The 127,684-nt window shown below is 37.0% G+C and overlaps 4 protein-coding genes and 1 long non-coding RNA gene across 12 annotated transcripts; 2 read left to right on the top strand and 3 right to left on the bottom strand.

The window, feature by feature from the left end:
- Window positions 1-26,972: 26,972 nt before the first annotated feature.
- Window positions 26,973-49,730, bottom strand: LOC120301772. Its single transcript, XM_039329364.1, has 21 exons — window positions 49,694-49,730; window positions 49,311-49,355; window positions 48,790-48,835; window positions 48,310-48,487; window positions 47,863-47,979; window positions 47,020-47,185; window positions 44,232-44,318; window positions 40,337-43,447; window positions 40,071-40,195; window positions 38,473-38,614; window positions 37,236-37,535; window positions 36,212-36,511; window positions 35,057-35,230; window positions 33,115-33,243; window positions 31,962-32,264; window positions 31,699-31,782; window positions 30,878-30,966; window positions 30,102-30,297; window positions 28,741-29,040; window positions 27,722-28,062; window positions 26,973-27,555 (listed from the first exon to the last, which is right to left on the bottom strand). Exons 1-20 carry the CDS (start codon window positions 49,728-49,730, stop codon window positions 27,725-27,727), a joined length of 6,267 nt encoding a protein of 2,088 aa, XP_039185298.1. The 3' UTR covers window positions 26,973-27,555; window positions 27,722-27,724.
- On the bottom strand, window positions 49,715-61,090 carry LOC120301790 (immunoglobulin-like and fibronectin type III domain-containing protein 1). The gene is made up of 5 exons (XM_039329413.1): window positions 60,643-61,090; window positions 53,755-53,818; window positions 51,861-51,983; window positions 51,367-51,506; window positions 49,715-49,883 (listed from the first exon to the last, which is right to left on the bottom strand). Exons 2-5 carry the CDS (start codon window positions 53,771-53,773, stop codon window positions 49,776-49,778), a joined length of 390 nt encoding a protein of 129 aa, XP_039185347.1. The 5' UTR covers window positions 53,774-53,818; window positions 60,643-61,090; the 3' UTR covers window positions 49,715-49,775.
- Window positions 61,091-61,209: 119 nt separating this feature from the next.
- On the bottom strand, window positions 61,210-87,548 carry LOC120301787 (isopentenyl phosphate kinase-like). 7 transcript variants are annotated; one of them, XR_005555032.1, is made up of 9 exons: window positions 87,295-87,548; window positions 84,739-84,903; window positions 83,304-83,520; window positions 68,673-68,790; window positions 66,173-66,232; window positions 65,266-65,427; window positions 64,515-64,599; window positions 61,844-63,472; window positions 61,210-61,657 (listed from the first exon to the last, which is right to left on the bottom strand). XR_005555032.1 is itself a non-coding variant. In XM_039329409.1 (7 exons), exons 2-7 carry the CDS (start codon window positions 84,795-84,797, stop codon window positions 63,216-63,218), a joined length of 741 nt encoding a protein of 246 aa, XP_039185343.1. In that variant the 5' UTR covers window positions 84,798-84,903; window positions 87,295-87,506; the 3' UTR covers window positions 63,144-63,215. The 7 variants fall into 7 exon arrangements, 3 of the variants coding, with proteins under 3 accessions (XP_039185343.1, XP_039185344.1, XP_039185342.1); XR_005555033.1 differs by having other exon boundaries at window positions 61,860-63,472; XR_005555030.1 differs by having other exon boundaries at window positions 61,210-62,006; window positions 62,638-63,472.
- Window positions 87,549-88,381: 833 nt separating this feature from the next.
- Window positions 88,382-101,404, top strand: TMEM9 (transmembrane protein 9). Of its 2 annotated transcripts, none has more exons than XM_039329411.1 (6): window positions 88,382-88,519; window positions 93,417-93,509; window positions 95,052-95,143; window positions 95,471-95,579; window positions 98,100-98,231; window positions 99,484-101,166. In XM_039329411.1, the coding sequence occupies exons 2-6, from the start codon at window positions 93,420-93,422 to the stop codon at window positions 99,631-99,633; spliced, it is 573 nt and encodes a 190-aa protein (XP_039185345.1). In that variant the 5' UTR covers window positions 88,382-88,519; window positions 93,417-93,419; the 3' UTR covers window positions 99,634-101,166. The 2 variants fall into 2 exon arrangements, with proteins under 2 accessions (XP_039185345.1, XP_039185346.1); XM_039329412.1 differs by lacking the exon at window positions 88,382-88,519 and adding an exon at window positions 91,146-91,353 and having other exon boundaries at window positions 99,484-101,404.
- Window positions 101,405-102,081: 677 nt separating this feature from the next.
- Window positions 102,082-113,824, top strand: LOC120301791. The gene is made up of 5 exons (XR_005555034.1): window positions 102,082-104,720; window positions 106,900-106,994; window positions 108,015-108,161; window positions 111,587-112,385; window positions 113,441-113,824. It is a non-coding gene; the product is annotated as an uncharacterized LOC120301791 (long non-coding RNA).
- The last annotated feature ends 13,860 nt before the right edge of the window (window positions 113,825-127,684 follow it).

Genomic DNA, 127,684 nt, shown 5'->3' with positions numbered 1-127,684 from the left:
ATAGATGCAGAACTAGAATCCTGTCATTAAATGTGAAAGGTATCTTGGAGATAATCTAATCTACTGCCCTGCCCAGAGCAGGAGTCCACTATCAATGTCTCTCTGAGAGAGGGTTGGTTCAGCCTCTGTCTAACACCATCAGTGAAGAAAGGTCCACCACCTCCTGAGACAGCACTAACTACTTAGGCTTCCCCCCCTCCCCCCGATTTCCAACTGAAATCTTCTTCCAGGTAATTGTTTCTTGACCTGGCTTTTTCTGAAACCATTCAGAAAAATTCTGAAACATTCTTCTACATGAGACTTTTTTTCTATATACCACCATGTTGTTGCCAACTCTTTTAACCCCATATGTAGATTTTTTTTCCCCATGATGATCTATCCTATCAACATGATAGCCCTTCAGATACTTAGAGAGTGCTAATGTACTTCCCCACAGTGACCTTTTTTTCAGATTAAACTTACTCAGTATCTCCAAATGATCCTAATATGCTACTTCATTGTAGTGAGGTTTGTTCTTGGAAGTGATGAGTCACCCAAGGGTTGAAGATCATCTTTGCTGTCCAGTTCATGCAAACTGGATAACACAATTATGGGAAGAAGTGAAGATGGATGATCTCTTCAACAACATCAAAGGCATAGTTTCTTATTATGTGGGAGAAGGCAATGATAAATCACTCCTATATATTACCTGGAAAACCACATGAATAGCGAAGGTAAGTGATTGATGATATAGTGCTGGATGATGGACCCCTCAGGTTAAATGGCACCTGAAACACACTGAGCTCTTTCCTTATTGGAGCACCTTTCTCTGTGCCTTCTCTCTCAGTCCTGTCTCTCCACTTCCTCCCCCATTATTACTTTTTCTTTCCATCTTCTTTGGTCCGCCTCTGCCTGGACTCAGCTACAGTGCTCCTTACAAACCCTGTCAACAGCTGCCAGTTCTTTAGTTTTCACACACACACCAATAACCTAGGATGTCATAAAGTATCAATGTAGTATATGTGTGGATCCAAGCAGTGTGGCCTTTTGCAATCAGATGAAAAATGATAATAATGATGATGTTTCTCATGTCATATAATATATATGGGTATATGCATAATTCTATATTTATTTATTTATTTTGTCATATTTATGTAGTATATATCAAAGGTGGTGACTCTTTGAGAGCTGAATGCAATGAAATTTCATTTTAATGTATGCCGATGAGTGTACATTAAAGTGACAATAAAGTTATTCTATTATATTCTGTTCTGTTATTAATACAGGAGATGGACGGGGAAGAAAGGAGAATGTTCATGAGGAGCATCTTGGAAGATAGGAATGGGGTGGGTGAATTGTATAACTCTCTAAGTACTGTATATGCAAAACTGTGCATTTAGGACAGTGTGCATGTGTTGGACTTTGACCAGGGAGAACTAGACTAAGTCCCCAACTGACAAAGGGGTTACTCAGTGATCCTTTGGTCATCCTTCTCAGCTCAACTTACACAGGTTTCTTGTTGTAGAAATATGTTGGAGATAGCTTTCATATAAACCATTCTGAACTCTCCAAGAAAAGGCAGGTTATAAATACAAAAGTAAAAACATTTCTTGTATTCTGCTCTCACAATATATAAAATAAACATTACCTTTCCAAAGTGTTTTCTTTTTTGAAAGTTCCAGGATGGTAATCCTACATGTATGCATGCAGACAAAAGATATACAATGCATGCCTGTACATGTCAGCAGCCCTGAACACATGTATAAAAAAGCCAAAACAATATTTTGTATGAGCTGTGGATATCGGTGCCATACCTTTTGGCACTGGGATTTTTTATTCTGGGTTCTCACAGTAGTTATGGGACAACATGCATGAGAGTTAAGGAGGCCCCAATAGGGTGTGACAACGTGCCTTGGAATGGGTGTGTAGATGTGCTATTGGCACCCTCTTAAATGAAGGCATATTTTCCTAGGATCATGAAGCTACTGTGTGAGCTCAAGAAAAGACACCACTTCTGAAAGGAAGCACTGACTGATGCAGGATGTGCAACCTTTTCAGTTTGGCTTTGCTATGTCCTCCATACAACAAACTATATTTCTCATACCTGCCTATGCTATCTACTAATAATGGGAATTGAAATCCCAAAACATTTGGAGTGCATCTAAATTAACCTAGAACTAAGGAGAAACTTCTTGACAGTTAGAACAATTAACCAGTGGAACAACCTGCCTCCAGAAGCGTGAATGCTTCAACACTGGAAGTTTTTAAGAAGAGACTGGATAGTCATTTGTCCGAAATGGTATAGGGTTCCCTGCCTGAGCCAGGGGTTGGACTAGATAACCTCCAAGGTCCCTTCCAACTTTACTACTATGACTACTACTACTACTACTACTACTACTACTACTACTACTACTATTATTATTATTCACAATATAACTCAATAACAATAATATTTATCTTCCTCTTGATCTTTACATACATTTGATTCCTTCCTTCCTTCCTTCCTTCCTTCCTTCCTTCCTTCCTTCCTTCCTTCCTTCCTTCCTTCCTTCCTTCCGAATTCAAATAGACAAGCACCTGCAACATAACACCCCAGACTTAACAATTGTTGATAAGAAAGACAAAAAAGTCTGGATAGTGGACGTGGCAGTGCCTGGAGATAGCAGAACTGGAGAAGATAACAAAATACAAAAACCTACAAATAGAAATAGAAAGACTGTGGCAAAAGTAAGCAAGGGTAGTACCAATACTAACAGACTCCTTGGGTGCAATCCCAAAACAACTGGAGCACCACTTGAACACCATTGGCATTGACAAATTTGCTATTAGTCAATTGCAAAAGGCGGCCTTACTAGGAACTGCTTCCATCCTGCGACGATACCTGTAATACCATCAAACATCCACATCTGCCTATCCCAGGTCCTGGGTAAGGACTCGATAGGTAGACAAAATGCCAAATCCAGTCTGAACATCTGGCTGACTGTGCGATGATCCATAATAATAATAATAATAATAATAATAATAATAATAATAATAATCCCCCAGTGAGGCACTACCTTGACGTGGTTGTGGGGCTTGTGTACTCTGAGGAAGATGAGAGCTATGCCAGAGGTTCAACCATACTGGACAGGTCTCATCAGAGGAGTCAGACAAAGAGTGTCTCTCCCATAAAAAATATGGTGAGACGTAAATTTCAGAATGCCATACCGGCTCGGACGTCGCCCGGGTTAACAAGGTCCGCACTAGATATTGGAGTTCCTGGATATCTGGTGAAAAATGGGTTACAGGACTCAGGACTGTTGGCTGAGCAACCAGGGCCAGCAGCTGCAGAACTACTGGAAGAAAAGGTGTTTACCCGTCGCAGATACACAGTGATGGAAAACAAAGAAATAATGATCTGTTACTACAGATCAAGTCCAACAAGAAGAGGATATCTAAAACGAATGCACCAGTTCTGGAAAGAACAACATCCAGAATCAGAAATAACAGAACAGAGACTAGCAGATCAACGCCGATTTATAACACGAAATAAAATATTCACAGAAACAGAATTGGACGAACTGCAAAGGTTTACCCAGGGCAAAGAAATCAAAGCCTTACCAGAAGTAATTCAGAATGTAGAGGCAAACCAGGGGGAGTTGGCAGTGAAGGAATCCAGCAGAGATATACAACTGTTCTCATTTGGAAACCAGGCACCTCTTCCTCAGGAAGAACAAAACCCTCTAACTAAAGAAATAAAAGAATTGAAACAAAGAATAACTGAGCATCTAGAACAGCACAAAAACAACAGAATAAGGCTACCTGCATTGAAGCTTGTTCCAAAGAAACAGCTAGCACAAGCATTAAAAGATGCAAATACTGCAATATCAAGTATAAGCACCAATTCACTGCAAGAAACAAACCAACTAATGTACAGCACAGCTGCAGTTATAACAGAATACCTGGGATGCAAAATCAACAAAGAAGAAAAACAAACAAACAGTGCACCAGAAAAATGGAAGGTTAGACTAGAAAATAAGATCAGCAAGTTAAGATCACATGCAAGCAAGCTAGAACAGATGAAAGAAAAGAAGCTGAAGAACAAGAAGACCAAAGAATACCTAATCAAGAAATACCACTTAGAAACAAGGAAGATCAAGGAAGCACTGGAAATAATAAAGCAACAAATAACAGCTATAGCCAGGAAAATCAGTAGATATGAAGCTCGAATTGCAAACTATAGGCAGAACCTCCAATTTCAATCCAATCAGAAACGTTTCTACCAATCCATCAATGGAGAAACTGCAAGGAATCAGTCAGTACCTGACAAGGAAGAAACAGTGCAGTTCTGGAAGCAGATATGGGATAACCCAAAGAAATACAACAAGGATGCGGCTTGGTTAAAAGAGGTGGATGCAAATAAAACAGAAGTTGAAATGAAAGAACTAGTAATAACAACAAAAATGGTAGAAAAAAGAGCAAAGAAAATCAAAAATTGGTCAGCACCAGGTGAAGATGAACTGCATGGGTTTTGGTTGAAACATCTAACTGTTATACACCCACTCATTGCCAAACAGTTCAACAATATACTACAAGGAGGAGAAATTGAAAAGTGGCTAACAACTGGGAAAACCTACCTAATAATGAAAAATCCAGCAAAAGGGGCAACACCAGGTAACTACAGGCCAATTACCTGCTTACCAACAACTTTCAAATTACTAACTGGTGTGGTAGCTGATGCAGTGCAACAGCATTTAGTTGAAAACAATCTCTTTCCACCTGAGCAGAAAGGAAACCGCCCCAATAGCAGAGGAACAAAAGATCAACTCCTAATAGACAAAATGATCTTGGAAAACTGCAAGAGAAGGAAGACCAACCTGAATGTGGCATGGATTGACTACAAAAAGGCATTTGACTCTCTGCCACATGATTGGATAATAAAGTGCCTAGAAATAACAGGAGTCAGTAGAAACATCAGAAAATTTGTGCAAAGATCGATGGCACAATGGAAGACACAGTTGCAGATCAATGGTGAGAGGCTGGGAGAGGTTAATATCAAGAGAGGAATATTTCAAGGAGATTCATTATCACCATTACTATTTGTTATTGCACTGTTTCCTCTGTCAACAATACTGAATAACTCAGGACATGGCTATCAAACATCAAAAACATCTGCCAGACTATCCCACCTCCTTTATATGGATGATCTGAAGCTGTATGGAAAAACATCATCTGAAATAGAATCGCTGCTCAACACTGTCCGTATATATAGCCAAGATATTGTAATGGAGTTTGGCTTGGACAAATGTGCCACACTTACTATCAAACAAGGAAAAATAATGAAAACTGAAGGAATTAAGATGCCCCACGAAAATAACATCAAGAGTCTGGATGAGGAAGAGTACTACAAATACTTGGGTATCCTTCAAGCTGACAACATCAAGCACACTGAAGTCAAGAAAAAGATTAGAGGTGAATACATCAAGAGAGTGAAGAAGATCTTAAAATCCAAATTCAATGGAGGAAATACCATAAAGGCAATCAACACATGGGCAATCCCAGTCATTAGGTACACAGCTGGAATAGTGGACTGGACGCAAGCAGAACTAAAAGCAATGGATAGGCAGACCAGAAAAATAATGACAATGAATCATGCCCTTCATCCACTCAGTGACATTGATAGACTTTATCTACCAAGGCAAATAGGTGGGCGTGGAATGCTACAAGTACATCAGATGGTTGAAGAAGAAAAAATGGCTTTGGAAGAATATCTGAAGAACAATGATGAAGATGCACTGAAATTAGTATATCAGGAAGGCTTACTAACTACTGGAGAGACCAAACTGGCCTACAAGAAAGACCAAATGAAGAACAGAATAGAGGCATGGGAAGACACAGCACTACATGGCCAATACATGAAAAAAATAGCTGGGAAAGCAGATAATAATAAAACCTGGCAATGGCTAAGAGCAGGACAATTGAAGAAAGAGACCGAGGGACTAATTCTGGCTGCACAAGACCAAGCCTTAAGGACAAATGCATACAAAGTCCAAATTGAGAAGACAGCAACAGACAGTAAGTGCCGCCTATGCAAAGAAGCTGAAGAAACAGTGGACCACTTGGTAAGCTGTTGCAAGAAGAGTGCACAAACTGATTACAAGCAGCGGCATGACAAAGTAGCAACAATGGTGCATTGGAAGATCTGCAAAAAATATCATTTGCCTGTAAGCAAAAACTGGTGGGATCATAAAATAGAGAAAGTCATAGAAAATGATAACATTAAACTGCTCTGGGACTTCAGAATTCAAACAGACAAGCACCTGCAACATAACACCGCAGACTTAACAATTGTCGATAAGAAAGACAAAAAAGTCTGGATAGTGGACGTGGCAGTGCCTGGAGATAGCAGAATAGAAGAGAAAGAACTGGAGAAGATAACAAAATACAAAGACCTACAAATAGAAATAGAAAGACTGTGGCAAAAGCAAGCAAGGGTAGTACCAATAGTAATAGGCTCCTGGGTGCAATCCCAAAACAACTGGAGCACCACTTGAACACCATTGGCATTGACAAATTCGCTATTAGTCAATTGCAAAAGGCGGCCTTACTAGGAACTGCTTCCATCCTGCGACGATATCTGTAATACCATCAAACATCTGCCTATCCCAGGTCCTGGGTAAGGACTCGATAGGTAGACAAAATGCCAAATCCAGTCTGAACATCTGGCTGACTGTGCGATGATCGATAATAATAATAAAAAAAGTTGGAAGGGATCTTGGAAGTCATTGAGTCCAACCCCCTGCTCAGGCAGGAAACCCTATACCATATCAGACAAATGGTTGTCCAGTCTCTTTTTAAAAACTTCCAGTGTTGGAGCATTCATCGCTTCTGGAGGCAGGTTGTTCCATTGGTTAATTGTTCTAACTGTCAGGAAATTTCTCCTTAGTTCTAGGTTGCTTCTCTCCTTGATCAGTTTCCATCCGTTGCTTCTTGTCCTGCCTTCAGGTGTCTTGGAGAATAGCTTGACTCCATCTTCTTTGTGGCAGCCCTTGAAATATTGGAACACTGCTATCATGTCCCCCCTCATCCTTCTCTTCATTAAACTAGACATACCCAATTCCAGCAACCGTTCCTTATATGTTTTAGCCTCCAGTCCCCTAATCATCTTTGTTGCTCTTCTCTGTACTCTTTCTAGAGTCTCAGCATCTTTTTACATCGTGGTGACCAAAACTGGATGCAGTATTCCAAGTGTGGCCTTACCAAGGCATTGTAAAGTGGTATTAATACTTCACGTGATCTTGATTCTATCCCTCTGTTAATGCAGCCCAGCACTATGTTGGCCTTCTTGGTAGCTGCAGCACACTGCTGGCTCATATTTAAGTGATTGTCCACTAGGACTCCGAGATCCCTCTCACGGATACTACTATTGAGCAAGGTACCCCCTATACTATACCTGTACATTTGGTTTTTCTTGCCTAAATGTAGAACCTTACTTTTTTCACCATTGAATTTAATTTTGTTAGATAGCTCCCAGTGTACAAGTCTGTCCAGGTCCTCCTGTATCTTAAGCCTGTCTTCTGGAGTGTTGGCTATTCCTGCCAGCTTGGTGTCATCCGCAAATTTGATGAGTTCCCCATCTATCCCCTCATCCAAATCATTGATGAAGATGTTGAAGAGCACTGGGCCTAGGATAGAGCCCTGGGGCACCCCACAACAAACTTCCCTCCATGTAGATGATACCTGGATAATTTATTGGCCTTTTCCCCAGCTTTTCATTTCTTTTCATTTCATGTTGCTTTGATGTAGCATTAGATGTAGCTTAGGCTCTAAAGAATTCAGTGAAATGCAGGTATGTAGCTTTAACGGAAGTCCTTGTAGAATTGTCCCCATCCAATTCACTGGGTTGATTTGACTTCATGAAACTTTCCTTCCAGTTATAAGGAAGCATCTCAGGAGAGCTGAACATGGCAATAACTAGCTATTAAGCCTTTGCAACACACAAATAGGTAGAACATTGCAGGAGGCCACGTAATGTAAGAACCTCTGCAATAGGGAGGTGTTGCATTGATCTTATGAGGAAATGTACAGGCTGAAGTGTAAGTTGTGCTTAGGTAAGCAACAATGTAAAATAAGAAGGTAGGTGTTTAGGTGGAACTGCAATTGATGGACCCATGGTGACTGTGGCTCAGTAAATATGGGAGGGGACATTGCTTGTTATCTTATCTTAACAACAACAATATTGACTCCTACTGACAGTTGTGCATCTGTAGATTGGCTAAGCAGAAACCTCCCAAATGGAGTCAGGATAACCTGAAGCTTCATGAATGATTTGGCCTTTCTGAGTGCAACTACCTCTCTTCCCACAATCTACATTCAAACTGGATTGCTCTAGGATGAGAAGATAAGTGCAGAATTTATTGAGAACATAATCTAATTTTGTCCTAGGATGAATGAGGTGGTCATGTAGTCTTAAACACACGCACATCCAAATAAACAAAATCTGAAAGAGCCTAGCTCAGTGGTGGCAAACCCATGGCACGGGTGTCAGAGGTGGCACTCAGAGCCCTCTCTATGGGCACGTGCGCTGTTGCCCCAGTCCTAGGCCTTCAGCTGAGTTTTATAAAAACTTTTCCCTTTAAGCCTCCATCGCCGTGTGCAAAAAAAAAAAAAAGATTCAATCAGTCAATTTCAACTTCTCATGGGGAAAAAAAAGATCTTGCAAAGTTGGAATTGATTGATTGAACTTTTTAGTCCCACCCAGTGTGCCATTACCACTGCAGTCACGCCTACCCAATTGGCCATACCCACCAATTGGCCACACCCAGACAATGGGCCACACCCACCCGGCACTCGATGATGCATAAGTGGGTTTTGGGTTGCAGTTTGGGCACTCAGTCTCTAAAAGATTCGCCATCACTGGCTTAGCTCTAAAATCCTTATTCTTATTTTGCTATAATTTGTCAGATGGCATAGTGACCAGCATAGTATTATGCAGCGTAAATTCTGCATAATATAGAATTCATGGATCTTTTCCCCTTTCTTCTCTTCCAATAAATTTGTAAAGACATCTCTTTACAAATATACACACATACTCACACTTAAAGACTGGATCTACCCAGAATGAAATTCAATAGGCTTAATCTTCACAGAGGAAACATGCAAAATGCAATTTATTCTACTGCAGAAACTTTATTATCTTTTTAAAATTTCAAAATGTAAATGGTTCTAACAAAAACTACTGGCTTATTTCTCTAGGTTTCCTGGATCCTTCTCTAGCCAACAGAAAAGATGTTGAAAATCAGTGGTGCATTTTCCAATTTTTTGAGGTCATAAGCATATATGAAAGATGTAGGACAGTGGTGGCAAACCTTTTAGAGACCGAGTGCCCAAACTGTAACTCACTTATGTATCATTGGGTGCCAGGTTGGTGTGGCCCATTGGCTGGGCATGGCTGTGGTGGTAATGGCAGATTGGGTGGGACTAAAAAGTTCAATCAATCAATTCCAACTTTGCAAGATCTTCTTTTTTCCCGCGAGAAGTTGAAATTGACTGATTGATTGAACCTTTTTTTTTTTTTGCACATGGCGGCGGAGGCCTAAAGGGAAAAGGTTTTATAAAACCCAGCTGAAGGCCTAAGACTGGGGCAATGGTGCACTTGCCCACAGAGAAGGCTCTGAGTGCCGCCTCTGGCACCTGTGCCATAGATTCGCCACCACTGATGTAGGAGATGACCAGGCTGAGTCTGAGGGCAGGGACAAACGCATCATCAGTTTGCAGTCTCTATATCTCTGTAAGTGACCTAAGTCCCTTGAAGTCTGTTGACTCTTACCTGGTGCCAATTTTCTTTGGCCATTAGTAGATCAGATCCTTGTATACAGGTAGCCTGAAATAAACTTGTGCTTTTGAACTCTATCCTAGCTCTTGATTTCTTGCACCTGATACAAATAGCGTAAAGGCTAAAATAGACTCAAGGTAGATAAATAGTCACAAGGAAGGGAGGAACAAAGGAAGGAAGGAAGGAAGGAAGGAAGGAAGGAAGGAAGGAAGGAAGGAAGGAAGGAAGGAAGGAAGGAAGGAAGGGTCTATCTCTAAAACGTCCTGAAAAATAATTAAAATGTTTCCCTCATTCCCACATGGCCTCATTCCCATGATCCCCGTGATTCTAAGAATCAAAGAAAAAGGATTCCATTTAGGAAAAAAAAATTTTAAATGTACTAGAATGCTGGTTTGATTCATTGATTATGATCTTTCACACCAGTATATTGGAAAATTTACCATGCACAAGTTCTCTCCTGATACAGTCAATTATTGCTTCCTGGGAATATCAGAGGCTTCCCAGATCACTAAACTATTAATTTTCCAAATATGAATGATGTGTGTGATGGAATTTGGAATATTTCCATGTTCCCTTTGACTTTATCAGATGTATGGTGTTATAATAATAGTATAATCATGTCATATCTATATTTTTGTGAGCTTCACAGAACTTCAAGCAGCTAATAGATGAGTTCCCTTTTAATCCACTCCACATTCTTTTCCCTGGTTGTGAATCTAGAAAAAAAAATCCAGATATGTACTGTATTTGTGCATTTTTGTATGGAAGGTTTACACATGCACATACGCACACAAAACACCAATTTCTACAGATTTCTCTAATGAGCATTATCGATGAGGCAAGATAGAGTATAAAAATTGTAAGCGTGTCCTAGGATGCAGCAGCTCCACAGCCACAGTAGTAGAGCAGCAAATGTCAATCCAGAATCCCTTCTGAGTTACTACAACCATGGTGCCATGGCAGCATCCTGAGAAACCTTCATCTGATCTTTTGGTGATATGATGTTAAGCCTGCATTACAGAAGCAATAATAATGGAGTAAATAGTAGTGGAAGGAGGCTAAAGAATGTTGGAGAAAAATCAAGACGTTAGAAGAACCAGGAACAAGCTTGTAAACCATTGGATGGGATGGTGGGTGAGAAGAAGTCATATCTATTGTGGTTAGACCTGGATAAAGGAATTAAGAGACATGGGGCCTAGAATTAATTTCCTCTAATGAAAATTCCTCTAATGAGTGCTTGTTCTCAGGATCTGGGTATGACAACCATATTCATTGAGAATAAAAAGTATTATTAAATAGCATGATGGAAACCCATGTGATATTCCTGATGCAAAAACTTCATTGTATTTATACCTGTGGAGGTTTTGAAAAACACTATTCTTGTTTTTGCATAAACTAAGCAGTTAGAACTAGATGTATTCAGATTTTAGAGAAGACAAACAAGAACTAGGGTGACACTAATTAAGAACTAGTTGTTTGTAGTAACTGACCATATGCTGAGCAGATTTTTGCCATTTTCAGTTTCCTGAATTTCTGACTGAATAATAACAGGGATGGATATATGAGTCAATTTCAGCTGCTCTGTTTCTCATTTTTATAAATCTGGCAATTTCAGTTTCTCTCTGTATCTTGGTTTTTTTTCATTGTAATTTTGCCCCACTCTTCTACTTGCTTGAGGTTTTTTAAGTATATATACTTATGCTCATTTCTACAAACAAATGCATTCTGTTTGCATTTTTATATTTTTCCTAAGGTAATGGATTTTGGTGTAATATATACTTTATTCTGAAACTTCTTCTTTTGTGTACTGTATTCTGCAAAATATATTTAATGATCATTCAAAATTATAGTGATATTGGAAAAAAGTTATTTACAACTGGTCCTCACACTTATGACTATTGCAGTATTCTCAAGTCACATGATCAAAATTTGGGCACTTGGTAACCAGCATGTATTTATGATAATTGCAGTGTCTTGGACTCAGGTGATTGACATTTGTGACCTTCCCAGCCAGCTTCCCACAAGGAAAGTCAGTGGAGAAAGTTAGACTCACTTAACAACTGCAGTGATTCACTTAACAAACTGTGGCAATAAAGGTTGTTAAAAGGGTACAACCCACTTAACAACTGCCTTGCTTAGCCACAGAAATTCTGGTCCCAATTGTAAGTCAAGGATACCTTTACTACTGGCAGCTTCCCACTTGGTTTCACACTCACTGGAATAAATTACAAGTGAGCTTACATCTGGCTTCTATAAATTAAATGCTCAAAGCTATTAATCTTTTCTGACTTTTATCAAAAGATTTGATGTGGCTGCTTAGCCTATATACACACACACGCACACACACACACACACACACACATATGTTAAAATATTTCTATGGTGTTTGTCATCTCTTTTTCAGTATACACATGTGTGTTTGTCTGTGTGAGAGAGAAAGGGAGTAAATGTATGTACATGTGCATGAATTTCACTTTCAACAACTTGTTAACACATGTAATTTGGGATATCATAAAGAAAGATGCTATGAATCGCAAAAACAATCTCAATACCTTAGGTAATGAAACTAAACAGACTGCTTGTGCTTGAATTAGGCCTGCTGGTTGATGATTACATCATCACTTACATTAATGAAAATGAAGATATAGGAGAATGGTGACGCTGTGCCATTGGTGGCACAATTTTGGCGTTAGATGAAAAATTGCCAGAATGCATATGACAGAAAAAGGAGAAAGGATTTAGGTGTTTGGTTTATTGCTTTAATAAGATTATACCTACAAGAACAATGTTACATATTAAACATTCACTAATTTCATAGAGAACTTCAAACAATTGCTCTCTCTTCTTATCTCTTTCCATTCTCCCTGCAGTAAAAAATGGAAGATAAGTAACTGGTTACGCAACCAAGCCATCAACTCACAAAGAAATGTGGTTAAATTGTGCTGTCTGACCCTTTGGATGAGAAATTTGGTGAAATAATATTTTCAAAGGAGTAATAATAAAGTAATGTGGACATACTGCTACAATATATATATCCATTAGCAGATAATGGGATCATATTGACATAAGTTATCTGTTAGAATGTTGCTCCTTTTAATTGAAAAACTCCTGCTTGTCTCTCATTGTTTGCCTGTCAGAAGCGCAATGATTAAACAGGAACTGTCTCTCAGCTGGGGCTGCCTAGTATTCAAATTTCTGTCTGGTGGGAAGATTAGGAGCGTGAGATTGCAATAATATGTTGATGCCCTTTTCTCCACTCTGTCAGGCATCTTGATCATCACCGTTCCTGAGGAAATCATGATCTTGATAACAAACTGTGAAGCAACAATTCACCTTCAATATTTAGGGCTGGGGTATTGGTCCAAAGACAGCCATGAACTTCCATGATGGAAGTTTGACTTGAACATGAGTATCTCCATTCCTAATCCAAAAATTAACTGCTATGCTACACTCCTTGGTTATCTATTTTTATGCCATGCAAAAAAATAACCTGAACAGTTCTTACTCAGTTTGATGAAAATTTGTTTTCATAAATTCATTCAAAGAAAAGATATTGAGTGGAATGAAATTTTCAATTTATTTTCAATTTATTCAATTTTGAAGTGGCCATAGAGTGGGCTTTCATTGCACCAACTTGTACTCAGCAATCTGCAGTCTATGTGGTATCTCACATTTCAATTAAATCCCACAGGAAAAAATTATAAGGAAATTTGTCCTATAGCCAGGGACAAATGAAGAAAGATTACATTAAAAAAAACCAATTTGGCAAAAGTATACTCTGCTATCCCTAACAACATTAGTTGGTGAGAAAAAAACCACAGAGAAAGACATTCTCAAACAGTCTGAGAATAGGATATAAAAACCGATGCCTCTTTTACAGGTAAAGAAAATTTGCAAGCCAGGTCTTGATGTAATTCTTCTTTCTAAAACTCAGGCTCAAGATATTTTGCCTCCCTGTTGTTACTGTTGTTGCTTAGTACAACTCTTTGCTTTTATTTTTATCTTTAGAACATGGTCAGAATTCATAAAGTGATTTCAGCCAAACAAAACAACATTACAAAGGAATAAATAAATAAATAAATAAATAAATAAATAAATAAATAAATAAATAAATGCTTATATTGTTAATCTGCCCTGCCTTTTTAAAACAAAACAGAACCCTGATTTACACATTGGGAAATATCATCCCTTCATTGTTTTCAAAGTTGGAAATAGCTACAATAATAACAAAATAATTTGCAGGCTCTTCCTTGTCTTTAAAAGATAAGCATTTAGACTTATACACCCCTTCATAGTGCTTTACAGCCCTCTTGAAGTGGTTGACAGAGTCAGCATATTGCCCCCAACAATCTGGATCCTCATCTGACCGACCTTGGAAAGCTGGAAGGCTGAGTCAACCTTGAGCCCAGTGAGAATCAAACTGCCAAACTGGCAGTCAGTAGAAGTAGCCTGCAGTACCAATTATCATAGTACCATCAATTGCCCCATGCACATTTATGTATATGTTTACTTTATTATCTGCCTCTGAATGTTTCATCACCATCACAACCCTGTGGCTTTCCATACGCAGTGAATATTGTACCAGAATGATTGTCTTGCTTTTTTGCATAAATGGTAGAACCCAAGCTTCAGCCCTTATGACCAACATTTAAAGATCTTGAATGATAACATACAAGTATTGTACCACTCTGGCTAATTGCTATTTTTCACATGTGACATGCTTCTTTGAAGATGTCCAGCTAGCATTGACTAATCAGAGACTGAGATGGGATTTTCTCTGTCTCATCAGATGATCTCCATATATTAAAAATATTAAAAAGCTATTGAAAATAATAAAGCACAGTTGTGCATCAAAAACAATCTAGGACTCAATGGTCTGTTGAAATAAAAATAATTTTGAGGGTTTTTTGTCATCTGAGGATAGGAACTAATCACACTTTCAGTGGAGTGTGTTCCATACTGCAGGCGCTAACATCAAGTCCAATTGTGCAGTGGGGGAGGGGAGAAACATGAAGTTCCCTCTCCCTCAGTAAATGTACCATATGGACATAACTGTGCTGGATGGATGGCAGGAATATTAAACTTATTCTCTCTATGCAGCTGAATGTTGTTATAGATCTCTTTGGTATATAAACAAATAGTGATTTAAATTGTCTTTGCATTGTGGGCAAAGTAGTAGCAAACAGACACAAAAGGGAAGCAGACCCAGAAAAAAACCTGAAGTTTTTCAGACATTTTTCTGACAAAATCTTTAGCTGAGAGCTACTCAGCAGGAGCCGGGGCAGACAAAACAGTATTAGGAAGATTCTTTGGACACCAAATGCTGATAGGATGCTTTAACAATGGTGAACTAGTCAGAAAGCAGAATGGAATGTGAGTATCATAAACACCAATACTCCATATTACAATATTTTGTTGCATTGCAATCTGAGTGTTGATAAATTATTTTAAATAAATATTACTTCATGTTAACAACAGTTAATTTTGTTTGTTGGGGAATATTCAGTTTAGACAGTTGATGCCAATACAATCAAATTACCAAATTAAATTGGCTTTATCAATAGAATTAAATGGCTTCAACTAGTTGCCAATTTGGATACTTTCACACATGTGCAAGAAATGTTTAATGTTATTAGAAGCCTGTATTGTTTCAGTTAATTTTAATTTTAGTTGATTTTCTATTGTGAATTGGAAGCCAGAATTAAATCACAAATTGGAACCAAATTACCAGTTTTGAACAAGAGTTGCTCAATTTGCTTACCTCTTTTATTCCTTTTAATATATAATATGATCACTTTAAAAAAACAAAAAGAAAATTTACAAGGAAAGTTTTTTTCCCAAATTTCACTGTTGGTTTAAATATATACATGCATATTTCATTAAAAGCTACTCTATGCCATAATAAATTTAACTTGTAACTTGAAAGTGTGATTCATTAGCAAATCATAAATAAAATAGTAGTTTTATTTATGGTAGTTATCAACTACTAGATCTTGGCTATTTGTCTTTTATTCTGCTTCACCCATTATCTATTCATATAAATTAGTGGTTTTAATAAGAATGAACTTGGATTAAATAATTTAAATGTCTGTCAGATCATTACAGATACAGAATCTTTAAAATCCTCTGTTACAGTACAGTTTGTTTTTGGATTCAGGCTCGGTAAAATAAAGGTCTAGCTTATACTAATTGTAAGCATAGCCCAATTTCACTGCAGAATAGCACTCAGCAATGTTCTATATTCCAGGATTTCTTCTTATTTTTTAAATAAACTCTGAAGCAATCTTTTTTGATGAATCTTGCAAATTTTTCAACAGCTTGGAGTGCAAGCAATCACACTATTGACTTTGCAGGCCTTTTGTAACTTTCATGCAACCACTTTCTTTTTGTGTTAGAATGTGGTTTCTCTGCTTCTCTACATTACCTGTATATCTTGTTGAGTCTTGCTTTTCCAAACTCCAGCAAAACTGTGAAGATCAGTTTGTATGTAATATAATCCATTCTACAATTCTTAAGAGAGTACTATATTGTGCTTCTTCCTGGGAATGGGATCTTAATTTGCTTTCCCTATTCTATAGAATTGGAGCACTCAGATCTGTTATTTGCACAGTTTATATAGATTTATTAGGAATCTCCTTACTTCCTAGCCCAAAGCACTTCACTCTTGAATAAATACAGCTAGTCCTCTGATTGAGCAATTCAGTTTTACTATGAAATCTTAGTGGCTTTCCGGAATTATTAAATTACACACAATCAGCTCAATAGACATTGCTACATTTGTGCTGGCTTGTCGTATTCTGCCCTTCTGAGCTCATATCTTTGGAGCTCTCTGCTTGTATAGGCTTGGTTTACCTTGCCGTTCATCCAACAATAGCAAAAGTTGTCACACTGAGCAGCAAGAGGAGCTACCTTTAATAAATTTTATGGCCTTTCTCTTGCAATTATATTTTTTTATATCATGCTGTCATGACATTGCCTTTGTCTCCTCTTCAGCCCGTGAACTGAAACAGGCTTTAGCAGTATCTGAATTTTTCCTCTTTCTCTGTCCTGCTGCAAAAATAAGCTCAACGTGTATAAAATCTGACATTTGGAAAGAAGTTAGGTGATTGCAGTGACTTGAAACAGAGGCAGAAAATAGAGATTGGTAACAGTCACAGCAAATCTTATAGTTCTTTGCTCACTCCAGGACAGGTGGAGAATAATGACCAACTCATCATTATGTAGCTCACCCAGAGAACTTGAAGCACCTGAGGATAGGAAAATGAAACATAGAAGCAAGTGTGGAATTTTTTATTACAAGTGGTTAGATAACAGCTGTCTAGCTTTTGAAATTCTGAATAAATCCAAGATTAATTGTGCACAAACTTTACAATATTGGGTAACCCAGGAAGGTAATATACAAAATTGCTAAAGCATTGTTATTTATTTATTTATAAAATTTATAGGCTGCCAATATTACCTCAAGGTAACTCTGGGCATCCTACAATCATAAAAAATAAAAGTGTATAAATTAAATAAGTTGATACAAGTTGATAAATTAATGATTAGCTGCTTATATGTCTTCTGTATTCTGCTGTGCCGGTAACAAATGATGGGATCTCATTCACAAAGGTTGACTAGAATAGGGGTGTCAAACTGCCAGCCCGTGGGACGGGTGCATCATAGCGAAACCGCACCCACCCCATTGCTAGCAATGGAAAAAAGTCACGATACGTCGTGACATGTCACGTGACGTTACGAGTTTGACATCCCTAGACTAGAAGAAGGGATTGTCATTTTATACGTTTAAATGCAGTCTAACCATTCATCAGGATTTCTTGGATTATTATTTTTTTTTTCTGCATCTACATCTATTCTGCTATATGTTTATTTCATTGTGGTTTCATGCTGATGGTTTTATTATTGTATATTACTGGATGGTGCTATCAATAGTTTAGCTTATATAATAGCTAAATAAACTGGGATATATATGGTGGGTTAGCTATGAGATGGAGAGCCAGTTTCATGTAGTGGTTAAGGCATCAGGCTAGGAATTGGGAGACTATGAGTTCTAGTCCTGCTTTAGACACAAAGCCACCTGGACGATCTTGGGCCACTCACCCTCTCTCAGCCATAGGAGGGAGACAATGACAAACCACCTCTGAAAAACCTTGTCAAGAAAACTGCAGGGAATTGTCCAAGCAGTTTCAAGAAATTGGACATGATTGAACGGAATAAAAAAATGAATACATGAATTATTAACCCTTTTTCACTATATGAATTATATTGTTGTGATCCCTCCTCTGTTGGTAATAGACCAGAATCAATGGACATATATAATCACTTAGTTAGATCAGTATAATAATCAGGGAGGAAAAGAAAACAATATTAGCATTACTGCTATTAGAATCAATATCAAAATGAGCTCAGGTGTGCCCTGATATTGTGACATTGTGATGCAAATTATGCACTTACATCCTGATGCAAGTGCAGAATTGGCACCATTATACATGAGATGTTCCTTGCCCTCCCCTTCTGGATAGCCATGGATATTAGGAAAGGAAGACATGGATGCCTCATTAAAAAAAAGTTAACTGTGAAAACAAAGAATAACAAAGAGATGACTGGTCTGGTCCCCTTCATGACATGGGACCAGGTTATTTGAGGGACCTTCTCTCCCCAATTTCATCTACCTGTCCTTCAAGATACAGCAGAGAGGGCATGCTATGGCTTCTGTTGTCTAGGGAGTTAATTTGCTGAGCACTAGGAGGTGGTCTTTTCTGCTGGGTTGCCTGCACTGTGGAAGATTCTTTCCTCCCTTCCCCCCACCAGGTGAGGTTGGCCTCATCACTATTGAGTTTCTGGAAGCCCCTCGAGACATGGTTATGCCAGCATGTCTGGGGACTCGAGAGGATGGGTGAACTTGTGAGTTGGTTCTGCCATTTAACATCCCTCTATTTTTCTTGGTTTTACTTTGTTTTTGTATTTCTTAATTTTATTTTTATATGTATTTGTTCTTTATTTATTATAGCATTTATTAACTGTTTTTGACTTTGTTGTATGCCACCCAGAACTGCTTGTTTGTGAGAATGGGCAGCTACATAAATTGATCTAAAAAAATAAATAAAATGGGGTTTTGCTATATTTGTTTCTTAATTCTACCATTAGCTTGACAATATTTGGGCCAAAACTCTTGGAAAGCAGCCAGCTTGGGGGGGGGGGGGGGCTAAAGCATGGAGTCAGTCTGGAGTCACTGCACAAGTGCAAAATGGCTAGGACCAATGCCCCTCACCACAAGATGGAAACTTACTGAATTTATTTGTTCCCAAAATAATGTTACCATCTGAGGAGATTTCTGTATTATAGGCAGAACATAATAAAGTTGAACTCTGCATGTGGTTCTGCTATTTTGAACAAAGTCATTAAAACAAGAGTTTCTGCTTTTTTTCTTTCAAAAAGTGAGACTGCATAATAAATATGCCTACATTTTATGTTGAATTATTATCTAAAATTAGAACCCTGGAATGGCTTCAATTTGGGCAAGCTAATATTTCAATAGCATTTTGATTTTATAATTAGAAAAGTGTAAGGCTCTCAAGTGCCATATACGTTAGACTTGAGAAAGAACAAGTAGCTGATCTAAATTTTGCTCTTGATTAGGGTACCACCCGTTTCATGATATTGACATGTTCACATTCTTCTTTAAGTAGACGTTGCAATATGTATTGTTAATGAGAATCTTGCGCCATTCTTGGAATGCAGTCACTTGGAATTCACATCCCTCTGTGATTTCTATGGGAGTGGAAAATCTTTTGGCCAATCAGTAATTAAGAAATTGCTCTTCTTTTTGTATGTTGGTATAAGGGAGAGCCCAAAACTCTTAAGTAATGGTTTCTGAAATAGAGAAAAAAAAGATTGTATCAGCCTAAGTTCTTTGATTAACAGTCGACATATGAAAATGATAAGTAACTCTAGGAAGTTCAAAATAACAACAACCACCAACCTTCTAATCGCTGTAACATGGAATAATATGAAAAATATCTTGAGATCCATCTAGACCAACAGGTTGCCCAATGCAAGAATGTACAAATACAGCATCTCCAATAGAAAAGGTTATAAAAATTAGGTTATAACCTAATTAAAGAATAGACCAAGTAAGAAGGTTACAGGAAAAATTTTTACAAGACTTTTTCCATGTGAAGCCTTAAATTAATTTTATTTCTGATTTTGTATTAAGTTGCATTGACCCATAAAGAACCCCACATACTGTATAATTATTTACCATTAGTTATAAGATGCTAAGAATGCCAAAGATTGAACTCACCAGAAGCTGAGGAAATGAGTGCACAGAGTTCTACCTTACCAAGATGAGGAAAGAGAACTTTAAGTGGCTTGGATGACCCACCCTGCCCTGTCTGGTCCTTGCTGAATGAGACATCTTAGCAAGCTCCCTGCAGTAGCATGAAACAAAGAAAAGTATAATGTGTCAGCAATCTGCCTTGGTTCCTTAATTGCTATTCCACAATTAAGTGGATCCAAATTAAATGAAGAACTTGCTAAAGAACAGACTAGGGTAACCATAATGTTTAAACAAAACAAACAAACAAACAAAGAGCTTGTTCAATTAAATAATAACTTGACTTTTGTGGTGTCTATCAAAACTTTATATAAAAATTCATTCATTTCAGTGGCACTTATATTCAGGGAATAAATACTAAAAAAAATACTTTTAGATATTTAAGAACAGGCATGGCATGCCACTGATTACATTCCAAAATAAATCTAAGCAATGGTAGGAAGGAAAGTTTAACTTTTTTTTGACCCATCCTCTTAGTTCTCCTTTGAGGCAGCTATCTGAAGTTTAAAGTTTCCATTAGTAGCAGTGGAAATTTTCCTTGAAAAAGAAATCAGAACTTTAAACAGGTGGGATTTTTTGGGCAGGGAAATAAGGTGCTGATCCCCACCCCTACTTTCTTTAGGCTATGGTTAACATACAAAGCCATATACATCAACTGTTTTAGTATACTTAATTAATGTATCACGTGGGTGTTACTACTTTAGCAGCAGCCAGTGAAACTCAGTTTGCAGTTGTCTGTTCCCAGGGAAACCAAGCAGGGAGATCATGGGAAAAGCAGCACTACCAAACAGATATGGCGATGTGTGATGCTGCATTCAGGATAGAACTTGGTCCATGGCAGAAAAACATACAGGGCAGTGTTTCTCAACCTGGCAGCTTGGAGATGTGTGAGGTTCAGTTCCCATGCTGGCTAGGGAATTCTGGGAGAAGAAATCCAGGCCACTGACACGTAAATTAACCAGTAAAGAATAAGCACAGAATGATATGGAGTGATTTAACAATTTATTTCAATAAGTAAGCCCATGCAGTGTGCCAGAGAAGACATTTTCCAGTGTGTAGGGAATATGCTTAAAATGTGATGCCAATTCTAGACAAATGACTTAACATTCCATTTCCACTGCTGGCCAATCTCGGCTATTTGAGACATAGTATTTAATTCTCAGGCCTAGATAGTGACAGCCTGAGAGAAGTGAGAAGGAGATGAAGAACAAGGCAGGGTTTGAAATAATGAGAGCCAACACCCAACATCTTAGCTGGAACACTGGCATGAATGGCAGGAACTGAACCTCAGTCTTGCTATGGGCTGTGCTACTTGAAAGCAGCTGGGGAAACTCCCTACATTCGTTTAGTCTCTGGAAAACTGGAGATACACCAGCTCTCAAATTTGGCTGGGCGGCAGCTACCATTGTTCCTAGAATTCTGGTGAGGATTCTCCACCCATCATGAAGTTTGTATCAGTGAAAACTGTTTTGCTTCTTATCCCATGGCCTCTTTAAATCAGCATGTCCTGATTTAAGGTGAACAATCTCACGTGGCTGCCATGGGAGTCTTATGATGCAACCTCTTGCCTCTTTCACAGGATTGGCACTGGGTGTAATTAACTGCTTGCAAAGTATTGAGGAATGGCCAGATGAAAGGGTGGAGCAGAGAGACCCATTTGGGTCTGTGAGATCAAAGACTGGAAGCAGAGCAGAGTCAGAAGGGAGTTGCACTTGAGCAGGCTTTCTCTAGTCCAACAGTAGCATTATATAGACAGAAGAAGCCACAGCATTGATTGACATTCATTGGGTGGAGAATTAATTAGAACAAATAGGAAGGTTAATTTCAGAATTAACAGAATTTAATTGATACTGAACTCCCTGAATTTCTTAATACTTAATTGAGTCTTGAAGAGAATTACTTACCAATTCTACTTTAAAATATTTAACATTTCCATTTCCACTGCTGGGAAATCTCATTTAATTGAAAGATAAAAATAGGTTTATTAGGCTACTACTTCGTATCACCAATTACCCAAGTCTCTGGCAATGTAGAATAATAAAAGTCATAAAATAGGGTTAATAATTAAAAAAAAAGATTTTAAATGTTCAGCAATTAAAAGCCTTGAAAAAAATCTAACAAAGTGGTCAGTCTGCACACCCAGATAGGGAACGCATTCTACAGATTTGATGCAGCAACCATGAACTCTCTGTCCCAAGGTGCTCCATAAAAACTGCAAGTTTTACAGAAGAAAGCATTCTCATAGGTAACCTGAAACCAAACCATACAGGGCTTTCAAGGTCATAATCAGCACTATATATCTCATACGAAAATATATTGTCCATTATTTGAATTATGGAATATGAGAGTTGGATTATATTTGAAATGATCCAGTTCAACCCCTTGTTGAGTACATTAACCCATTACTACACCATATCTAAGAGATGGTCAACTAGTCTCCGTATAACTGTCTCTAATAAAGAAGAATCCATTCTCTTCCGTGGCAGATTGTTTCATCATTCAACAGCCATTATTATTATTATTATTATTATTATTATTATTATTATTATCATCATCATCATCATCATCATCATCATCATCATCATCATTATCTGATGCCCAATTGAAATCTACTTCCTTGTAACATCAACCATTGTGTTTTGTCTTGCCTTCTGTAACAACTGAACAATCTACCATATATTGTACATGACAGTTGTTTAGAGTCTTTTGTTTTTGGATTAAAATTATCCAGATTCGATAATTGCTCATGAATTTTCTTCTTCTAAAACTTTGCCATGTTCATTGCTTTTCTTTGCACACACTCCAGATTGTCAATGTCCTTTCTAAACGATGATGCTTACAACAGCACATAATATTCTAGGTGTGGACTAAATAACACAGAACGGAAAAGAACACTGAGTTCTCTTGAACTTGGCGCTATTCTTGTATTGTTTCAGTCTGTCATTGCTTTTTTGTTGTTGTTGCTAATGCTCAGTCCAGGTCCTCTTCCCATGATTACTGCCTGGTACAATTGCCCCCATTCCTTTACACATCTATGATTTTTCCTACCCAAATAAAGAATCTTGCATTTGTCCTTGATGATTTATCTTGTTGATTTCTGCCCATTGTCAAACCCCCCCCCCTTACTTTTGGTATAGTTCTTCAAGATATTTGCTGTTCTGTCATATTAAAACTCGTATTAAAAATCATATTTTTTTAATCCATCCAATTCGTTAATTTTCTTAAATCTTAAATCTTCTTAAACTGTAACATTTAATTTTAATTTTCTTAAATCTTAAATCTTCTTAAACTGTAACATAGTTCAGTTCATAATTTGCTGTCTTCTCTATTGCAGTTGCAGGGGAGACACAGTCAAAGGTTTTGCTGATGCCAAGGTGTTATATGTCCTCTGCATTCCCATGATGACTTAAACTGGACATTCTATCAAAAGAGGAGATCAAGTTGATTTAGCATGACTCGTTCTTGATAAACCCATGCTGGTTTGTGCTAAGCAATGAAGTTTTTCCCCCAAATGGTCACAAAGTGCTTGCTAATTAATGGGTTCCAAAATTTTGCTAGTATGGACATCAAGATAACATATCCATAATTAGCTAAGTCCTCTTTTTCTCTTCAACCCACCCTCTGTCTTTCATGATTTCTCTATGATTATGAAAAAGGACTTTGAGATGATATTTGCATACTCCTTTAAGACTTTCAGACACAACTGATCTGGCCTTGGAAACTTAAACTGGAGAGAATTGAACCAAAGTTGATTAGCTCTGTTCTCTCTCTGTCACCTATTATACTATCATTTTCTTCAAACAGTGGTCCCACACCCTCCTTTCTTTTTTTCTACTTACAGAGTCCCAAAAGCTTCTTTTGTTGCTTTTATTTTACTTTGTGAGCTTAAGTTGCTTTTGTGCTTTGCTTTCAGCCTGCTGACTATCCTTCTGCAGATATTAGCTATTTGCTGGAAAATCTCCTTGGTGGTTATATCTATCTTCCATTTCCTATGCAGGCCTCTTTCAACTCTAATCTCAGTAGACAGCTCCCTATTTGGATGAGCAATCTTTTGCTCAGAACAGAAAATACACTGAATGATTCATTTATGGGAGCGGTTGTGGTATGTCCCTTCCCAGAGGGTTAATACTTCAAATATTCTGAAATGGCCATATGAGAAGGTTATGAATCATTATATGGCACTTTCATTCATAAAATACACAGAGAAAGTGAGCAAGAGAGAGATAGACTGTATTTCCATCAGTTAAAAAAGTTACAGGTGAAACTATTTTTAATAAAAGCAGAATAGTATTTGTAAGAAATACAGAGAAAATATTTTCTCCCTGGTGACAAAATATTTCATCCATAAATGTTCATGTGTTGGGAGACTATAGGCAATTCTAACTCCATAACTTCTCTGTGTAGTCTGCCAAATAGTTTTTTTCAGCAAAAACGGCAGTGCATATTGGTTAGCATTTGATGAATGTGCACTCCTATACTAGATTTCATTCATGTATGAACTGTTCATACAAGTATGAACTTAAAAGAATAAATTTTGATAGGATACACAGAACAGTATCACACTAAGCAAATTATTTGCAGCTATTTCTGAAGCATGATATTAATAAACTAGCAATCTAAAATGTCTGTCAGCATAACTATGTTCTTATGTTATATTGAAACAGGATCAGTACTAGACTTTAATACAATAGAAGGAACCTTCCTTAATCATGGACTCTTCTCAGGATTCACTAGGCACTAGACCACTAGTGGTCCTTGCTGGGAATCCTGAGAGTTGAAGCCATATATCCAGTGGTGGGATTCAAATAAGTGAATAGCCGGTTCTCTGTGTGAATGCTGCTTCCAGAAGTCCATTCTGGGCCTGGGCAACAAAAAATTAGCTACCGGTTCTGCCGAACTGGTGCGAACTGGCTGAATCCCACCACTGCATATATCTGGAGGGCACTAAGTTTAAGGAAGGCTATAGAACAAGTGCATATATAACTAATCTCTCTGTTTCTAGAAACTACAATTTCTACCATTAAACATTTTTGTCCATATTATATTTATTAAATCTGCATCATTCAGAAACAAGAAAGGATTAATGTGAAGATAAAAATATTTGGCAAAATTTGAATCTGGGCTTTTTTATTTTTTTCTTCTCCTTTCTTTCTTTCTTTCTTTCTTTCTTTCTTTCTTTCTTTCTTTCTTTCTTTCTTTATTTCTTTCTTTCTTCTTTCTTTCTTTCTCTTTTTTTCTTTTGTTGGTCTATGCTACATTCATTCAATTTAATTATGATAGTTAAAGTAATATCACTGGGTTTTTTTTTTAAAAGCTAAAGTACACTGTAACTTTTTCATATCCATTAATTACAGTTTTTGCCTGTTAATGCACATATGAAAAGGTTTTCCTTTCTTATTTAACTACAATCAAAAGAAAAGAAATAAATTATTCTCCTATATCCATTTTTTTCACAAGATATCCATGCAGCTTTTGAAATTGTGGGCAGTCAGTAGTTTAGGAAGAGTCCCTCTAGTGGTAAAATTGGGGGTATTTTCCCATTTCTGGGGGTTTCCTTTTTTCATTGATTACCTGTAACATTTTGAGGCAGTAGGTTCTGTTACTGTACCTTAATCTTCTAAATTTCAGTTCTAGAGAATCTGCATGTCATTGCTCTGGAAGAAATAATTTGAGGATAAACCGATGTGCTGAACAGCTGCAATGCACATTCTTCAATAACATATACACAAGTTTTGTATCATAGAGTTGTACTTGGATAGGATTCCAGAAAGATTCTTCAGAGAACATTAGCACTAGTTTGCAATTATTTTCTATGTTTACTACTGCATAGTCCTATTTTATGCAGTTACGAGAGAGAGACAATAACTTAGAGACAATAACTGAGCAGCAAAGCACATTTGCAACCCTTGGCATCTCTAGTTAAAGAGTCTCAAATGGTAATCATAATGTGCGTCAGTGGTTTGAATTAATGATACAGATCTAGGTCTTGCTGATTTTTATTTAGAACCAAAGATCATTCTGATTCTGCTTTGGTACTGAATTTATTATGCTCCACTAAGTTCAATATATCAAGAAGAAAAATACTGAAATCAAACCGTGCCAACCTTTGTTGGTAATAACAGTTGTTGACAAGTAAGTGAACAACAATCTGAAGCCAATGAAGTTCATCACCTTCTTACCCTTTCTTTGAAATGATGTCATTAGTTAGGAAATAAATGAATGAATATAGTATTAAGGTTTTAAATATGATGTGTCTGACCATGTCCTATGTTATTTCCCACCCCCACCCCCAATTTCAATGTGATAAAGCCTGCTAAAATCACCAGAGTTGAGTTTTGAAGACTGTCAAGGATTCAGAAGCAGGGAAACCTTTATTCAGTTTTGAAAGTCCAAAAGTTTGCATTATTGCCTGAAGATGTGTCATCAGATTGTTAAGTCAGACAGCCTAGAATTCTTACGCTACATATTTTAACTACTTTTAAACTTCTATTTCACACTCACAGAGATGTTTCCCAGGCATGGTGGTTGGAGTGTTAGTTAAAGCTTGTGGTGTGGTAGTTGTTTTTTAGATTGTTTTGGTTCCTCATCTGTTGTTTATGTTTTATATATAAAGTTGTGTTATTTGTAAAATTTGTAACTTGCAGTCACTATTGTGAATTGGGAGGCTATATAAATCAAAGAAATTGAATGAATGAATGAATGAATGAATGAACTGCTTTTGGCTTTCTGTAATTATTGTTATTCTGATTAAAGATATTATATGTAAAGATAGTTAAATGCAGATTTAAAAAATAGCCAACTATAATTCATAACTTAGTAAAAAAAATGCACAACACTTCCCTGTGATGGGATGTTATTTTATTGAGACATTTGGGAAATAATCAGAACGCAACCCAATCTCTAGAAACACCTAAACATAGCCTTATCTTGATTCTTTTGATAAAATTAATGTTGTTAGCTCAAAATAAATAAATAAAATACTGATGAAAATATTCAGGTCTCCTTTATACTCTTGTCTTTTATTGCTTTTTAATCTTTCTGCAGAGAAATACAGGCATAAGTAACGCAATGATTGAAACTAATGAAATATATCTTACAAACCTTTGCTATTCTTCTAGTCTTTCAAACATTTAAAATTCCATATTGATACATAAATCACAGTTTTCAGCAGAACCACTGTCAGTTGAAGCATTTAAATATCAGAACACTTTTTAGCTGGGGAGGGGGGTGAATTACAACACTCTAGATGTACCTATGTTAGGTCTGGTTGAATGAATCGTTTTCTTGCTGTGACCCATCCCTGTGGATGGTGATTTTTTCATACACATGTAATTGACTTTTCAGTAATTTCCAGAAGTCACTGATATACTTGGATGTTGTCCTTTCTGCTTGAAACAGCTGGGTGCATTTTTCAAAAGCTTTCATACTATAAAAGATAGAAGAAAACAAAAGCTGGTTTTTTTTACACTTGTGACATCAAGTAGACAAATCCTTCAAAACAGTGATGTAAGAATAAATTTATCATTCCCAATGCTACTCTAATGTGGAGAAAACTACATGCATTATTTAATGTAGAAGTGAACTTCAACTACCTTTTAATCTCCACCTTTCACAGTTAGTTCAGCTTTGCTGATTGCTTGGCCTAGTTCATTGACAGCCAGCACCTTGTACTGGCCAGCATCTGATGATGTGACTCCAGGGATCACAAGGGAGCAAACCCCAAAATCATTTTTGCAGAAAAAGGCAGGATCCTGAGAAAGATTCTTGTTACCCTTGAACCAAGTGACCTGAGGGGCTGGATCTCCAGTCACAGCACAACTCATATGACAATTAAATCTTAAATTCACCACATGTGGTTTTAGTTGGACAAGGAATCTTGGAGGTTGACCTCGGTTGATCTCCTTATATCTTGGAAGCTTCGTTTCAGGTTTATCTGAAAGGAGTGCAAAAATAAAACCAGAAGAACAAAAGATTAAGTTAACAATTAGGAGATATCTATTTTTCATTGTTATTTCTATTTGCAAATAAAGCTGGCAATATTGGCTTGATAATATGAATTACAATAAATTATCTGCCATTTCTGATCTTGCATAGGAAAAGTACTAAATCTCCATCAATAAACCATGTAAGTTCATTCCAGTATTATTCTATGTTCCAAAATAGGTTCTCCTGCTTAAGCAGGGGGCTGGACTAGAAGACCTCTAAGGTCCCTTCCAGCTCTATTCTATTCTATTCTATTCTATTCTATTCTATTCTATTCTATTCGGAGATCATTGATCTGGGAAGTGCTGACTAGTCATTTTGTACTGATGTTCCAGGAAATGTGGCAAATGATCAAAAGTTGTCCAATTTTATGAAGATATGAGATACTCTAGTCTTGACTAAGGAATACCCCAGTCCATACTGCACATGGTTTCATTTATTATAGTGTGAATCCAAATAAACCTAAGCCTGAAAAAAGATGCTATTTTTGGAATCATGTTATAGATGAACTGTTTTAACAATCTAATTCATTAAAGCAACAGCCTCGCATAAAAATGCACTTTCATGAATAGAGATGCTGTTTTTTGAAGTGTGCACAGCTTCCCTACCAACAATTATATATATTTACCCTTTTCTTTTGGAATAATCCAAGGCTTCACTGTTTCAGAAGGCTTGCTGATCCCTACACAATTTTTTGCCAGAATTCTGAAGAAATATTCCCGACCTGGGATAAAATTTACAACTGTGTATTTATTGGTGTAAATGTGGTCAACCACCATTTGCCACGATCCTTTTCTGGAATCACATCTCATAACCATGTAGGTTATGCTACTGTCTCTCTTTTCTGTGGGTGAGGGCTCCCATCTCAGAGTCACTGTCCCAGGAACCTTTTCAATGAGTTGTATAGGACCAGGAGACTCTGGAACATCTGCAAAATAAAACCAAAATCAGAAAAAAATGTTTTAAAGTATTTCTAGTAATTTGATTATTTATCATCAAATTTAGAAACCATATAGAAACTATATTTAAGTATCATAGATTTAGAAACTGTATGGAAAAGAAAGAATGTAAATATATGGAAGAAAGAAGAATAGCTCTATGGACCTCAGTCTCCCATCTTGAAAGTTTCCCTTGATGAAGTTAATCGGATAAAAAAATAGTTTTGTTCAGCTGTTATGTCTTGGTTTTCAATATTTTAAATCCCCCCGAGATACTTTTATAAATGTAAATGTGGTCAGCACACATATTCCATGTAATGAAGCCAGTGGCCTGGCATAGTAAAGGAGTGTGACCAACTGGTTCTTATCTACTCTTCTCAAGCAAAAGTAATTTACAGGGGGAATCTTTATTAATAGGATTAATATATACTGTAAAGATGGTATTAAAAGATGATATCTACTATGATTAAAGGAGAAAATAAGGTCAACAGATACTCTTACCACTTCTTCTCTTGAATATAGTAAGACAAGCTTTTTTAACTTTGTATCTCTCAGATGGGTTGTTTACAAATCCAAGAATGCCAGGATAGTGTGGACAGGAATTTCTGAGAGCTGTTATCCAAGTCCATATTGAAGGTGCCAAATCAGCAAAGTGTGAATTAAAACTTATTTCCTATTAAAAATATATATTTCTGTACTAATTCTGGCTATATAGTCTGTATGATGGACTATTTTCAAATGGCTTCAAACTACTGCTTATAACACGCTAGCATACTCTTGGTTTTATTTAGCTACTCAATCACATCATAAAAGATAAGACAACTAACAGTCTCAAAGTCTTTGTGGTGATACTTTAGTATATTGCAGGTCACCCTTCAAATCTAATTTGAAAGGACAGAAGCTCTCTATAAGTTAGGCAATTTTAGCTTGAAACTTCATATGGAAAGAAGCACATAAAGAGTATTTATGATACTTGATTAGTTTTCCAGGTGAGAAGATGTGATCACAGGCAGAACACATGTAATTGCAGATTTCCTTGTATGAGCTTTACCTTGAACTTGAACTTGAAAACTGAATGTTTCCTTTCTCCCATGCTCAGTTTGAAGGCTGATAGCATAATGTCCACTGTCAGAAAGCTCAGCTTCTGGTATGATGAGTTGGCTCAGTCTTTCTCTGGTGGCAGTTGTGGCCTTTACTGGCAGAGAAAGTCCATCTTTCAGCCAAATCACTTCAGAAGATGAGGATGCCTAATAAACATGAAAAAGACATTAATTTAAAAATACTTTTAAAATATATACATGGCAGTGGTATAGATCAGAAGAAGCCAGCTTCCATATAACAGTTTGCACTATATTGCTTCTCGGTTTATTTCTTTATTGTGGGATAATGGCAGTTGATGACAGACAGATTGGAGATATGATCCTAACTTTCTTCCATTCATATTGAAGTGATCTTATAGGTGCTTCAATTTGGCTAAACCAAACAAGAGCTTCTTCATTTACTTATATCAGCAAAGAAATATTCCACAGACATTCCAAGTAAACATGGAAGACATCGTTTTAAAAAAAATTCACACAGAGTTTTATTGCATTGTCATAGCAGCTCAAGACATAAATTACTCTAATTAGAAATAAGTCCAAATAAGACAACCAAATGATTCTAAGTATTCTGGCTTTTCTTTCATTTCAAGGATTATTGTAAAGTAACATATAAAAATATATTTTTAAAAAAATATCCAAATCTCCACATAGCTCCATTTACTGCCATATAAAAAAGCACAGAAACAGATTTATTATATGATATATTTCTTGCAAAGGCTATACTTACTTCAAAAGGAATACGCACGTGGATGGCATCCCCTGCTTTCACATTCATGAAACTTTCAACAGTATCCTTCACTAAGAACTTGGGGTTAACTGGAAATACACATATACATACATACATACATACATACATACATACATACATGCATGCATACATACATATGTAAGTTTTGGCATCATATTGTTTATTTCGGTACTGTAACTGCAATATATAAAATGCTCAGAACAATTCCTCACTCCCCACTTCAAATTCTATAGAACTGAGATATTTCGTCATCTAAGAAGTATGCATGCAGAACAGCTGGGTATCACCTTTTCAAATTGCCTAATTTCCCATTTGATTTTAAAATCACTGTGAAAAATAATCAGTTAAATATATTTCCCTTGTACACTTGTTAATTATTAATAAGGAGAACAATGCTGTCTTTTCTTCAGTGTCAAGTGCAGGCATCTGCAATAATCTCCATTAAAATACTTTCCACAGCTATGAATGATGTGGACTATAATCCAATACATCTTGAAGGTTTCAAGTTCGGAAATACCCTAGATATGACAGTTGAGCTAAATATGTCTCAAGTATTCTTCTTTAGTTTCTTCTTCAATATATCTATGATGTGTCTTTTCCAGTTCTCTCTGGATATAGTGTCTTCTGGTTTTGGCTTTCTTTCAAAAGTCTCCTTCTGTGTTCTTTCAATAATGTTAGCCTTTTCTAGAGCCATCTAAAATAACGTTCATGACTTATCAGGCTGTTTCCTCTTCTCTTTCAAGTTCCCCCATAACACCCAATTCTTTAATAATTAACTTACAGAACTATCCTCAACTTACCTGGTCCTTCATAAGATCTGACCTTTCTGTCCTTATCCTCATTACACTGAATCATATCATTTCGTTCTCCAGCCTCTTGCCCACCTGTTAAATAATAGCTGTATCATAGATTTCATGTGCTTTGCTTTTTCCTTTCATTATTTTTGAACAGAACTTCATATAAATAGAAGTAACAGTCATAGAATTTCATATAAATAAGATATTCCAGAATTATCTCTATAAATATTTAATTTCCAAAGCAGAAATTACATAGTTTGACTTACCAGAAGAAGGTACTGCCTGAACACAAGTATCAGCTTCAACTGGGTCACCCATACCACCATCACTAATTGCTCTCACGCGTAGGAAATATGTCTCCCTAGCTTTCAATCCTCTAACTGTATATGCAGTTGTTCGCATTGGGACAGTATTACACTGGGTCCATTTCAGAGTATCAGAATGTCGAATCTCAACAATATATCCTCTGACATAATTTTCTTCTGCTGATTCTGGTTTCATCCATGATAAAGAGATGCTACAGTAGTCAGCATTAACCACTTTTAGATCCTTCACTGGACCTGGAGGTTCTGGAAAAAGGTATGTTAAAACTTTGATATCATTTTGGGGTTACATTTTTCCATTCTGTTTGCCATTATTTCCTTTGCTTTATTAACCTTTACAGGAATCCCTATTCTTCATTCTTTCTTTCCCTCACCACGGTACATTTTCTAATAGTAACTTACTTTTTCCTACTGTCAATGGAATAGCTACTGTATTACAATTTACTCAAAACTGAATATCACCCATTCAATAGCAGCCAGACAAATTCCATTTTATGTATAGATTGACAAATAGCTTACCTCATTGTTTGGTATATAATATTTGTTTATTCATGCTTCTTTTTTAGATAATCTTATTTTTACACTAAAAATACAAAAGCTAACAGAAATTAATAATTAATAATTAAAACAAAGAAGTTTTTTTAAAGGAAGTCATGAATGTGGTTAATGATTATCTTGTCCTTTGGGGCACTAGGAATGCACAAAATGGAGGGGGGGAGCATTGTGTTTTGGAACGTGAATGTATCCAGAACACTAAGAACTGTTTCAGAAAGGGCCCTTCTACAAATACATACTGTAGCTATTTTGGAATACTTAAATCAGCAAAGAGTGAGATAAGGGAACTTTCTGGAGAAATGCACAATGCTTCTGGAAGGGACATTTCACTTTACTATATGATTGTGAGAGAAGGTAATCACATGCCACTACTTTGTATGAAATAACTTTTTCTATCCACCTGCTACCTTTGCAGTTTTTCAGTGCCACTACTAATAAACTATTTATTGCAAACCGTTTAATGTCACAGTTGTTGGGGAAGTAACATAAATATATACTGAATAATAAGCAAATAAATATAAGAAGGGAGTAAACTACTTACTCATAGGATGTCGAGCATAAATAGCTTCTGAAGAAGCACTAGCCTCACCCACACCTGCTTTATTGATGGCGGCCACACGGAATTCATACTGCAGTCCCTCCTTCAAATCATTCACTGTATATTTCCTGTCTATAGCATAAATGAGCTAGTTTTATCACATAAACTATGGGCATATGCATATTACTGAGTTTGTAATTATTATCCTAATAACATAGATCACATAATTCTCTAATATTTGAAATTAATTTATGCATATACTTCATCTTTGCTTTGTTGTGAGGTTTTTGAATTTCATAAAGAAGAAAAAACTGAGCTAGTACGAAATATCTATACACATTGGCTTTTGTATGAGTTTGGGTTCCCAGTTGTTGTCCTAAAGGTGTCATTCTTGGGATTCTGAGGTCAGAATGAAATATTACTCTTTTGCCTTATAGACTTACATTTTTTTCTGACCAGATAATAACAATAATCTATATTCTTTGGATCAGATTGTTATAATCCATTCTGACCAAATTTCAATGAATTTAAACCTGGGAAATAATAAATAAGATTCTGTAGCATTTATGAAACGTATATAGAAATAGAATAATAATAGCAATCCAGTTCTGGGAGTACTGAAATAGAAATGCAAAAAAAATCTCCATGATTGGAGGGGGAGAAAGGTGCAGTTATACAAATAGGAAATTTCTATTATGACTTTAACACATTATTTCCTATCTGATGACGTTCTGGCTTTAAGATCAAATAGATACAGCAATGTAAAAGGTATCTGGGGAATATGACAAAAATGGCAGAGAGAAAGGGTATCTTGGGACTGGGGCTAGTCTATGATTGCAGAAATTGAAGAAAGTCATAAACCAAAGGTTGTAGATAAAGATCATACACACACACACACACACACACACACACAACATGTCTGTCTGTCTGTCTGTCTATCTATCTATCTATCTATCTATCTATCTATCTATCTATCTATCTATCTATCTATCTATCGTCCATCTATCTATCATCTATCTAGCTAATTCTTCTGGGTGCAAAGAACCCCAAGAAAACTCTGCAGTTTTTTTCTTTTTAGGCCAGGATGGGTAGGAAATATATATTCATAGAGCCAATATAATCATGTATTTAATGCTATTTTTTTGTTTTCTATATAATCCCAACTAATGTGAATATCATTCAATAAATAATGATTGTGTTTGGCCACACAAATTTACCTTTCAACAACATCACAATGCCACACCCATCAAGAAAAGAATTTTGAATTGTTTTGAACACTTTACTCAGATTAAACTTTGCAGAGATAGACCTTACATGGAAAGGAAAATGTAATTATGGATACTGAGAAAAAAGTAATTATTTGGACAACTCTACCCAGATCAAACTTTTTCAAGTGAAGATGTTTCTGATATCTGTCTAATAACTAATTATCTATTTCAGCATTTAATCAAACTTTAATTTAAGTGATACAGGAATTCCTTGACTTACAACCACAACTGAGCCAAAATTTCTGTTGCTATAGATAGTTAAGTGAGTTTTGCCCCATTTTATGACCTTTCTTGCCATGGTTGCAATTGTTAAGTTAATAACATGGTTGTAAAGTGAATCTGACTTCTCGATTGACTGCTGTCAGAAAGTCACAAAAGGTGATCACATGATCCACATGATGGTTGCAGTACTGGGATACTGCAATCATCATAAATATGAGCTGGTTGCTAAGCATCTGAATTTTGATTATGTGCCCATAGGGATACTGCAACTATCATGTGAAAAACGATCATAAGTCACTTTTTTCAGTGCCATTGTAATTTTGATCATTAAACAAATGGTTATAAGTCAGAGGCTACCTGCATTGTTAACTATAAAATACAAGTGAGTATTACAATTCCCTTTAATTAAATCTTTTATACTCCTTCTAGCTCTTATAGAAACATAAATTGCTTACCTGTTATGGGCAAATCAGTGACAGATGTCCAGAAGTTGCTGCCCTTCTTGCGTTTTTCAACTCTGTAGCCCAAAATCCGGGAATTCCCTATTTTATGTGGTGCAGACCATGAAATTGTGATGGCATCTTTGTTGGCACTGATAACTTTAGGTGGAGCAGGAGGGCTTGGAGAAGCTGAGGAATTATATCCAAGATTTTAAAATTATGTTGTTTGATTGTCAATTGAGATAATAAAAAACAGCTAGGAGAGGTTCTGATTTTAAAAATAAAATAAGTCAAAACCGATTTTAACTGACAGGTGCCTCAAATAGCCCTCATAAAGCTATGCAAGAGGGACTGGGTCATCATCTGCAGATGTGATCATGATGAAAATAATTAGGTTTTGTTGATTTTATTACCATAAGATCATATTTCACCCTAAACCCTGTCATGTTTGCCCTGAACTTCCCTCCATCAGTGCTCTAGGACATCTGCTGTTTTATTTCTGAACTCCCTCGGAGCCATTTACAGGGGGACTCCACATCATTGCTACAAGGGTATCATTGCCATCTCATTCCAAGTGGCACCTAAGGTCTCAGTTGCATTACACATCAGAGCCTCAGGAACCATCTCAAGTCCCCTCTGAAACCCAATAAGATCCATCAGATGTCTGGAGGGACTCTGATCAAATAGCTCCTTCCTCCCTGCAGTGAGGAGCAGCTACAGTATAGTGAATCCCAATACTGTCAGAGGGAGATCTGGCCAGAACAAGAGATGTAGAGGTTTTCTTTACAACTGTGAATTTGGCTTTGTTTTATCCTATCCCAAGAAGTAGCAGCAGCTCAAAATTGATTCTTGAATACAATGGATTCATATTTGCAAAGAGAATAAATCTTCTATTACTAGGTCAATTTTCACCTCATACACATAGAGATAAAAAATAATAATATTAGTATTATCTTAGGAGCTTTCTGTAAGAACTGTCAAAATATTGCATCTGATGAATTGCCTGAAAGGCTCAAGAAATAATATTTGTATAAAGTACTCATGGGATTGAATGGCAATGTTCATGTTCAGTCTATGTTTAAAATTAATGAAAAATTCTTTGGATTTTGCTACAACATTAGACATTTCATAATCCTTTGACAAACATACATAAAGAAAGTAACAAATCACCTTTTGCAGCAGCCATGACTTCATCAGATTCCAGGGCCTCACTAGTGCCCAAGGAATTCACTGCTTTCACCCTGAAGTAATAGCTTGTGTCATGTTCCACTTTGTTGGTGGTGAAAATAGTAGAGCTTCCACTGGTTTTTCCCAGTGTCACCCAGGTCTTTCTACCAACCTGTTGCCTCTCAATAATATAACTCTGGATTGGTTTACCACCATCATCTCTTGGGGGCTTCCACTGAATAGTTATGCCATTTGCGGAACTGTCTACAACTGCTATAGGTCCGGTTGGTGATTGTGGCTTATCTGAATGAAAGACCAAAACAGAGAACATGGGCAAGGGCTTTATTATAATTGCTTGATAGAAGCTAGCAGACTAAGGCTAGATACAAATACATTATAAAAAAGGAAGCTGACAATACTATAAATGCACTATTTACTACCATTATTATATTGAACTAGTGAATCAGATGCTAATGAATTAAATATTAGCAACTCATTCTGTCCATCTCCTCTTGCTCATCTGTCTACTACTATAATTGTCTTCTATCTGAGAAACAAGTATTCTGCCCTAAAATGGAAGAAAGTTCCATCTCTGGTTCCCAATATGAGATCCCCTTTTCCTTGGAAAGAACACTACACAGCAATAATGACTAAACAAATAAAACATTTGGTCAAAGGAAGAGTACAGAAAAACTATTGGTTATATATATATATATATATATATATATATATATATATATATATATATATATAACCTAGGGACCACAGAGGGCCATATGGCCCTGTTTGAGAACCCACTGCTGCACATTATAGTGCTACAAACAAATTTCTTGTATCTGTCTTTGATTATATTTAAAAATATTGTCTACTTTATTTTACAGCAACTTTTTATTCAGTTTCCCATTAAGAAGCAATCAAAATTATTCCATGTACAAATGTTTAACAATACCTATTTGAGTTCCTTATAAACTACTTCATTGTTTCTTATATTACAAAAATAGTTGCCTGAATACTACAATTACCTTACCTATCACTTCCAGCTTGAGAGGAACTTCAAAACTTCCACACTCATTCTTTAATCTCACTTTATAATCTCCAGTATCCTTTCGGCTGGTGCTAGATATAGAGAGTCGAGTAAAGCTCTCTGAAGAATCTATGTTTATCCTGCCCTCATCATCCAGAAGTTCCTGGTCATCCTTTAGCCACATTACTCTGATTGGCTTCCGACCTTCAAATGGAATCTTAACCATGGCATTTTTTCTTGCCTTTACCACAATAGGTTCCTTCTTTAGTTTTTCCAGAACTATGGAATCAACATCTGGAGGATCTGAAAAAGGGCACACTGATTAAGCCACTGAATGCAAACAAAGGGTACACTGATTAAGCCACTGAATGCTTACTACTTTTGACTTTTTAAAAACAATAAAATAAAATCTTCTGGTAAAACTTTATATCCAGTGAGTGACTGCAGAAATTTACTATTCATGGAATATTTAAATTCTTTCTATATCCATCTTCTTTTTCTTTGCTATATTCTTATTATTTTTCTTTTCTATTTCTCTATTTTTCCTATTTTTCTTGCTTTTCTTCACCTTCAAAGCACTTCAACATCAAAGCACTTCTGACAAACCTTGTCAAGAAAACTGCATGGTCTTGTCCAGGCAGACTCCAAGAGTCAGACACAATTAAAGAGAAGAAATAGAAAATAATAGAAAATATTACAGAAATTAATACCTTACTAATGGTACATCCTCCAAGTGCTACTGGCTCTCAGCTTTTGCAGTACTGCAATGTTGACCTATATGACTGATTAATTCAATTTCTTTTTCATTCCCCCCAGTCTTATGAACTCAAAAAAGTCTTATTCTGAAGCTAGAATGGCAGTCAGTGGCTTATGACTATAGATATTCCTTCAACCTAGTTTTATGCATTTTTCCATTAAATATTGAAAACCCTATATAAGCGATCAATTACAATTATTTCAAGAACAATCTGTGGGGAGCCTGCTGTGTGAGGACAGTATCAGAGAAAGCAAAGACAGTGTCAGGAACCAAGAAATAAAAATAGTGTTTGAAAAAGTATTGGAACAGATCTCCCCAAAAGTGCCTGTCTTTAGTTTCACCAATGTATTATGCCATCTCACTCTGATTGCTTCTAAAGGAAAGGAGAAAAGGATTGCCCACTCATGTATTAAGTGCATGATTAATCAGTGGTACTTAGCCATTGCCATTTGATTTGCTAAATGATGACATGGCTAAGGTTACCTTCAACAAAAATAGATGCTTCTGTGCAGATGCCTTCAGCTTCAAATTTATATTTTCCAGCATGCCTGTCTTCTACTTTGTCTATCATCAATTTGTGGACTGGGCCGTTTTTCTCAGTGGAGATTGCTGCTAAACCTGTTACCTTATGGGAAAGTTGAAAAAATGCAGAAAAAATATGTTATTTCAAAAAGTATACGCAACATTGAACAAACATTCAATCTGGTTCAAAGCTAACTTTGATACAGATATGGGGAACTCTGAAGTTAGAGTTACATTTTTTTAATCATTGCACAACTGTGGTAATTCTTCTTGCTTCAGATTATATTCCAATCAAATGCATATGCATTTTTGTGAATGGTAATTCAGCTCCATAATTTGTACAATGAGTAAAACTCTCATGAAGCTGTGTGACAATAATGTTTGGAAGCAGTTATTTGTCCTGCTCTTCCACTAAGATTAGATAGCGTATATTTCAGACAGGAGTTTTTGGGTGGCAATAAACATATTATATAATTTCATCCATGGAGAATTAAGACACTCTCTCTTGTTACTATAATTTAAATTGGTAGTAAGAAACTGCTCCACTGCAATTTTAAATACCTATTTTAGATTTATTTTATTTATGCTTTCTGGTTTTAAGTTTGATGGTATTCTTTATTTATTTATTTTTTGCAACTCACCAAGAAGCCTAGTAAAAGAAGAATGTAATTATGACCTCAAGGCTGGTTTACTGCAATGTGCGTTATATGGGACTGCCCTTGAAAACTATTTGGAAACTTCAACTGGTGCAGAAAGCGGTGGTGCAAGCAGTTACTGGCATCAGTTCTGTGTGCTACGCTGGTTTTTGGGGTGCTTCTGCGTACAATTCAAAGTGCTAGTAGCCATTTTTAAACCCCTTCATGGCTTGGGACCAGTTACTTATAAGACCATTTTTCCTCAATTGTTTCTATCTACCTGACCTGGCAGGAGGAGTATATTCCTGGTACTGGTAGCTAAAGAGTGTCAGCTAGTAGGGCCAGAAGGAGAGAATTTTATGCTGTGGCATTTGCACTTTAGAACATCAATACATTGCAACATTAAAAGATGAGATTAGATTGGCCCTATCCATGTTGGCTTTCATAAGGCCTTGAACAAGCCTAAGGCCCTGTTCTTCTGGCTGTGTGGATTATTGGTTGATGATACCTAGACTCTATGGGCTTTATATTTTTTTTTTACATTGTATATTTTATTTATTTTATTGTAAGCCACCTAGAGCAGGGGTGTCAAACTGCCGGCCCACAGGCCAGACGGGTCATCTGGAAGCCGTGCCCACCCCATTGCTGGCAATGGCAAAACTGGCCCAATACATTGCATGACATCACATGACATCGTGAGTTTGACATGTCTGACCTAAAGTCATATAAAAGTGAGATAGATAGATTTATAAATTGAATTAATACACGAATCAGTTTTTTTTCCTTTGTTTCAAATTACTACATATTATTATTATTGTTCGTTGTTGCCAATGCTATCAATTTGATTTCCAAATAAAACTTCATTGGGTACAATGTGTATGAAATAAGGAGTCCTTCATTTATCAGAAGTTAACAACATCATACCTTCACTCCGTCTTTAAACCAAGTTCCCTTGACCTGATCATTGTTGAGACGGCAAGACAACTCAGTTGGTTTTCCTCTCTGAGCATGGACATCAAATAAACGCTGATGCAAATGGCAAAGTGGTTCTGAATAGCCAAAAGACAGAAACACTCATTTTAAAAAGATGTTTTTTAAAAGAAAAAATACTACACAACATGTGTTACAAAGGCATACTAAAACACACTTTAAAAAAGAATGCAAAAACTCATTCATAAATATATAAATACCTCTCAAGTCCTCTTCAAGCAGTTTTTCTCCTCTCCCTTTCCTTGAAAAATCAGCTGGTGTAGATCCACTGGCCTCTAAATCAGACAGCTCCTTTCTTCTGTCACCAGCATGAGATACAGCATCATAAAGGCCAGAAGCCTGGTCATAGCTCAGGAACTCTTCAACAAGTATGTCTGGCTTTTTCTCATGTAGTGATCCTTTAGCATCTCTAACTCCTATACTATCTCCACAGTGTATGACATCTTCATTATAGTGATAATGGAAGTTTCTTTCATTATTAAATCCTACCTCATCAGCAATTGTGCTAGATAATGCATCATCCTTACCATATGGCCCACTTATTCCCCTTACGCCACTAATGTTTCTATTTTCTGGCTCGCCATTCTCACCATAAAGCCCATCTAATCCTCCAGCTACACCATTTCCAATGAGGTAACCATTTTTTCCATAAAGTCCACTTACAATACTAGCACCATCAGGTTTATCTAAGATCTCTTTTTTCGATACATCATTTCTTTCACAGAATTCAGTGCCTTTTCCTCCTGCTGTGCAAAGAGATTCACCTGCACCCTCAATATTTCCAGCTCCAAATTGATTAAATACACTGTCTTTGTCATAAATTCTACCAATAACAACATAGCCAGTTGGGCCTGCTCTACATAAAATATGTCCACCTACTCTCCCAATACCATCAAGTCCATAAATGTCTACTACATTTGGCATTTTGCCTTTGCCAAAGTTTCCATCTATATTACCAATGCCACCAGATTTATTAGTGCCTGCATTTAATGGTAAACTCTCAATACCATCCTTGTCATGTAGATTATGTACTACTGAGCCATAATATCCAATAGCACATGTTCTACTTGGTATGCCATCCTTATCATAAGATTCATCCATGCCTTTAGAATCAACTTCTCTCCTGCCTGTGACACCAGGCATATTACCCTTGCCATTGAATTTACTCCCAGCACAGACTCCATTCAATCTATCACCCATTCTAAATCCATTTTCTTTCTCAATGGATACAAGTCTAGCAGTACTTGTATCATTTGGCATGCTGTTCTTGCTATAAAATACAGCAGTGCTTCCAGCTCCAACAGGTCCACTAGCACCAGTTCCACTTAGCATGCCATCTTTATCATATCCAGAAACTCCTCCAAGATTAACAAATCCATTTGACATTCCATTCTTATCATACATTCTAGTTGTTTCTCCAATAACATTAGCTTTGCTAGCTAATCTTTCACCACTACTAAGTTTATCATCTACAGTACCAATTATCATACTATTTTTGTCAAAGATTCCAAATCCACTAGGACCTACTTTTCCCAATATATCACCTTTCACACAAAATCCATCTATTTCCCTAACATCACCACCACCATCTGAATAAAATCCACATGACATAATATTCTGGCCAGACAGTCCAGCAGTATCTGCTTCATTTTGTATAGCAACCTTTCTGTAGAATCTATCAGTGTCCTTAGCATCACCAAAACATTTGCCATATAGCATATCATGTCCACTAGAACTATCAGCTCCACAATTGCTCGCTTTATTTGGTATTCCATTCTTGTTATTGATTCCTATGATATTCACAGTATTACCATATTCATTAGCTCCAATTTCATCTAGCAGGACGCCCTTACCAATCTGTGCATCTATTCCACCAGCACTACCAGCTATATTAGTGTCTATTTCACCTAGCACGTCATCCTTGCCACAGTGTCCACTAGGTCCCTCTGTTCTCCCTAGCTTACCATCTTTAATATTTAGTCCTAGTTTCCCATCATAAAGTCCACTTATGCTTCTAGCATTAGCTCCATTTATTTCAACTTCTTTACCATGCTGTTCATTGATGTTTCTAATAGTGTAAAGTCCCCCAGCAACAGTTCCATCAAGTGTACAATGTTCACAATAAAGACTGCTTATGCTTGCGGCCCTACCTTGTCCAATAGTACCTGTGCCTCTTAATATATCATTCTTATTATAGAGTCCATCAATGTTGTCACAAGCACTCATTCCTTGTAGTACAACATCCATATTATAATATCCACCATCAGGTCTAACAGGTCCCTTTAATACATCCTTCTTGCCACTTATGCAAACACCAGCATCAACTATCATATCACCCTTGCTATATAGCCTTCTTAGTCTTTCAGCATCATTATGTCTATCAGTGTCTGATTCAGTTGACATTCCTTTTATCCCACTATACATAACTGTCCCTCCAGCACTAGGAAATCTAGCCACCACCTCAGATTCAGCTAGCACTACATCGTTGACATAAATCTCACTCATTGTTCCACCATTACCAATTCCATATGCCATATCATTATTGCCACAGCCATTTTTCATGCCATCAAGCTCAGGATTAAGACCCCTGGATTCCCCTAAATGATTATTTTTGTCATAAGTTTTCCCTGCAACTCCTATATCACCTTCTGTTATATCAAACTCAGCTGTTACACAATCATCTCTGTAAGGTCTACTTTCATCTGAGAGCTTATTATCCTTGAAATAAAACATATCTGCACCATTTAACCCACCATCTTTAATACAGAGACTTCCTTTACTGTCAAACCTGACTCCTAATTGATCAGAATCACCCAATGTAACTTCCTTGCCATAAAGTCCTTCTATCTTTCTTGATATGTCAAATCCAACTCCAGAGCCAGCATTGTATCCCACAATGTACTGATTGCTATTGACTTTTGCAGTGCCTAATCCCAACACTGATCCATTTGTACCTTCAGGTCCAGTGTTGAAAGCTAACATTGTATTTTTCCCATATTGGGAGGTCTTGCTAATCAAACTACCTATTCCTCTGATATTTCTATTTAACACTGCATTCTGATCAAATCCTATCTTCCCATCACTTCTCAAAGATCCATCTTTTCCCAGGCTGTTATAAAGCTCTGCATTGCTAACTTGGCCATTCCCATACTGGGCATCTTTGCCCATGCTGAAGTCTGCAAGGAGATCTTGATCTTTCTGCCTTTCTCCTTGGTGAAGTTTCTTAGCATGCTCTTCATCTAATGGTTTGCTCCATTGTCCAGCTTTATCACTACTGTCCTCTTCAGATTGCTTTCTCTTTTCTTTAGAAGCTGTATTACAAATATACTGATGGTTAAAGTGAAATGGCAAAGCCATTTATTTCTTGTAATTTAATGCAAAATAATTCAATTTAATAAATGAAACACCTTAATTAAATTAACATCACTCCTCCTAGATTTGTTTTATGATACTGTGCCATATCATGATCAGTAGCATACAAGAATTGTTTTTTAAACAAACTGAATGAAATTATAGCTAATTTATCATTCATAAACATCTTATTTATAAACAGTATTTATATGGTAGCAAAATAACTATTATTATAAATACAGATCTTCAAACTGCAAGACATTATAGCTTCTATGTTACATGAATGGTTTACATTAATTAATATTGATTTAAAAGTAACCACAGCTATCAGTTTTAGAATAGTTTCCACATTCAGATAGTTTAGGGATATATAATGATTCCAGTACTGCTGGAAACATTGCACTACATCATGCAAATTGTGATTATTTTTATATTTTAGAAGCATATTCTTTGAAATCCTTCAAAGTAAAAAATTATTTAAGACCAGTACATTAATAATGTTTGCAAAGCACTCTGGTCAACAATTCCTAAGCAAATGTTACCATTTGAATATCTGGAAGAAGTCATTAATGATTAGGGAACCTTAAAACCTTTTCCAGAATTTCCTCATTTAAATCTTTGCAACCCATAATTAGGCATTTCTCAATGAGATCTTGAATATAGCACTGTTAGATGTTATTAGAAGAGAAAGGGGTACATCTGCAGGGTTATGTTGTAAGAATTCAAGATTAGAACATCACTCACATTTGACTTCAAGCCAAGTACTTGAAGAACAGCTTCCAGTGTCAATGGAGTAAGTCTCTTTATCAGAGGATTGGATGTTTTTAATGCCTAAATAGTAAATAAGGTCATCATTCAAGATTGAGATATCATAATTGTCATTTGATTCTAAATGATATAGGCTCCATAGAAAATAGCATTTTCTTTCTGGTGGCACTTCATTCTCACTAGGTAGAGAGCAACAGTTTACAGGAATATCTGAAATAATGAATTAATTGGAAATAGACATATAACAAATTCAAAATGTGAGGCAGAAGATACTTGTAGGTAGAAAAAGCATGGCAAATATTGATTTCATTTATCAATGGATGAGGGCTACCTATCCACTTTTCAAACTTAGCTGAAAATAATCAGATTTATAATGTAGGTTTTCTCAACTAATAGTTAGTTGAAAATGTCTTCCTGATAATGTCTTTTCTGTCCTAATTTAAATCCCCAATTTATACAATAGCTTTCTGTAAATGTTGGATTCATTTGCGAGATTGAGGGTTATTTCATAATGTCTTACTCTGAGGCATTTCAATGTTGATTTTGTGCATAGTAAATTATACATTTGGTATGTATACTTATTAGTTACTTTGAAAAGGCATGTTTATTGCATGTACATATGACTTATTAATCTGACATTTTTCATAATATATTACTTAAGGAGCTAATATATAAGGATACCATAAAACCTTGGCTTGAATCTTTTAATTGTTCACTTTAATGCCATTCATGCTACAATATTATGCTTCCTACAATCCTGGCATTAAAGACAGTGGGGTTTCTTTCGAGGTTACATGCAGAGGATCATATACATTTGATTACACATGAGTTGTGCAAAATTACTTTTCTATTTGTTCTCATATTATCATTCATAGAATTATTCATTTGTTAAAATCACATTCATTTTCATTATTATTCTATTATTGTTCAGCATCTTGTTTTCTGCTTTCAGTGGAAAACAAAGTTGAATATTTAAATCTAGACCTCTATATTTTCTTTCCACAATGTGAAATATGGCAAATTTTAAGGGAAAAATGAGAAAAATCTATGTCTTTAAGATCACTTTTTAAAACTATGCATAATAAAGTTGGGAAAATGCAGGTTTTCTTCACAGTTGTGTAAGTAAACTGCACTCTTACATATAATATGTAAACCTGAGAGGCAGTTTAGTGTAGTGGTCACATGAGTCTAGGTTTGCCTTAAGGCACAAAACTGAATGATCTTGGACCAGACACTGTCTCTCAGCTCTAGAAAGGAGGCAATGGTAAACCACTTCTGAAAATCCTTACCAAGAAATCTGCAGGGACTTGTCCAGGCAGTCTCCAAATGAATAGAATAGAGCTGGAAGGGACCTTGGAGATCTTCTAGTCCATTCCCCTGCTCAAGCAGGAGAACCTGTCTCAGACAAGTGACTGTCTAGCCTCTTTTTAAAAACCTCCAGTGATGGAGCACCCACGATTTCTGGGGGCAAGCTATTCTACTGGTTAATTGTCCTCACTATCAGGAAGTTTCTCCTTAATTCCAGGTTGCTTCTCTCTTTGATCCATATCCAACCATTGTTTCTTGTCCTGCCCTCTGGTGCTTTGGTGAATAACGTGACCCCCTCTTCTTTGTGGCAGCTTCTCAAATACTAGAATACTGCTATCGTGTCTCCCCTATTTCTTCTTTTCTTTAGACTAGCCAAACCCAAATCCTGTAGCCGTTCTTTGTATATTTTAGTCTCCAGGCCTTTGATCATCTTAGTTGCTCTTCTCTGAATTTTTTCCAAACTCTCAACATCTTTATAGTGATATGGTGACCAAAATTGGCTGTAGTATTCCAGGTGTGGTCTTGGATGTGTTTGAATGGAAACCTAGAAGTATTAGCAATCTTACATTTTGGCATTATTTTTTCATACATTTATGATAAAAGAGGGGAGGAAAAAGAATTGGTAACTCTGAGGATTATGAATATGATTTTTATTAGGAAAATGTCACTGCTTTTTGAAAGGCTTTGAAGTTTTGCTAGCTTCTTTGTTATACTGAAGGGCAGATGTTACATGATCTTTACCAACAGCTGTTCCAGAAATGTGGACATCCAAAAAAGTGCTTTGGAAATATAAAGAGCAGCGCAAGTAAGATTTTAAGAATCTTTTAATTTAAGTAATGTTATCCTACATTTTTAGTGAGCTCTCTGGAATCCAACTGTGGCTGATAGAAAAAGCTAAGCAGGTTCTTACCTGCTTAGGAATTGAATGGTTGACTGCCAGAAAACCACAAGGCTCTAGCTAGACTGGGAAGTTTACAGAAAATATGTATAAAAGTTATAGAAAGCAGAAATGGCAAATGCAAATGGCTTTCTTATTGTACATTTTTTTTTCATGAAATCAGGAACAAAATCTGACTCAGAAGACTATTTGATTGTTTTATATGTTTGTTAGAATCTGATTTAAAAACAAAACAAGAACAGAACAAAAAGCCTGTCCTCTGTCATTCTCTGGCAGTTTTGGAGTACCTGGTTCTCTTGCTCTTTCTAGACTCCCTCTGTCAAAATTAAAATATGACATGTTCCTTCCTATTTTTCATCCATTGTAATTTCAGTCTGAGAAAATGAATGTTAAACATGAGCAACAAATGAATATATGGCATTTCAAATTTATCTACATCTTTAGCATTTATTTCTTCACTAGTAACAAATGAAATGAATTAATCCTAGTTTGTCTGGTATTTCATTTGTTATGAAACAAATGCACACCCATGTGGAGCCTTTGGTCAGGAAGCCTTACTTTCTGCTTCCAGTTCAGTGGAGAAGATATCTACATCTTCTACTTTGACCTGATAAATGCCAGCATCGTCTGGCTGCAGATCATTGATGGTAAAATGATAGTTTTTGCCCTCTTGCTGTAGGTGGTGCTTTAAGTTGTCATCATTAAAATTGATCTTCTGGCCATCCTAGAAGTAAGATGAAAGAACAAATGAACAGGCAAAGCTACATCCTTGTAAAATGAATCTGAATTTATTCTTATCAAAGTTATTTTAAGTAAGATTTGAATTATAGTCACTTTAAGAAAAACAAAGTAGGCCCTAATTTGTTATTAGCCATATCTGAATTGGTCAAGTAGAGGTTTTCTTCCTAAAACAATAACTTGTTTAGGGATGAACAATAATCAATTTATATTGCTAAGAAGAACAGAAGACTGCTATTGAAAAGAAATGAATGAATGAGAGTACAAAAGATTCAAGAATCAGATTGCTATTGTGCCCATGAGAACTAACTATTATCCAACCATTTGGAAGGGCTGCTGCTCTGCTGAATTTTATCCTTTTTGTAACATCTAATCTTTGCTATTTCTCTTCTTCCTTCTTTCTTCTACTCATTTATCTCTTTCTATATCATCTCCATCCATTTTTTTACACTGTTCTCCTAATATTTGTGTTTTATGTGCTACCATAAAGGAAGTCTATATATAAAGCCATACTGGCAATGTTATTTCTGAGATAAAATTGCTATTGTCAAATGAAGTGTTAATCTGCTTCTTTCCATAGCTGTTTAGCTCCTGTGCAGCCATGGCTTTCTCTCATAAAGTTCATTTGTTGATTTAGCCAAATCACTATCTTTCCTTCCTTACTTTGTAGAGGCAAATTCTGCTCTCTGGATTTTTCAGGTCCATCTCTAGGTCAAATGAAGCATTTCTTCGTTCTTTATTGACTTTCAGATGCTTCAGATTTGCAATACTGTACACATACTGTAAGAACAAAAAAGAGGTAAATCATCTGAGACCTTATATAACATTATATATAAAATATTTGCACTACCAAAATAGAACAAATTCATTATTGTATCAAAGGAACAAAATGGTGTGATAAACTCCATTTAAAGATGTTAAGACAATTATTTCTCAGTGGGCTACACCATGGAAATAGACCCAAGACTTGCAGCAGGATCCTTTTTAAATGATTAATGGTTACTTTGTCCTTAAAATGCAGTGAAAGTTTGCGTTCTGTTAATATATTACTTAACATGTATTGAATATTTATCCAATCAAGTCCCAGGATATGAAGCAAAATGGTCTTACTTGAGCTTGCTTATCCTCTCTCTCTTTCTTCATTTCCTGAAGTTTTCTTAGCATTCCACGGAAATCAACAACTCCATACTTTAAGCAAATCTTCTCGTAATCTTTCTTCTCTGCATTTACCAATATTTGTGCAATCTGTTCCATATCCATTTTTTTCTTTGGAGCAATTGGAAGTGTTCTACAGGTTAATTCCCAAAAAGATAAACCCAGACTGTACATGAATTGCAAGAGACCTAAAATATGTCATGTAATTGTGGAAGAAGCATATGAGGGAAAAGTCTGGAGGGCTACTTTTTTATCATTACTTCTCTTTAGAAACACATGCAAATCCATTAGACAAGTTTCATATACTTTGCAAAAATTTATATACAATTTAGTATACTGGAGTTGGAATTTCTGTCTGCCATTGTTGTACTATTATTGCCAGCATATAACAAAAAAATACACCTATTTAACATAGGCCATTGTTGGAAAGCTCACCGTTTCTTTAATGTTTTTCTGAAGTCTTGAATCTCTTTCTTTAAATCTATAAAAGATTTTAAACACTAGCATGAAAATTTAGCTTACATCACAAGAAATGTGCAAGCTTTAAAAATGATTTCAAAGTGCTTTGTATCTCCATGTGAAGCTAAAATAGTATTTTTAAGATGTGTGGACTTCAACTCCCAGAATTTCCCAGCAAGCACATTCAGCTTCTGGGAGTTGAAGTCCACACATCTTAAAGCTGCCAATTATTAAAAAACACTAGTCTAAAATAAATAGCAGCTTCTTAAAGAGTTGTTCACCCTTTTAAAACAGGAGCGTTTTTTCATGCTCTCATGAAAATCTGCAAAAAGTCAGATTCCTTTAGTGAATAGCAGAGATGTGCTATTTGCATGAAGTATTTGTTCAAAATCATATTTAAACAGTTATAATATAAAACTTACTAAAACTTTAGACCTGGGTTTGACCTTCTAGATTACCACTATTATGATTTTTTTATAACATTTATAGCAACTCACCTGCCTGTTGTGTAACAGGCAACGGTGTTTTTTTCTTGAAGTCTACTGAGCCATTTTGATAAGAGATAAAAGAAAAGGAAGAGATAGTGAGACAAAACAAGAATCCTTAATTAACAATACCAGGGTAGGAATACACACAACAGGTTTTGTAGAATTTATAGTGATTATAGTTAGCACTTACACAGTTTTCAGTGAGGTAAATATACATGACTTGTATTAAAACATCTGAACATTTATAGGAAACAACTTTTTAGACAACTTACAAGGATGTTAAATAGTGAGTTTAGTTTATGAATAGGTAACGTGATGCTAGGCAACGTAAAAAAGGAGCAGACTTTGGTCATAATATCATGACCACATCTTTGGTTTTTTTACACAAATACAGATGCATACTGTTGCTGCCCTTGATTTCAGCCCCATGTCACAGATAGATTGCTCAGACAGATTGCAGCATGCTAACATGATTTAATTACCCTCTATAATTTTGAGACCAGCAGTACAGGTCGCTTCCCCATACTCATTCACAGCAATACAACGGTACAAATCAGCATCATCTGAAGTAATTTTGTTTATCTTCAAAGGGAAAAAAATGAAATCAGGGCAATGAATAAAATTACAGTTTCTTAGACTGGTATAATATATTTCCCACTCTTCTGTTTATTGAGTAAAAAGGTAGAACTGCTAATCTTGAGAAAATTCATTCTTTCTGTCTGTCTGTCTGTCCGTTTGTCTGTCTGTCCGTCTGTCCGCCCATCCATCCATCCATAAAAATTAAATGCTTATCCTCTCTTGTTTCTATAAATAGAATTTACAGCTATTAATGTAATATATAAAGTATGTCCATCCACTTTATCTTTAACACTGTTTTATGTTATAAAACTAAAATAAGAAATTCTATTTAATATATCTAACAGAGATTAGGCTTGATCTCCATGCAATACTGATTTCTGGCATCAAAATATGCCACAGAGAGCAAAAAACTGATAACCTAGACCAGTGTTTCTCAACCTTAGACTGAAAAAAACCCTAGACTAAAGCTTGATATTAAGAGCAAATTGAATAAGTAGTCCTGGTCTGAGATCCTATATCTGAATCTGCAGAGACTCCCGCTCTTGAGATCAGATGTTCTTGAACAATCAAAAGAGATAATAAAAGGGCAATATAGTGCTGAATTGTCACCCAGAAAATGTTCCTTAGTGATATACCCCTTGGTAAGGAGTAGAATCTAAAAAAAAAAAAAAAATTCAGACCCAAGAAGAAATAAAAGAAAGATCCACTTTAAGTGATAGGCCTAAGTACTGAAATAGGGTTGATATGTGCTGCTATAACTTCATGGTGTGTTGCTGTAGGTCAACTTTTATTTCTAATAATATTCTGAATTTTCATTGATATTTCATCCACTCTTTTATTGCTCAAATATTTTAATTGATCATCTGGCTAAACTACCAAGTTCTAACAGGCTTTGATATTAGATATTTAATATCAAATTTCCTTATTAATCCAGAAGAAATATTGTTCAGCCCAAAAGCAGTATAAGCAAAGTGATTTTGCAACATATATTTCAGGTGTTACATTAACTGTCAAATCTCATCTACAACATTAAATGAGTCTGTCAACACTGCTAATATTGAATATTCTTGCTTTAACAAAATATGCAGAACTGTCTGGTATTTTCAGAGTTAATTCAGATGACAGAGAAAAGGGAGGGGAAATAACAAAAGCCAGAGAAAAGGAACGGAAGTGAATCTCTGCCCTCTGGGCTAATTGGAAGATGTGACTTGTGACTGCAAGATAAGGGAGGGGTTTAGCAAGAGAAGTTAGATGCCAGCAAGAGGAATTCAGATTCTGGCATAAACCTCCATGATGTGCCGTCAATTTGTAACACTGGTAATAAAGGCTTTAGGATAAACATGCCTGGAAGTTCTTTGAAGTGTTTCATTAGTCGGAACCATGACAGAGTCTTTATGAGAGTTGTCAGTCCCTAATATATACTTTATTGAAAATTAAATAGTGAAAATATATTAGCATGTACAGCTGTATGGTAGCTAAATATTACCTGCAAGATAAATTCATTTGTGCCAGGATTAAAAGATGTTTGATATTTCTGGGAATCATCCATTTCCCTATTATTGCACTTCCATAAAACCTTTGGTTTTGGTTCACCTTTGACCACAGCTCTGAAAATGGCATTTTTACCTATCAAAGAAGAAACAAGAAACACATAAGCTGCTTTTCAGTGGGAAGTAGAAATCTAAAAAACAAAAATCCCTATGGAACCTTGGTCTTGAATTCTAAAATCCCATTGTGAATATTAAAAATAAATCAATTTTTTAGAGAACAGAATGGGAAAAGCATAGCATAAGGCCAACGATGAACCTTGTTTCATTATTAGCATTTAAGATCCCCATGCTTTAAATCTGGTATCAGGGACAAACCAAAGCACTTAGCATTTACCAGGAGTTTTTAATTGATTACAATAAATTGGTTAAAAGAATTGCTATTCATTTAGAAAATTAAGAACAGAAGTAACGAATCCTTAAGAAATCTCACCTTCCTGTAATGTTACAGTAATTGGTTTGCGCTCAAAGTCAGGAGTGCTGTATCCTTTAGGAATATCTTCTACAAACTGTGTAATGGCCACCCCAGGGAGGGCAGATTTATTCAAAGATTTAACTGAAAAGTAATAAAGGTCAAGATCAAAAATCAAAAGTTGATTGCAATCAAATATCCAGATATCTATTTCTACAAGATTACAAAATTGTTTGGGATTAAGGAAATAACATACATAAAATGTATACTATACTGGATTTTTAAAACTTTTTATACAAAACTAATTAGACCATTCTAATGCAATATGGGTATGGATCTACATTAATATTTATTTATATCCCATAATTATTTTTACAAATAATTCAAGGCAGCAAACATATCCAACACACCTACCTCCTCCTATTTTCCCTACAACAATAACCCTATGAGGTGGGTAGGGCTTAAACAGAGTAACTGGCCCAAAGTCACCCAGTTGTCTTTCATGGCTAGGGCAAGACTTAAATTCATGGTCTCCTGGCTTGTAGTCTGGTGTCTTAACTAGCAGACCAACTGGCTCTCTCAATATATATTGTTACAGTAATTGATGTAGACAGTGCTTTTTTTGTCATAGAACTCGCGGAACCTTTTTTTGAATGGAAGAACCGGTTCCTTCTAGGCTGCCAGTGTGAATGAGTTAAGAGAGTTCACTTAATGCTCTCATGCTTCGCCCCCCCCCCTTCCTGCCACACGGGACTCACCTGGAAAAGGTCTGTCTCCTCTCTGCTGTGGTTCCTGCTGCCACTCCAATCTGAGGGCAGGGGATGCGTCCACAGCCCCCCGTGGCCCGATCCGGGCTCTGGAGGCCTGGAAAAGACCTCTGCTGCCCAGATCTATGACCGTGCAGTGATTTTGCGATCCTCCAGTGGCCTGATCTGGGCTCCAAAGGCTTAGAAAAGGCCTCCGTAGCTTGGATTGGGCTGCAGGGGGGCTGCAAAATCATTTCACAGCCATAGATCTGGGCTCCAGAGATCTGGATCAGGCCACTGGGGGCCCACAAAATTGCTCCATGGCCATGGATCCAGGTGGCAGAGGTCTTTTCCAGGAGCCCAGATCGGGCCGCAGGGGGCTGTGGATGCATCTCCTGGCCTCAGATCGGAGTGGCAGCAGTAACTGCGGCAGAGAGGAGGCAGACCTTTTCCAGGTGATTGATCTGCACCTCAGAAAGTCCCTAAAGCGGTTTCTTCTTTCTCCCCCCCCCCTGCTCTATAAAGGGCTTTCGGGTGAAGCCAGAGCTGTGCATGAGTTCCGGCACCTTTTTTTTTTTTTTTTTACAAAAAAAAGCACTGGATGTAGAATCCCAGATTGTAACTGAAAATATGAATTTTTTTGAAATCTTCAGCTTTGGTTCTCTGCTGACATTCCCTCTCCTATTCTTTCCCCTTCTACCATTAGAACTCAACTTTTTTTTATTCGAAGCCCACACAAAGCTTTTATTTGACCTTAATTAGCTTTTATCTCTACACAGAAAGCATTCCCAATTATCAGAACTCCAGAACTGTGATATTATATTGGGAATATTTATTAAACCCCGTTTTACTTCTGAACTACTATGTTGAAAGTGAGACTTGTAGAAATAAATTAGACCTATTTTTCTCATATTTTATAAAATTTAAATGATTTATGATTATATATTTAATTTCAAGAGCTCAGGGAACTTATTTTCTAGAAGTGTTCTGTTGGGTAGATCATATATTTTGAAGCATATGAATCCAACCATTTACTTCAAACTGAATACGATTGGATAAAAACAATAACTGGAGCTTGAATATGTATGTCCAAGCCATTGAAATAATGTTGAGTGAATAAATCCTTTCCTGGAAGAACTAATTGTCTAATCTTCTAGTGAAGACCTTACCTCCTCTCCAACTTGCCATTGTTTTCTGTTGACAATTGGAATTCAGCAGTTTGGCGAAATCCACCTGCAAATCAATGCCTCATTATTATTAGTGGAAATATCTAACTTCTTTTAGAAGAAACTGTTTTAAAAGATATCTTAAGATACAGGATAGATGGTAGAAAGAGAGAGAGATAGTCATACACAATAAGTCAAAAGTGCTTATAACATCCCATTCACAATTGGACATTTTTCATTTTTCAGAGCTATGTACTTAAGCTTTTTGACATCTTAGCAGTGCTGTTCTGGTTGAGAATTTTAATTATCAAAGATCACACATCTGGAAATTGCTCAGGCTGGGGAAAAGCAGCTTGCACAATTCAAAAACACTAATGATACAATCCTGAATGTACTAACTAGAAATAAATTCCACTCATACCAATCTTGTCATTTAATTTTGAGAGCGATTGCTTCGGGATGTTCAATTTTTTTCATATATTATCTGGCCTAATGATTCATGTTCTTTGGGGGGGGGGTGTTAATGTTGTTGACATTATAATTCTCTTGCACTGAGATGGGAAATTGGATTTGCAGAAATGCTTATATAGCTCATAAACGGAGAAACTGTTTTCATGCTATTTCATGGATTTCATCTTTAACATATTTTAATAAGCCAGAAAACTTAATCTTTAATATCTGCAATTTGGGATAGATTTGAACTGAAATAAGAAAAGAATTGGGAATATCTAATAAATAAAGACACTAGGTGGTGCTAGAGACAATTCAAAATTGGTAACCATATTTGTCTGCTTAGAAACACCAACATTTTAAAGACAAAAAATGTATTAAAGTACAAAGTTCTGTGGAGTATAGATAGTTAAAACTAAGGAGTGTTTCTTAAGCTGGTTGATAAATACAAATGTGCTCGTGAAAAAGAAAGTAGTGAAGTCAATGGGAAAGAAACTGTGAATCTTATACAAATTTTAAATATAACCCACATAATGCTAAGTGGAATTTGTAAAGCAATATTGATGGTAATAAAGTCATTTTGCTATTCTTAAGCTAATTCTCAGATATAAAAGGGTTAAAATAATTGAAAGACACAAGTAATATTATTTCTGACACATTCTTAATTGTTTCAACAAAGAATTAAATTTTTCATAGCTGTTGTATATTGGGACCAATATTTTACTGAGATATCCAACTTGATCTAAGCTCCATTTTTTGTCAATTAGAACCAAATAAACCATTATTATTTCTTTCTGGTTCATCACTTTCCACCAGTTATAATTGCAAGCTTAAAGGCCGTTAATTGAGTTTGGAAATGCATGTGAAGCACTTTGTTGTTGGCTTTTGTTTTTACCATGTTAAATAAACTGTACCATCCACAACTCAACCTCCTCGCTGTCACCCCTAAATAATTTATGAACAGTTGATAAACAAAGTTCTTACATCCCTTTGGGGATGAGTCTTGTCTGTTAAATCCTTGTATCTGCTTTTTTATCTTTAACTAGTTATTTAAAAAACCTGTTTTTAAAAACAGTTATGTACTAGATCACTCATCTGTGTGCTGAAATTCCAAAAGCAAAGTTGCATGTATTTATTCTTTAACTGTCCTCAAGTGAATATCATGAATTTAATCTGGGGTACAACTTGAAGTCTCAGGGATGTTATCATCCCTTCAATTCAGATGCACATATACATAAACATCTGGAACAATCTCCTTAGTCATTCCAATAATAATAATAATCTGACAAAAGAGTACATGGAGTGTAGTTGTATGCCAAATGTACTTTCTGATCTAGATCCAGCTTTTATTTCCTCTGAGCCTGGTCTATTTCTGCTGTGATCCTCCCTGCTTAAAGCAGTTGTGATTTTCAGCCTATTTCTTTCATATGACGAAGCATATTTTGCCAGGGAAAACAACTGCCACAGAATAGTCTTGTTGTCTTTCAGTCATCTCAGGATTAATTTTGCAATGCTCTTTGGAGGAGGTTGGATGCTCTACATTCTCTACTTTTTCCTAACACCAACTCTGGGAGATTGAGAATCATGATGTGATCAAGATACTAAGGAGTATTTCTAGGTTAATCAAGCAGTGCAGAGCTAAAATAGAACATGATTTATGATCCAAACTAATACTATGTGTCATTTCACAGTGCTTTCAAGGGCTTTGATCAACCAGCTTTTACCACAATTGGTCACGATCTATGCTTGATAGCATATTCTTGTAAATGACAGTCATTTAATATTTTAGCATAAATTTGCAGGATGGGTGCCATAACTCGATGTTTAATAGTTTCAGGTTCTCCAAAGTCTTTCTGCAAATTCTAAACACATATTTGGACTGTGGCGATTAGCATACAATAAACACCATGGCAGCTGAATGGATTCTAATATGCAGAATTTAGAAATGTCTATGAGCAGGTGGACAATCTCCGGAAGCTTATGCAATGTTGATAGAATATCTTTATTGACATTGTGTATCCCACAATGAAATTAAGTGCAGACTACACACAAATAAAAACTACAAGTAAAAACATACATTATATACACATATCTTTCACATTCTATTCACCATTGCTCTGCCCCTAATACTGCACTTCAGTGTCACACTATACAGTAGTATTTAATATGAGATTAAAGCTAAGTCTTTCAACTATTCTGTATCTCTTCTCTCCTGGAATAGCGATTTTTATTCACTGCAAGTTGTAACTCTTTGTTCTATAGATGTCTATCAAGTATTTTCAGTATATCCATCAAAGTATTTGTATTTTGGTCAGCATGATGCAAAATAGATGTTGAGACTCAAGAAAAGGTGCAGAGATGATTATGGAACTGGAAGCTAAAACATATAATGAACAATTGCAGGAACTGGGTATATCTAGTCTAACAAAAAAAAGGACTGGAGTGACATGATAACAGACTTCCAATATTTGAGAGGCTGTCACAGAGAGGAGCATATCAACCTATTCTCCAAAGCACCTGAGGGAAGGACAAGAAGTAGCAGATGGAAACTTATCAAGAAAAGATCCAGCTAGAAATAAGGAGCAATTTCCTGACAGTAAGAGCAATTAATCAGAAGTTGCTTCCACAAGTTGTGGATGCAACATTTAAAGAAGAGGTTTTAAGATGAAATTGGACAGACATTTGTTTGGAATGGTATAGGGTCTCCTGCTCAAACGGGGTTGGACTAGAACAGTGGTTCTCAACCTTTTTAATGCCGTGACCCCCAACCAGTCGTAAGTCGAGGACTACTCAACCGGTCATAAGTCGATGACTACTCAATTGGTGCAGCACCGTTTGCAGAATGGGACTTTTGGCGGGCTCAGCAGGGCAGAGACAGCCTGGACAATTCCTATTGGCTTTTGAAAGCCAATAGAATTAGACTCTATTCAAGAGAGTCTATTCTATTGGCTTTCAAAAGCCAATAAAATAAAAGGGAGTAGCACAGCTAAGGAAAAGGGGGAAAAAATGGCGGACTGCGTTGTTTGGCGACCCCCATGAAATGGTTGTTGGACCCCAAATGGGGTCCCGACCCACAGGTTGAGAACCACTGGACTAGAAGATCTCCAAGGTCCCTTCCAACTCTGTCATTCTGTTAAGTGAGCAGAAGTAGTTGCACTGTTAATGGATTGCCTAGGCCATTCCAATACAGGTATTCTAGCATAAAACTAGATAGCTTTAAAAGACATGCTAAAAATTAACAAATTCAACATTCTGCTTAAGTGCTTTTGACTTTCTTGGCAGCTCCAAATCACTGTAAGGCAAATCTTACCTCATTCTTATGAAACTCTTTGTAGGATTTGAAAATTATTTCCAGAATTATTTCAAATGATATCTTTTGATACACTATCAAAACTGAGTCCTTTATCTGAAAATGTAAGAACTTGAATTTACCAGAGAAATACATACATCTTCTTTTTTTAAAAAAAGATTTAATACAGCAGCCATTTATTACATGTTATTAATTTGTCTTTCAAAGATTTGATAAAGTGTCATAGACCCAAGATTCAGAAGGATCCTGACAGACGTGAGCATTGGGCTCTAACTAACAAGATGTAGAGGTGAGAAAAATAAAATACTACATCTACGCAGGAAAAAACAAATGTACAGATGTAAAATAGGTTGTACCCAACTCAGTCATAGTAACTACAAGTGAGATCTAGATGTTCTAGAGGACTACCACTTAAATATGAGCCAGCAGTGTGTTGCAGCTGCAAAAAAAGAGAAGCCAATATAGTCCTAGGCTGCATAAAGGACAAAAAGCAATGGGTGGAAGCTCGCTAAAGAGACATCCAATCTGGAACTAAGGAGAAACTTCCTGATAGTGAGAACAATTAACCAATGAAATAGCTTGCCTCATGAAACTGTAGGTGCTATCACTGGAAGTTTTCATGAAAGTATTAGACAACCATTTGTCTAGGATGTTATAAGTTCTCTGCCATGGGCAGGGGGTTGGACTAGAAGACTACGAGGTCTCTTCCAGCCATAGATACTGTGTGATTAAACAGATTAAACAGCTATGACTGTTATTTGATTAAATAATCTTGTGTGTGTATCTGTAATTTATTTTCCAGCTTTATATAGCAGTAATTGGTATAAGCCAGTGATGGCGAACCTTTTAGAGACCGAGTGCCCAAACTGCAACCCAAAACCCACTTATTTATCACAAAGTGCCAGGGCCGCATCAGCATTGTGATGCCCTTGGGGGGGCAGGGAGGCTCCTCTGAGTGCCACCTCTGGCACGCAAAAACCAGGGGTGCAAAAATGGGCCACCGTGCTACAAGGCGCAAAAATGGCTGCCGCCATGCTGCAGGATACAGATACAAGGCGCTGCACCACACAAGAACAAGGCAGGGCTAGTATCACGCAGGCACTAGCCCCGCCCCATTTGCAGTGCATGCATGCTCGCAACCCTGTGTGCACATGCACACATGTAAAATGCTTCCCCCTTCCTTTTCTTCCAGTCCACCAATCGACAATGTTTGGTGACCTCTGTTCTATCACCTCTACTCGAGCTTGCTAATCAGCTGCTTCGCCTCCTTTGTGTTGGGCGGGGCTCCTGCTCCGAGTGGCGGTGGTGGCCTGATGGACCTGCTGCTGGTGGTGGTAGTGCGCATGCCAACAGAGAGGGCTCTGAGTGCCGCCTCTGGCACCCGTGCCATAGGTTCGCCACCACTGGTATAAGCTTTACAAATTCAGATATTATACACATGAATCATTCTTGTTCAGACATCCAGGGACAGGAATTAATAATGAATAGTTTTGCTAATGTTAAAATGCTGGTGAGTTTGTCCCAATTCTAGTTTCATAGTGAAGAATGAAATTATCTTTGAAATATATAGATCTGAATTTCATTCCACGTCCACAAGCTGAAATGCTAAATAATTGTGTATTTTGTATGCATCCAGCAAAACGTGTTTTACATGTGTTAACTAAAACCTTGGCATGTAGCTTTTAAATAACTGTGAAAGTGCTCTTGACATTGATTATGAAGTATTCAGCATACTTTGAAAAACAGGTGGCCAATTTGCAATTTATAGACCAGAGATATTTATTTAAAGAATTCTAAAAGTTTAGCATGCCTTTTCTGTTGTCTTTTCTCCCAGCAACCAATGAGTGGCATTCCAATATCCCTATGTAGCTTAAGTACTTTCTGTATTTGTCTGCCTGTTGGTCAACATGCAGCAAGGATTAAAATCTAACCTCACAAATGTAGAAAGCAATAATATACAGCTTCTAGGTTTAAAATCAGCTTCTTCCTTTTCCTCAGTTAAATCTGATTTAAAGGACAGGTCAGCATTATTTGTTAATCCAATTCATAATTTAAAAGAAATAAAGCATGCTTTTAAATATTTAAACTTCTGCCTTAAACATCTTGCTCTTAGACTTCCAGTTTTTGTCCCTGTGTTTGCTTTGATGCTTCTGACAGACCCTTACAAGAACAAGTGAAAACATTAGGCAAAAATGTTTGAAAGTACTCTGAAATTTAGCCTAGGCTAAATTGTTCCACGTAGTCTTATATTGTTACCATTTCTGACCAGATGGCTTCTTGCTTCAGGTAAAATTAACACTGCATATTCTAAATCTTTTGTGTGTAATATGTCTGGCATATATGTTAACAAAATAATAATACAAGCAAACTTAAAAATACATAAATATGGATAAAATCACCATTTTCTCCATTTGGGAAGAAGGGATGGTCTTATCAATTCTGTTGCTCTTTTAGACTTCATATCAACTCACAAATGTGCATTCACTAAAATTTATGACCAAATGACTTTGTGTACTGTAAAATGCAGTCACTGAGATTCTTAAACTCAACATTAACAAGAACTCTCATGTCTCCCTTTAGATAAATCTTCATCCTTCATTACATGCCTACACTTGAAATCCAACTATAGGTGTCTCTAAAATCCAATTACATTTACCTTTCAGTTTTTAATGTAACAACTTTTCATTGGTGTGGTTGTGTTGTCTCATGGAATCCAACAAAATGTTATTTCCAATTTAACTATAAAAAGGCAATAATTGAGAAGGGCAACAAAGAAGAATCCAGAGCAGGGGTTCTATGTGCAGCTATTTTACTGTTTTGTACTCCCCCTTCCCCAAATCACTTTTAAATTTGCATAGGAAGGATAAAGGGTCATCAGTGTGAATTCATATAGAGTTCAGATAATACCAGTACTAACCAGAAAGTGACTCTTCCCCTATCCTTTTCAACTTATATGCCCCCTGCAAATTCAGAAGCTTTGAATGGGCAGTTTTGAAATCCATGCATTTTTCTGCTATTGAAAAGTAACATAATTTATTTAATTAATACATTTAAATAATCAACTAAATAATTTCCTCTGCCATGCAAGAGCAATCTGAAGGAGGCAGGAGCTTCTAAGATTTGTGACTCACCTGGTTACTCTTCCCTTTGCCTTACAAGCATCTCCCTCTTTGCTGCTACTCAGTAGCGTCTCTGTTGCAGCCAAGGCTGTGCAAATGAAGATCTAAGAACTAAATCAGTAGAAGCCTTTTGACTCCCCTCCTAATCTCTCTCTCCTCTCTCTGTCTCTCTCTTGCCCTCTCTCTTTCATAAGTCAAAACTTGTCAGAGTCATTGCCTCTAAGTTGTTTTTTTTTTTTTTTTTTTGCTGGAAGCAGCATCTGTCCTCTAGGCATTATTATTTCAAGCCATGTCAAAAAAAATGCTGAAGAAATTCAAAGTGAACTTAATTTTTGGCATTTCATAAATCCACCTGGCAGGTTAATTTTCTGCCAATCTGTTTTTTCTTGTAAAAAAATTGCTTTTTTTCCAGACCTTTTCCCTTAGAAAACTTTTAAAATATTTCCTTGTAAAGCACGCTGCTGCTTGCACAGAAAGAACACTTTTCAAATCTCCGGGGCAGTCACAGTGTATCAGCAACATCAAATTTCCGAAGATCAGAAGGCACATTTGTAAGTTATGAACAAAACAATATTTATATTTCCTTAACCTTTTAATAATTGCGATCTTAAAGGACTTATTTTAAATGAGACTGTAAAGGAAATTTATAGAATGCAAGTTTTACAAGTTTGCACATTCCATTTTGACTTGAGAAGGATGTAATTTGACTGCTCACAGAAGAACATTGGTCACCACTAGATGCTCCACTGGCTTCTGGGTCTTTTTCTGCATTTCAGCAGGTGCACACAAACACAGGGCAGGAACCAGGGCACTAGCCTTCATTTGTAGCTAAAGGTAGTCCTCAATTTACAACCATTTGTTTGGCAATCATTTGATGTTACAAAGACATTGTAAGAAGTGATTTACAACCATTGCTGCAGCCCGTCATGTGATCAAAATCCAGGCACTTGGAAACTGGCATATTTTTACAATTGTTGCAGCATTCCAGGATCATGTCATCGCCATCTGCCACCATCCCAGCTGGATTCTGACAAGCAAAGTCAATGGAAAAAGCTGAATATACTTAACAATCACGTGATTCACTTCACTACTGCAGTAATTCGCTTAGCAACTGCAGCAAGGAAGTTCTAAAATCAGATGCAACTCACTTAACCTTAGCACTGGAACTTTTGGTCCCTATTGTAGTTGTTAAGTTGTGATGGAAAATACCTACCTCGTTCCTTTTTTACCTTCTGAAGAATCATGGGGTGCCTGTCTGAGACACTTTCATAAACTTCTGCCTTTGATTGGTCTTAGGCCATGTTTATCTGTTCATTGCTTTGGTAACAGATCTTCCTTCTCAGTTAAGGTCACTGTCTACATAGCATACACTCTGCCTGCATATAATAAATTGATATACATTAACAATAAAGTGTATTGATTTCAAGACATAGTTTTGCTCATGCTACATGAACTACACTGAGTACTGTCCTAAAAATCTGTTGTTGACGTTCACCTGGATCTGTATTCCTACTTTTTAATCATACAGCACACAAATAAACATTAATACTCATAGTTTAGCAATGTAACTATTTTTTCCCTACAACACAGGTTTAGAATGATCTCAGAAATGTTCCATGTTGTTTGAAAAGGTGACAGCATGTGGCCACGCTTGGTTCATTTCCTCAGCTAAGCCATGTTGAATGCTTGAACAAGAAATCTTAATAGGACTCAAGAGATTTAGAATATCCTGGGGAATTGGGGAAAAGCTTCCCAGAAAGAGATAATGGAAAAATACCCTTCCTGTCGACAAGCAAACTACTTGAATGCATATATAAAATCAATCTTAATTTGGAAGAAAAGATATTCTCTAGTTGAGCTTTATTTCTGACAACTGCATCTATGTGTTAGAAGTAATTAAATATTGCCTCCTTCTAGAAGCATTCTAGGAGGAGGCAATGTTAAATTACTTCTATAACCAAGCCACTCAGTTTCCCAAATGAGATAAGATTAACTAGGTGTTGCTACCTGCTAAGGCACTTGAAACTTTTATGCTTAATCATCCCACTGGACAGAGAAATAGGCAGAAGAAGGAAACAGCTATCAATCTTGCTGTAATGTGGGTCCACTCAAGCTTGACAAAGGCCCTTCTTTATTTGTCCTATTTTGGAATAAATACATAAAGGTACTGGAGTTTTTGGTATCACAAGCTTACTGTCAGTTAAAATATCTAAAAAGGACGTTGAAGAAAAATGATATGACAGACTTACTTCTTTCATAGAAAAATTAATGTAGAATTTCTTCTTAGTTGAAGAAAATACAGGGTTTTTTCCTGTGATTTTTTTCCAGGCACTCTAGTAATGAAAACAATAATCAACCACCAAGATGACCTTATGAGAATAAGGAAGCTATAAATGTGAAGTGAATATATTGCGTGTATGCTGATATTAAAAATGTCATTGTTTTGCAAGGTGTTAAAATGTTACGATTTGAATTTGTGAGGTGCATAAAATAACAGAAACCAAATACACAGATATATGAAACAAAATTTATGAATCTCCCAGAAATTCTTCTGCACACGATTCACGGTTCCTTTACAAAAAACTTCACGTATCCACAAAAGAAAGTTTTGTGCCTTCACCTTCTTCCAATTCCCCAGTCAAGCAAGCCTTTACAGCGGCGTCACTGTCCAGTTTGCAGATCAGAACAGGAATGGACCCATGACTCCAAGAAACTATATTTATGGCAGTTTGTAGTTTCAAGGACACTCCTCCAGTAGTATCATGTGGTAGTGCAGTTGTGAGCACAGTTGGCTCCATAGTTCTTTCAGGACCAATGACAATGGAATCTAGCAGCCTAGCACCTGTTCCAAAACAAACAAAGGATTTGGATTGCAACATACAAAAGCTAATCCTAAAATATAAGAGCATCCTGGTATCGAAACAACTAATTCAATTTTGAAAGTTTACAAGGAATCATTTCCACTGATAGGTTTCAAAGAGAAACAAGGTTGGCATAATGCTTAACATTGTGTTAAATGTAACAAAATAGTGCAACCATGTTTTGCTGTCCTGACCCCCTGTCCCGTTTGTGTTGGAGGCAGTTTAAGGGGCCTCCGGGTTGAAAGGATTAGCCGGTGATATCACCACTGACCTGGGGACACTTGCGGGTGCTCCTTTCATGACCCCATCAAGAAACAGGAGTGAATTTCAGTTCAACCCACCATGCAGCAGCACTTGGGTCTCCAATGTGGGCTTGCTAACCTCCAACCTAGTGTCTGACCACATGAGCCACCATGACTCCTATCACTATCTGTTACTATCTCCTTAATTGGATGATGCATTTTATGTGACTACAGTGCAAGCCCAAGAAAAAATATGCTTTTTTTTTTTAGGGAACTGCTGACAGATAATTACATATTTACTTTACTGATTTCAGCCTTTGGCCATAAATCACTTCTTAGCCTTTTGACCAAAATCAACTGTAGTGAACAGTACAGTAAACACTCCCACGCCAAACCTCAAGCCCTTTCCATTCTGGATTTGAATAGCTGTGCATCCCTATTTCATCTCTACCAAATCCTGGACTATAAGGAATATCAACACATTTTGTTTACTACCCCTGAATAAGCAAGATTTTTTATAATGTATACCTGTATATATGGTAGCAGCAGAAATACGACCTGTTGCACATGTGGTTTAATATTTTTATTTTTTCAAAACAGTAATGTAATAATGTAATCTTACAATTCTTTTCAAATTTATCTCTTAGAAAAAGCATCAGCAAACCTCAAGTTATATCATATCATATAAATACTTCAAAATTTATATGCCAATTTTCGTGGCAATTTTGATATTATCTATTATTCCTCTAGTATTGACAACTTCAGCCTACTTGATCTGTACCTGAGGTATCAGGTGGACAACTGTAAATTCCATTCACATCTGTGAGAAATACAACTCGCCTAGGACAGAATGTCTTAGCTAAAACCTGCAATAGAAAAAAATAAACAAAAACTGCTTTATACTAAGTCAAATAATTGGTCCACTAGCTTTCAAATTCTCTTGTGACTGACTAGCATCAGCTATCTAACTCTTCTTAGAATCTTTTACAAACCAGTATCTATTAACATGACTTGCCAGAGAAGTCACATTGTCCTGGAAATGTGATGAATAATTTGAGGAAGACTTGTCTGCTTCAGAACCATAGGATGAATTTTTTGTACCCAGGGCTACACACTATTTATCTTTCACATAAAATTGCTATACATTTTCTCATCCAGATGTAACATGGAAGAAAACTTACTTTTTTCAAACAAAACAGGATTGCTGTTATTTGCAATGGCTGATGGCATTAAGAGTTTGTCTTAATTTGTACACAGCTCTGCATTTTTTCAGGCTACTTCTTATATTGGTATATATTTCACCCAATTAAGAATACGACCATATCTGTATTTCTATTTTTTAATCAACCTCAATTTCAATTAACTTTCAACTGCAAACAACCTCAACTTAGTAATATTCATTAAAAAGGAAAAAAAAAAACCCAGTCTGAAATAGACAGATGTATCTGCAGCACATAAATTTAAAAAGAAGACCTTGAATTTCTGGTAAGTATCCTGGTGAATTTATAAGTCAAGTCATTTCCATATCTCACCTCAATAATTGTATCTCCAGATAAGATACAACAGTGTTGTTCCAAGTCCAGGGCACAATCTCCATGTAATACAGGGATATAACCTGCATCTAAAATGTCCTTCACAGCATCAATACCAGCCTCAGTGATATTCTTGTTTGTTGTTTTCCAGATTCCAAAAACCTGGAAAGAGATAGCAAACATACAATTTTGTTACTGTGATTAATTAGAAAGAATTACTATTTCTGAAATAAGAATGATAAGAGCCTGAAAATTAAGGCATTTTTAAGTTATTCTGGTTCTGATATGTTCTATATTCAGAAAATCTCTTTGCCTCTTCAAATGGATATAGCATTGTTTCTTAAACTGTAAATTTACCAGATATAGTGGCAACCTGAAAAGCAACTATTGGATATGCTGGTATTATATATAAATATTTAAATCTGTTTCTCAAATTAAAATGCAGGTAAGTACCATGAAGAGCCAGTTTGGTGAAATGGTTAAGGTACCAGGCTAGAAACCTGGTGGCTGAGTTCTAGTTCTGCCTTACACACAGAGCCAGCTTGGTGACTTTGGCCAGTCATTTTCTCTCAGCTCTAGGAAGGAAGCAATGACAAACCACACCTTGCCAAGAAAATTGCACAGGTTATTCAGGCAGTCATCCAGTCAACACTGGCTCAAAGGGAGCAACAAAAACAACAAAAACTATCATAATTGGTGAATATATTATGAATTTCCAATACCAATAAACGTCAGTAATTTATCTAGGGCAGAAAATTGAGGTTTTTACAGGGTAAATATTTTTTTTTCAAAAGATACTTTCCCTTCATACTCAAACAGTAATGAAATTAACATTATCAAATCTAGGCAAATCATCAAAACCTACCTTCTTCTGAAAAAAGACAAACAAAAATTATAGGTCCCTTACCGAAATCCCCACTGCTGGAACTCCAACACTAATCAATTGTTCTATCACCAAATGGTTCAACTGTAAATAAATAAATAAATGTGAGGCTTTTCTGCCTGGATTTTCTCTTTTTAAATTTCCTTATCCGTTCAATAATATTACTCCTAGATAACAAAAGGGAGACTCAGAATGAGAGCAAAAAACAACCACATTAGATTTTTTTTACAGATACTGCACAGAAAATATCTTAAGCATCAGATCATCTAATTTTGTAAACAGTGTTGTTTTTAAGTATTCTCATGATAACTTTTAAATGTTCTCATGATACAGTGATACACATCGTTAATTGGTTCCAGGAGGCATGATGAGTACTAAAAACGATGAGTACTAAACAAATAGTGTAGTAAGTCCAGTGGTGGAATTAAAATACCTGAACAACCGGTTCTCTTATTTGATGCAGGCCTGGGCCTCCAAGACCTATAACAGACTTCCAGAAGTGGCATCCACACACTTCCAGCTGGACTTCTGGAAGCCAGCTGGTTCTCTGAATGCAGCAAAATTTAGCTACCGGTTCTACCGAACTGGTGCGAATGGGCTAAATCCCACCACTGAGTGAATCACAAGGCAGCCAACACTGACAAGTTCCAGTTTATGCATTGAGTACCAAATAATGAATTCTGGGACAAAATTTTCATGTCAAAATGCGTTGAGTACCAAATTCGATGAGTTTCAAAGCAGTTGAGTACCAAGGTACCACTGTACAATAAATCATCCTGATAATCATGTAAAGCATATATTGTGGATGTGTTGGTAATGCAAGAGAATGCTTGTTTTTGAATAGAAAGCTCATAGCACCAATCTGTGGTACTCATTCAAAATTGGTCTGATATGACATTCAAATCCAGTTTTACTGTCATCTGCTCCAATTTGCTAGTTGGCAATATGAATTACAATAGAATGGCCCAGAGTAGACACTTCATGGCTCGCTTTAAGTCACAGGGGTCTGTGAGCATCTTCACTATCATTCAGAATCACTTATTTTAAAAACTAGGGATGGATGTTCCTCATGATGTGGAGTATCTGAGAACTGAAATTTTAAACATGCAATTTTAGCCTTCTTTCAGGCTTTCTCTCTTTTCCTGTGAACAAGGGTATGAGGAACAGAATGTCTCTGAGTGGACTTCTGGAAGTGAAAGAAACTGACTCCCTATAAGGCAAAGATTGTGTATAATTCTGGTTTGAAAAAACCAACTGGAGGAAAGGTAGGATGCCTTGCATAGCAATCAAACTCCCAAGCAAATCTTATCCTCTGTCTAGCTTCTGAATTGCCATAGTGTGCATCAAAAAACTAAATTGACCCCTCTCACAATTTTAGCTTGTCTCCATATCCATTAGCATCTGGCTTTCCTCCTGCCACCCTGTTTGTGGAATAAAGGGAGATCTGGTGGATTTGCTTCCTCTGTGAGAATGAGCCTCCATCCTGGAGCTGGTTGCTGGAGAACTGCCCTATACAAGGGTTTAGATTTCTAGCTGGTCAATCAAGCACTCTCTACTGACATTCCTTCTTACTGACCTAGAGGGAAGGGAAATCCTTTCAGGTGGCCATTGGGTTGCAACACTTGTCTAGTCCATTGAATTGGGTGTGGCTTTCTCTCTTGCCATATTATGTGAATTATTGCTCATTACCCATGTTCTGTTGCTTTTGGAGAACTGGTTAGGCTATTCTTATGATGTTCCTTTCCCAGTTTCCTTGGTCAATCTTCCAGCTAAGCCATTTGGCTCTCGCAAATGCAGCCTGCTACATCAGTGGGCTCACAGCTACCAGGAGGTCCTTTAGAATGGTGGAGGATCACTGGTCTTCTTCTCTCTCTATTATTCTCAGCTTCCAAGACACACCTGATGGAAGGGCCCTACTTTCTCTAAAGGATAAGTATAAGATGATACAAAAAATTCTTTCACAGACAGGAAGAAGCCTTAAGCAATCCTTATAACTAGAAGAGGGAAACTTAACTCTTTTCTGTCAGCTACCTTCCTAATGGCAATTTTACAGTGAAGCTCTAATTGTTTTCTATCTTCTAGTTTTGAACCAAAAATTAAGGTATGATTCATGAAACCATTAGAATTCTCACAGAATTCTCCTCTTCTTATGTCCCTTGTTACTAGTATTGGTAGAAAATAGGTCAGTGAGGGGCTTCCAGGATCTCTTTACCACTTTACCAAAGGGAAAAAACCCCTATCTATAATGAGAAAATCTGTTCTGCAGTAAAGCAAGTAGCAATTACCATGTATACCAAATACAGATATGTATTTTAAGACATATTTTGCATTGGTTTCATATATCTGTGAAACTATATATCATTTAAACATTTCCATATGCTCTCAATTCATCCATCTGTCAGACTTCAGTGCATCTCATATAAGGAACCCAGCAAGGACTATAGCACAACTCAGGAATTAACATGTGATCTGAGAACATTTGCAAGACACTCAGTGATGTTATTGCATAGTGCTTGGTGGATACCTTGGTGACAGAAAGCCTAGTCAAACACAGCCCTTGTCTCAAATTGTCACTTGCAGCTGACCTTCCTGATGTCCCCAATGCAACACCATATTCTTTTGCTTGGAAATGCCCAAAGGACCTGGAATGGCAAAAGAGACTAATTTATATCTGGAAAAAGTTTGGTTCTCAGCAAGCTGTTAAAAAAAGCAGTATTTGCCTACTGTTCTTCTGACCCAAAGACAAAGGCTGTACTGTAAATTAATAAAGAGCAAGTTTGCACTAGTTGTTTATGATTTCTTTTATTTGCTTTGCTATAACTGCAAAGTATTAATAAGCAGTGCCTCAATTCACATGAGCAGCTACTTGGCTATTACCATGCTGAAAAAGAAAATGGGCTGAAGACTACATTCCTCTATTTTAAGTTACTATTTTTCAAAACAGCAAAAATGGAAAACTCTTCAACTATCACATGGCCTCATTTTGTCTGTTACAATTCTGCTATCTGTGAAAATATGACCTGAATACCGGACAAACTCTTTGTTCAAAATCTTCAACTATTCACTAATATTTTCCTCCCCAACGAAAGCTGTGTTTTTCCACTGAAAGGGGACATTTTCTGGAAGGTGACTTTGAGATGAGACAGCTATTTTCCAATCACATCTGATGTCACCCTGTTACAACAGCTACAACAAATAAATAAACAAATATTGTGTCTGGTAAGGGACATCTATTTTAGCCTAAAGAATGAATGAATACTTAACTGCTTAACTTATAAAGTACATCACAATATGATGCATAGCATGAGGCTTATTTGTTTTTTACAATGAAAGCCAAGAACTTCCAAAATGGGAAATAGAAGGATTATAACCAGAACAAACAAATCCACCAAGCACAGCCCTGGGACCCACAATCTCTCTTCACCTTTTTCACTGAGGAGTTTGTATGCTCTGCTAAACTTCCAGAACTCTCCTATTCTGTGTGGCTTTTCAATAGTTGTTTTAAAGTGTGATTGTTTTTATGTATTTATTGTTTTTAATTAAGTGTGATGTCCAGACTCACTTTCATATACAAATCTATACAAATACATACATACATACATACATACATAAAAAAGCAATAGCAGTTGTGAGAAGAGAAAGCATATACCCATTATTTCATAGATGGAGTATAATAACCAGTGTTTCTCAACACTCACTTCTGAAGGTCTATCTGCCTCCTCTTTCTTTTGATTTGCCCAGGGAAACAGAGTTAAATCAGTATTTTATTCTTCCCATTTCTATTTTTCTTTTGAACTTTAAAATGATTTTCTATATATCTTCATCCATTTCCCTGGATCAAAAAACTTAGTAGCAACACATATGTCAATCACACTGATATGTCAATATGTCAATCACACTGATATCAATGAATGCTTACTCTGAAATAAATCCACTTTTCTAACAGAATACATCAAAGAATCCTGCTTGAGATCTTGGAAAATTTGGCACCCTCTGAGTAATTAATACTGGATTAAATCAGGCTGACAATTGATGGGTGCTGTTTTCATGAAGCCCTGGGGGAGGATTTTTGAAACACACTCATCTATCCAGAGTTGGGCTGATTAGAAATTTACAGAACTGTTAAGCATTCATACCACCACATGACTTCTGTGTGCAGTTAAACGAAACAGATGTAAATTCCAAAACAGTTTATTGCAGAAATATGACAGAAGTCAAACCAGCTAAAAGAAACCTATAAACTAAATCCATGTAAAGATCTACTTTTGCTTTACTTTCAGACAAGCACGAGAGATCATTTTAAAAATGGGAAATGGAAGTATATCAGATAGCTTCTATATTTATCACCATAGAATTTACAAACTGTAGTTTGAGAAAAGGAATGTAAATATAAAATGATTATATCTTAAGTGGGCAGATTAGTAGTAGTAAAGTTGGAAGGGACCTTGGAGGTCATCTAGTCCAACCCCCTGCTCGGGCAGGAAACCCTACACCATTTCGGACAAGTGGCTGTCCAGTCTCTTCTTAAAAACTTCCAGTGTTGGAGCATTTACTGCTTCTGGAGGCAGGCTGTTCCACTGATTAATTGTTCTCACTGTCAGGAAGTTTCTCCTTAGTTCTAGTTGCTTCTCTCCTTGATTAGTTTCCACCCGTTGCTTCTTGTCCTGCCTTCAGGTGCTTTGGAAAATAGCTTAATTCCCTCTTCTTTATGGCAGCCCCTGAGATATTGGAACACTGCTATCATGTCCCCCCTTGTCCTTCTCTTCGTTAAACTAGACATACCAATTCTAGCAACCGTTCCTTATATGTTTTAGCCTCCAGTCCCCTAATCATCTTTGTTGCTCTTCTCTGTACTCTTTCTAGAGTCTCAACATCTTTTTTACAGCGTGGTGACCAAAACTGGATGCAGTATTCCAAGTGTGGCCTTACCAAGGCATTGAAGAGTGGTATTAATACTTCACGTGATCTTGATTCTATCCCTCTGTTAATGCAGCCTAGCACTGTGTTGGCCTTTTTGGCAGCTGCAGCGCACTGCTGGCTCATATTTAAGTGATTGTCTACTAGGACTCCGAGGTCCCTCTCACAGTTACTACTATTGAGCATGGTGCCACCTATGCTGTACTTGTGCATTTGGTTTTTCTTGCCTAAATGTAGAACCTTGCTTTTTTCACCAGATTATATATTGTCATTTTATCTCGGTTACTGCTTTTGCAGCTGTGAATAGGTGATGTGTGTCTTCTCAACTTTCTATCCAGTTAATTATTGATGGGGGATTCTGAAATCCTTATTATCTTTTTTATGATTGTTTTTAGCAGATTAGGAACTTTAAATTGGATTATGGTTGAAAGAAAGGCCTGTCCTAACCATTAAGGAATATGGTTGTGGTATTATTCCTGATTAACATATGTGTGTGTCACAGTAAACAACAAAAATTATCAACAAAATCCTTAGAAAAGAAACATTCTGAATTTATTTAAGGAATAATTGTCTGCATGGAGAAATGGAACAAATTCTGGCAATCCATATATCAACTCCTGTTTGGGGGGAAAAAAACCACTTCACACTCTGAAGGAGAAAGTCACAACATAAATATATTTACTTCAATAACAAAGAAATATGTGTGGCCTGTTGTTATTTAAATGACAGCTCTTAAGAAATAGAGCCTATTGCCCAACTGAAATTTCCTCTGGACAGTTGGAGGAACCCACCAAAGCAGTTTGAAAGAGACAGAAAAAGATAGTTACGTTGCCCAAATGGAAAATGGTGGTGATTTTCACCTAATGATATAGCTCCCCCCCCCCTTCTATTCAATTGTATCTGGTTCACAGGGACCAGATTTAATGAAATCAGCAATGCAAAGTAGAAATAGGTGGTCCAGAGTCACTACTCTGCCTATTTTGTGCCTCTACCCCACTACTAATTGACTTTCTCAGATAATATTTGCAAAGGCATGCTGTAAGGAGAGGCACTGAAAGCTGAAAATGCTAGTTGTCCAAAATGGGACTAAAATCATGCACCTGTTGGGAAGAAGCAGCCAAGTCTTAGGTCAGACTACCATAAATATTCCCTCACCATGAGGGCCCCCTCCTTTTCAAGCATGTTTTATGCCTCCATTATGTGCTAGTTGATCCTCTGTTAATGCCACAATTACAAAAAGGCCATGGAGATGTACTCAATTGCTTGTCAATGGAATAAACACCTTTGTTGCAGCAGGGGATGGCTGAAAAGATTCTAGTTTCTCATTTGCTTACCTGCCTAGCTGGTATTTTTAAGTCATCAGATGAATAAAATATTAGTGACAATGACCCACTGCCAGCAACATAATATTCTGTCCTCAATTACAAGAAAGCAGATAATGTAATTAATTAACAATCCCTACCCACCCACCCATTTTGGCAACAGGTGCAACAGAGTTTGATTTAATTCTCTCATTTCTTTATTTCAAAGATCCGTCTGGCCACCCAGCTTAAAATACAACTCTGGGTGGCTCACAATAGTAATGAAATCTCAAATCATAAAACCAAAACTAAAACTAAGAATTACAAAAGAAACATTTCACTTTTTACTTTGCTTTTCTGTGGGAATGACACTTGTAAATGAAATGCTTGAATATATATGCAAAGAAACTTTAAAACAATTCTGTGACAAGAGATTTAAGTAGTTTACATAAGTGATTTTAGTAATGTAACCACAGAGGCTAATTCTCCATTTGAAGAACTGTCAGAACAAGCTGTGATGAGGAAGCACCACTTGCACAATTCAATCTGGATGGGCATCTTAATAAATGAAATACAGAAAATCTCCAAGACAAAGCATATAATCCCAGGTCAATAAAAACACAATAAAACCAATTCTGGAAGAAGAAATGAACAACTAGTATGACACTAAGTATCCTATACTTCAAGCTTGGCTAAAACAGTAAACATTTAAGTTGATGGTTCAAATAAAAACAGAAGTATAGAAAAATACAAAATGGATTCCTCATGTTTACTCCCAGGGCTGCATTTAGCACCTAGTATCCTTGTTTTCACAGGTCTTGCTCTACAGAGAGAACCTAGGAAAGATCCCATGGATGAAAATCCTAAAAGGTAAAACAATCCAAGAAGCATGGGAAACTCTGAAAAATCTGATCATAAAAGCCCAGACTACCACAATACTACTGAAAAAGAAAAACCAGAAATTCAAGAAGAAACCAGCATGGCTGCACAAAGATCTCTCTGATGAACTGAAAGACAAAAAGGACAAATACAAAAAATGGAAAGCATATAACTAAGGCCGATTATCCGCAGACAGCCAGAACATGCAAAGATGAAGACGGGAAAGCAAAGGCTCAGAACAAACAAAGATTTGCAACAAAAGTCAAAGATAATTAAAAAAAAGTTTCTTTCAACTTAATAAGAAAAAAGTCAAGGAAACTGTAGGTCCACTAAAGAGAGAAGATGGCAAGGAAATAACAGGCAACAGGGAGAAAGCAGAGCTGCTTAACTTATACTTTGCATCAGTCTTCACACAAAAAGAAACTATAGCCCAACATACCAAAAAAAAACATTGCAAAAGACAAATTAGAAACAAAAATTAAAATAAGCAAGAAAATGGTAAGAGAACACCTATCCGACCTTGATGAATACAAATCACCGGGGCCTGACAGATTATATCCCTGAGTTCTGAAGGAGCTGGCAGATGGTATCTCAGAACCATTGCACCACATCTTTTAAAAATCCTGGAGCACTGGGGAAGTACCTGAGGATTGGAAAAGGGCTTATGTGGTTCCCATCTTCAAAAAAGGAAAAAAATCGGACCCAGGAAACTACAGACCAATCAGTTTAACATCAATACCTGGAAACATCCTAGAAAAGATAATCAAAAAACAGATCTGCGAACAACTAGAAGCAACAAAGTTATAACTAGTACCCAGCATGGGTTTGTTAAAAACAGATCAAGCCAAACCAATTTATTTCATTCTTCAACAAATTGACAAAACTAATAGATCAGTGAAATACTGTGGACGTAGTATACTTAGACCTCAGTAAGGCATTTGATAAAGTAGACCACAACCTACTCCTTAGTAAGCTACAAAAAGGTGGAATAAACAACATCATCACCAAATGGATCTGTAGCTGGCTGGCAAGTAGTCTTCAACAGCACTACATCCACATGTAGAGATGGAAGCAGTGGGGTACCACAAGGTTCCGCCTTAGGCTCAGTACTCTTCAATATCTTCATCAATGACTTAGATGAGGGAATTGAAGGGGAATTCATTAAATTTTCAGATGACACCAAATTGGCAGGAGTAGCCAACATCCCAGAAGACAAACTCAGGATCCAAAAAGATCGTGACAAACTTGAACAATGGGCCCTATCCAACAAAATGAGTTTCAATGTGGAGAAAAGCAAAGTTTTACCTTTAGGCAGGAAGAATCAATGGTACAAGTACAGATTGGGCAAGACCTGGCTTAAAAACGGTAACTGTGAGAGGGACCTTGGAGTCCTAGTGGACGATCACTTAACCATGAGCCAGCAGTGTGCAGCAGCCGCCAAAAAAGCTAATACAATCCTGGGCTGTATAAACAGAGGCATAGAATCAAGATCACGTGAGGTATTAGTATCACTTTATAAAACCCTAGTAAGACCACACCTGGAATACTGCAGCCAATTTTGGTCACTATATCACAAAAAAGGTGTTGAGAGTTTGGAAAAAAAATCAGAGAAGAGCAACTAAGATAATCAAAGGCCTGGAGACTAAAACATACAAAGAACGGCTGCAGGACTTGGGTTTGGCTAGTTTAAAGAAAAGAAGAAATAGGGAAGACATGATAGCAGTATTCCAGTGTTTGAGCAGCTGCCACAAAGAAGAGGGGGTCATGTTATTCACTAAAGCACCAGAGGGCAGGACAAGAAACAATGGTTGGAAACTGATCAAAGAGAGAAGCAACCTGGAATTAAGGAGAAACTTCCTGACAGTGAGGACATTAACCAGTGGAATAGCTTGCCCATAGAAATCGTGGGCACTCCCATCACTGGAGATTTTTTAAAAGAGGATAGACAGTCACTTGTCTGCGATGGTATAGATTCTCCTGCTTGAGCAGGGGGTTGGACTAGAAGGCCTCTAAGGTCCCTTCCATCTTTATTCTATTCTATTCTATTCTATTCTATTCTATTCTATTCTATTCTATTCTATTCTATTCTATTCTATTCTATTCTATTCTATTCTACAGGGTTGTCAACTTTATTTAAAAAGGCATTGAAAGGGGAAGGGAATTAATTTTGTTGTTATGACTTTCTCCCCCACCCCCATTTTTACTATATAAGATTTATGGTGTTTAATGATGGAAGTCAGGGTGAGAGGGTCAGACAGAATTGCTCACAGTTTCTATTTCATGGTACTTGTTTAGTTTATGCTTGGCTTAAAAGAAAGGATAATGGGCCCCCAGAATTGCCTGTCAATAATAAGTAGCTCAACTGCTGATTAAACCTGGTCAGGGTTTTCTCTAGTACAATGAAATGAGCTATATGCAAAATGTTATCTTTTCTGGTTAGGGATACCTTCCCTTCTTCTGATGGTGCATGCAGCCATCTTACTTCCAAGGGGAATTCATTCAGGAATGGCCTGCTTTTTGAATTACCTTGTATTCCAATTCTATTAAAATATTTGGAGGGGAGAGAAAGCAGAGTTATGAATTGAACCAGCACGAAGAATTCCAGATTCCAAAGGGAACAGAACAGCTTAAGATGGAAATCCCCAAGTAAAGTCCATTTACCAAAATATGCAATTTTAACAGAAAAGCTGAAGCTTCCAAAACACCCAAACCATATTTTCAAGAGTTTAGGGTCTGCAGAAATCATTATTATTCCCTATATTGGATCAGAAGAATAACTCAGGATCTTTAGAAGCAAATGTTTCTAAAAGGATAAATTAACAAAATTGTCTATTGAAAGCGGGGCATGTTCAACAGTCACAAAGAAAGATGGCTCTTCTAACATTTTTCATTGAAGTACCTAACGGCTGAACTACATGCTTCAGGAACAGGGATGAGTGAGTACTCAAAGCCATGTCCCTGAATTGCAAGAAATTAGAACAAAGCATAATTAAGAACAGTAATTAATAATTTTAAATGATAGGGAATTTCCAAGATGCCATAAAAATTGACTAACATAAATCATAGTTGATAATAGTTGATGATGTGGTTAAACACAAAGTAGACACAAAAAAGAAGAGGAAAACGTAAGTGCAATTTACAAGAAGACCAATTTGAAAGAAGCACTGATTTCATATCCATGGCTGGTCATCATTTTTAAAATGGAGAGGATATTTGTTTCAAACTATTTTTAAGTAACAGATGTTATGAGATCACTACACATCCCAAAAGTAGAGGCAGGATGGCTATCACTGTGCTGCTCTGAAAGGTTAGGGTGGTATGAAAAAGGCACAAAGAGAGGTCAGCAAGCTGAGGGGGTATTTGTAGATAGCTCCATGTGCTACTACAAGCATATGCAGGCACGTCCCATGACAACACTGCCACCGAGTCTATAGAATTTCTGACACATAACTAGCCCTCTATATTAGTTCTCAGACTTCATTCCTTCTAGCCAGTCCTAAGCAGAGCAGCCTACTGAGTTTATGCTATCTAGTGAGAAAAAAACACGGGAATGACAAGACTCCTTCCATAATGTCACTACGCATACATGCATACAGATCAGTAACAAAAGTTGCCTACAGTAGTTTTTAACTCTCTAAATTGATTTGAATCAACTGGCTAGTAAGATTAAACAGTAAAAACTAGAGTAGTTGATTGTGATCACAAATTCTACAAAATCAACAATTCTATGTGTGTTCTATTTTTATATATAAAAATATATGTATATGAATATGAGTGGTGTGTAGAGATAGATAGATAGATAGATAGATAGATAGATAGATAGATAGATAGATAGATAGATGATAGACAGACAGACACACAGACTACACACATCATTGTTTGCTTGAGCAGCTTCATATCATGATGATCTAACATCATCTGGCATACTGTAAGAAAGCTTTAAGAAAAAAAGTACATGGAATGACCCACATGGCATTCTCATTAGCAACTAGATATACCAGTAACTAAAGTGAAGACGAGACACACGAGCTAATGACAGATCCCAATGTGTGTTTCCAGCTTCACAAATCTCTCCGATATCCTTGGCAGGATATCTATATCTATACCTACGCATAAGCATAGGTATTTGTCTTAGAAACATGATTCTCAATTAGGACATCATATAGAGAGAATCTTTGGACTTTACTGATATGCAAGCCAACTGACAGTTTCGTATTTGGAGAGAATTACTACATAAGAAAGTCTGGTTTCTTAAAGAACAAAAAGACAAAGGAAATCAGCATCTGTGTTAACATGAAGTGGTTTCCCAATAATAAAGTAGCATTCTCATTTTGCTGGGATCCTAATTGGCATAAACACAATGAGTCATGCCCATTATCTTTTTTATGGGGGATATTTGCCCTGGACCCCATGCAAAGAAGGGACACTATCCAAAGCATTTCACAATTTTAATTTTAGTATTTGAAATGGCCAAACAGATCAATGCTTTTATTTAGAATGTACTCGCCATATATTCTTATTTATTTATGGGGCCACTGCTTTCAATGGACAAAGAACAGTGAAAGAAAAATATCTTACAGTAGGATGCAGTGGGAAGGGAGGGGATGGCTTAGATATTTCATCATCAGGGCTCTCAGAAAAGATCTGGCTTTGCCTGTGCCAATTACTTCAGGAGAAAGAGATTCTACTAATATTTTAATACTGAAAAAGTACTCCAAAATGGGGAGAAGAATCAGATTTCTAGAATCAGATTTATAGTATTTACATCGTATCTCTTAAAACTACACATTCACAAAAGTCTGTTGCAACTGAGGAGTAGCTCATTTCCTTTGAAACAAGATTTATAGAAATTGGAAAATTAGACAGCTATAGTTCTCTAACTCCTCAAGATAACACACAAATAATAAGTCAACTACCTTTGTGAAAAGATCTGCAAAGGACGACAGTACATGCAATGTTTCTTTATCCTCTGCACAAAATTGCCTGTGGAAAAAATACTCAAAATGCAATGATATCACATACACATTTCTATTATTAGATCAGGAATGCATTACAACTGAAGTGGGAACCCTATAGTCCTTCAGATGTAGATGACTGATATCCTCCATCAGTTCCAGCCAACTTCATCAATGAACTGGAGGGTTATGATTCTACTTTGATGAATTAGACATTTCTAGGGAAATGCAGAGGAGTGAATTCAGGCCTTTTCACTTATTTGTTAAATTTATATCCTTTCCTTCAGGAGCTCAAGGTGGCATATACAGCACTCATGTCTCTTCCCCCTCCCCCCGCCATAATAATCCTGAGAGGTAGGCTGGACTGAGTGACTGGTGCAAAATCATCCCATGAGCTAACATGGATAAAAATGGACTTGGGTCTTCAACATCTTAACCATTGCATCACACAAGAGGCAGGAAGTAGATGACAAAGTAGGTTTGAGCCCTAATAAAACTGGGAATATTGCTTGCTATTCTTGTCTTCAGTTATTGCAGCATTCAAATATCTGCCACAAAAAGAGGAGGTCAACCTATTCTCCAAACAACCTGAAGGCAGGACAAGAAGCAATGGATGGAAACTAACCAAAGACAGAAACAACCTAGAACTAAAGAGAAATTTCCTGACAGAACAATTAATCAGTTGAACAACTTGCCTCCAGAAGTTGTGGGTGCTCCAACACTGGAGGTTTTTAAGAAGAGATTGGATAACCATTTGTCTGAAATGGTATAGGGTTTCCTGCCTGAGCAGGAAGAAAATCTCTAAGGTCCCTTCCAGCTGTTATTCTATTATTCATCTTTATCACCCTTTTTGTATCTCCTTTTCCATTTCCAAGGATTCAAGAAGCTAAATCCAAATAACCCAGCTACAATTCTTGGTAACCGATGTGGAATTCTAGTGTTTAAATAAATTTAGGCATGGCATAAAGTTGATGGTAGTTGACAATCTGATACTGCTCAGAAATTGTCATACAGAAAAAGGTTCTTCTGATTAAAAACTAATGGAACATTTCTGAGGAATAAAGGATTGTAACATATGAGCACTATATTTTATATCATTATTCCAAAAGAAAAACAAACTCCACTGGAATTATTTTACTCCTTCCATTTTTTTCTATTGTTTTGCAATTTTCAAAAAAAAAAAAAATGAGCCTACCAAAAAGTGACCTGTTCCTACCCTGTTAGAAAATTGTGATTATCATTGATCGATTTACCTATACTATTGGAATGACTTATGTCATTCACATCCTATCTTATGACTGAAAAGTAATAGTGCAGGAGCTCCCTTGCACCTCTGATGAAGTCAGAAGGGAAAATTCAGTAAAAAGCACCAGCAATGAAAATAACCACAAGTGAGAAGGACTAGCAGAACAGCTGAACTTCATAACTTGATGTCTTCACTAAAGTCCTGAAAAAAGGCAACCCAGCCTTGATTTTAGAACCCAAATATAATTTCCTTTCTAGACAAACATGAGAACCCAGGGCAAGTCACCAAGCAAACCTAGATTGTCATATGTGGAAGTGGGCTGCAAATTCCAGATGACTACTAGATCATAGCAAGATTTTTCTGCATCATTTTGCTTTTATTAAGAATATTTTTAAAATATTAATAAATATTTATGAAATCATTATATAATTATATCATAACTGAATAAGGAAAGATTAAGAATAAAGGACATTAAGAAATATTAAAGAATATTTGAAGAATTAAAGAAAAAATAAAGTGAAGAATAGAATGCTCATAAAAGTACAAATTAATATTCACCACTGGGGGGGAAAAAACAGGATGAATACTTCTGTAAGGTTTTTCTGCCACTTAGTGGTTGGCTGGATTTTTGCAGCTCACATTGGGTAGACCTAGGTAACACAGCCAATCATTTTGTACTTGGATTTTTCACCATCCTTATTATGCATTGCTTGTATTTAAATGCTACCCTGATGTTAATCTAACATCAGGTAACGGGAACAGGGCATTTTTGTAACTCTAGAATGTAAGTAAGTTAATAAAATAGCCTAAGGTATTTCCTGACAAAATATCACACTATGCTGCTGGCTGAGAAGCACAGGAGAAAACCAGAAGAGTTGTATAGTGAGTGGGCAGCCCTAAACTTTGAGTTAATAAATGGAACACATTTCCAAAAATGACATCCAAAATAGGTTCACACAATGCAGTGGTGGATATTTTGTTAGCAAACCCACAAATGGCTGGGGTTTGTACATCACATTAGATAAAACTCACCATTAACAAACTTCATTGGTTATGTTTATACAGCTAAAACCATCTCAAAGAGAATCATGGCAGTGTAGGAAGTTACTTTTTGACTCGCTGTACTAATTGCACACTATGCCCAAAAGCCAGTTAGAACAGTGGTTCTCAACCTTTTTAATGCCGCAACCCCCAACTGGTCGTAAGTCGAGGACTACTCAACCGGTCGTAAGTCGAGGACTACTCAACTGGTGCAGCACCGTTTGCAGAATGGGACTTTTGGCGGGTTCAGCAGGGCAGAGACAGCCTGGACAATTCCTATTGGCTTTTGAAAACCAATAGAATTAGACTCTATTCAAGAGAGTCTATTCTATTGGTTTTCAGAAGCCAATAGAATAAAAGGGAGTAGCACAGCTAAAGAGAAGGGGGGAAAAATGGCGGACTGTGTTGTTTGGCGACCTCCGTGAAATGGTCGTTCGACCCCAAATGGGGTCCTGACCCACAGGTTGAGAACCACATTCTTTGGTTCTGAAAACTTCTGAAAGATCTTCACGCCTGTTTATGAGGCACATTCTGAGAGTTGAGCTAAGCTCTTTTGCATCAAAGCACATTTCTCTCAAGAGCTAACATGCTAGAAATCTTCTTGTTGGCTCCAGTTCAGCACCTTAAATGCTTCTATTCCAAGTGCTGATCTACCCGCTAAATAGTAACCCTTAGCGTAATCCAATCACAGCGGGCAATGCTGTGCTGATTCCCTGCCACCAGCATGCCACTCATTACAGACCTTGCCATCTGGCTTTCTTCTTTCCAAAGCTAATCCATGCCAATCAGCAGCAAATGAGAAACAGCAGGATAGCGGGCAGAAAGCTGGTGAGAGTGAAACATAAAACTGATACTATATGCAACCAACAGGAAGAGCAACTTGCTAAAAACAACAACAATAACAACCCACAGTTTTGTTCTTCTCCAGGTTTAGCAGCCACTACTTATCCACTGCCAGCGTAGCTGGTAATTCCTAGATGCTGTAGTTCCTACAAACCTTTTAAAGCATTCATGTATTGTGACTTGGGGAGTTGTGGTCAAATTCAAACCACCTTAATACAGTACCCCTTCAGATCTTTGAGGCTAATGTGAATATTCTGACTCAATAAGTCCATGAGTGATGATTAAAAAACTCTGCCAGAATCAAAGAGGAGTAAACAGAATTTTCCAACATTTACGAAGTTTTAATCACCTTCCTATCAGACTATGATATTACTGCTTAGCCTGTAATTTATTCATGCTTATTACTTCTGACATGCATAGGAATGCACCGTCTGTGGAGCACCGAACATTTCTATTAAACTCCAATACCCACCAATTCTAATTGCTCTGCAGAATTTGCATGTTTAAGGCAAACGTGCATAAAAAGAAAGCCATGTTTGGCTATATGCAAATGAATCAGAGACCAGAACTTTGCAATATGAGGATCCTGGTCATTATCAGTTTTTACCCTGACTTCACTAGGGTAACTGACAGCAAGGGAAGGAGTAGAGAAGTTATCTGACTTTCTCACTAGCAAATAATCTGGGTTCATAATGTTTAGAGCAGGGCTTTTGATGGTCATGTGCCATCATTTTCAATTCTTAGCAACCATATATTTTTCCTTGCTCTGTCCCTAACTTGGTCTTTCAGCTCTTCCAATGCTGCCCTCATCATTACTTCCACTGAATCTATCCACTTGCTGGTGATTGTCCTTTTCTTCCATCTTTCTGCTGAAATAACAGCAATGTATTTTACCAAAGATGACAACTGCTGCCACCTGCTGGAAATGGAACTTCACTCTTATTAAAACAAAGTATCTTTAGGTCAATACTCTGACATGATGGAGGCTATCTATAAAAGATTATGCCATAATAAGCAAGAAAAAGCTGGATATTGGATAACTAATGGATATAATTTCTCAGGGAAATCTTATCCATATGCCTATTCTTTAAACCATCATATAAAATTCCAGATTTTCAACTGGGAATTTCAGACTTCATATTTTACCCTATTAAAAAAAGTTACCAATTTACCTAAGAACAAGACAAAACATGAACAGTTGATAATATATTCCAGGTAACAGTTTTCTTTTCATATTCATAAGCTTAGGAAGGAAGGAAGGAAGGAAGGAAGGAAGGAAGGAAGGAAGGAAGGAAGGAAGGAAGGAAGGAAGGAAGGAAGGAAGGAAGGAAGGAAATACTCTTTCTTGATGGCCATTTCAAGACTTGACTACTAAGGCTATTTATTTAGTCCTGTATAAAAAGGTCAGGCCACATCCTGTAGTTACTTGTATGTGTAACATTTCAAGAAATGTGTTATACATATGTGTTTGTACACTTACTCACTCAGAGGTCAAAACTCTGCAATATCAGGGGCCTGGATCATATCAAACTGTTTCTTTCCTACAGGAAAGAAGATGATCTCATTAGGGTGACTGTTGGCAAGGAAGGGAGTAAGGAAATTATCTGAATTTTTCTCATAGCAGGTACTCTAGGTTCATAATGCTTGGGCAAGGCTTTTGATGATTGTGTGCCATCAAGTCACCATCAACTCTTAGCAACCACACAGATTTTCTTAACCCAACATAATTGGGCACTGTCAAGTGGCAATGTCAATAACAGAATTGTCAAATGACAAGAAAACAATCTATAACATGTCCTTGAACTGTAATACGGCCAGAGGAATAGAGACAGGTAGATAAATGTGATCTTCTAGATGTTATTACATAACATTTTCCATAATAACTTTCTACTTCCCATTGCCCATGCCAGTTAGGACTTTATGGTGTTAGAATTCAGTAACATCTGTATCTGATCCTTCAAAAAAAGAGTTACCTATTTCCCAAATCTGGAAGTTGCCATCCACCAATCTTACCAGGATTCAGTCTCTGTCTCTTGACCAAGTCTTCCAGGATGTCAGAAAGATATTTATTTAAAGGTATGTAATGATTCTTAATTAATTTCAGAGTATTTTCCATTGTCAAGGACAATCTCAATGATGCACTTTGGATAAACCAAACTGTCTTTACTTCTTGATCAGGTTTCAACATATCTGGATAAAGGAATAATTAATTTACTTCATCAAAGCTATTTCATAAATATATTTGTTAGACAACAGACATTCCTTCAAATAAATATATTTAAGGACAACCTATAAAAAGCTTCAATTCTTCTTTTTGCCTTATTGGCTGATATCCGTTTCATTTAGTTTCAATTTATTGACCCAAGTCCTGATCTAAACCTGCCTAACCTTCTGTAGTTCTGTAGAGTTAAATGCCATCAATATCTTTGTTACGATCCCACCCAGCTCAAGCTTGGAATGGCTACTTGAATTTGACACCAACAGACACCAACTTCTTACTTTCCATGTCAATTGATTCTGGGATTATAGGGCATAATTTGCAGACCTATAAAGGTCTCAGGTTAATTCTTTCATTTCAGGAGCTTTGCTGCCATTAATCCTGTGCCATAAAATAAGGAACAAAATACCAGATAATCCACCACTTTGTATGGTTTATTCAAATAAATTTCAATAGGAGGAAACTCAAGGCCAGTAAACAAACAGATCATATGCTAAATATAACTTAAAATATCTGAAACATCCATTTATTTCATTTAGTTGCAATACCACACAATAACAAGCAGACTCCATTTGTCATTTGACAGGATTATACATTTTAAGAATGTTATTTAACATATTCTTATATTTTCACTACCACACCAAGCTGAGAAGATAGGGAGACATCATTTTTTAACTCAATGACTCAGAAAATGAAGTTATTTTGAGACATATCAGAGAGAAATAAATTCTGCAAAGGAACATTTAAAAACAAAGTTGCTAAACTATAGTTGAAAACATATGTCATGTTCTGCAGCCCACATGTAACCAACAGGAGAGTGAGGCACAGAAGCTGGTCAGCTTCCTGGTACAGTAATCACGAACACACATTATGAATCTTCACTTGGGTCACTAACATGAAGCTCTCTTCCTAGGCATTGCAGGCCAAAAACCAACTGCATTCCTAGCCTTGCATCAAGGTCTATCATGGCCGCCACCACTGTCAAAACGATGGATTTGTTTGCTCCAAACGTGGACACTGAGTGCAGCCTTACCACTGCCTGTTCTATACAGGTTTATAGCTGCACTTTCCCCTCTAAATTTATAGCAAGAAGAAACATGGCAGAGACATTGGTGCAGGTGCCAGCTCTGGCCCCAGATGTGACATCTTAATGCATGGTCAGGAGTATAACTATCCTCTGCCTGCCCTACCTGGGCATGGAGCTATTTCTTCTGGGCCTTGGATCCATTGTGCCTGACAAAATCTTCATGCCGTTGCCTAATTTTCAGCAGTTCTTCTCCTGCTGTCTCAATAGTACCGGAGTGACTTTCCTCCTCTTCTCCATTGACGAGATTTTTAGAACTCGGAAAGTGCACCTGATATGCAAAAGGGCAAGATGGCAATGAAGAGGCATCTCAATTCTCTTTATGCAACTGCCTCTAAAATAAATATTTATCTCTCAGGAAATATCCACAAAATACTCCACTATGAGGTACTTGAAAGGCCAAAACCAAGGAGCTTTCACTCAATTCTTTGTTTGCTATGATAAATATTTGCTTTCACTTCAAACATATGGTACAGTTTTTTATTAAATAAATAGGATATCAGTCAGAGGATGTGGAACAAATGTTCATATGTTTATATGTACAATATAGCTTGTTTCATGTCTCTTGCAGCAATTTATTGGCAAGAAAACAAAAAACTTCTAGCCAGAGTCACCTGAGAAATTGTTCTATTAGAGGCTTGAACCTTCATTAGGGTTATTTGATAAGACTAGACCAGGGGTAGGCAACCCAAAACACTCAAAGAGCCACTTGGACCCATTTCCCACCAAAAACAAAACACTGGGAGCCGCAAAACCCTTTTGACATCTAAAATGAAGATAACACTGCATATATATCCTTTTTTACCTTTATTATAGATGTGTGTATGTGTGTGTGTGTGTGTGTGTGTATGTGTATATGTGTGTGTGTGTGTACACACACACACACACACATACACACATATACACATTAAAAATAAAAGTAAAAATATGACTCTTGGGAATATCCATACTATTAAAACAATGATCACCAAGAGAATGCTTTAAGAGAATAAAATTACATACACACAAAGGTAAAAAAAGGATATATGCAGTGTTATCTTCATTTTAGATGTCAAAAGGGTCTCTCTCTCTCCCTCCCTCTCTATCTGCCCTTGATCTGCCACTCCTCTTCCCCCACTCTCTCTCTCTCCCTCTCTCTCTCTTTCTCCCCCCCCCCCTCCTATCTGCTGCTCACCTGGCAAGCTTCAAGCTGTTGTCCAACAACCTCCAGGGTAGGCAACCTGTCTCTTTTATGACTCATGGACTTCAACTCCCAGAATTCCTGAGTCAGCCTAGCTGGGCTAGCTAGCTCTCTCCTGCCCTTCCTGCTTCCTTCAGAGACGCAGCAAAGGGAGGAGCTCCGCCCAGAAAGCTTTTCAGCTCCTCGGAGAACACTGTGAGTGCACTCTCTTTTACACACACACACACACAGGGAAGTGCAATTGCCTCTCTCTGCAAAGGCAGAGGAGGCTGGGAGCCACAGGGGAAGGCTCAAAGAGCCGCATGCGGCTCCGGAGCCGCAGGTTGCCGACCTGTGGACTAGACCAATTCAAAAATAAAATCTTCAGTTTAGCTTATTAATTATAATACATTAAATTATGAAATATCAGTATATTAATCTTTCCCATAATTGTAATGAGAAACTATTCAACAGCAATTGTTTTTTCTATATTCTATATTGGATACATTAATGCAACTGGCTAGTAACCCTGCTTTGATTGCTTGGCTTGACATGCTATCCATGCCCTGCCCTGATTAAGGTTTGTGGGTTTTTATTTCTGTACACCGCCCAACATCACTGTGTGCCAATTGGGTGGCCACATAAATTGTTTAATAAACATCTTCTCTGAATCTAGCTCTTTGTGGGTTCTTCAATAAACCAGGGTTAACCAAACTGATCTAAAATAGTCTGTAAACCTAATTAATGTATCCAATAGGAGCTATTCCCTAACACTGTATCCCTAAATTATTTAGGCCTAACACTGTATCCCTAAATTATTCCATTTTGGGGAGTCATGTTGAGGACTTATTTATAAAAAAGTGTGCATAGATTTGAATGGATGGTCTCACATTTGTTTCTTAACTTGGTTTGCTACTTTCTGAAATCTATATAATTCAGCTTTTTCTCCCTTTATTTTCTACTGTTTGATCCTTTAATATTAACAAGACTTACTGTATTGTGAAAAAACATAAAATTAGTAAGCTAGGAAAGGTTTCTTTTAAAAAAATCTTTGTCATATTTCTTTAAAATGTACGGTATATTCTTTTCTTAAACCGTGATGCCACTATATATGATGCGTAGTTCGATTCCATGCACGTTTATCAGAAAAACTCATTAAAACGCAGCTAAAGTGCATTCTCTTGGTGCAATCCCAGGAATACGATTCATTGGGGAAAGTGGGGATTTCCTTCCAAATAAAAATATGCATGACTGCGTTACAAGATGTATTTGCTGTCGGTGCAAATTTAAACATAGTGCAATCGCCCTCCACAATCTTCCCTAACTTGATACCCCCTCTAGATGTGTGGGACTTCAGCTGACAGCCAGCATTGGCATTAAATTGTTTGGGAAAGATGGAAACTGAGGTCCAATTTATCCCGAGACGCAGGAGGGCCCGATGGCGCCCATTCGGCATCCTGGCTCAGGGGCAGAAGCCTTCCGCTACTTCGCACGAGTTCCTACCCTGCGCCGTGCACGATTATGCAACGTCTTTCTCCGGCCTCCCAGAGCTTCGAAACAAGAATAGCCGCCCTCCGCAAGGACTCCGTTTTCAGCGTCTCCAGCTGGCTTTTCTGCGTCAATGCACTACCTCCTAATTTCAGAATGCAATCCACTGCAGCCATTGCGCCCACACTTGCCCGCTCGCACTTTACCCTCTGTCTTTGCTGACGCCACATCCGGCCAGTTTCTTTACAGCAATTTCACGATAGCCGGCGGTTGCAGCGCGGACAATGGAGTGAAATTGAGGAGAATTTAAAAAATGAATGCTGATTGCAGCATCGAATAATTACTTATTGATTTGGGGGTGGGGGGAGAATATGCGGGGTTTTTTTTCTTTCAACTTTTCTTTCCTAATACTCATTTAATAGAATGCTGCTCTTTCTACCATTTAATCAAACTTTCAAACAGGTTAAAACAAGTTGATTTCGGTTGAAGTAGAACTGCCGGTGTTCAAAGGCCCTTTTTATGAGTTTTGTTTTCATAACTGGAACCGGGTTTATCCATTTAGTTAATAGAGGCGGGGAAATGACCCTAGGTAATGCAATGCATTTGCGACAATTAATCGCCTTTTTACCTTTTCCCCCAATAATTGCTGTACAATGTAAATCGGATGGGGGTGATCAGAAACCCACGGGCGTTGATTATGTGCCAACATAACGATAGATAGATAGAATGGTTTCATGCGCATTGAAACGGCATATAGTGGGAAAACATTCTGCACATAGAATTTCTCCTTTTGCTGTTGTGATGGTGCTCAAAGGTAACAAGGCAAGGATGCTTGTAAAACAACCCGAAATTCCACGCGCCTCTTTACAAGCAATGAAAAGCTAGCACTGAAGTTATTCCCCAAATTGTTTGAGCAAACGTACAGCACTCTTGTGACGTCCCAAAACGTTACAGAATAAATAGATAAAATGACACCGCGTCTTAATCCCGCACCCGAGATCATGCAAGGAATAGCCTTTTAGCCTCTCCCTACTTCAATGTTTTGCAGTCCAACCTTGAATCCGAACAGCGCAGTCACATGACTGATTTTTTTGTTAATCAAAGGTTTGAAAATTATTAATAGTCCCTTAAATCGTGGAAACGGCTTTGGTTGGTTTCTAGCAACGTCCGCTATGGTGATGTCAGCAGACGATCACAGCGAAAGGCGGATCCTACCGTTTCTAAGAGCCGGCGCTGCTGGGTGAGTGTCTTGTTCCGTCGTCAATAAGATAAGCCCCAATGTTGGTTGGGAGAAAATGGGGAGCAGTTTCCTTAGCATCTTGTTGTACTGTAGGTGTAGCTAAGCTCGGAAGAATCCGATCTCTGCCCTTATTTAATTAGGGTTGTTTTTCATCATGACATGTATAGAATCTCTTCACCATAAAAAAAAAAAATCCAAATTCTGCCTAAGGAACAAAAGTCTGTTGCAGATGTATCACATACACACTTTTATGGGGGTTGGAGAGGAGGAGAAACTGAAATTGGCCAGGGAAAGCTTTTGAAAGCTTCTGTCCCTTTCCCCTCTGTTTATTGTTATTTCTTGTGGGCAGGAGGGAAATGTCTCCTCTTCATCTTCCTTCCATTTAAATTTGGAGTAATCTGCACCACAAAGAGGAAAAACAGTGTAAAATTTAGATGCTTAAGAAATTTGCTTTAGTGAAGAATATCTGTGGAGATTTTTAATCATCCAGTTCGTGGTTGTCCCAAAGGTGCTTTTTCAAAAGGGAGCTGGACTTTCTTTATATTTCCTTGAAGATGTTTCCCTTCTCATTCAAGAAGTTTCAGAACTGAAGAAGCTTCTTGGATGAGAAGTGAAATGTCTTCGAGGAAAAAGAAAGTACAGTTGAATTTTGAAAAAGCACCTTTGAGGCTTTAATGAAGTAGTTCGGGAATAAGAGAATCAGTCAGAACACACAAGGAATACACAGTCTTTCTTTAGAGTACATGCTTTGGGATGGAGAGGATGGGTAGAAATCATAGGAGTGAGGAGAGATGAGGTTTGAGGAGATGTCTGTTCATGGGTACTCCATTCCCATCACATGGTCACCCAGTTTCTCTCAAGCATCTCTAAGAAATGATTGGAGTGGGTGTATCTCTTCAGTCCCTGCACAGACCCATCCCTCTTCAGTCTGAGCTTGACTTTAAATATAAATTCAAGCTGTAGCTGGAGATTGTGTCATTTGCAAATCAATAACTGCATGTGAGAGTCAGCAAAGTTTTTCCAGCTTAGGTTGGGTGGTTAAACAAAGTCCTTGACTTACAACCATTTGTTTAATGACAGTTTGAAATTACAACAGCATTGAAAATGTGAGTTAGGACTGGTTTTCATACTTAAGACCGTTGCCACATTCCCCACAGTCACATGATCAAACTTTGGGTGCTTGGCCACTGGCATGTATTTCTAATAATTGCACTAGTTCTGGGGTCATGTGATCACCATTTGTAACCTTCCCAGGCCAGCTTCCAACATTTAAAGACAATGGGGGAAGCCAGATTGCTGAATGACTGCATAATTCACTTAACTGTAGTGATTTGCTTTAACAACTGTGGCAAAAAGGTGGTAAAATGGGACAAAAATCATTTAACAATTGCCTCACTTAGCAATAAAAATTTTGCACTCAATTGTGGCTGTAAATCGAGGACTACTTACATGATTAATTTCTAATTTGGTGACTTCTTGAACATATGTAGAAATTGGACTACAATTAAAACTATCAGACCAAAGCTTTATGAATTAATGTAGATGTCTTTCACCCGTCTGATTAGCATTATCTTTCTTATCCTATTTTGACCCTGTAAATAAAGTTGTATTTATATAATTCATATGTTGGGCTATAGAGCACATCAAAGAAGAATAACTGATAGTAAAAGTACGGAATTTGTTTAGAACTTTTAAACTAAAGGGATTTTTGTCTGAGATTGTGTGCCAGCTGTGGAGTGATTCTGAGCAGTGAACAGAACTTAAATAACATAAAAACAGTTATATCATTACAACAATTAAAATATAAAGCACCCAAGAAACAGCAAGCCCAAATCACTAACACAACCAAGAGTGAATATTTTCAGTCACTTCTTTCTCCTTTTCTTGAGATAAGAGACTTTATTACCCAATAACTAATCCATTCTAGTTTTTCCTGGTTACAGGACCCAGGGATAAATTGAATAATACAACTATATCTACCTTGTATCTACCCATATTTTAAGTTGGGAGTAGTCAAGAGAGACATGGAAGGAGGATCTGAGAAACTCCCAAAGTCAGGATTTTCTCATTCGTGACATAGTATCCCAGTTGGTAGATGCATTCCCTGCTTGCTGGGGTCGTGCTAGAAGGAGATGGCCCAAAGCCAAGATTGGCAATGAGGACAGCAAGATTTAAACTGGTATTCTATGCCAGTTCAAAGATGGCTAGGTAGCACTTCAACACAGTATTCAGGAAAGACAATATTACTGGGTTCTTTGGAAATATTGAAGTATGCATAGTTTGTATAAGCATACGTTGTGTATCTTAATTTTATATATTTTTAAAAAAAATAAACAGTTTATATGGCTGTTCATTTCAAATACATAAATGGGTGGCTAACAATATTAAAAGTAAATAAAATAAGTAAATTATAGTATGTAAAAAAATAAAACAAAGCAGCTACATAAAAAAAACATAATACAACCAAACTTGATAATTCTTGCATCTTTCTATGATCTTTTACAGTATATGCTTCATCTCTTCATAATGATGCAGTTTTTCTGTGAATTTCATTTCATTCCCATCCTAATAAGCATAAACAAAAAACCAATATGTGCCATTCCCCATTTATGTTTTTTCTAGACTGGGTAATTACAGTATGAGAGTAGAACTTTGGTTTTCATGTTTATCCAGCCAAATTGCAAAGCATTCTCTGGATCATCACAAGATAAACTGGGCTGCCATGATGTCAAAATCGCTTGGATAGACCTCACAAGCCTAGAAAGAATATAGCTGAAGACTTCTGAATTCTGCCAGACTTCTGGCAGTTTTTGCAACAAGCATTTCCCATAATAGTGAGTTTGATCATTGGAAGATTGCACTGGTAATCAAAAAAGGTTCTACAGCAGTGGTTCTCAACCTGTGGGTCAGGACCCCATTTGGGGTCGAACGACCATTTCACGGGGGTCCCCAAACAACGCAGCCCGCATTTTTTTCCCCTTTTCCTTAGCTGTGCTACTCCCTTTTATTCTATTGGCTTTTGAAAGCCAATAGAATAGACTCTCTTGAATAGAGTCTAATTCTATTGGCTTTCAAAAGCCAATAGGAATTGTCCAGGCTGTCTCTGCCCTGCTGAGCCCGCCAAAAGTCCCATTCTGCAAACGGTGCTACACCAGTTGAGTAGTCTTCGACTTACGACCGGTTGGGGGTCGCAGCATTAAAGAGGTTGAGAACCACTGTTCTACAGATTGCATAAGAAGTGGGGTTCATTATATATAGCCTTTATTCCAGGTGACATTATTCAAATGTTATGGCACTGCACACTGGAGGGAAACCTGGCACTAACCATCTCCCTGTCTTACGAAGAAGTTTATACCAGGCACTGCATAGGAAGGGGAATTATTTTGGAATCTTTACATTTATGCAAAATCTTATCCAAATACTGTAGAAGGGCAACATATCAAGTATTTATGCATTAGATATGCTTCAGAAGTTTCATCAAATTCAGTATGATTCCTTTGAGTCCCTCCAAGATTCAGAATTTCTCAGACATCTAGGAATAACTTGAACATATCTTACATAAATACAGTCTGCCCCAGCAGACTTTCTTAGCTCTCAAGAGAGTTTCTTGATAAATCTATTGATGTTTGCTCTGGATTCCCCAAAGTATAAAACCAAGAGCAATTTGAGATGTCACAAAACTGACTGTTTTTAAATATGCTGGGAAACCATCTAAAACGCAAAGAGCATTGGAGAGGAGTAGAGTAGTCCCAATATAGTGAATAAATAAAGCTACATAAACAGAAGAGAGAATAAACCCACAGACTAAAGCATTCCATTCACTTTCTTTGCAGATGACACAGTTTTTTTGGTCTCTTTTATGCGACTGAACTGGCTTTTCTGTGTCTAGATGTTTGATTGTTTGCTGCCTAGATCAATGAAACTTTCCAAAATATATGTAAATGTGAAGAGCACCTAAGATAGATGTGGTAGATTGTATGAATGTAGTAGATAAGCATATATAAGATCAAATATCTTGCTAAGAATGCTTTTGCTTTTCACTGTTTCAGTAAAATGGAACTTGGAAAAGATTCATTTTTACAAAAACTTTTCTTAGTAAAAGATGATCTAATCTAACCTTAGTTGCTCTTTTTTGTTTTTAATTGCATTTTGAAGATAGCTGCTGGGACCTCAACCTTGTTTTTTAATCAAGACTGACCACTGATTAACTTCGACTTACCATTAAGAGCAGCTGTTTTTGAAAAATGAATACATATTTCTTTCCTGCAATTGTAATTTTCATTACTGTGCTATTAAAGCGATAAAATAAAGAAGTAGCCAGTGCCACTGAAATGTTTCTTTCTTTTGTGAACATGGGAAATTAGTTAAACTGGCCTCCAGATTACTTAAAAGAGTATGCAATTTTAAAGCGTGAAAATATGATTCAAATGAATTAATCTTTCCTATCTTGATACTTTTTTGTACTGTTATTAGATTATTTGCTGTGTATTTTGAACTGAAACTGTGCATCTTCTGTAAAAAAATCTAATCTAGTTACAGAAAAGCACAAGGTGTAATATCTGGTGAAACAGTAATGTGTAATGAGCTATATTTAAAATCTAATGCAACACTGGTTCTAGTCAAATTGGCTCCTCTGCCCAAGGAATAGGAAAAGGCTGATTTTATCTTCCACCCATTACAAGTTCTTGTGCAACCTCCAAATCTTTTGTGAACTATTGGCTTTTGATACATATTTTTATTGCTGTTTCCAGGCCCTAAAAGGAAGAAGTATCATCAAAATTACACATGTGCTGAAGAAACCTGCTTGTCACATTTTAGCAGAGGAATTGTGATATCTAAATGTCTATAATGTTACAAAGAATTGGCTGAGTTCTGTTGTTTCCCCTCTATCTTCTAGGTAATGTTTAGTCACAAGTCAGAAATCATGAAATCGGTATCACTTGTAGCCGTTTTCTGGTGTATCCTAATACCATCATCTGAAACCAACAAGGTGAGGGAGGAAAACAGAAAAAAAATAGTTTATAATTAAATTAAATGTTTGTTTATGGACTAATTTCAATAGATGTACCCAAAGTCGTTTACTTGCTCTAATTATTTTGATATCTGAATATAGTCTGCAATCTTTCACTCTATTTTCTTTGATAAACACAGTTATCTCAGCATTCATATATACTTTCAGATCCATGCTCCTCATTATATCATATACTCTATCAGCCAACAACCCAATATCATTAAATACAAATTTACAGCTATGTTCATGGCTACAATTATCACATCTCTAATGTCACCATAAATTTTCCTTATCCATTCTTTCATAAATACATTAAACAATCAAGGGGATCTCTATCCTTATCTTATTCCCTGTTCAGTGTTTAACCATTCACTAAGCATTCTATTCTCACACAGGTTTTAATTCCATTATGTACTAATCTTATTGCGCTCAGCAACTAATATTCAATTTTATTTGCTGGATGGGGAGCAATGGGCTGAAACTGAATCCTGGAAAGACCGAATGACTCTGGATTTCGGGTTGTTTAGTCCATGGAGAGTCTCTGGTCTTGGAATGGGTGGCACTGCCCCAGACAGAACCAGTGTGTAATCTGGACTCATGACTCTTGCTCGAGAAGCAGGTGGCAGTCACACCAGGAGGGTCTTTGTGCAACTGTGGCTTGTGCATCAGTTACATCCTTTCCTTGGACCAACAATCCTTGCTGGTAGTTAATCACACCATAGTCACCTCCCATCTTGACTATTGTAACATGGGGCTGGCCTTGAAAAGAATCTGGAAGCTCCAATTGGTTCAAAATGTAGCGGGTCACTTGGTTTTGTGCAGATGTAAATGTGCACAGGTGTCATCTCTCCTGTGGAAGCTTCACTGGCTACCGATCTGCTTCTGGGTACAATTCAAGATGCTGGTTGTTACCTTCAAAGCTCTGTGTGGCTTGAAGCCAGGTTTTCTGAAGGACTGTCTCTTCCCAGTTACATCCACCTCACTCACCAGACCTGGGAGGCAGCGAATGTTGTGAGTCCCCTCTTCTAAGGCAGTGCATCTGGTGGGGCACAGAAGAAGAGCCTTCTTTGTGGTGGCTCCCTCTTTTTGGAACATCCCTATGGAGATTAGAGTAGACTCCACTTTGACATTCTTTTGCAAGGTGCTGAAGACCTTTGCAAGGACCTGGTTTTGCCAAAGGACCTGGGGAACCCAGAGTGGAATGGAGCTCATCAAATGGCTTGTTTGATTAATTATTGTTGCGGGGGGGAGAGGTTTTTTTTTTTCTTGTTTGTATATTGGATTTTTATTTTTGTAAGCTGCCCAGAGTCGCTAAGAGTGAGGAGACAGCCAATATTACTGAAATAAAACTTACAGTTGTAACAACCAAGGTGTAGTTCAAGAAAATACGAAGGACCACAGGTTCCCCAGAATAATATGACATGACTGGAAAGAATATTGTTAATTATTTTATTTTGCAATGAGGCAAAACTATTGCTCACACACTGCTTATTCTAGTTGTATCCTATTTTTCTTCTGTAGACATTTGAGGACATTCGCTGCAAGTGTGTCTGTCCACCATATCGGAATATAAAAGGACATATTTACAAGAACAATGTAACACAGAAAGATTGGTGAGACAAATTTGAGAAGTGATTCTCATGTTTCAAGATGTGATTGTTCTAAAAAGCTGATTTAAAAACTGGTCTTTGGTATAGGAAAACAGTTCAGTGAAATGAACTAGTCTCATGCTTTCTGTCTGATCAAGTTGGACACTTTTATCCTGTAGATTTTACCTATTTGTATATCTGTCAAGGGAATTAATTTAGTGATGCAATAACAGTCTCAAAACTATCCAGCTAAATGTAACATTAAACTCTGTATCCTGTAAAACAGGTGAACTTGCATACAATAGAAGGTTTTTGATGCCTGTTGTTGCTTCTTGTTTCTCATAATTGCAGCAATTGCCTTCATTTGGTGGACCCTATGCCAGTGCTAGGACATGATGTTGAGGCATATTGCCTGTTGTGTGAGTGCAAGTATGAAGAACGAAGCACCACGACCATCAAGGTAAAATACAAAACTATTTCTTACACCAGCTTTCACTGTCTTCTGTCCTCACTGTATAGAACTAAGAATTTTGACTGTTAACAACCGTCAAGGAACTAAAAGGAGACTCTGGAAATACGCTCACAAGGAAATTAGCATTATGAGATTGAGACAAGAGTGGCTACATTGGTAGTTCTGGTTAATGTTTCTCATATAGATCTTATCTTGTACTTAAAGCTGCATTTCAGAATTATATATTAGATTTCTCTTTAAGAGATCAAGGAAATTTAGTCATGTTTTGGTTATGTACTGTATATAAATGTTTGGTTTTGAACTGTTTAACTTTTCTGGGAAAGGTATTATTTTCTTCATCCTTTCTTAAATTTGATGTCTAGACAATGCAGAATTTTGAATTTGCATATCTGCATATTCTTCAGCAGATTGAAAAGACATCAGATTGGGAAAATCCAACATGGTAACATTGTCCATATTTTGATCCTATTCTTTCTAGCACTGGTAAAATTTTTTAGCTGATTTCCCCTATTACAATATAGATCTCGATGTTTTGCTCAATCAATCAATCATAATAGAGCTGGAAGAGACATTGGTGGTCTTCTAGTCCAATGTCCTGCTCAAGCAGGAGACCCTATACCATTTCAGATAGATGGCTGTCCAGTCTTTTCTTAAAAACCGCCAGTGATGAAGCCCCTGTAACTTCTAAAGGCAAGCTGTTCCACTGGTTAATTGTTCTTATTGTTAGGAAGTTTCTTCTTAATTACAGGTTGCTTCTCTCCTTGATTAATTTCCATCCATTGTTTATTGTCTTGCCTTCTGGTGCTTTGGAAAATAAGTTGACCCCCTTCTCTCTGTGACAGCCCTCAAATATTGGAACGCTGCTATCATGTCACTCCTGTCCTTCTCTTCACTACAGTAGCCATGCCCAATTCTTGCAACCATTCTTCATATATTTTAGCCTCCAAGCACCTAATCATCTGCACTTTTTCTAGAGTTTCAACATCTTTTTTACAGTGTGGTACCAAAACTGGATGCAGTATTCTAGGTGTAGTCTTACTAAGGCTTTATGAAGTGGTATTAGTGTGTCAAATGATCTTGATTCAATCCCTCTATTGATGCAATTTAGGATTGAATTGGCTTTTTCGGCTGCCGCCACACCCTACTGGCTCACATTTAATTGATTGTCCACTAGGACTCCCAAAATCCCTCTCACAGTTACTGCTATTAAGCCAGGTATGTGTACTTTTGGTTTTTCTTGCCCAAGTGTAAGACTTTACTTTTCTCTACATTGAATTTCATTTTTTAGGTAGGGCCCACTCTTCAAGTCTGTTGAGATCCATCTGGATCTTGAGTCTTTCATCTACAGTATTATCTATTGCTGCCAGCTTAGTATCATCTACAAATTTGATGAGTTCCCCTTCTATTCCCTCATCCAAGTCATTTATGAAGATATTGAAGAGTACTGAGCTGAAGACAGAACCTTGTGGTACCCCACTGCTTACTTCTCTCCATGTAGATGTAATACCACTGAGGACTACTTGTTGAATATGGTTTGTCAGCCAGTTACAAATCCATCTGGTGGTGATGCTATCTATCCTGCTTTTTTCTCACTTACCAAGAAGAAGGTTGTAATCTACTTTGTCAAACGCCTTGCTGAAGCCTAAGTATACTATGTTCATAGCATTTCGCTGGTCTACTAATTTAGTCACCTTGTCAAAGAATGAAATAAGATTGGTTTGGCATGATCTCTTTTTAACAAACCTGTGCTGGCTACTAGTTGTAACTTCATTTGTTTCTAAATGTTCACAGATCTGTTTTTTGATTATTTTTTCCAGTATCTGCCCATGTACTAATGTTAAGTTGATTGGACTATAGTTTCCTGCGTCTGTTTTTTTTTTCCCCTTTTTTTGAAGATGGGAACCACATAAGCCCTTTTCCAATCCTCTGGTAGTTCTCCGGTGCTCCAGGAGTTTTTAAAGATATGGTACAATGGTTCTGAGATAACATCTGCCAGCTCCTTCAGAACTCTGGGATGTAAACCATTAGGTCCCAGTGATTTATATTCATCAAGGTCAGACAGGTGTTCTCTTACTATTTTCTTGCTTCTTTTAATGTTTATTTCTAGTCTGTCTTTTACAGATATATTTTTGGTAGGTTGGGCTATAGTTTCTTTTTGCATGAAGACCAATGCAAAGAATGAATTAAGCAGCTCTGCTTTCTCTCTGCTGCCTGTTACTTCCTTGCCATCTTCTCTCTTTAGTGGACTGACTGTTTCCTTGACTTTTTTCTTATTAAGTTGAAAGAAACTTTTTTTTAATTATCTTTGACTTTTGTTGCAAGTCTTTGTTAATTCTGAGCCTTTGCTTTCCTGACTTCATCTATGCAGATTCTGGCTGTCTGTTGATATTCTGCCTTAATTATGTGTCCCTCTTTCCATTTTTTTTTGTACTTATCCTTTTTGTCTTTCAGTAAATATGTTCTTTTATCCAGGATCCTTGATGACATTTTGCTGCTCTGTTCATGCAGATCATCATCATCATTTACCTCTCAGTGATTGGAGCTCTTCTTCTCTACATGATCTTTTTAATGGTAGTTGACCCTTTTATTCGCAAACCTGATGCCTATACCCAGCCCCTGCACAATGAAGAAGAGTCAGAGGTGAGTTTGGTGCTCTTTAGACAGGTTTTCTTTCATCTGAGCTACCTGAATCTGGTGTTTTCCATATGTTTCTTCCCACAATCCCTAACCTAGTAGATTGTGGGAATTAAAAACTAATGATTTGGAAAACCTGAGATTCAGGAAGGCTTGGCAGTAAGCAGACTCTGTGTTCAGATTTAACAGTAGTTAAATGTGTTCAGTGGTGGAGATTTCTACATACCAATCACTTTTCAGAACAAAGTGATTGGTATGTAAATACCTCCATGTATGCTTAATTCATTTATTTACATATTTATTCACATAAAGCTTTTTATATACACATTGATGGAAGCTTTCCCACCCTTGTTCAGTATGCAGCCCTTTCCTTCTAGATACCCTTCTCCCCAATACAAGCGCAACTTCATCCTTTCCAGACATCATAATGCCTGAGGTGGGTTTAAGATATGCCTCAAAATCTATTTCAATAATCAGCACTCAGAACTAACATTTCCAAGCTGAAATACTGCAAGTTGGGACTGCAGCTTTCTGAAGTTTGGAGGTGACTGAGTTAGAGAAGGCAGCTTTAAACAATTAGTGGTGACATAAAGGGATTTAGGATTTCATTCTAGATTGTGGATTACATCTTTGAAGTTTGAGCACATTTTGTTTTTGAAGAAAATATTTTCAAATTCTGTTAACTGTGTTACCTGAGATCACATAAATCACATGTGTTACCTGAGATCACATAAAGCTATAATAAAAAACCAAAGGATTTTATTTTGTATGTCGTTCGTTCATTTGAATTAGAATGCTGAAGCAGCATCTAAAATAAAGCTGTTTGTTTCAAAACAGATTTTTCTGTACTACAGCTCATTATGATCAAGAGAGAAAGGAAGCTGGGAATTATATTTCAGGAATATTTCCAACAGTGCAATATAATGTGTTTGTATAGATTAGGGGATATTTACATTTTTGGTGGACAAAATGTTACCAGGACATTTGATTGCAATTCCTTTGCATTTATTTTTATAGAAGGTAACTAACCATTCTTAACTGTCTGATGCATACTGCAGTAATATCGCTAGTTTGGGATGTTTTCTGTTGTTAATTATGAGTACTTTACTATTTATAGTGTACATGAATAGCAAACTACTATCCATTCTATTTTAAAAGTACTTTGATTTGATTTTTGTACCCCAAGGTGAAGCATTATTACTGCACATCTGAAATGCTTTTTCTTTGAGATGTTACTTTCTTTCTCCTGTTATTGCAGGATCCCTGCTCCTTGACAACTGTACGTCCTTCAGCCAGTGCCAGAGCAAATACTGTGCTGGAGAGAGTGGAAGGAGCCCAGGAAAGGTGGAAGCGTCAGGTGCAGGAGCAGCGGAAGACTGTGTTTGATCGGCACAAGATGCTAAGCTAGGCCTTTTATTTTAGGTGTGAGCTGCAGCTGCTAGTTAGCTAGGCAAAATTTTGTTGGTTAATACAGATCCCATATCTGTAGTTTAAATATCTTGCACCTGCAATTTCTGATTGGATTTGCTTGCTGTCTTCCTCCTCAATCCACCCAAGAGAATATGCTGCATTTGAAGCAAGCTGCTGGCTGCACATTCCATCTATGAGGACTGCCATTTGCTTTACTTGTTGCTGTCAGGAAAAAAAATAACTCTAGGATAATTATTTGACTTCAAAAATGAGAAACAATTGCACCTTACTTTGGATTCTTTAATCTGCCAAGCATTGGTCTGGTTTGGTGATACAAATGTGGCACGCATTTATTCATTATTGCTTACAAACCTGTGGCTTGGCTTTTAGGTCAAACTGGATGTATTATTAATGGAATGAGAATAGCAATATCCTTTTCATCTCATTGACTATATGCCAGTATATGATCTTTCACTGTTGCAAAATACCTATAGAGAAGTGGCTTGGGTCTATTTGTAACATGCTAGTTTCAAAAATTGGCACCAAAGATAGAAATGTAATAAGGGAAATTAACTTAGCAAAAAGGAGTTACTGTATTTGGCTCATAAATTCTTACAGATTCTTCCTTCAAGGATTTTTTTTTTCAGGATAGTTAACTTTACACCAAAGAAATATGGACAGATTGTTTTAGCACTATCATAGTTAATGGTAAGCCATGATTAACCCTTCAGAAGAATGACTCTGGATGAATTCTGTGCTTCCCAATCTCCTTAGGTACCAAACCAAGAAGCTTATGGGTGCCTCTTTCATTTGCAGATTTTAAACAGTCAGGTGGTTATACAGATTCTTGTATTTTTTGCTTTGGAGACAGCTTAATTGCTGCCTAGGTAAGATCTCAGTTTTCACAAGTCCATTGAACAGATGAAATTATTGCTGTTCATACAATTTCATATGCAAACAAAGAATGATTTACGTATTTTAACTATTGAAAGTCCTTTCTGTTAAGAGTTATCTGCACAGGAAAGTAATTCACTGGATTATTTAGTGCAAAGAAAATTGCCCTTCTATATGTGGCAATTTATCCCAGTATGTAGAACTGGATTCCACTATCAAAGGACATTTATAGAAATAATAGCTTTAGATTTTAATATCTGTTCGAAGAGTGACATGCAATATGCAAAATAAAATTTAAGTTGACTTCATGGAAAATCTCCTGCATGAATTTGGATTTTTTTCCACAGGCCCAACATGGCTGTAATTATTTTATTGTAATTTTACAATACATTTACCAAAAGCTTGCCCAGATGTATGAGACATCACATTGAAATTTGTTTTTATGGCACTTATAGCAGCCAGATCTATGCCAACAATTAAGGGAAGTAGTATTAACAGTGTGTAATTGAAATGTAATGTTGTAATGGTTGCTCAGATGCAAAAGACACTACCAAAACATCTTGAAGGTTGGACAGTATTTTTTACGCATGCAAAAATATTTATGCATTAAATGATCTACTTTATTTATCTCTTAAAATATCTCTGGCAGATTGGATCAGTCTTTGTTACTCTGCAGCAGCTGTTCATTAAAGGAAGTGTATAGTATCACAGATGTCAGGCATGATTTAATACTTTCTGTTCATAAAGAGATATCAATAACTCAAGGGTTCAGAGAGCACATAAAAATGGAAAGAGTCTAAATTCGTAAAATAGATGCTAGCCATATCATATGTGGGCTGCAGAAATCCAGATTATCATTAAATAAGGCAAGGCATTAAGCATTTTCTGTATCTCTTTATTGTCTCTATGATCTATATTTTATAGCCCAGTTATATCTAGGATACATTGTGCATATATCTCAACAGCTGGTTACTAAGCACAGATGTACAAAAAGTTTGTTATCCATTTTTACATGGAAGTATGTGGCAAGGCATTCAACTTTATTTACTGAAAACATTTATAAGTCATTTTTCATTCAAATATTCAACATGTTGTACAAAAAGAAATCAGCAACAAAAAAGCACACTGAATAACCATTTTAATGTCAGAAATTTATAAAACAGGACCTCTAAAATCATGATACAATAATAAGTCCTAATGTGGACAAATAATGTATTGTACAACAGCATCCCATTCTAAAGGAGAGAAATTCATGTCTAATGTTACGTGGGAAAAGAAGATCAGAAGCTACTTTTTAAAAACTTTTTTTCTACTTCTCTCATTTCTTTTTAAAAGCTGGCACTTCTAAATACAACCTTGGTTTTGTCTGCCTAAATTAATTTTAAATGAGCTAAAAATTACTCATGGGGATGCCAGCTATACATATATATTCTAGGTCAGTGTTTCCCAAACTTAACAATTTTAAGGCATGAGGACTTCAACTCCCAGAATTCCACAGCCAGCAACGCTGGCTGTGGAATTCTGGGAGTTGAAGTCCACATGCCTTAAAATTGTCAAGTTTGGGAAACACTGTTCTAGGTCAATTAGGTAACAACATTAACTACAGTTAGGAGACTTGAAAGGAATCTGAAGACTCTGAACCTCTTTTTTCCTAGGACTATCTTGGTGCATGACTATTAAACAACAGTATCATTTCATGCTATTTTGAGATACAAGAACAAAGTTTAAAGCTTTCAATAGATTTAATATAATTTAAAAAATGAGTTAACTCTCCAGTTATAGAATTCTTTTCTGAGAAATACACATACCATCTATCCAAATCTATGTAAGATAGCAACTCATCTGGGGCCTCAAGTATGCACCTTCCTTCCCCTGCCTTCCTGAACTTTCTTAAACATGTAGGATTAGAAGATACAAAAATATGTGCTGATTTGTGCAACGTTTGTAATTTAATTTATAAAACATTTGAGTCACTTGGTCCCAATAATTTCAGCCTATACAAACCTAGTTCCTATGTGGCCCCTTGAAGCTAGGTAAGAAGCTTAAAACCCCAAAACAAGAAAGGTGTTATACAAAAATGTAACAATGCATTATTGTAAATCAGTATACAAATGTACTAAAGCTACATGCAAATTCCCCCAGATCAAATTAAAATATAAACATCAGTGCCCTTTTCCATTTTTTCCCATTGTGTTTTCACATATCTCTTATTAAAGCAAATCCTATTGTTCAGCAAATGTACATGGAAATCTTTGAAGAGGTTGTCCTTAAAGTTATGCTGGATCCACAGGATCACTTTCACTTGAATCTACCTCAGCCCCATAATGAAAGCTTTAGATTTTAGGAGTGCCTAAACTTCTGTTTATTTCCTGTTAGATCTTTTTTTTTTTTCATCAGTCATAATTATTTTTAACAGAGCCAACACAGAAATAATCCACCGGGACATTAATCTGTGAATTATTTTCAAGGAACAAATTATGAAAGAATTGCTGAACTTGCTAACTTAAATGAATCTTACTTAAATGAGTAGAGGAGCTTTTAGAACAGCCTGTCTTTGGCATATACATTATAACTGCAGCATTCTCTTACTGACTGCTGCAAAACAAGGTTCTTAAATCAGATTGGTAACGTGACAACCTGCTTTATGACCATCGCAACTTATGATCATAATGGGCAGGCTCCTTTACAGTCATAAATTTAGAACTGCCTATATTTTGTAAGCATTTTTACTGAAGGCTCAGGAAGGACTGCATTTTAAAGAGGAAATGTGTCATTGGCATGGTATTTCTTCCTCCCACCTAAGATGCATTTGATTCCTGAAACTGGATCCCAGACCTATGAAGAATGGCAAAGAGAGGACCCTTCTGTTTTTGATGTTTTAAAACAAACTGTTTTAACAGACTGAGACGAATTATCATCTTGGCTCCCCTGAGTAAGACCTCTCGAAGACAGGATGATGCCTTGGATGGTGCTTCATCCACTCCCAGGGCTTTGGCAGTTCAGGAGGATGAGAAGATCTTATTTTGCCAACCCCAATACCGTGGCATTTGATTTTCTTCCATCACTGCCTCTTTCTTAAGCCTTCCACTTTCTCTAGTTTAACTTCTCCTTTTCCTTTCACACTGCTATTACTTAGACAATTTTTATTTTTTTTATCCTGCCTTTATAATTTTTGTAAGTAACTGAAAGAAGCGAACATACCCAATTCTCCTTCCTCCTATTTTCCACACAACAGTCTTATGAGGTGAGTTGGACTGAGAAAAAGTGGCCCAAAATCACGCAGCTGGTTTCCACACCTGAGGCTGGACTCTGGAGAGCTGGACCAGAACCAGGGAATTGAAATTATACTGGTGAAATTCAAATTCGATATTGGAAGGTATTTATTAGATTTTTTTTTTTAAAAAAACACACCTTTATTACTTTTATAAGTAACTCAGAACAGCGAACATATACCCCTCGCCAAGGAATATTAAAGTTACTCCAAATTCGAAGGAAATCTTCACAAGGAATAAGAAGCTGAAGTTACTGCATTCATCAATCGTTTCAGCATTCTTCTAGCTTTCCAATACGTTGCAACGACTTCGCACATCAGTCCCACATCCGGCAAAATTGGATACTACGGCAGGAACAGAATATCAGAATAGGATCAGAATAACAGAGCTGGGAGGGACTTTAGAGGTCTTGTAGTCCAGCCCCTTGCTCGAGCAGGAGACTCTATATACCATTCCGGACAAAAGGCTGCCCAATGAATGTCTTTTTGAAAACTATCAGCGAAGGCTACGCAGCCTTTTCTCCTCTCCTACTTTAAATGTTGTATCGTCCAACCTGGAATCCAAACTGCGTAGCTGTTTGGCTGGACGTTCAAAATTTGACTAAACGTTCGAAAATTATTGATAATCCCTTCAATCGCTGAAACGGGATTGCTTGGTTTCTAGCAACGCCTACTATGGTTAAGGAAGTACAGCAGAAAATCACAGCGAAAAGCAGATCCGACCGTTTCTAGGAGTCGGCATTGCTGGATGAGTCTCTATTGTTCCGTAGCCAATAAGATAAACCACAATGCTGGCTGGGAGAAAAAGGAGGGCAGTTTCCTTAGCAACCTGTTGTACTGTAGGTGTAGCTAAGCTTGGAAGAATCCGATCTCTGCCCGTGGTCTGCGTGCTTCTCTGGCGGTTCGTGTCCTGAAAAATGGTATGGTTTGAAACGGAATTTAAATCGCCAGGAGAAGGTGATTGGCAGGCAGGTAGGCAGCTATGAACTTGCTGTCGTTCCTTCAGGAGTTGCAGCAAAAGGCACCCTTATTTCATTAGGGGTGTTTTTCATCATGACATGTATAGAAAAAAATCCAAATTCTGCGTAAGGAACAAAAATTAAGTCTGTTGCAGATGTATCACATGCACACTTTTCTGGGAAATAGAAACTGAAGTTGGCCATCAAAGTTGGATAGTCTGGGAAAGCTGGCCATTGCGCAAGATTTCTAGAGCTTCCTGTCTCTTTCCCCTCTGTTTACACTTTTTTTCTCCCTGAGCAGGAGGGAACTGCATCCTCTGTAACTTCCTTCCCTTTAAGTTTGGAGTACTCAATACAACAGAAAGGAGAAACAGTGTAAACTTTAGCAGATGCTTAAAAAATGCTTTAGTGAAGTAGTAGTTCTGGAATAAAAGAATCAGACAGCACATAACTACGTGCTTTGGGATGGGCATGGGGGCAGATAGAAATCATATTGTAACAGTGGAGAAAGATGGGGTTTGAAGGGAGGTCTGTTCCTGTGTACTGTAGTCCCATCACATGGTCACCCAGTTTCTCTCTAGCATCTCTAAGAAATGACTGGAGAGGTGTATCTCTTCATTCTCTGCACAGGCCTTTCTCTCCTCAGTCCAAACTTGACCTGAAATATAGATTCCTATGGCTGGAGATGTCATTTCCAAATCAATAACTGCGTGTAATATTCGGGAAAGCTTTTGCGGCTTATGTTATGTGGTTATTACAAGGTTAATTTCCAATTTGTTGGCTTGTTGAGTATAAGTAGAAATTGGAATGCAATTAATATTATCCACCTAAACTAAAGCTTCATAGAATAACATACGATCTATCCCAGCAGAGTTTCTTAGCTCCCAAGAAAGTTGCCTTATAAATCTATTGATGTTTGCCCTGGACCTCCAGAGCATAAACCTGAGATATCACAAAACTGTCTGTTGTTTTTAAAAATGCTGGGAAACCATATAAAGCCCAAAGAACATTGGAAATTGCAGAGCAGCCCCAATAAAGTGAAGAAATAAAACTACATGAACAGAACAGATAAAGAACCCATCCTTGGTGTGGTCTAATAGTTGAAAAATTCAATTTACATAACTTTGCAGATGATGCAAGAGTTTTATGGTCTTTTTTATATGACTGGACTGGCTTTTCTGTGTCCAGCTGTTTCATTGTTTGCTGCCTAAAAGCTGAAACTTTCCAAAATATATGTAAATGTAAAGAGCATCTAAGATAGATTTGGTAGATATGTATGAATGTGGTAGATATGCATATGTAAGATCAAGTATCTTGCTAAGAATGCTTTTGCTTTTCAATGTTTCAGTAAAATGGAACTTGGAGGGGGCCCATTTTTACGCAAACATTTCTTAGTAAATGATGATCTAATCTAACTGATTAAAAGCTCTTTTGGTTTTATTTGCATTCAGATAGACAACTGCAGGGATTTTGAGCTTGCTTTTTAATTAAGACTGACCACTCATTAACCTTGGTTCTACCATTAAAAGCAGCTACTTTGAAGAACAAATACATATTTTGTTTCCTATAATTGTAATTTGCATTGTTGCACAGTTCGTACTGCTATTAAAGCCATAAGATAAAGAGTCATTTTAACCAGTGTAGTTGAAATGTTTTGTGAACATGGGAAATAAGTTACAAGTTGCCCTCCATTTTAATTAAAAGAACATGAAATTTGGAATACTAAAATTGTGATATTTCCTGTATCTTGATTTTTTTTCTTACTGTTATTAGATTATTTGCTGTATATTTTCACCTGAAACCCACCATACAACTTCTGCAGACAAATCAAAAATCTAATCTAATCACAGAAAAGCAGAAGGTGTAATATCTGATAAAATGATAATATGTAATAACTATATTTAAAATCTAATGCAAGATTATTTCTAATCAAGCTGTCTCCTCTGCAAAAGGAATAGGAAAAGGCCAATTTTCTCTTCTCTTCTATACCTACTGATATAAGTTTTTATGGTTTCATGTTTTCAGGCCCTAAAAGGAGGAAACCTGCTTGTCACATTTTAGCAGAGGAATCATGATATCTCAATGTCTATAATATTACAAAGAATTGGCTGATTTCTGTTGTTTTCCCTCTATCCTCCAGGTAATATTTATTCACACATCTCAGAAATAATGAAATCGGTGTCACTTGCAGCCATTTTCTGGTGTATCCTAATACCATCATCTGAGACCAGCAAGGTGAGGAAGGAAAATAGGGAGAAAAACTGATTATGTTAATGATTAATGTTTGCTTTTGGATTAATGTAATGGTCATGTCTGCCTATGTCATCATAAGATTATATGAAGCCAGGCCAACACGGCTCAGTTCAAGAATTTCACTAACTCATGGTTTATTTTTATTATAATTGTTGATAGCAATAGCACTTAGATTTATGCTACTATGTGCAATTCAGCTATAACAGTTATGCAGAAATGCCCATTATGCTATTCCTTTTTTGGTCAACAGTGTTTCAGTATATTGTGTAAGAAAAAAAAGTAAGAAGTAGCAAGCCAAAGAAATTAAAGGCATAAGATTAAAAAAAAAGGGGGGGGAAGGAGTCATAGCTAAAATTAGCATACACTTCTTCATACATTTCTATTTGTGCAAGCTGTCCTTTGTTCCACTATGTCTGTACACTACTTCATAACCCCTTTTTTGTTCCATAAGCTTCTCACCTTTTTCTTTTTGAGAATCTCATCAAACACATCTAGCATTAGTTCCTCATCTACCCTTCCTCTCAACCTATTCAATAATCCTTCACATATTTGTTTTGTAATTTGATCATCATTCACTCTTTCTACATGATAACCCCCCTCAGCATGCTTAAATTGATATCATGTCTGTCATTCTCTTTTGTGTACCGTTCATATTCATTTAGCAGCCATTCACTTTTTCTCCCATCTCTTCTTGTTTTACTACACTTCTTTAGTGTTTCACTCCCACCCCATCTAATTTACTGTTGTTTTTTTTAACATAGCCTATTCTCGTATAACAAAATGCAGATAAGCACTCAATTTTATATAGCCTTTTTTGCTTCTTTCAAAACAACATTCATTTCTTGCAACAGACCTCAGAGCATCACTATATTTATGATCAGCATTAATGTTTATCAGTTCATTTTCTCATCTTTAGTAAATCTTCTACAGAGGAACCCAAAATTCATTAATTGCTCTTAATATTTTGCTATCTATGTCAACGCTGTCACGTCCCCCATGCAGGAGAATTCCGGGACTCAGGCAGGTCCCGCCGCCGTTCTACCCTCTTACGACAATGACTACAAAAGAGAGTACGACCTGATGATGAGTCGACACATCACACCTTTTTCACTACCTGCAAAACTCATAATCCCTAAGACGGGGGCACAGGTAAACTTAAAAGTACTAGTCAATTCTGGATGCTCCTGGTGCGTTATTAGCTTGCCATTTGCCATGAAAATGGGCATACGAGCAAAGCTGCTCTCCAAACCTGTGAGGTTTGAACAAGCCGATGGCTCCCTAATGGGAGGAACTTTAGTCACGAAATTAACTGAGCCCCTATGCTTAGAAATAGGTGAGCACTGGGAGTTCATTTGCTTACTGGTGGCTCCAAAAATGACTGAGGTTGTGATCCTAGGATTAGCCTGGCTTGGCAAAGGGAAGCCGTTTATCTGGTGCGAGAAGGGAATGAGAACTGTGAGGCTACTTATAGGGTCAGCCCCCCATTAATTCAATGGACCTTACAGGAAACTTTACCCCACCCAATGAGCGAATGCACATGGCTGCCTCATGGCAACCAGGTGAGCCACTCATCCCCAGCGAGTACCGGGACCTAGCAGAGGCATCTAGTGACAAAGAATGTGAGGCTCTGCCTCCCCACTGACCCAATGATTGCTCCATCGAACTGTTGCCGGGAGCCAATCTCCCATGACCAAGAATGTACGCTATGTCCCCCCTTGAAATGGAGGAGATGCAGCGATACATGGACAAAAACCTAGCGAGGGGATTTATTGAACAGGCCAAGTCTGCTGTGGGAGCCCCTGTGTTGTTTAAAGAAAAAAAAGATGGGTTTCTTCATCTCTGCGTGGATTATAAAGGTTTAAACGCGGTGAGTGTGGAAAATAAATAATCCCTCCCACTCCTGAAGGACTTACTAACCCACCTGGCTAAGGTGAGTGTCTTCACTAAATTAGACCTGAGAGAGGTATATTACTGGGTGAAGATAAAGGAGGGAGATGAGTGGAAGACTGCTTTCAACTGTCCCATGGGAAGCTATCAATTCAAAGTCATGCCGTTTGGGCTACAGGGGGCCCAGCCGTATTCATGCAGCTGATTAATGAGGTCCTACATGATCATTTATACAAAGGAGTTCTGGTGTATCTTAATGACATCCTGATATACAGCACGAATATGACTGATCATGTAAGACTAGTGAGAGAAGTGTTAAAGAAACTATTGAATGCCAAGCTTTACGTCAAACTGTCAAAATGTGAGTTACACCAGACCTGATTAGATTATCTTGGCTATAGAATTTCCAACGAGGGCATTGAAATGGACCTGACCAAAGTGAAAGCCATAATTGAATGGCAGCCCACAAAGACTCGCAAATAGCTCCAGAGCTTCCTAGGTTTCACCAACTTCTACTGTCAATTCATCCCCTCATTTGCCGAGATTATCCTACCCATTACAGAACTACTCAAAACAGGCAAAGGGGGAGGGAAGCCACGACCCGGCTAACCACTAGCATGGACTATGAGCTATGAAACCGCTTTTGAGAATTTAAAAAGAATATTTGCTGTTGAACCGGTCCTAAAGCACCCCTGCCTAGGGGAGCCCTTTGTAATTCAAGCTGACGCCAGTGACATGGCCGTCAGAGCTGTATTACTGCAAAAGAACCAAAGTGGGACCTTACACCCTGCACCTACACTTTGAAAAAATTTACTGAGAGCGAGAGGAGGTGGGCTATGTGGGAAAAGGAGGCTTTTGCAATCCGCTGGTCTCTATTAAACTGGAGGCACTATCTAGAAGAGAGCAAGGTGCCTTTTGAAGTATGATCACAAAAATCTAGAAACACTGAAAACTCTCCGCAAATTGTCCCCAAAATAAGTGCGATGGGCACAGTACTTTAACCATTTCAACTTCACTCTAAAGTACATATCGGGAGGAAAAAATGTCCTAGCTGATACTCTATCCATACTGCCCCAGTACAAAAGCCAGCATGAAGAGGTTAACAAGGCAATTATTTCCAATGCACAAACTGCTGCTCAGCTCACACCTCGCAGAGCCCCTAATCCTGATGACCTAGGGCAAAAAAAAAAAATAAAACAAGCTCCTCATCGATCAATGGTTCATGGACAATCAAACCTCCCTAACATGCAGGGATGGTTTGGCTTACAAGGAGGGAAAGTTATGCTTGCCAGAAACCCTCCGTCTTAACACTCTCCAACACGGCCATGACATAAAACAGGTTGGACATAAAACAGGTATTTAAAAACTTTACATCTCATCCTCTGGCAATTCTGGTGGCCGGGATTAAAATGGGACATGGAAAATTATGTCCAGATTTGTACTGTATGTGCCACCATGAAAAGAATTCCAGAGAAACTCCCTGGGTTATTGCAGCCAGTGGCAGATCCTTCTCAACCATGGGAAGAAATTGCTATGGATTTTATAGTAGATCTACCTGAAAGTAGAGGAAGTACAGTTATCGGGACTGTGATAGATCTGTTTTCAAAGCAGGCTTACTTCATCGCCTGCAAAGGGCTCCCGTCTGCCCACCGACTGACTAAATTGTTCTTGAAACATATCTACCTGCTGGATGGCGCCCCTAAACGAATAATTTCGGACAGGGGGGTGCAGTTCACAGCTAGGTTTTGGAGAAGCTTTCTTAAATTAATTGGATCATCTCAAGGTCTATCATCTGCTTTTCACCCTTCTACTAATGGAGCTGCGGAATCTGCTAACAAAATGGTGGAGCAATATCTCAGATACTATGTTTCCTACCAACAAACCAATTGGACCGACCTCCTCCCTTTTGCAGAGGTGGTGTGCAATAACTCTGTTCACCACAGCACCGGCTTCACGCCTTTCAGAATAGCCACAGGAAAAGAATTCAGCCCAATACCTGAATACCCCCAGGCGCCCTCCACTTCTCAGAGGGGATGGGAAGAAGTTCGAAAAACCATGAAGACTGCTTTAAAAAAGGCTTCCAAGACCTATAAAAAGCAGGCAGATTAAAAGGGGGCTCCTCAAACAACATTCCAAGTTGGGGAAAAGGTTTATCTGTCAACTAAATATTTATGCCTCAAATTACCCAGTAAGAAATTAGGACTGAAATTCTTGGGGCCTTTCCCTATTGTGAAGATCATTAACCTGGTCACTGTAGAATTAAAACTCCCTAGACTTTTAGGAAGAGTTCACCCTGCTGAAACCTTTTTGGGGTTCCACTTTAAGACCTCCCCCCAACTATGTTTTCTGTTGCATTTAAACTTAGAAACTAGTTATAATTTGGAGCAAATTAGATCTTAAATCAACTTGAGACAATGGGTTAAGACCACAATGTGATATGAACCAGATTTGATCAAATATGTTTAATTTCAGAATCTTCATGATGTAAGGAGTGGAGAAAATAAAGTTGAATGCTTGGATAAAGGGCTCATGTATATCTTGGCTTATTAAACCAATATCTGATGATCCATAAACTGTCAATATGTCCAGCTGAATGTAACATTAAACTCAGTACCCTCTGGAAAGGTGGACTGCCATGGGATAGATTTTTGATGCTTGTTGTTGCTTCTTGTTTCTCACAATTGCAGTAACTGCCTGTATGTGGTGGACCCAATGCTAGTGCCAAGTCATGATGTTGAGGAGTATTGCCAGCTGTGTGATTGCAAGTCCGTGGAAAGTAGTGACACTGCCATTAAGGTAATATACCAGACTATCTCTTACACCAGCTTTCTCTGTCTTCTTTCCTCAAGGTATAGAACTGGGAATTTTGACTGATTCCAACTGTCAAGGAAACTAAAAGAGATTGAAAATGTAGTCACAAGGATATTAGCACTGTGACACTGAAGTAATTGTATCTGTGGTATTTCTCATATAGATCTTATCTTATAGTTAAAACTTTGGCTGCCAACCACAGATATTGTTGCATGTGAGTCAACTTCTCTAGAGAGGCAAGTATAAGCACTGGTAGACTCATCTTATGTTCTTCTTGTGGACTGTTTAACTCTGCTAGGAAAACTGTCATTTTCTTCATCCTTTCCTAATCTGATGGCCTTAAACAATGCAGAATTCTGAGCTTGCAGGTTCTTTCAAAGATTGAAAAGGCATCAAACTGGGGAAATCCAGCCTGGTTCTTTTGCCCATATTTTGATCTTACACTTTGATTTCCCTTTTTGCAATATAAATGTTGACGCCTTGCTTAAATCATGTTCTTTTATCCAGTATGTTTGATGGTATTTCACTTCTCTGTCCATGCAGATCATCCTCATCGTTTTCCTCTTAGTATTTGTAATCATTTTATTCTTCAACATCGTTTTAACGATAGTTAAGCACTTCAGCCATAAACCTGATGCCTATACCAATTCCCTGCACAATGAAGAAGAGTCAGAGGTGACTTTGATGCTCTTTAATCAGGTTTTGTTTTAATTTAGACTGTCTGAATCTGGTGACTTCCATATGTTTGTTCCCATACTCCCTCATTCAATTGATTGTGGGAATTAAAAGTTAATAAATTTGAAAAACCTCAGAACCTTGTAGAAGGTTCATATTGGCAGTGATCAGGCTATTAAATGTATGTGTTCAGTAAACTGAATGGTATTTAGAAATCTGCATGTATACTTATTCACATAAAGTTTTCTGTATGCATAGAATCCTTCCCACCCACAGAGGACACCTTGTTCAGTATGCAGTCCTTTCCCTTTAGATACCCTTCAACCCAATGCAGGCACACATTCAGCCTTTCCAGACAGCATAATGTCTCAGGAGGATATAAGATATGCCTTAAAATCTATTTCTATGGCTTACAATCTATTTTCAAGCTGAAACACTGCAGATAAGTTGGGATTGCAGCTTTCTGAAGTTTGGAGGTGACTAGGTTAGAGGAGGTAGCTTTAAACAATTAGTGACATAATGGAATCTAAGATTATTGCTTGAGCAGGGTCCGTAAGATTATCTGGGACACTACACATCCTCTTCATGACCTGTTTTCCTTGTTACCTTCTGGGAGGAGGCTTCATGGTATCCGTAGCAGAACATCCAGATTCAGCCATAGTTTCATTCCATACAGCATTAACCTTGTGAAGCTTCCTCCTTCCGTTATATATTCAAGATGGACAGTATTTAATATTTATTTGCTACGTATATGTAGGTATGTGGGTCTATGCATATGTTGTTCATAGGATGTTTAGGTGTGCATCATGTACATGTTTCACTTTGAGAGCAGGCAACTAAATTTCATTTTTGGTGTGTGCTGTTGTGCCCACAGTAAAAAAATGACAATAAAGGTTATCCATATCCTTATCTTGGTATTCATAGTTTGCATATGCTTATATTTGTCCATTCTGTTTTAAGAATACATTGATGTGTCTCTGGGTGGACTCAAGGTGGAGTATTATTATTATGCATGTAAAATGCTTTTTTGTGTGATGTTTCTTCTATTACTGCAGGATTCCTGCATTTGATCTCTTCCCCAATCCACCCAACAGAATAAGCTGCATTTGAAGCAAGATACTGGTTGCACTGCACATTCCATAGATGAGGACTGCCGCTTGCTTTTTTTCTTACATTTTTCTAACTTCACTGATTTTTTTAAAATCTTTTTTTAGATGATCATGACCTTTTTGCTGTTCTTAAATACCCTGACAAGTTCAGGTCATTTTGAACTTACCGGTATATATTCTTCCCTGAAAACTTGTTCTCATCTTAAGTATTTACTTTCCCTTCTCCACCTCTACGATTAAACGGTACATTATTGTAAATCAATATATAGATATATTAAAGTTCTGTACAAATTTCTCCAAAGCAAATAAAAATATAAACATTACAGCTCTTTTTCATTTCTCCCCATTGTGTCTCTGCATAGTTCTCAAAGCAAATTCCTCTTAGTGAAGTTGTTTGGATTATTCAGCAAAATAAGCATGAAAACATTTGATGGGTGTCCCTAAAGTTAACCTGGATTTGCAGAATCCTTTTCACTTGAATCTACCTCAGCCCCCTGATTAAAGCTTTAGATTTTAGAGGCATATAAACTTTCATTTCTTCATGTTAGATCATTTTTCAACAATTATAACCAATCATTTTTAACAGGTCCAATGGATTAATAGAAATAATCAGAATAATTATTCTGGGGATGTTTTTAAGGAACAAATGATGAAAGAATGGTTAATTTAAGTGAATATTAATCAAATGAGTAGTGAGGCTTTTAAAACAGCCTCTTGTCCTCTTACCTTTACTACACCTAATCCAAACACCATGTCTATACTGTGACGTCTAGAAATGAGAATCTGCAGTTTCAGCAGAGTTCAGGCCATATAACCATGCTTTTTGTCCATGCTGCATCTGCTTTTGTTGTATTTGATGCCTCTTCCAAATGACTAGTAATTGACTGAATTGAAAAGTACACTTCTGCCTATAGACCAGACATGTCAAACTCGTAATGTCGTGCAACGTATCAGAGCTTTTTTGCCATTGCCGGCAATGGGGTAGGCATGGCTCCGGTATGATGAAACCGGCCCACAGGCCGGCAGTTTGACACCCCTGCTGTAGAGACCATCTCATAACATTCCTATCCTTCAGTTTATCAACTTTCTGTTTAAAAGAGGATCAACAGTCTTCAGTTATCTGTCTTCTGAAGTGTGACTTTGAAAATGTTAGTGGAACACTGCCTTGCACCTTTGGAAAAATGCTGAAGTAAACAATAATGGAAATATAAAATGGATAAGAACTGTTGGGATCTATTCTTTACATATAACAGTTGAATGGTGATCTGATTCAATGTCAATATCTGCATTTAAAGAACATAATAAAAACTTTTATTGAAGGCTCCAGGAAAGGCTGCATTTTAAGGGGGAATTGTGTCGCTGATATGTTATTTCCCCTTATCCCCCTGAGCTAATTTGGAGGTGGTTCCTGAAACTGGATCCCAGACCTATGAAGAACTTAATGGCATATAAAAGATCCTTCAGTTCTTGAGAAGGTTTTGAGACAAACTGTCTTAACAGCCTGAGACAAATAATTATCTTGGTTCCCCTGAGTTTGGCCACTGGAGGACAGCAGAGTCTTGGATGGTGCCCCCTGGGCTATAGCAGTTTACTTCTGAGCACATCTTATTTTTCAGACCCTGACACTAACGGCATCTTGATTTTCTTCCATCACGGTTTCTTTCAAGCTCTTCCACTTTCTCCAGTTTAGCTTCTCCTTTCACACTGCTATTTCACACTCTCAGCATTTGAAACCATCCTACCCTCTGATTCTTGCCCCCCCCACCCCAGATTATCAGTCAGAGATTATCATGGATAGCAATAATCTCCAACATTTTCACCACACATATTCTAGAGGCACGTTATGCTCCACTTAAAATATATCTCTAAACACCTCATTGAAATGTTACACTTGTTGGGGTAGAACAGGTTAAATAACTATATAAATGCTATAAAGTCCCACTGATTATTCAAAGACAAAGCTATAGGCTGGAAATGGAGAAAAATGTTCTCAAGCAGACATCTTATTAAAATCACTTCAAGATTACACAATAAAATCATCTAGGAAGTCACAAAAAACCTAGAAACAACATCCAAGTTCTTGCCATGCTAAAGTCTGTTTATTTTTCCTAGTGGACATGAGAAAAAACATTGAGTAAAAATGGAATTAGAATAGTGGAGGGGACACCATTGCTCACTGAGAACATATATGCTTGTCAATACTTTGCTGGCTTAGACCTAGCCAATTTGCCAGCATTAAAGAAATATAAATTTTACTTCAAAGTAAAGAAAATTACAGCAGCCCATTGGCCCATTAACTGTAATTGATGTCCCAAGTAGCAAGACAGTAATCCTAAATATGCACACAATTAGAGAAGGGATAAAGAACAAATTTAATTTTTGGAACTGCCAAGTTCAGACATAATTCACATAGAAAACGTATAGGGTTATCAATTTTGATCTATATTTCTATAGCAAACTGCTTCAACTCAAAAGTGGTTGAGGGTGTTCTAGCAAAATGCCTGAGCAGTGTTTCCTACAGAATAACAAATTTGGAAGCCACTTTGGAGGTCTTCTAGTCCAAGCTCTACTTAAGAAGGAGACCCTGTATCATTTCAGACAAATGATTGTCCAATCTCTTAAAATCCTCCACTGATGGAAAATCCACTACTTGAAGACAAGCCATTCCACTAAATAATTGTTCTAACTGTTTAGAAATGTCTCCTTATTTCAAGGTTGGTTCTCTCCTTGATTAGTTTCCATCAATTGCTTCTTGTTTGGCCTTCAGGTGCTTTGGAGAATAGGTTGACCCTCTCTTCTTTTTGGCAGCCCCTTAAATATTGGAACACTGCTATCATGTCACTCTTAGTCCTTCTTTTCATTAAACTAGATTTATACTGATTTCTGCAACCATTCTTCATATGTTTTAACCTCCAGCCCCTTAATTTTTGTTGCTCTTCTCTGCACTCTTTGTAGAGTCTCAACATCTTTTTTACATCATGGCGACCAAAACTGGATGCAATATTACAAGTGGGGTCTTACCAAAGCATTGTAAAGTGGTACTAACGCTTCATGTGATCTTGATTCAGTACATGAGCCTCATGTACTTGGATTTCTAGTTCACCTTGTTTATTCCTCATACTTTTGATTGGTGTATAAGTATTTGAATCCTTTTTGGCTGACCCTGTGCTTGTTTCCTACATAACTTGTTTTGTTTCTCAGTTCCCCTTCTTCCTTATCACTTGTTTGATTGGTGCACATGATCTGGCACACACTATCAAAAGGTTGTTTTTTGTTAACAGCAACCTTAATATTCTTAACTGCACAAACATCTATGTTAGAAACACTGACAACCCTAATAGTTGTAGATTGCTGGAGACAGAAATGGTCTGTACCAATTAACTCTCTGTCTCTGTTATTCAGTTTAAATGCTTCTCCAAAAAAGCCCTGCATTTAATAATAAAAAACCCTGAATTTAATAATAAGAATTTAATACTAATGCTAACAGGACTGAATTTCTCTCTTATCTTATCTCAGTTCTTACTTGCTAATCAGAACTAGGTCACTAATATGACTGGGAAGCAGATCCAGGCTGTTCAAAGCATGGAAATACTGGATTTTGAAGTCCCTAATAGAATTTTGAGTGCACCTGCTTGCCTACCTTTTACTTTACCTACTCACTCCATGTGGTAACTCCATTTTTCCCTTATAGAAATGGTTGCAATAGTGTTTTTTTCCCTCACACATCTTTTTCCCATTAGCTTCTTATAATGGAATCCTCTGTATTATTGTTTTGAGTTTATTAAAATCATAGAATTTTCAAATATTTTATATGAAGTTATGCATCTGTTATATACAAGAATTGGAGATGTTTGATGTCTAAGAACTAGATGCCCCCTTGAGGTTAGATTGTTTGGTTCACATCATTGTTTTATATGCTTTCAATCTTTTGATGGTGGTAGTTATTTTAATTTAAGAACTGCGTATGAGTAGATTTCCAAATGTTACCTATGTTGAATTTGAGCCAGTCCACTTTCAAAAGCATTCCCTTGGACAATGGTGTTTCTACAGCTGGATCCAGTTCTGGCAATCACCACCATTAAGAGAATATGCTAGAGGAGCATAAGCCTTAACCGTTCCATAATGGAAAATCTTACATACATAGCAGTTAAATACAAATAATCAAGATGCTGTTCTTTATATATAAACATTTTTATGTGCATAAAGAGTAAACCAGGGGCTGCAGTCCAGAGGTTAGGCTTCAGTTGCAGCTAAAATTGCTGATAGTTAAGCATTCTGCGGTTGGGGCTGACTGCTGCATTTTCTTTTGGGGGGGGAAGGGGGACTTTACATTTCTAGCATTTGTTATGATGAAATAAATGTTTGTCTTATAAACAATATGATAGATTGTGGAATAATATGAAATTAGTGTTAATTGAAAGCTATGGCATGGATATGTTTTTTTAAAAAATAAAATAAAATAAAAAAAGGCCAAGCATTAGGATATCTGTAGCTGTGGCCTTTGTAAGATAGGTTTGTGCTTTCTTTCTGCGTGGTACCTTGTATGGTCAGGAATTCTTGATAGCTATTTTTAAATTATTGTGTAGCACTGATAGATAAATAGAAGTAGCAGGATCCATGGTTGTAGCACAATGTGGTTTGAAGATTCTCCAGAGGACAGTTGAACTAGAAGTTCAGAAGATTTTATATGGAAACTATGCAAAATCAGTACTAAACCTACTTTCTGAACCAAAGGATAAGAACGTACTCATACGTAGAAAATATTGCTGGATTGAGATAAATTTTACTTAAACATTGCTTGTGGGATGAAGTTCATTATTTCACCTGAAATCAGCAGGCTGAATTAGGACAAGTGTCTTATCTCATACAAAGTTCTGTCTTCCAATCACAGAGTCTACGCAAGGTCTCAGAAGGAACATATTGATGTTGCCAATGTTGCACCAGAGCTAACCTAATGTTGAAACCATCCTAACTTCAGCCATTTGGGTCTGTGTGAATGGGGGGGGGGGAGAGAGTATACTCCAGACCATAAAAGCTATGCAAATAAAACAATGTGATTTTTACTATTACCCCTTCACATATAAAGTTTTAGTCCTATCCAAATTTAGTCATGCTAGCTGAGAATCTTGGGACTTTTAGTACAAAGTTAAAAGGAAATCTTTTTAGGGATATGCAGAATTAACTCAAGAGTCACTACAAAGGGTAACCAATGTTTACACAGCAATGATAATTAATCAATTTGCATTAACTCATAATCTTTGAACATGGATTGAATTGATTACTTTATGGGCCCGTATATTTTCATTCTCTTTTATCTTCTCTGAGGCTATATGTATGTTTTAAATAATGCATTTAAATCAAATATCATTTACTGCAGTAAGGAAATTGGCAAGACCTTTCAGTGAATTTATCCATTTGCTGTTAACAAGCCTTGCTGAATGCATTCAATCACATCTGCAAATGCCTTGGATACCCTCTGGGTCAAATAAATATATTTGGCAGATCCAGGGTACTGCAGTTCAAAAAACACAGTTATAGAAGTGGCAGATCAGATTCAGGTCTTCATATGGCAACTTGTGGCATGTTCCCTTTCCCTGGAACTGAGCTTGAATTTTCATATTAACAGCCAATGGGATTAAGTCACTGGAAGACTGAAGAGACTCCAGTTGAAGCCCCCTCACAGACATCCAATGACTTTCATCAGTTCTCTCTCATAGCCTTTTTGTGATGTTAAAACAAAAAATGAAAAATTACATATGTCAGCTTGAATTCTGAGGAAAGAGGTGGGAAACTAACAACAATTAAGACAAATGAAGACATGAAGGTTTTAAAAAGAGGAATGGTGGCAGTTGTAGAAAATATTATAGCTACATTATAAATGCACTCTTGAACATAATATAATGCCAGCAAAATACTGGATATCAATATCATTAATAATAAATTTTAGTAGGGAAATATTTGCCTTATTTTTTTTCCATCTCCAGCTGAAGTAAAGCACAAAAAAGATATTGTAAGAGAAGCAAAAGAAAAAGAAAAAAAAAACACCAAATCATGACTGGGCAATATAAACGAAAGACAAAGGATAATGACAGCACCATGGATTTTCTAAAAGACTTTCCCTTCAAAATACAATTACTTCATTTTTCATCAGGCCCTGACATCAGTCATCAGTAGCACCACTTGACAAGCACTTTTTGCCTGGCCAGGATTTTGGGGGGTTATTTTATGGCTGCTGATAAAGCTTGCAGTGTTAGATGATTAATGCTTACCATTGGATTCATGCCTCGCAATTTAATCTGCAAAATTAGTTCCAACAATTAGAAGACAATGAGCAGAATGATGTCATTCAGTGATTTTTCTCTAGATGGCCTAACAAAACAGAATAAAACACTCTGAGGAGGCGCCTGTTACAGCCTTTAAAATTTTCTCAGTTTTGCAGCTTAGGGAGGCTTCACACATTGAATAGCAAAAAAAACCTGGTTTTGCCAGCAACTGTGTGTTCACCCTGCTCCCTGATTAGAAATTTTCAACCCTCAGATAGAAGCAAAAATTTAAATCCCCAAGGATTTAAACAAGTAAATAGTGTTTTATTGTATTGCTGTTTTATAATGTAAAAGAAGAATTAATGAAATGAAATGAACTTTGATTAATTAAGTCTAGGTTGTGAATTTGATCAAGAGAATCTATGCTTGCCCTGAGAAAGTGGTTCAGTGTATAGAACCTACATATTGATGGCTAAACTAAGAAGCACTGCAGATATCTAGATTAAAGGATTCAGCAATTTTCCTGGTCAGCATGAACACATTTGATGATGTCAAAACAAAGTTTAAATATAAGAAATTCATGTCATCATTGATCCTTGCATATGTTGAGACAAATCTATATTCGTAGACTTATCCATCTCCAAGATACATTTCAGAAAAATAGATTATATCTGTTCCAATATGGTAGCATTTATATATCCCCACAGTTCTGCAGCATATGCAATCACTGGGACTATTTGCTGTTATATACCTTTATGATTGGAATTAGAGAACTTGGGTAACTATGGTTGGTAAACTCCCTTATGGCATTGGCGTAGGCTGTAGCCCTTAAAGAACTTGTTTTAAAATGTGGGAGCCAGGAATATTAATGTAGAGGAAATTGCCATTGGTCCTGTAGCACATGAGAAGTTATTCCTGAGCTATAATCAAGATGATGATTATTTCTCCCAAACATGCCCCAGAAATTCCAAATGCTTATGGAAGAAAAGTTCCCTTTTTGACAAAGAAACTATTTCCCAACCTTCATAGCTGCATTGTCTGTATGTGTGTGTGTGTGGGGGGGTGTTTATGTGTGTGATTTTATTTTTCCTGAGAGGAGCTGGGGGGGGGGCTAATTCTGCTTTGCACTTAATCTACTCCAGTAAGAATTATCTCCCTGTGCTTGTAATAACTAAGAGAAAAATTGAGACGTTGCTGCATGTTACATATTTGCTGTAGTGTGTAGTTTGGCTGAAAGTCACACCAACATTTGGAGGAAGGAAAGTTTAGCTTGTAGCCTTTGCCTCCACCAGTTCCAGAACCACAGAATATTTATGTATTTTTCTTTCTGCAGCTGTTAGGTGTTGGTGTGTTGCTTATTTTATCAAGGCAGAGGTGACTTCAAGTCTAGCTCCCACTTCAGCAAATCTATGAACAAGGATGCTAATGCACTTTTGGCTCAAGCTGAAAGTGACATTATCTAAATGTTAAAGAAATAAATGTTAACTTGCAAAATGGAGATTATTTGTTACATCTGTCTGTCTGAGGGGCTGACAGATAAAAATCTATAAAGATAGCAAGCTAATAATTTCTTTCCGGATATGACATGAACCATAAAGGAATACTTTCCACATGCTTAATATCAGTTATGTTAGAAATGGGGATGTGTCAGCTCTGTTTTATGTCCCAGAACCTGCCAAGGTATCTCTCCCATTTTTAAATTTTATTTTAACACTTCACTTAATATCTAAAGCTTGCCATTTCTTATCTCTCTCATTCATACCATTGAATAAGAGACCCAAAATGCAATGTCTGAACATTTGGGGCTCTTTTTTGCATCATATATTTAAAATAATATGCATCAGATGTATTTGTCTGAAAAATAAGAATGCCCCAAATAGAAAGTGTGTTTTTAATGTCTACCTTAGTATCTAAGCCTTTCTAATAGAGGTTTGTTCACTGAACAATCCCAGCTAATTAAAACTATACTTTGAAAAGCATGAATTGAAAGAACATTTATTCCCACAGGGAATTTTTTACATGATGCATGACCTATGACTAGGGGAAAAAAATCAAGGCTGGTGATGCAATTCTGCAACTATCACTTCTATATCTTTGGCCTTATATGGCAAAATGTAACCGTATGTGTACCAGCTCAGCTGAGCATAATAGCCAAATTTCTTCAGATTTTATTGGAAGTAAAATACTGTTAATATTTGGTGAAGCTAATAGATTTAATATAAGTGGAATAGAAAGTAGATGAAATAAATAAAAATCAAAGTAGCACATGAACATTTTAAATATAGATTCTAAGTACCACAGATTTGGGCTATCTACCATATTTTTCCGTCTATAAGACACTATTTTTTCCTGCAAACACCCTGTGCAGAAATCAGGTGCATCTTACACAAGTGCAGCGTCTTATACATGGTAACCTCCTCAGCCCAGGGCATGCCAGTGTGGGTTGCCATGCCGCCTGGTGCAGGTGTCAAGCTCCTGTGGGCTTGCCACTAACGGGAGGGGGAGGGGGCAAGATCCTCGGCCAGCTGAACTTCCTGATTTGCCAGCTCAGCTGATCGGTGCTCCACCGAATAGCTGATCGGCACAGAGAAACTCATATGCCAGAGTGTCTTATACAAGGGTGCATCTTATAGACGGAAAAATACAGTATATAATGGAGAGAAGGATGAACACAATATATTGTTTAAATTCTTAAGCTGACCAAGCTGAAGATGAAACGAACTTCTCCATACATATAAAACCAATCTAAAACACTTTTCATGGCTAATTTCTTATGTCTTTTCTAAGTACTTTTTCAGCACAAGGATGAAAACTAGTATATGGATAATGGAGTAATTCTTGGTTTTGGAATAGCTACTTCCAAGTCATAGGCAAGGCATTGTATATTTCAGTTTCCAGACATGACTAACCAATTAGAGGTTAGGATCAGTGCAAACTGTGTTTATATCTCAGTATTTAAAGAAGAAGTGTGGATATCATGTTTGTTTTTATCTATAATTAAAACTCTGCAATAACAATTTTAGGCAAAATGCAAATAGTCATGTTCTTGGCTTAAGCAAGCTTCAGAAGCAGCAAGGAAGATTCCAAAATCAATTCAAGATCCACTTAACAATCTAAGCCTCTAATCTATTACAATTAGGCATGTTTTTAAAAACAGAAGGTAAAATTTCTAGTTTTGGAGGCCAAGCAGATAAAAAAAAAGAGAGCTTTGAGCAGCTGTAAAATCTCTTATTTACAAATGAAGGTGAATATATGTGTCCCAGGATAATGTTGCAGGATGCAATCTGGGTGAGTCACTGGGACCAAAGGTTTAGTCTTCCAAGCTTTCGAACTTGTACTGGAGCCCCCATCTTCAGGAAAATTCTCTCTAGCAGAGTTTGTCTCTTATTTAGTTATTAAACATACTGTATATCCTTCTTTCTTCCCCAAGCAAGCTTACCTATTTCCTTGATCTTATCACAATACGCTGAGTAAGCTGAACTAAGAGAATGATTAACTCAAAGTCACCCAGGAATTTCCATAGCTGAATGTCAGCTTGAGCACTGATTATTCCATTCCGAATCCAAGACCTAACTATTATAACAGACTACAGTATCATGTCTGGTTCCAAGTTTTCTACTATTTGGATACTGGGGTAGAAAATCTTTATATTTGATTTGACAAGGCATTTCCAATTGTATTAGCTTTTGCTGGTTTATCTTCTACTTTTACCTCTTAATTCAACCAAGAAAGTGAGGCATTGTATTTTTGTATTCTGACTTGCATTCTTGTATTCTAACCACATTGGCACATAGATATAAATGGTATAATAATATGAGAGTTGTGGATATTAGATTGCAAAACAAGTAATATTAGCAATAAATAAAATACTTCACTTTATTTCAATTGAAACATTCAGTTGCATAATACACATTTGAGATACTTATGCACCAAATGGGATGCAGAATATTCACCCTGCATATCTGAATCACTATAACACTTGTCACAATAAAGTTCAGCATTTACCTTTTCTTATGGCACTCTAGTATCTTGTGTGGGATTAATTGCACAAAAATGCCCATAGACATCTGCCCATAGACATCTCCCACAAGGTCCTTGAGATAACAAACGGACCGCTCTAGACACAGGATGCATTCATCAACCATTTGGACAGACTCTGATAAGAACACCTGCTAGCTTTGCATCTGGAAAGTGTCTGTTATTTGATACATTGTAACCACCCCTATATACGTCTTTTGCTTACGTTGTGTGATGTAAAAACCTTAGTAACAATAAAATAGGGTGCAAGAGTCAGCTCTGGGCTCCCATCCCGAGATACTTGTGTGTGTGTCTCATTCTCCATGGGAGACCACCTCATCTGGTGACCCCGACGTGATCCACTGAGGGATATGTCCCTGCCGACCCTTTACTTATCGCCTGGAATAGGCTTGGTGCACCCGACGAAGTTGCTGGCAACTGACTCCTCTTCGTAAGTATGGGGGGTGGAATGTCTCACGCTCAAAAGCAGCATGTGGAAGAGCTGAGGCTACTTGGCAGGAAAAAATATCTTACTGATCAGGAACAGAAATTAACCCGTCACCTTTCTAAATCTGAGGCTGTTAAATTGCTTGCTTACGTATGGGCTAACTGCTCATCCTATCCGGAGTCTGGATCTTTAAAAGTAGATACATGGAGGAAAATTGGCACCGTTCTCCATCAGTCTCCAAGAGCCCCAGCAGAGATTTTATGCCTTTGGAAAATTGCCTATACCCTGATTCAAACCCATGCTGACTCGCCTCATCAGCCTTTATTAGACCCTCCACCATATAAAAATCCGTCTGTTATGTTGGCCACTCCCTTACCCCCTGGAGCTGGTTTTAACCCTCCTTCTGCCCCTGCAAATTTTATGGATCCTGATAAACAACAAACAGCCTCTCCTGTTCCTGCCACGTTGCCGCCTGTCTCCTGGCCCGGAATCATCCGTGGTGCTTTTCAAAAGGCTTTAAACAATGGTGATTTAAGCGTTTCTGAACTATCCGAGACAGAGTTGTTCCCTGTTAAACTAACAAAGGGGTCTGCAGCTAACCCCTCTCCAAAGGTTGCATCCTTTTCAGACCTTACTTCACGTTTGTTCCACAGGCGTCCATCAGGGAGATGATTGATTACACCTTGACATTTTTAATTGCTATACTGCAGTTATACTTTTTACAATCTCTTTTGCCTTGCAGCCCCCCAACTAGGGGCATTAAGCAGGCTCAAGTCGCAACTGCGAAACATTTACAAATCCAAATTTCTTTTTCTGACAAAGACTTAAAGAAAGCCTGTGGCTTGATGGTTAAATCACTGCCTAATATATAAACTGCCCAGGTTCAAATCCCATAAAGGGTATGGCTAACTGAAGAGAGCAGAATGAGCTCAAAATGGCCATCTTAATCTCCCAATTTAATTCTTTAACTCTTTGTCAGAAAAAGAAATTTGGATTTGTAAATGTTTCGCAGATATGTATGTATGTATGTATGCATGTATGTATATATGTATGTATTATCCTCTTGATATATTTTTAATGTCCTCTTACTAGGAAGTCATAGCTCTAATTCTAACGAGGTATTCATGATCTCTCCAATTCTCTCCCATTTCTTCCATGCTATATTTACTCTATCTACTTAATTTTAATCCATATAAAACTGAAATGGTTTCAGGGTTGTTAAATTTAGAACATGGATATAAATATTGAGACGTAGCCCTTAGGTGTGGTTAGCAGAGCACTTTCAAAAGTTCTTACCAAACTGTAATTTTTAATGTGATAGAAGATGCAAGATTGTTAAATACATGAAGAATAATATAAATATATTTAATTTAATTCAAGTTAAGTCTAACACAATTTAATACAGTTTAATTATTACTGTATCCCACCCACTACTTTTCCCTGGATTGAAGCCTTTTTGGACAGAAAAAAATATGCATCTCATTTCAGAGAATAATTGCTCCTCAAGTTTCTGAAAATAGGGTAAAAGCAGCCTTCCACTAAACCAATACTAAGAGAGTAGTTTGCAGAGGTAGTTTGCATTTTTGATGTTTTCCAGACAGAACCACATTCCGGTAACTTGGGATGGCCGTGACTCATTATTTAGGTATTCATTATGTTTAGTAGTTGAGATTTATTCCAACTCTTAGCATTGATTCACGATTCATTATTTATTTACGTTTAAAATTATTGCTGCAAGGAATTCTCATAACTGGGCACATGGCATGCTGTAAAAAAAAAAGTTGAATGTTAGAATCACTGAGGATAAATTTGCATTGCTTCTTGGAAGTGGAAGTCATGAGGACATCAATGCCATGATAATCATATCTTGGTTAACTGCCAAGGATATGATTTCTAATTTGCTTTCCTTTCATGGGATTTTTATACTGGAGTTTCTTTTTTGGTGAAAAGTTATCCTATGTTTTATGACAATTCCAAGAATTATGAGCTATTTTTACTGTTCCAACTTTTCATTGTATATGCTATTCTGGATCTCTGCCTAACGCTATTTTAAGCTTTTTGAATTATCTTACAAGAGATTGCTTTCCAGATCAAATCATCTTGTGTCTCCTTACATTTTAATAATTTTAGCAAGGTTTATCCTAGCTTGAAATGAAAAAAATATATTAATCAATTTACAGCAATTGTTACATGAAAAAATATTCAAAAGCTGAAATCATTTATTCAGCTATTATTTTGCCATAACTGAAAAGGCTAATTTATACTGCTCATTTATGGATCCATTAATTTATCTAAAAATATCTAATTCTGCATCCACAAAAAATGATGCCCAAAATTCCATATGTGATTTGTTTTCCAAAAAGCTATTTGTCTGATTTATTTATTTTTAAAACCCCAACTGGCACAGGATGACAATGCCCATGCAGTGACTATGCTAAATGTTGGTTTTTGTTCCTCAGCTGCTGATTGTGCTTATATGGTTTTTAAAATGATTTTATATTGTTTCTTGTTTTTTTATATTGCTTTTTAATTGTTGATAGCTGCCCAGAGACCTGAAATGGGCAAACATATATTCAAAATAATACATAGCTATATGCATATATAATATATAGAGATTCTACATGCGGCTGCCCTTAAAGAATATCTGAAGGCTTCAGTTGGTGCAAAATGAGGTGTCAAGGGCAGTTGTAGTGTTCCTAAAAGGACATATATCACATCTCTGTTTGGTGAGCTACATTGATTGCCAGCTTGCTTGCAGGTACAATTCCAGATGCTGTTTTTCACCTTTAAAACTTTACGTGGCATGGGATCAGGTTATCTGATGGACAACCTCTTCCCAGTTACTTCTACGTGTCCCATCAGGTTCATCAGGATATGCATGTGGCAGGTCTTGTCTGCTAATAAGTTCTATCTGACAAGAAGGAAAAGACAATGATGTACACTCTATGGAACATCTTCTCCCCTGAGGTGAGGTTAGCCCCAACCCAAATGGTCTTTCAGAAGGTCCTCAAAGCATGGTTTAGTTTCCCATAAGGCCTGGGGATCCCCTGGCAGCAGAGTGTCCATGCATTCGTTGCACCATGTATAACATCTTAATTAATCTTTTTGCCATTTTATTTTTATCTACTGTATGTTAATTATTTGTTTCAATGGATGCTAATATTCTGTTTCAATAGTTGGTTTTTGTTGTAGCTGCCCAAAGTCACTTTGTGCAAGATGGATGGCCATATAAATTTGATAAATAAATAACTGTCATTGTTACATCTTATTTACTCATGAGTGAATTCACAACCCCAAAGATAATGTCCTAATTGTATAGGTAGATCATTTATATTATAGCCTTTTTTCTAATATCAGTATGGAAAAGATTGATGTAGAATAGCATAGTTTAGTAATTGTATATTCTATAGATCTATACATTTATAAAATAGATAAGTCTAACAGTTATACTATCTATTTTAC

The sequence above is a fragment of the Crotalus tigris genome, unplaced genomic scaffold (genome assembly GCF_016545835.1).
Source record: "Crotalus tigris isolate CLP2741 ecotype Arizona unplaced genomic scaffold, ASM1654583v1 scf7180000024396.1518868, whole genome shotgun sequence".
In the NCBI taxonomy this organism is placed as follows: domain Eukaryota; kingdom Metazoa; phylum Chordata; class Lepidosauria; order Squamata; family Viperidae; genus Crotalus; species Crotalus tigris.
This window is presented reverse-complemented; position numbering and strand designations above follow the sequence as displayed.

Excerpts from the sequence above, each read along its gene's own strand:
- LOC120301772 (XM_039329364.1), bottom strand. The coding sequence starts at position 49,730 with ATGGGGCTGAAATCAAGGGCAGCAACAGTATGCATCT. Across the intron at positions 38,615-40,070 it reads GGTTTAAAGACGGAGTGAAG|GTAACAGGTTTAGCAGCAAT; the intron begins GTATGATGTTGT and ends CTTTCCCATAAG. Across the intron at positions 31,783-31,961 it reads TCAGGCAGTACCTTCTTCTG|GTGGGCAAGAGGCTGGAGAA; the intron begins GTAAGTCAAACT and ends ATTATTTAACAG.
- LOC120301790 (XM_039329413.1), bottom strand. Across the intron at positions 51,507-51,860 it reads TACTGTAACATTACAGGAAG|GTAAAAATGCCATTTTCAGA; the intron begins GTGAGATTTCTT and ends CTTCTTTGATAG. Across the intron at positions 49,884-51,366 it reads CAAATGAATTTATCTTGCAG|ATAAACAAAATTACTTCAGA; the intron begins GTAATATTTAGC and ends TTCCCTTTGAAG.
- LOC120301787 (XM_039329408.1), bottom strand. The coding sequence starts at position 87,455 with ATGGCTGCAGTGGATTGCATTCTGAAATTAGGAGGTAGTGCATTGACG. Across the intron at positions 66,233-68,672 it reads CTAGGCTTTCTGTCACCAAG|TTGAACCATTTGGTGATAGA; the intron begins GTATCCACCAAG and ends ATTTATTTACAG. Across the intron at positions 64,600-65,265 it reads CTGGAGATACAATTATTGAG|GTTTTAGCTAAGACATTCTG; the intron begins GTGAGATATGGA and ends TTTCTATTGCAG.
- TMEM9 (XM_039329412.1), top strand. The coding sequence starts at position 93,420 with ATGTTTAGTCACAAGTCAGAAATCATGAAATCGGTATCACTTGTAGCC. Across the intron at positions 95,144-95,470 it reads AATGTAACACAGAAAGATTG|CAATTGCCTTCATTTGGTGG; the intron begins GTGAGACAAATT and ends TCATAATTGCAG. Across the intron at positions 98,232-99,483 it reads ACAATGAAGAAGAGTCAGAG|GATCCCTGCTCCTTGACAAC; the intron begins GTGAGTTTGGTG and ends CTGTTATTGCAG.